A 144179-nucleotide genomic window follows, 5' to 3' on the forward strand; every position below is an offset into this window, starting at 1 on the left:
ATCGGGGAAAATAAACGCAGTAAATGGACCAAAGTACAAAGATTCACAAAATGTATGTGCATCCCCATAACTCATCAATTTATAACACTTTTTCTTACTGTAATATTCAGTGAAGAGACCTTATAGCTTGCTCTCTGAAAATATTGTCTGAGATGTCAAAAATACTACAGCTTTTTGTTTCTTCAACATTTCTGGACTTTCCTCTGCTAATGCCATTATTTCATGTTCTTGTATTTCAGCAGTTTTCTGAGGGGAAAATAGATTGAAAGCTTATCATTTATTTTGTTGTTGGTTTTATAATGCAACATTTGCTGCATAGGTTTTAGTTTTGCTCCAGAAACAAAAAAATGCTTCATGTCTGGGCAGATTATAATTCTTTCCAAGATACCTCTCTCAAATAAAAGCTTTGTCCCCATTGTTTTTCTTACGTTGGCTTCTCAGCTTACATTTTGTACTGCTGATCAAATTGACACAGAACTCAAGTTTATCCTTCAGTGTGATGCAGCACCTTCTAGCCCAATTCTAAACCTTATTTATTGCAAACTGACTTCATAATCCTCAAGCTTATTTGTTGCTTTACACAAGCTTATCTACTTACAAATAACAGCAAAATAATAGAATCTTAGAACTGTAGAGTTAGAAGGGACCCTGAGGATCATCTAGTCCAGGGGTGTCCAAGCTTTTTTCAAAGAGGGCCAGAGTTGATGAAGTGAACATGCATGAGGGCCAACCAAAGTTGAGCTTTTTTTAGGATTGAAGTTGCTGAGCTTTTTTTTAGAATTTTACCCCAGGACATATACTGCCACAGGGGCCGGATTAAATGGAACGGTGGGCCGGATTAGGCTCCCAGAATGGACTTTGGACATGCCTGATCTAGTCAAATATCCAGCTGTCCCATTCAGAGATCAAACCTGCAACATTGGCATTATCAGCACCACACACTAACCAAATGAGCTATTCTAGGGTTTTACCAATTTCCGCCTGGACACTGCAGTATTTCGGATATGTATGGCAACCCTAAAGGCATTCAGTACAAATGCACAATACAGTGGTACCTCGGGTTAAGTACTTAATTCGTTCCGGAGGTCCGTTCTTAACCTGAAACTGTGCTTAACCTGAGGTACCACTTTAGCTAATGGGGCCTCCTGCTGCCGCCGCATAGCTGGAGCCCGATTTCTGTTCTTATCCTGAAGCAAAGTTCTTAACCTGAAGCACTATTTCTGGGTTAGCGGAGTCTGTAACCTGAAGCGTATGTAACCCGAGGTACCACTGTACAACATAAGAAAATCAAAATAATTCAAGGCAAAGCACAATGCAAGTTAACCAAGCTTGACTTAGGCCCATTAATTTTAGTGGAAGTAGTAGTAATAATAATAATAATAATAATAATAATAATAATAATAATAATAATTTTTATTTATACCCCGCCCTCCCCAGCCAAGGCCGGGCTCAGGGCGGCTAACAAGCAATAACAAAAACAAGTTGAATGAATAAAACTTAAAAACAAAATTAAAATACAACATTAAAATATTGAAACATTAAAATATTAAAATGTAGTCTCATCGCAGGAAAAAAGAAAAAAGAAAGAGGGGGAGGGAATCAAATTGGCTCCAAGCCAAAGGCCAGGCGGTATAAGCCAGTAAGCTTGTGAATGCCAGTTGCTAGAAACTGCAGGATGAGAGAGTGCCGTTTGCTCAAGTCCTGCTTACATCCTTCCCATTGGTATGATCTGATTGGCCAATGTGAGAACCGGATGCAGAATCAGATGGACCACTGGCCTTATTATCCAGCAGGCTCTTTTTATGTTCTTACTACTTTTGCATCAGGGTTATTCAGAATCCTCGGCTTATTCCTAGGTTCCTAGATTTCAGAGTTTTTAATCTCTCATCTGATTGTGATATGAATCTTTCAGTCAACACTTTTGTCACTTTCAGGGCATCAATCTAATGCCTTCTAAATGGAATAGCAGAGGAAGAATAAATCAGTCATGAGCTAGAGCATATATTTTTAGCTGATGTCTGCACTGAGGTTCTGATACCTGATTGGAGCATATTATTTATTATACCTTCGTTCATTCCAAGGGCCTAAATGGCTGCCAACTTGCTTGAGGGTTTATTTTTAAATGGTTCAATTAAATCTCTTTGCACTCTCCGCATTTCAAGGTCTTATCCTGGGTTAAATGGAGGGAACTGGGTAAAAGGCCTTTCTTAAAACACACGCACATATATAAAACATATATTGGTCCTAAGTATCTTGCAAATCCCGATTCTCAAAGACTGACTTTGGAACAAGAGAAGCTTCCAGAAGGAAGGTGTGTCATTTACCTGGTATTCAACTGGCTCCAGGGAAAATCCTTACTCTGCAAGGAATGATTATTTTTTTCTCACTAGAAAAATATAAAGCATTTCAAAGGGTTTTCTTACTATTCCTTCAACAGCCTCTTAGAACAGGGATAGCTAAGTCTCTTTAGCCTGAGGGCTGCATTCACTTTTGACCAACCCTGGGGTGGAGGGCAACACATACCAGTGGTAAAGGTAAAGGGACCCCTGACCATTAGGTCCAGTCGTGGACAACTCTGGGGTTGCGGTGCTCATCTCGCTTTACTGGCCGAGGGAGCCAGCGTACAGCTTCCAGGTCATGTGGCCAGCATGACTAAGCCACTTCTGGCAAACCATAGCAGCGTACGGAAACACCGTTTACCTTCCCACCGGAGTGGTACCTATTTATCCACTTGCACTTTGAGGTGCTTTCGAACTGCTAAGTTGGCAGGAGCAGGGACAGAGCAATGGGAGCTCACCCCATTGCGGGGATTCGAACCACCGACCTTCTGATTGGCAAGTCCTAGGCTCTGTGGTTTAACCCACAGCGCCACCCAGAGCTATAGCTCCTCCCTAAAAAGCCTGTGGAGCTGAGAAGACCTAGCAGGCTGAGCAGAGGATGACATTTGGTTCCCTCTGTTTTATAACACTTCATAAACTTTATTTGAACCAGTGTAAACAACAGACAAAGAAAACAGGATTTTGCAATAAAAGCTATTTTTGGAAAAGCTGGACAAAGAAACTGCAGGGCTTCCTGCTCAGCAGTTAAAAGGAGCAGTAGGAACACACTTTGGAACATAGGAACGTAGAAGGCCTCTGTGTACTAAGTCAGGCCCTTGGCTCATCTAGTTCAGTATCATCTACACTGACTGGCAGCAGCTCAGAGTTCCAAGCATGGGACTTTCTCAGCAGTAGCTGGAGACACCAGGGATTAAATCTGGGGCCTTCTGCATGCATTTACCATTAGACCATGTCCCTCCTCTTTGCTTGCAGGGTCCTCTTATCCCCATAGTTCAGGTGACCCAACCCATCCCAATTCCCCACTAGTCCAAAGGGTTAGCTGTGAAATCTGCAAGTAAGTGTGAGTGTAAGAAGAGTATTATTCTTATTATCATTATTATTTCACCCTATTCTTCCTTCCTTCCACAGAAGCCCAGGGTGGCAAAGCAGCCAAACAGTGGAATTAACAATAAAACAAATAAAAACAGTTAAAAACCATTAAGAGCATCTAAAAGCATTTTAATACAGCCACATATCCGCACAGATAATACTGCCGAGGTTGCTGGAAACAGTCTCTTCCAGCCATCACCTTTTGAGTAAACATGTTTGAATTCCTCCTGAATGTTAATAACGAGGGAGATAGGTGCACATTACTAGGGAGGACAGTTTATAAATGGGGGGCCACCTCTGAGAAGGCCCTGCCATGGGTCAGCACCAAGCAGGCAGTGACCAGAAGCGGCAAAGTGTCCTCCACCACCAGTGGCGTAGCATGGGTTGTCAGCACCCGGGGCAAGGCAAGTAATTTGCGCCCCCTAACCCGTGAGCCAGGTAGGGGCAGAGAGCTGCAAGTGCGAGCGTGCCCCCCCCCCAGATGTTGCGGCCGGCGCGGCCGGGCCCCCCTGCACCCCCCACGCTACGCCACTGTCCACCACAGCTGCAGAAGACACACAACAGGGAAGCAACAGAGCCCTGGTGTTAACAAGGTCAAGGATAGCTTTGAAGTCATGGAGATCTGAATGACCCAGGACCCTTCTGTGGAAGAGCACCCACATGCATGCATTAAGGCTGATGGTGTATGTGGTTAGAATGCATATCAGATGTGGGGGGGCCTACTTAATGCCATCCCTTGACTCTCACTTGTAATTTTAAGGTGTAAGTGGGGGTTGCCTAACCTTCATGACTAGGTGGAGTAGCTAATTATGGGGGCAATTTGGGAAGGGAAGGAGCCAAAAGGCAGTTGGTCCCAGCCAATAAGGCGTAGGGGACCTTTCTGTGCCAACCTTCTGTCTGACAAAGCAAGGTATAATAGCCACTGATGGAAACTCGGGGTTGGCATATCTGAAAGTAAGTGATGGAGGACGGAAACCCAGGTGAGTTTTGAAGTGTACAGATTGAGCAGCTTCTGCAGGAAGAAGACAACCTTTTAATTTATTTCATTCATTTCTCAACCACCCTTCCCAAGACAGTTTACAACAATTATAATAAAACCAAATAAATAAAGATAAAGGGACCCCTGATCATTAGGTCCAGTCGTGGACAACTCTGGGGTTGCGGCGCTCATCTTGCTTTACTGGCCAAGGGAGCCGGCGTACAGCTTCCGGGTCATGTGGCCAGCATGACTAAGCTGCTTCTGGCGAACCAGAGCAGTGCACGGAAACGCCGTTTACCTTCCCACCGGAGCAGTACCTATTTATCTACTTGCACTTCGTGCTTTCGAACGGCTAGGTTTGCAGGAGCAGGGACTGAGCAACAGGAGCTCACCATGTCACAGGGATTCGAACTGCCAACCTTCTGATCAGCAAGCCCTAGGCTCTGTGGTTTAACCCATAGCGCCACCCGCATCCCTATTAAAAACTGATTTCCTGTTTCCTTGAATCCCACCTGAGGGCTGCAAGAATCCCACCTTGCAGGCTACACCTGCAAGAACAGGTGTAGACTCACCTGTGCTTCCTGCCAGCATCCTACACGTGCCCTTCCTTGGCCTTTCGCCTCCTAAGGATCTGGAACAACCAGCTGGAGAAGTGAACACACCCTGACTCAATGGCTGATCCGGCAGCTGACACAATGACTTGAGTGGGCGAAGCCTCTTGCATCTGATCTATATCTCCAAAGCTCTACAATATCTGTTCCCGTACATTATTCTTATAGAACACAATGTTCCAACTCCTTTCTGTGCAAGAAAGTAACTGCTGGAAGCCAGTTGCAGCTGCAGCTGCTTCCAGTGCCACTCTGATGATGCCCGAATCCATGATGACCATACTTAACATGGGATGAGCAGATTGATGGCCATAACTATATCGGCAACCTCACAGGAAAAAACTGAAATTCTAATCAATCTGTTCCTAACTGTGCTTAACGTTTATACCACCAGATCATCCCACTACCTATTGCTCAGAAGTAAAAGGTAAAGGACGCCAGGACAGTCAAAGGCGGCTATGGGGTTGTGGCTCTCATCTCGCTTTCAGGCCAAGGGAGCCGGCGTTTATCTACAGACAGCCTTCTGGGTCATATGGCCAGCATGACTAAACCCAGGCATAGCCAAACTCGGCCCTCCAGATGTTTTGGGACTACAGCTCCCATCATCCCTAGCTAACAGGACCAGTGGTCAGGGATGATGGGAGTTGTAGTCCCAAAACATCTGGAGGGCCAAGTTTGCCTATGCCTGACTAAACCGCTCCTGGCACAACGGAACACCGTGACAGAAACCAGAGCACACGGAAATACCATTTACCTTCCCGCCGCAGCGATACCTATTTATCTACTTGCACTGGTGTGCTTTCAAACTGCTAGGTTGGCAGCAGCTAGGACAGAGCAACGGGAGCTCACCCCGTCACGGGGATTTGAACTTCTGACTTTCCAATCAGCAAGCCCAAGAGGCTCAGTGGTTTAGACCACAGTGCCACCCGCATCCCTACAGTGAGGCATGCTTTCAAAGAAGCATGCATTGGATTGCTGCCTTAAAAAACCCTTAGTCATGCTGGCATTTTGCTTACTTTGCTAGCATGACCGATACTGAGCATCAGCCCAAATCAATCCAATTAAAATGTTACCAATCCCTTGGAAGGAGGAGGAGATGGGGAGAGAGAAATACTGAGTCAGGCTGTACGTGTCAGTCAAACAAAACTGGAGTAAAGAGTACATACAAAGTTTGTTGCCTCATTCAGAACAGGTTATGAATGACAGGGATGAGCGCAGTGGGCTTGGTAGAGGGCAGTGGCATACACCCTTAGTAGTAATGACCAGGAACAGGTTGGGTGGTGGAATAGGCCACAGGTGATGGTGTATGCAGAAAGCGCTGAAACACTTCCATATTGATGACTCTGCATATAATTATGAGGCTACTGCCACTGTTTACTGACACTCATCAGGAAGTCTCGTACGATAGTTATTTAATTCGTGCATGCTGAATTGCTTTCATAGTGTGTGTGATTTTCATAGTGACAAATCGTTATGTATATTATTTTGTTTGTTTCATAAAACGGATACACCACTTGGTTGTAAAGACAGCAAACAACCTCAAAGCGGTTTACAAAAGATAAAACAGTAAAATCAAGGGGGGGAACCATACAATCTTAGAAGTGTCCCAAGGGTCATTGAGACCACCCCCCTGCAATGTAGGCCTCTCACATATGACTGACAGATGGATACCCAACCCTCCAAGAAAGCAGAGTTCACCACTTTTAGAGGGAATCCATTCCACTGTCGAACAGCTCTTACTGTCAGAAAGTTCTTCCTGATGTTTAGCCGGAATCTTCTTTCTGGTAACTTGGAGTCATTGGTTTGGGTCGTACCCTCCAGAGCAGGAGCAAACAAGCTTGCTCCATCTTCCATGTGACGGCCCTTTAGATGTTTCAAAATAGCTATCATATCTCCTCTGTCTCCTCTTTTCTAGGCTAAACATACCCAACTCCCTAAACGGTTCTTTCTTCTGACAACTCTCAGAATTTTTTGCTTCAAAACATACAAAAGGTAAAACACTCATGCAGATTAAAATTACCTCAACTTTCTATAATAATAATAATAATAATAATAATAATAATAATAATTTATTATTTATACCCCGCCCATCTGGCTGGGCCTCCCCAGCCACTCTGGGCGGCTTCCATAAAAAACAAAAATACAATAAAATATCACACGTTAAAAACTTCCCTGAACAGGGCTGCCTTAAGATGTCTCCTGAATGTCAGATAGTTGTTTATCGCCTTGACATCTGCTGGAAGGGTGTTCCACAGGGCGGGCGCCACTACCGAGAAGGCCCTCTGCCTGGTTCCCTGTAGCTTTGCTTCTCGCAATGAGGGAACCGCCAGAAGGCCCTCGGCGCTGGACCTCAGCGTCCGGGCAGAATGATGGGGGTGGAGACGCTCCTTCAGGTATACTGGACTGAGGCCGTTTAGGGCTTTAAAGGTCAGCACCAACACTTTGAATTGTGCTCGGAAACGTACTGGGAGCCAATGCAGGTCTTTCAAGACCGGTGTTATATGGTCTCGGCGGCCGCTCCCAGTCACCAGTCTAGCTGCCGCATTCTGGATTAGTTGTAGTTTCCGAGTCACCTTCAAAGGTAGCCCCACGTAGAGTGCATGCACCAGAGCATGCACCACTCTGGCGAGACAGTCCGCAGGCAGATAGGGTCTCAGCCTACGTACCAGATGGAGCTGGTAAACAGCTGCCCTGGACACAGATTTGACCTGTGCCTCCATGGACAGCTGTGAGTCCAAAATGACTCCCAGGCTGCGCACCTGGTCCTTCAGGGGCACAGTTACCCCATTCAGGACCAGGGAATCCTCCACACCTGCCCGCCTCCTGTCCCCCAAAAACAGTACTTCTGTCTTGTCAGGATTCAACCTCAATCTGTTAGCCGCCATCCATCCTCCAACCGCCTCCAGACACTCACACAGGACCTTCACCGCCTTCACTGGTTCTGATTTAAAAGAGAGGTAGAGCTGGGTATCATCCGCATACTGATGAACACCCAGCCCAAACCTCCTGATGATCTCTCCCAGCGGCCGCATGTAGATGTTGAAAAGCATGGGGGAGAGGACAGAACCCTGAGGCACCCCACAAGTGAGAGCCCAGGGGTCTGAACACTCATCCCCCACCACCACTTTCTGAACACGGCCCAGGAGGAAGGAGCGGAACCACTGTATAACAGTGCCCCCAGCTCCCAGCCCCTCAAGACGGTCCAGAAGAATGCTATGGTCGATTGTATCAAACGCCGCTGAGAGATCCAGCAGAACTAGGAAACAGCTCTCACCTTTGTCCCTAGCCCGCCGGAGATCATCAACCAGTGCGACCAAGGCAGTTTCAGTCCCATGATGAGGCCTGAATCCCGACTGGAAGGGATCCAAATGGTCCACTTCTTCCAGGCGTGCCTGGAGTTGTTCGGCAACCGCTCGCTCTATCACCTTGCCCAGGAATGGAAGATTTGAGACTGGGCAATAGTTGGCCATCGTGGCCGCATCTAAAGATGGTTTTTTAAGAAGCGGTTTAATAACCGCCTCTTTCAGCGGGTCTGGGAAGGCTCCCTCACGGAGGGAAGCATTCACCACCCCACAAAGCCCATCGCCCAGCCCTTCCCGGCTTGCTTTTATTAGCCAGGATGGGCAAGGATCCAGGAGACAGGTGGTTGGTTTCACTCGTCCAAGCAGCCTGTCCACATCCTCGGAGGTAACAGATTGGAATTGATCCCACTCTAAGCACCTAGGTAGGCTTGTCTAAACAGGAATGTTTTTAGCAGGTGCCGAAAAGCGTACAGTGAAGGCGCCTGCTTGGTCTCAATAGGCAGGAGGTTCCCAAGTGCAGGCGCTGCCACACTAAACTTGCAAATGTGTGTGTGTGGCAATACTGTTATTAAGACCAACTAGAATGCCACAAAACAGTGAGCAAAAAGCTGGCTTGATGTTCAAGTCATAAAGTCAAGATGGAGTATCAGCTAAGGATTAGCCACGAAGCTAAAAAAATATGACAAAGTCAAAGAAGTCCACAATATTTTGCAAACAGATCCTCAGTAAAGATATGCTCCCTGATTTCTGAGGTTTCTAAACTTACAAATAGGTGTCGCACCTGTAGAAGCGCCAATTCCACCAATGGAAGTGGCCGACTGTGCCCATCATGTGCTATTGTGAGCATAATAGACATACACAGACATAATAAATGTGTTTGTTAGTCGCTGTGTAAAACATATATAACAATGACTAACCAAAACAGGCGTGTGTATATATATCTTAAAGACTAATGAGAACACAGCAACACACAAATACGTACACACATATATACATTGAGAGAGTGTGTCCAAAACTTTCTAAAAGGCGAAGTATATCCATCCACTTAAATATAGAGAAAATAGTTCAGCTGCTCCGCTCCCTACCCTCCCCCCACCAGCTGATTGCAGATGTTAAATCTCCTGCGTTGCAGAAGCGGAACCATTGTCACCGGGCTGCTTGTTTCCTGGGGGGGACTAAAAAAAAGTGCAAAGCTGAGCGGCCAGCGAGAGCGCGTTGCCATGGGAACCGCCCGCGTCCTGCAGGAACGGCGATGGCCGCCTACGGGGAGGAAGGCGGGGAGCCCCGCTACGCTTTCCATCACCTCCCGCAAAAAAGCTTTCCAGTGCTGGAGAGCAGGGACACCCGAGACCGCCTCCTCAAGTGGTGGGGAGAAGCGGCCGTTCCTTCTCCGGTTTCTCAGGCGTGGGGGGGCAGGGAAGGGGGAGGGGAAAGTGGGGTGAAAGTGCAAGATGGGGGTTCTGGCTAGAGGCTGCCCTCAGGATTGTGGTAGGGCAAGGTGCGTTTCAGGATCAGGATTTAATCGAGAGGCTTCACTGCTGTAATTGGAAATCTTTCAGCAAATCATTGCTGGCATCCACCTCTGCTCCAGAACTTAAAGAACTTTTTTTAAAAAAATAAAATAAAATGTCACGTTGAAGATTCTTTTATCATCATTTTTTTCCAGTGCCCTCATGCCCCTCATGCCTATTATTATTGCATGAAGAATACAGGCCTGACGGATTTCTTTTTCTACATTCCGCAGGTCCATGGATGGCAGAATCACTGCACAGGCATTCAGCTTTGATCAGAACTTCAAAGGCTACCAGAGGGATGATTTCATTATGGTAGTAAACCAAATGTGATTTATTAGTTTAAAAGGGGGTTTCATATAGTTGGGAGGGATACCCAAGGGTCATCTAGGCCGACCCCAGGAACCGCATCCAAGACAGTCATCCAACCTCTTGTTAAAAACCTCCAGTGAATGAGACGAGTTCACAAGCTTTTGAGGTAGTCTGTAGATTTATAGGCCACTTTGGAATTTTGATTAAAACGTTGAAAGTGGTGTGTAATAAATATTACTAAAACGGAAGCGGCATTAAAATATCAAATGGCTAGAAGCACAACAGGGCAAAACAGCAGCATGCATTATTTTAAATACAACCCTGTTTCCCACCTTGGTTTTGTGTGATATACAGTTGCATTTTTAAAATTTTAGTTTTTAGGATTGAATATGATTGTGTTTTTCTTGTTTTTATGTATGCTGCTTAGTGATTTCTATTATATTAAGTAAGACAACATGTTTGTTTATTTATTTATTTTTTAAAAACTTGTTTCTCATTTCCCATAATACTTTTTTGTTCTGTTCACAAGAGTGCTTCTACAGGTCATTCCCATAGTGTGTGTGTGTGTGTGTGTGTGTGTGTGTGTGTTTTAAGGGGAAGAATTATACCCCTGTGTGAACTTGTGATTGTGTTTGCTCAGAAGCAGCTGGGCAGACCTGTCTCATTTATAAATAGACATGGGTATAAATCGTTTTCACCTTCCAGACTTTTTATCAGTGGAGTGACTTGCAGCAGTAGTTCCCTGAATGAAAACCCTAATTTGGTCAGCAGTCTTGAATTGCAGACATTTGGAGAGGATTAGACAAATTTGCGAAGGATGAAGCTGTCAATGGTTACTAGTTATTATGACTATGTAGCACCTGATGGGTCAGAAGGCAGCATGTCACTGATGAACAACAACAGGAAGGGGCTGTTGTCCTCATGTCCTACTTGGGGGCTTCCTATAGACATATGTTTGGCTAGTGGGAAATATAGGACTGGTGGACCTCTGGCGCAGGGCCCCTTTATGGTCTTAAATCAAGCCAAAGCCACCTTACTTGATGCATGTATCGAATCAGATAACAGAATCTGTTTGACTGCCAATTGTTATTGACTCTACTTCCAGGCCTTTTTTAATCATCCAGATGTTAACAGCAATTTGAAATTGATTTCCCCTTCTGGCCAATGGACTACATTAGGTAAAAATAACATCTTCGGGACAACTTCTCTTTTAAATCCGTTTTCAGTGTGGTAATTCCTTTTCCTCTGCAAAATGACTTGCTGATTCTAATGATGGTGTGATTGGTAGTGGTTATTTATATATTGCTTTTCAGGATACAGATCCTTCCAACACAGCTTATACCAAAGTAGCATGAAGATACATTCATAAAATGACAATGAACCATATTAAAAGATTGTTAAATATTAAGTAACAATATTCAAACTTTTATTTAAATCCCTGCTGTTGCTTGTGGTCTGTTAAAACATTTCTAGGTCAGTTTACCATTGAAAGGTGATGTAAAATGCATTAAATTTATATGATGAACATTATTGCCTGCATTTGCAGACATTAATGCATTGTCAGCTGTTTCCCTTTCATCTTAGTGTCTTCAAAAGAGTTCCTGATCTATTTATTTTTAAGATAGCCTTTAATTATTTTTTTTTGGAGACTGAGTAAAAATACCTCCTTCTGCATTGACATCTTTATTGCTTCCTTTTTGTGGTTTCCTCAGCTTTGATACTACTGAATAAATAATTTTATATGAGCTGTTCATAATTATTTCATAATTGAAAATTGGGCAAGAGAACACTTGCATATTTCCTGTTCATTCCAGTCCAGTGAACAGAAGTTCTAAGAAGTTCCAAGCTGATCATACCCAATGTGTGCTTGTTACATTTGCATACTGCTCTTCCTCAGGGCAACATTTTAGCCTGTGGTTAGACTGAGAGATAAGTGATCTACAAAGGCCACCCTACTGGGAATGGAACTACAGTACTTACAAAGAACATGAGAATGCTGTTGAAAATGGTGTATCTATGTAACCCCCCTTCCACCCCATAGTGTCTAGTTCCACCTACCCTGTGTCCTCACATCACAACATTTCACATTTCCTCACGCCTGCACCATTTCATTGGCTGCTTCACATTAAAATAACTTCACCTGCTGGACTAGACATTAGGGAAGAGGGAAGAATTCTACACCAAGTTGGGGGTTTTGCCAACTTTTGTATGCTTTGTGACCTGCTTGTAATTGCGTTGGAATTTATCTTGCTTTCTCTTCACCAAACTCTGTCCCTATTCCACCACACTGGGTCTAAAGGTAGTCATATTTTTCTTATGTAGAAATTTGGGAAACATTTCAACAGGTTTAAAATGTTCCAAACTAAAATGTAACCTTGATAGTAGTAAGCCACTTTGTTCAGATATGAAAATATAATCTTGCAGATTCGTAAATGCTATTGTGATTGTTCATTTGATTTCTGCCATATGTTTCAGATACCAGTGTGAGAAAAATTGATGTCAAGAATATTCTGTGCAAGCAAGTTTCCATGTCATTTTTTGACCGATTATACTGTAAAGGGGTTGTTCGAGAAAGTGGAAGTATTGTAAAGTGTTTTGATGAATATCACGATGATATTCTCATTGCTGATGAGTTAAGAAAGGTTAGTGCAAGTGTAGTTAACATCTGTCTTCTGTCTATTATTATTTTATAGTTTAATTATCATTTATTAGTCACTTTTTCTTGCCAGGGCAACCACATAGTTATCACAGCTAATATTGATAGCCTCCATATGGATCTTGTGTTCATAAACAGCACTAAATCCCAAAGTGTTCCTTTCAGTTTTGCTATCATCTGATGATGTCAGCATGTAGTTTCAGAGAACTGCATTTTGCAGCCAGTTTTATTACATATTGCGAAATATACAAGCCTTTTAGGCTTGGAGCATACTCATACTCCTCCCTTTGACCAATTGTGGTGCAGAACAAGAAATTCACTTGCTCAGTTCCTTTTTGCCTCCGCAGAGTCAAAACCTGCTTGAGGTTCAGGAAGTGTTTCTATGTCCAAAAAAAGCTCTTCGTGATAAAATTATAACACGCTACTGCATCTTGACTGATGGTTACCTGCCTTGGTTTTGTGGGCTGGTTTATATAGACATTGCCCTTGAGGAAGACTGATAACTTAAGATGTGCTAGAGCAGTGAATAGCCTGTGGCTCTCTAGATGTTGCTGGACTTAAGCCAGTGGCAGATTTTGGGCACGGTGCATTGCTAAAATTCAGCACCCTCCACCTCTAATGTTCCATTCTATAGCATTGTTTTGGCACCCCCTGCAGCACAGTGCACACACACACACACACACACACACACACATATACACACACACAAACAGAAACCACTGGGAATACAAAATAATGTCTTTTTGTAATATAATATATAAAACATTATCCATATTACATTGCCTTTCCTCCTTGTCTCATGATAGGTACTTCTACTGGAAGATTCAGACCACTATGACTTATTTAGTCATTTAGACCGGGAGGAATTTCTCTTCTGTCTTTTTAAGCATCTTTGCCTTGGAGGAGCTCTTTGTCAATATGAAGATGAACTTGGTCCATACTTAGAAACCACAAAGGCTTTATATAAAGAACTTGTGAGGTGAATATGTTTTTGCTTTTTTAATGTGAATCTGATTTACTTACTTGTTTTACTTGTTGGTGTGATCATGGAAGGTGCTCTGGGGCAGGTTTCAGCTTTGCAATGGCATCATATATATGATCTAAGCAGGGCTGGGCAGGAAGCAAGTTTACAATGCTAGTATAAATGCCTAGTCTATTCCTTGTCATCTTATAAGGAACAACCTTGTCCACAGAAGAAATTGGTAGAAGCTGGCTCCCAGGTAGAAAGCATACCCAATAAGGTTTATGAGTGTGATCCTATTCTAGCAACCTGCAAATTGAGCAGCAACATACAGAATTCCACTCCCACCCTTGCCATGGCTAGTTGGAGCACCAGTCCAAAAAGAAGCTTGGGAATAAAGGGTTCACAACATACTCTAAAAATCTTCTGGAGTCATTTTCCTCCCTTTCCTTTTCATTTCTTAATTCCACCTTTTCCTCCGTTTTTCCACTCAGATCTCCCAACACAGCTTAAAGCCGTAACACCCTTAGCAAGACAGTGTTCACTCTTGGCTGCCATGACATTTTTCAATATTTTCCCACCCACTTGCTAGCCACTCTCTTCTGGAAGCTTTCCTTTCTCTTTTTCTATTATGTTTCATGTTTTTACAGTACTTGTTGTTCTACTGCTCCTTCTTTGACCCTGAAGATCTCGTATGATCTTGTGTTCTATTAACTCTTTAGCTGCCAATCCACACAGTCTGTCTTGCACTGTAAGTTCTGACTGTTCCAGATGTCATTATTAAAACAGTTTATACTTTTTTGAATTTCAGTGTTCAAAAGGATCCTGAAACTAAGGAAATAAAAATAATATCTACCATTTTTAAAGTCTGCGCTTATGTAAGTATTTCATTAGGAGGAGGGGTACTAATCATATAACCAAAAATATTTTCAGATATAAATTTCAAGCAAATTATGAAAGAAGACAGTCAAGCAAACACTGTTTGGGCATGATCAAGCCACAGCAAAGTACTTTTACATCCCATTGATTTTGATGGGTGAAATTGTTGTTATAACACTAAGCACTTAAGAACAAAAATTCAACTTTCAGTAACCATAATCTTTCAAAGACCTTGTTGAAGATAAAATAATAAACAAAAATCTTTACAGATAGCTGAGAAGTCATCCAACAAAATTCTGCATCTATTGACTACTTTAGTTCAAATTTTTAGAACATTTCAAAACCATAATTTGACTTGGGTGACAAACCATGTTTCTTCTTATTGTCAAAAAAAGACATAAAATTTATTAGAAATTGTTGTTGTATTGTTTTTTCTCCTTTAAATCTTGCTAACATGTTAGTTTAGACATTGAAACAAACTTCTTATGGCCAAAATGGGAGAGGTAAACATGTGCTAGGATCACTCCCATCAAAACCAATGAGACATAAAAGTGCATAACTTTTGCTGAACCATGAGGATTTTTCTGCAAGACTTTAAAATTATTTTTTCCTCAGTTTTTACATAACACTTTAAGAATGAGAACTACGATGGGTATTTGTACTTTTAGCTATGTTGACATCCAATATATTACAGCACTTGATTGCATCCACTATTACAACTTACTTTTGTAAATCTGAGGACCATCTTGATGTGATTGTATAAATGGATGTTGCAGATTTGGACGTAACCTTTTCTATTTACACAACAATCTTCCAAGGTAAACTGGGTATTGTGCTTATGATCAGAAAATCTATTTAAGGATACAGTTGCATTTCTGTCCTGCTTCTGTTTTGGAGTTGTTCTTTGATAAATTTCTCTTCAATGTGCTTGTGGGAGCCCAGCCATGAGTCATTCTATCTAAGTCTGCATCCGAAAATAAGAAATAGAAAATGACAAATATTCTAGTCGTAAGACACAGGTGAAAGAAAGCTGTCTTGGTCACTCTTGCTATGTGATTTTTTAACAACAGCTGAGAATCTAACCTTAGTCCCAGAGTGCAAATCATGTAACAAATGGTTGACCACCCACCTGCAGACAAAGAGGATGATAAAAGGTTTTCTGTTTAAAATGATAGATTTTTTTTAATAATTCAGTGGAAACTTTGCTGAATAGGACTGTATAATAGCTATATAATGATGTTTGGCTCATCATTCTGCTAATCATCAACCCAACCCATTTCTCAAGATTTCAATCCACTGTGAAGATTATTATCATTTATAGCCTTAAGTACAAATGATGCTGCTTTATACCAACACAGACCGTCAATCCATCTAGTTAAGTATTGCCTATAGTGTCAGGCAGTGGCTTTCTAGAGAGAGGGGGGTCTTTTCTAGCTGTGCCTACAGATGCCAGGGGATTAAAGTTGGCACCTGTTGCATGCAGAGCACTCCATTTCCCTCACAAAGCTACAATTCCCAGAGTGGTTGAACAATCAATGACTCTTCCCAGTGAACTCTGGAAATTATAGTTCCGTGAGGGGAGTAGAGATCTAACAATTATCCGCAACCTTAACTATAGTTCCCAGTATTTTTTTGGAGGAAGCCATGACTCTTTAAAGTGGTATAATATTGCATTAAATGTATTGTGCAGATGGTGCCTCTGTTTAAATTATATTGGGCGTCTTCAATGATAGTCTTAGTCAGAGCAGACGTATTGAAAATAATTTCAGTGGGTCTGCTCTGAGTAGAATTAGATGGACCCAACCCAATATTTCTAACTCCATTTATACATATAAATTAGAATATGCAAATTTTGTGCACACCTGTTTCCAATTTTTGCCCTCTTTCTTCCTTGGGCAATGGACAATGCAGTAAGTGGGGGGGGGATTCTATTTTGCCTGGCCACAAACATCTTCAGATACCAGAATTTCAAGGACTTTACATAGACTGAACACATTTCTCAAAAAGGCAAATCAGACAAAGAATTTCATTTTAATCTATGGTTTTAAAAGTATTCCGCTATGGGGAAAAGCAAGGTATTTTTATGGCTTCCATGTCAAACTGGATTTCAATATAGGTAGCCTCAAATAAAATGCATACCTATAGAATTTTAAATGCTGCCAATCAGATAAAGAAAGCCCATTCAAAAAAACCAGTTTCTCCTTTTTTAAGAACTAGCATTTGCCTTTCTAAGTAGCATGTGAAAATGCCCTTAGTTTACTTCCCTAAGGAAAGAGAATGATAGTCACTCATTTGTAGTTTGCATGTCAATGAGATAAAAAAACGGAGTTGCATACCTTAATGGTTATACATCTAAGAAAAACTTAAGAACAACTTAAGAAATTGTGAGCCACTGTAAAACTCTTAAGTTAGATTCAGTGAGATAATAATGATAATGATGATGATGATGATGATATAACTTTTTATTTATTTATTTATACCCCACCCATCTGGCTGAGTTTCCAGATTCAGTTGATATGAGAGTTAGAAGATAATACTAGTATTTGAGGTTTGGTTTTGCAAAAACAGAGTACCTCTACAGCTATAGATTTTGCATTTCCCTAAGCAAAACTTTGGTTTAGATACTGCTAAAATCAGTACCCAACGTGCCTGAAGAACCAGCATTTTCGATGTGGACAGCTTGCAGATTTGAAGTTCAGTGTTAATTTATTTTACTCTGTCTCTACCAAAAGGTACAATGCAGCTAGGAAAATTGATAATAAGATATCATAACCTTCTATTGCAAAATGTATAAAAGCCATGAGATAAGACATAAGCTATAATAATAGGACAAGGCCAGGAAATAGCAGCAACATTGTTAATAAAAATGGCAACAGATGAGTATCCTTAATAGAGCTACGAAAAGAGTTGTAGAAAGGTATCTCTAAAGAGGATGACCTTTGCCATCCAGCAAAAGACCATAAGAGGGATCAGTAGTATTTCTACTATACTATTATTTCTCATGACAGAATGTCCTTACCCAACGCTGCACCCTCCACTTATTTTTATGCTACTGTATTTAATATGATGTAGCCATTTCTATTTTAAAGTGTGTGTGTGTGTGTGTGTGTGTGTGTGTGTGTGTGTGTGTGTTTGTGTGCATGCATGGGGGCGGGAGGCGGGGAAATAATAAACTGATGTAAATAGGCAGCAGTTTTGTTCCAAATAATCAGGAATAATTATAGTATGTAGCAAAAACTTGCTCAGATTTGTTAGCATAGTAATAGAGTTAGATTCAGGAAACCCATAATTAGGAGCAACCTAGCAATCTGTTTAGAATATTCCTTTGACCAATCGGGCCTAAAAAGACTTGCGTGACACTCAAAGAGGCACTGCATCCTTCTTGGTCTTACCTGCAAAGTCAAGAAACCCAGATTAGCAGTGTTGCTCTTTGGCCCAAATATAAGCCACACCCGAATATAAGCCACTCCATTCCTCGCTGCTCCTGGCTGCATACTGTGTGTGTGTTAGGATTCATTCCCTGTGCTTGCAGTCATGGGATTGTTTTTATCTCATGACGGTGTATGTTTTCATTCCACATAGTGGGAAGTGACGGAGACAGGATGTTTGTATTACTGTGTTCCGTGATATAGGACGCTTGTCTGTCTCTCTCTTTCCTGTTTGATGCTGATGAGGAAAGAGTTAGAATGCTCCGAGCGTATTATATGTAAATAAAGTAGTTTAGCCAAAATGCTGCGCTCCTGAGTCTGTTACGCTGACTGAAGTGTGCTGATGCCTCTGAGGCATCAGTCGCTGTGATGTTTGGGCTGGAGAAAGTCTTTGAGACTCCCGAGCGACCAACCAGGAGGGAGAGAACATGCCAGCCGGGCATGTGTCTCTGCCGGATACCTACTTGTGTGTAGCGCCTCCTGACAGGGGGAGCCACGCTATTTTGCCGGCAGCCTTTCCCCTTCCTTGCTCTCTCCCTTCCTGGCCTTGGGGGAGAGGACGGGGGACAACGCACAGGGTGGGCGCTGCTTTGCCACGCTCCTGGCGCTGTTTGCCCCGTGCTCCTGGCTGCAAACCATAAGCTGCACTTTACCTTTTCACGGTCGGAATTTGGGGGGAAAGTGAGGCTTATATTCATACCAATTTGGTATTTTTGCCCCTGCTGTTGAAAGACATTAATCAGTGCTGTAGTAGCGCTCCTTGTAGTCCCACAACTGACAACTGCACCTTCACCTGCAATATTTCTGGCTCTCCACTGGGTGATATTTGCCTGGAAAGGATGCTTCCATGGTCCCCTTTCATGCAGCAGTTCTTGTTAAGAGATGGAGACAGCTCTGGCTTTGGACTTAGTTCTGCCAGCACTCTCCCATTAACTGCAGTCTCTTGTCTCCTCTCTTTCCTCATCAGCTGCCTCTGTTCCCTATGTAGCAGAAATGAGGGCAGGGGAAATGTGAGACAAGTGACCACTACCAGTCCAAGCCACTTCCAGCCCGGTTGTGCTGATAATCTTTTCAGGTTACCTGCAGTGCAGAGCTGATGTGATGAGCCCCAATAGTATCTGATCTCCCGCGTGTGGTTGACTGAAACAAGCCAAATTCAAACAGAACAGAGCCAAAGAGCTGTGCATGCTTAATGCCATTTAAGTCAGGCTTTGTAGTGTTCAGGATGAATTTGTATCACACATTAGTACCTTATATTAATGCTAAATATTTTGTCTTCTAGGATGCTCATGGCCTTTGTTACCCTTCATCCAACAACCATGAACAGAATTTTGCCTATTTGATTGTGAATCCTCTGAAACGACACATCTATGTTTTGTACCACTCTTTTGGTGAAGCTTGTTTTTATAATTGACTCTCTTGTCAGATATATTTGATTATTAGAGGGGTGTTGGTTTTTTTAAAGTGTAACTTTAATGAATTATATTAATATTTAATAAATAATAATAACTTGTCAAGATTCTGTTATTTACAGTGAAATCTATTTTACGTAGACATTGGGCACTGGTGTTGATTTTGCAGACCTGGTATCTGTATTATTGTTGAAAACTGTGAGGCAATACCAATACTTACAGAATATATTCTCTAAAAGGTTTTGGTGCTCCTGTATTGACTAATATTCTGATGTTACAAAGTTTTCTTTTTAAAACTAGGTTGTTGCATTGATACATTTTAACTTTATTTATTTTATATTTTAAAAAACTAGCTTAATAAATTACTGATGGAAAAAAGAGCCTGTATTATTTCCTAAACATGTTTTGGAGTATGGAATGTCCTTCTATATTTTTCTAACTATTAAAGAGGTATAACATTTCCAAACTCGTATTCCTGTGAGAAAGAAGTCTCTTATTTTGAGATAAAAGGATGCACTTTGAAAGGGATATTGTGATTCTGTCAGTCCAATTTGCAAGCCCTGATGACTTTTCTTGACTACTCTTAACGCACCCTTGAAGACAGTATGGAAACTGCAGCTAGCACAAAATGGTGGTACGAGGGTACTGATTGGCACAGCCATTTAAAACCTGTTCTACAGGATCTGCACTGGCTGCCTATATTGCAGTATGTCCAATTCAAGGTATGGATGTTAAAATACAAAGCCAAGAATGACTTGGGTACTTAGGCACTTGATGGAGCACCTTGGCCCAGGCTTTGAGTTTGGAACAGGAGTGCCTTCTCAATATCCCATGGAGTACTGCTCCATGTGGAGATGAAGGTTAGGACCTTCTCTGTGGTTGGCCCCAGATGTGGAACTCCTTCCTTTGGAGCAGGCTTCCTCAAACCTGGCCCTCCAGATGTTTTGAGACTACAATTCCCATCATCCTTGACCACTGGCCCTACTAGCTAGGGATCATGGGAGTTGTAGGCCAAAAACATGTGGAGGGCCGAGTCTGAGGAAGCCTGCTTTGGAGACACAGAAGGCAACTCAGCCTCATCAGGGATGTAGCTAACTCAAGACATTTCTGTTTACCCCAGGCATATGGTGGGTTTGGTTAGCCCACTCTGGATAAAAAGGCTGTGTTGTGCTTAGAGATGGGAAGGCCTGGGGAAAAAAACCTGGGGGAATTGGGGGGGGGACACCAGGTTTTTTCTGTTTTTCCCCAAAGCCGGTTTTTTAAAATATTTTTTTAAAACCCAGTTTGATATAGTTTGGATATTCCACACACTTTCGCCCCCATCCCCCCGCCCCGGGAAAAATGGCTTTGGGGGAAATGGGGGAAAAACCTGCCCCCCCATTTTCCCAGTCCCCCCCCAGGCCTTCCCATCTCTAGTTGTGCTGTAGTACTGTGCCTATTTACTGAACTTTTGTGGGGGGCTTTTAACCACCATATTACTTTGATTGTATTGCTTTAAATTGCTTTTTGGCTGCTGTGTAAACTGCTTTGTGAGCATGTATGGTGTTAAAAGTGGTCTATAAATATTGGAAATAAAACCCTTATGCCCTTTAATCATTATAAATAATAACAATAATAATAACAATAGCAGTATGTAGCTTTTGTATAGCACTTTCAAGTGCTCAAAGCACTTCACAAGCATTTTCTAGTTGCATTCCTTACAACTCTGTAAGGTAGGTAACTTCACCAAAGAGAGTAGGATGAGATAGTTCAAGCTTAATTTTCTTAAAACTATTTAGTATTGCTTCTCTGTATGAAAATACCCCTCCCTTTAAGGACACTGAAGGCAGGGCTGCCTGTAGTAACTCACAATGTTTATATGCTGAAGTAAGCTCCACTGATTTCAATGGTACTTCTTTGATTACAACTTTATTTTGGTGCTTTAGTTTGTGACCTACTTCTCAGGCAGTTTCTCCTCCCACACCCCTTAAAGAAACTTTTCACCATTTGCTTGTAAACAAGGGGAATTTCCTTTTAGAAGATTTCTTGCATGGCTTTGCTGACACTATTGACATGGCTGGCATATTGATGGCCAAGAGCAAGTTCAGATGGTTTTGTAACCCCATTTTATAATTAATTGCAAATATGCTTTATTTGCAAGATATAATTGCCCAGGAGTGGGGTAAGTGGCTTGATGTCACCCAACTAGGAGGGACTCCCATCATCATCATCATTTTATTTGTATGCCATCTTTCCATATTAAAACATTTACATAATTACCAACATAACAAAAGTCATAAGCAATAAATAAAACACATCAAAAAGTACACAACCAAATGGAAAACAATTTCCACATAAATCATAAAATCTAAAACTAAGAATACAGCATTAATATCAATCACAATTTAAAAATGACATAGATAAAAAATCTTCTGATTGTAGCAGGCCTATCTGATCAATAGCTCATCACTGTCCAGTTGCATGGCAGATTCCCCAAGTCTACAGATGCGATCAGTTTAATATAGCTTGCAGATTATACAGTTTATATAGCCTGTTGCTCCTTTGACTGCAGAAAGCCTATGTTGTTGTCTGAAATGCTTCTAAAGTAGCCAGTCATTTTATGGATGCATTGTTTATTATTTATAAATAATAAAGTCTCCAGCTGTATACCCACCATCTCCGGCTGGGACTAGAAATGCCCCATTTGAAACCCCAGAAAGTTACTGCCAATAGACAGTACTCTGAGCTAGATGGTCTGAAGTATACCGCAGCTTCATATTCTAAATTTTGGACTACAGGCAGTAAATTAGACAAGAATGCAGCAGAGGTTCTCACACTCCTGCCCCCTGCAGACTACTTGAAAATTACAGGCGTATCAGTGGACCATTAAAAAAAATCACTTTGTAAAAATCAAAGCTGATTCATAACGTCTTATTTTTAATTGCCATCTTTGCAATGCGATGGATTTGTGTTTTGTGAGCAAATGCCTGTGAAGTCAAGTGTAGCACAAGTATCTGTCAGCTTGAAGTACCACTTTGCTAAAGCTAAGTTTTACTCAGAGTAGATCCATTGAAGTTAACAGACCCAACTTAAGTCACGCTCATTAATTTCAGGGGGTCTGCTCTGAAAGAAAAGAAAAACTTAGTGGGATACTACTTTACCTTTTGTAACTTGTGTGTGTGTGTTTTTAAAAATCGGACTGCACCAGAACCCTATTTTTAACCAAACACAAACGCACAAGGGCCTAGGGCTCTTTCTTCGCCTCTGGTCTTCTGCCTTTGATCCGAACGGCTTCAATCTTTGCTATCAGAAAAAAGAAACAAACCAAAGCGAAAACAGATCCACCTGAAGTTTGGGAACGTCGCGGGAGACAAGAGGCTTGCAGTGCTGTCTGCGTGTGGGCTGAAACTTTTCCTTGCACTTGTCCTCCCCACCACCAGCTCCCGTGTCAAGGAGTGTGTGTGTGTGTGTGTGTGTGTGTGTGTGTGTGTGAGTGAGAGAGAGAGAGAGAGAGAGAGAGACTGACTCTGGTTCTGCGAAGAGGAGCTCTGGCCTTTTTCTGCAGCCCATTTTGGGGGACGGGGAGGCGTTGCAGCAGCTTGCATCGCGGTCAAGGGAAGAAGGGGCGCCCTGATTTCTCCCTCCCCCCCCCCGAAAAAGTGTGGGGTTTGGAGCCTGTGCTGTGATTAGGGTCTCGTTTCCTTCCCTCACCCCCCCCCACCCGTTCTGGTGCGGGAGAGGGAGGGGGAAACCCAACCACCCCCAACTTCCCCTCCTCCCCGTCTCCGTGGGAGGGATGGAAAACCTCTCTTTTTTTAAAGCGAAGTCCTGTAAAAACCGGCGGTTGCCGGACAACATTCGCGACGGGAAACAGCAGCGCGGGCGGGCGCGTGAAACCGAGGAAACTCACCGACCACGCCGGGGGTGCTGTGTGTATGTGTGCGCGCGGGGGGGGGGGGAGACGTAGAGAGAGTAAAAAGTGGAGTGAGGGCGGGGAAGAAGAGAGAAAAAAAACTAGAAGGGGCGGGGGGAGAAAGAATGTCCTCTCTCTAAAATCCAGCGCGGCCGGGCGCGAGAAGTCCAGCAGCGGGAGGAGGAGGCGGAGGAGGAGGAGGATCCCCCCCCACCCTCGCCGGCTGGGCTGCGTTAAAGTCCCGCCGGATTCGGCGCGGGCGGGCTCTCGCTGGGCGGAGCTGGCTCGGGCGGGCGCGTCTCAGAACTTTTGTTTGGCGGTGTTTGTGCGCGAGTTCGGCGGCGGCGGCGCGCGGGACGAGATTCCTCCGAAATATATATAGAGATATATATATAAAAGTTCTGCTTCTCCTTCTCCTCGCCGTGTTGGTTTGAGGGGCTGCGTCGCGCTGCTGCGTGCGGAGGAGGCGCAACTCGCAGGAACTTTTTAAAGGAGGAGGAGGAGGCGGGCGGGCGGGCAGCCAGAACCGGCGGCGGGGGATGCGGGACGGAGAGCGCGGAGCTGCGGCCGCTTGAGAGAGAGACCGAGCAAGCGAGCGAGGAGTCGGTGGGGACGGGAGCCCGCCGCCGCCGCCATGGACGCCGCCGGGCAGCCCCCGCAGTCGGCCTCTCAGCAACCGGGGCAGCAGCAGCAGCCTCCTCCGCCCCCCAATTCTTCGGGGCAGCCCCCTCCTCAGGCGCCGCCGCCTCAGCAGCCCGCCGCCTCCGGCCCACCCCCGGCCGGCCACCAGATCGTGCACGTCCGCGGCGACTCGGAGACGGACCTGGAGGCTCTCTTCAACGCCGTCATGAACCCCAAGGGCGCCAACGTCCCCCACACGCTGCCCATGAGGCTCCGGAAGCTGCCCGACTCTTTCTTCAAGCCGCCCGAGCCCAAGGCCCACTCCCGCCAGGTGAGCGAGGTTGGAGGTGGGGGAGAGAGAGAGAAACTTTCCTGTTTGGGTGTGGGTGGGGGTTGTTTTTTTTGGGGGGGGGGTTTATGATATTATTAAGAGTTCTTGTTTTTATTTTATTTGTTTGTGCCCCGCCTTTCCCTCCCCCCCCCCACAAGGACTCAAGGCGGCTTACAAAAATCTGTCTTAAAAACAGCGGCGGGGAATGGGTGGGAATCATTTAAAAGCGAGCAAACATGGGTAGGATCAAAAGCTGTAATAGCTATATTTATTTGTAGAGAAAGGGCTGTCTTCTGCTTACACACCACTTATTGAAACACTCCCCCCCCCCATAAAATCTCACTTTCCATAAACTTTTGTCGGCTGCCTTAGAATGGGCTGCATGGAAAAGGCTGTATTTTAAGAATAAAGTTGTTAAGAACAATAATATCGACATGCTCTCTTTCTCTCTCCCCTCTTTCTTTCTTTCTTTCTCTCTCTCTCTCTCTCTCTCTCTCTCCCTTCTTCACACCTCACCATGAACACCAGATAGGGAATAGTTTTTTTGTTGCAGTGTAACACTGTTAGGGGTCTACTCAGAAGTAAATCTCACTTAGTTTCAATGGGTCAAGCTACCTGAAGGGAAGGGTAGAGCAGCCTTGCCTATGACCCGAGTTCTGTATTTCATTGGGGTGTACGAAATCATGAATCAAAGTTAATGATATACTGTGTTTCAGAGTTCAGTGCAGATTGTCTTGCACCATACTGGTAGGAGTATGATTAAAAAATAAATAAATCATTGTCTCTCGCCGCCTGTGATCACCTTCATCATCATCATCATCATCTAACATTTGCAAGTGATGTTTCAATGGGTAAGATGGATGAAAAAAGGCAGGCCTTTGCCCCAAGGAGCTTGCAGTCTAAATGCTGCCAGAGGATGACACAACAGGGTAAATAAAGGGAGGAAAGGAAAACCAGAGTTAAGGATGTCAGGAGAAGAATCATGGGCAGATGCAGTTACATACTGCTTTTCAGGTAAAAACAAGTGTAGCCTTGCCTCCTCTTATGGCTGATGACAGCCTTTACACACACTTTTCTTGTATTTCTTGTGTGGGGGGGAGGGGTTATTCAGAACTGAACACTTGCATGATGTTTACCTGGATTTTTGCCATGTGTACACATTAGGAAGCTGCCATATATTGCTAAATAGATGGGTGCAGGTATGTATTGATTTATTAGATTTTGTATCTTGCTTTTTTAAAAATAAACAACTCACCAGGCAACGTACAAGGTACATGGGTCCACCCAACAGATACAGAACAATAATTTGTAAAGCATATACAGCAAAAATAATAAAAGAAAGTAGCAAGTAGACAAAAGTACATTAAACACAGTAAGTGGTCTTACAACTACAGTCATCGTCCCCAGTAAAACTTTAAAACTACAGTACAGCCACAGTAAACTAGCACCACATATTTCACAATCTCATTACCATAAAGCCACAGCAAACAAATAGGTTTTCAGGGCCTGCTTAAGATGGTTTGAAGAGACGGCGCTTCTGTAGCAAAATGAACATTTGTATGCTTCCCATGTGCAACTGTATATACAGGTGTTTGCTTTTCCTACTTGAGTGTACAAAAATGCTGTGGGTGAGGCATCCCTGAGCCTTGAGGAAAAGGGTTTCCAGGTCAGAGGGTGTGACTTCCAGGCAGCTTGATCCTGTGTATCTGACACTTAAAGACGTAAATACCCGCCTATGACTACTCTGCTAGTTGGGAAGTTGCCTACACACACCCAGAGTTTGTGTGTGTATTCTTTCAGAACAATAATAAAACTCAGTTACTGATTTTTATTTTTATTTACATGAAAGCACTTCATAGTTTTCTGTTTCCTTGCAGTTGTCTGAGGTATTCAACACACGTTCCTAGTTTTTCAGGAAAGGGGAGAAGAATTTGTCTCATAATTATGCTAGAAGCCTGTGGCTTCTTGTAGGGATTTACAGTGGTACCTCAAGTTACAAACACTTCGGATTACAGACTCCGCTAACCCAGAAGTAGTAGTACCTTGGGTTAAGAACTTGGCTTCAGGATGAGAACAGAAATCACACAGTGGCAGCGGGAGGCCCCATTAGCTGAAGTGGAACCTCAGGTTAAGAACAGTTTCAGGTTAAGAACGGACCTCTGGAACAAATTAAGTTCACAACCAGAGGTACCGCTGTATTACTTTGTTACACTCCAAGGAACTCAAGATGGCATACAGTGGTGCCTCGCAAGACGGAAAACTCGCTAGACGAAAGAGTTTTCCGTTTTGGAGGTGCTTCGCAAAACAAATCTCCTATGGGCTTGCTTCGCAAGACGAAAATGTCTTGCGAGTTCCTGCGGGTTTTTTTCCCTCCCCCCCTTTTTCTAAGCCGCTTATCCGCTAAGCTGATAAGCCGCTAAAAGCCGCTAATAGCGCTAATCTGCTAATCCGTCAATGGGCTTGCTTCACAAGACAAAAAAACCGCTAGACGAAGAGACTCACAGAACGGATTCTTTTCGTCTTGCGAGGCACCACTGTACATGGTTTTCTACCCAACCACAATATTTTCCTTGCATCAACCTTGTGAAGTAGTTAGGCCGAAAGAGAGTGATTACAGTTTGCACATAATTGCGAAGGCACGGTTTGTTCAGCCAAATGTGAGTCCTCTCGCAGATGAGCAAACAAACCATTGCTTGTCCTCCAAAGCTTGGTTTGTATTTCAGCTATTAAATTTATATCCTGTTCTTCCTCCCAAAGGAGCCCAGGAGGGTTTCTTTTCCAGCTGCTGTTTCCACATGGCAGTGTAGCATCGTGAGTGTCTGGCGTGGGCTGGCCAAACAAACCATGGTTGTTGGGTTCAGACATGGGTTAAAACAAGCCATGGTTTTTAAGCCAACCACAGCTTCGTTCGCTGGTAGAAATCAAATGATGGTTAACCTGCTGAACATGCACATTCAAAGAACCCGAGTTTGTTTAAACCATGGATTAATATTAAGCAGGGACCAAGCCAGTAACTTGACCAAGTTTGGGCAGTGAGAGTGTCATTTCCATGTGGGGGTTTGAACCTGGATTTCCCCAGTTTTAGTTTGACACTTTTATGAGGGGAGGAGGAAAGATAGGGTAGAATCTTGCTTTCTCCCCTGCACTGCTGCTTTCTTTTTGGGATCCTAAACTTCAGTCCCTTTCTTGGGCTTCTGCAGCGCAAGATGCAACTTTCATCTCCTTCCTCTTGAATCTGTGCTTGGCCTTGGTGCTTATATAGGTGGATATTGTTCCCTTGCTTTTGGTTCTTGTTATAAAGTGATCACTTTTTTTTAATTTGCCTTTCCTCCACAGTTCTTCTGAGCTTGTGGTGGTGGAGTGCAGTTGTTAATGATCCTAAATTTTCAAGTAGACAGTGTCGGATTTAGGAGAATGATGTGCAGTGGTTTGGCAGCGCTTAAACTTCCTTCTCTTCATCCCTTGCTTTAGGAGATGGAAGATAATTTCCTTTCTAGAAGAGCTCGGAAACCTCTTTTTACCCTCTGAAGTCCTTTTGGGGGTGGCCCCCTTCCTCTCCACAGCACTTCCCAGCATATAATTATCCTCTTTATCCCACCTCCATTCCTCTTCCAGAGTTCTTCATTATGAGGAAATCTTCACTTTTGCCTATTATAGACCTGCTTCTGCAGTAGTAGAAATGCCCCTTCACACTCCTCCATTTTGTCTTTGCTTGTGAAGAAGTGTTGACCTACCTTCCAATTTTATACTCTCATAAATCCCTGGATGGAGCTGTTCAGGCCAGCTTCCCTCTTCTTCACCTCTAATCTGTTTTTTTTTGTTTGCTTGTTTTCCTGGCCACTTGTTTGTGAATGGGGGAGGTGGGAGTGATGGCAGCAGTTCTCTCCTATCCCTTCCTTTGAGCTACCTTTAATCCTTATCCCAATAGGGAGGAACTATTCCATAGGAGTAGGCAACCTAAGGCCCGTGGGCCGGATTTGGCCCAATCGCCTTCTCAATCCTGCCCACAGACGGTCTGGGAATCAGCGTGTTTTTACATAAGTAGAATGTGTCCTTTTATTTAAAATACATCTCTGGGTTATTTCTGGGGCATAGGAATTCGTTCATTCCCCCCCCCCCAATATAGTCCAGCCCACCACATGGTCTGAGCGACGGTGGACCGGCCCACGGCTGAAAAAGGTTGCTGACCCCTGCTCTAAGGCCTTCTAAGATGCTTGCGGCACTCCGTTTTTCCCTATTCCTTAACTTAAGGGACTTTGTAGGGGAGGGGGCTTTAACTCCCCTGTCTTGCCCACTTGCATATTGCATTCCCTGCACTTTGTCTATTTACTGTTACATTTATAGCACACATTTTCTCCATGGAATTCAATGTTGTGCAAATGATTCTTTCCTCCTCATTTTCCCCCTTTCCTCTGTGAAGTAAGTTGGGTTAAGAGACAAGTAACTGGCCAAAGGTTACCCCGTGAACTTCATGGCTGAGGGAACCCTGGTCTTCCGGGTCCTAATTGACTTCCCTAATCACCACACCACACTTATCCCCCATTCCCTCTTCCCAGGATTGTGGAAAGTCTGTCATTTCTCTCTGAGCTAGGAGGAGGAGTTGGAGCTATGGAAGCCTTGAATTTTGTGTTTTCTAGATAAGGCAACCCCCCATATCATTCCAAGGCCTCTTTTCGCCACACCAATATTTTTAGCTATCGCCTAAGCAGAGTTCTTGCCTTTGCTGCAAGAAGGCGGCATAAAGCCTCTGAAATGATATTGGAACTTAATCACTCAGAAAAGCAAATGGACATTGATCTCGTAATTGCTATTGACTAGTGTACTGAGGGGGGAGTTGTGTGAGTGTCCAAAAACTTCAAAATGTAGAGCTGTGCCAGTTTTGTGCCTTAAGAGTGTTAGATTGCAGCATATTCCTATGACATTAGCGTGAACCTTCCTAATGTCAGGGCTTGGATGTATTGCCATTGTACTGTTGACACTTTGATGTCTGTAATGTGGAGAGTTTGCTGTCTTGAAGCTTGAATCCAGGTGTTGAGGCCATAGTCTTGCAGACCATAAACACTTTCAGAGAAAAGCTGTCTGAAAAGATGTTGGGTTCTGAATAAGTTTAGCCTATGGATAATTATTTAAATATTAGAACAGACAAGATGGAAATTAATAATTTGGCAATTTAGTGGGTTCTCTGTGTGGTTTTGTTTTTTTTTGAGGGGGAGGGGAGTTGGAATTGGTTCTTTTTCTTAAAGATTTTTTATATGAGAAGTATATTTTGAGTCTTCATCATAAGCTATTGTCATCTATTCAGCCAGCAGAAGTGAGTATTTTGCAACTGCTTCTGATATTTCTGTGACCAATTATGTCAGCTTTTCCATTATTAAGCCTCTCTTAAAAAGGGGCTTGGCTTTGTGTGTGGCTTAAAAAAAAAAGTCTGCTTGAACCTTGGCATACAGCTCTTACCCAAACATTAATTCACTTGACAGATATTAAATGGAAAAAAGCCTAGACTTGAAGTTGTAGAGTTGCAAGTAGAGATGATTGCTTTGCTGCCTTTGAACTTTAACGTAGTACAGGCTTATCACATACTTTCCATGTAGGTCCAATATCTCAAACTCCCCTGACAATTGCAGAAGAAAAGTTATTAGCTATGTACCGAAACCATCTTTAGCTTCAAGTACTAGAGTGGTTTTTATCATGGTTTACTTATTTGCAAACTGGCATTAATCTGCGTTTGAGCTGCCTCCCATATGGAGATAGCTGTATAGTGTAATCCATGTGTGCTGCTTGAATACAAAAGGCTAAAATACTTGCCTAAACAGTTTCACATTGAACTGCGTACTTAATTCCATGCCTTGGGCCTTAAAGCTCTGCAGACATACATCTATATGCACCATAAAATGCATAAAAGCTATCTGTGTGTCTAGGTGTCTGTGGTTGTCAAAAGCTTCATGTCTATGTGTTCAGATCATGATGGACAGTAATTCAGCATATTAACACAAACAGAATTACTTAGGCTGATGGTAAAGGACTTCGCAGTTGCTGGGTGTGGGTTACAGTCTAAGGATGGGACCTAGGTTAATAAACTCTCGTTGTGCAAATTCAGGCTTCATAGCCTTCCTAAGGTGCAGAAGAGATTAGGGACTCTGCAACATCAGCCTCTGTGATGCAGTAGGAAACTTCGGAATTGATCAGGCCTGGCTGAAATACTAGATGCCTGGCCCAAACTAATCATCCATATTTTCTACCTGTTCTACTCCAGTCTCCAGTTTCGCAAGCTGCAGCCAATGTCCTAAATAATTTGTTGTTGTTGTTTAGTCGTTTAGTCGTGTCCGACTCTTCGTGACCCCATGGACCAGAGCACGCCAGGCACTTCTGTCCTCCACTGCCTCCCGCAGTTTGATCAAACTCATGCTAGTGGCTTCAAGAACACCATCCAACCATCTCATTCTCTGTCGTCCCCTTCTCCTTGTGCCCTCCATCTTTCCCAACATCAGGGTCTTTTCCAGGGAGTCCTCTCTTCTCATGAGGTGGCCAAAGTATTGGAGCCTCAGCTTCACGATCTGTCCTTCCAGTGAGCACTCAGGGCTGATTTCCTTCAGAATGGAGAGGTTTGATCTTCTTGCAGTCCATGGGACTCTCAAGAGTCTCCTCCAGCACCATAATTCAAAAGCATCAATTCTTCGGCGATCAGCCTTCTAAATAATAGAATCCTAGAATTCTGGAGTTGAAAGGGACCGCAAGTGTCATCTTGTCCAGCTCGCCTGCAATGCAATGCAAAGTTCCTTGAGTACACGCAATGACCACTGAACACCATTCTGGGCAATATCCAGCTTAGTCACGCTCAGTGTCAACCGATTGGAATTGATAGTTAATGAAGTGTGTTGATTTTAGTAGGTACGACTTCATTGGCTCGCCCTCTGTTTTGTGTGTGTGTATCTTGGCAGTTTAAGAGACACCATTCTGTTCAACTTATAGTAGAATCCCATCACATTGCAGAAGGGATGTGAGGATTGTATCTCCAGCTGTATTCTAAAATGGCAGCATTGAGAAGTTCTGCCTCGGAGATACAGTAATAGGAGAAAAGTTAGCCTGGAGAAAAGCCCTGCCCTGCTTTAAATCATGCTTTCTCCCACCCCCACCCCCCAACAAATCTTTTGTCATCTGGAACACATTTTGGCAAAACCAGACATGTATTACTGTTTGCAATGTGGACCTCATTTGTCCCATTTTGTAAGACCATTTAAACAGCTTTCACAGCTGTCTCTGAAGCCCTTGATAAAGATGTGGGACAGCAATGGAGGCGGGGGGGGGGCAGTGGTAGAGGACAGAGCAGACAGAAGCAAGAACTTGGTATTAGAAAGAGATAAGGGATACCTGAAAATTCTAAAAGATGTACATGTAAACAAAACCATTCAGTAGAAACGTTCTTATAAAGTAGGGATGAGAAGCCTGCGACTCGTCAGCTGATGGACTTTTGGGGGCTGATGGGAGTTATATTACACCAGTTGTTGCTGGACACCCAAATTCCTCACCTGGTTATAAAGCATTCTCCTCCACAAAAGATATTGGTCCAATTCCAATACTGCATCTGCAGTCACAGACTTAAAAAAGCAACCTGTGTATGAAATAATAAAATTCAGTTTTTGTCTCATGCCCATTTCAGCATTAGCTTTGGTTATTACCCTACGTGTTGGAAGCCACACTGCCCTGTGCGTTCACCTGTCCTTGGAGCAGATTAACTGTTTATAGATGAAAAGTGGGGGTTCTTGAGCACGCTGCTGACATAATGGGTACCTGGCTACACCACAGACTTAAGGAATTGTTTAACTCTGCAGGCCAGCACAGATGCAGGGACAGCAGGAGCTCTGACACCTCAGCATGTCCGTGCCCACTCCTCTCCAGCATCGTTGCAGTTGGGAACCGTTTCTCCAGGGGGGCTTACCCCTTCCGGCATAGTTCCTGGAGCGGCACCTTCTTCTCAACATCTCCGCCAGTCATCCTTTGAAATCCCTGATGATGTGCCCCTACCACCGGGTTGGGAGATGGCAAAGACACCTTCTGGCCAGAGATATTTTTTGAAGTAAGTACAATTACCGGGAAAGGGGAGGTGGCGGCAGCGGCAAATCTTTGTGCTTAAAAAACAACAACTGGTAGAATTAATACCTTGTGCTTCATCTGAAGGCCATATCCTTGTTTGACAGTGTGGGGTCATGCTGAAAATTGTATTGTCAGTTTTAAAATGTGTACTTTTAACTTTATGCAATTAAGCAATTTGCATATCACTCATAAACACATAGTATTTTAAGACTTTTGATAGTATATGGGAATGGTTGTAACTCTGTTATACATATTTCACAATGGAAAGGTTCCAGATTCTCTGTTAGAAAGGACTTTGGGGTTGCAGAGGTGAGAGATCTTGAAGAGTCACTGCAAGTTAATAGAGACAGTAACAGTGGGCTGATAAGGTAGTTTCATGCTTTCATATAGAACTAGGAACAGCAAAAGTGTGAGTTGGGGGGGGCAGGTTCTTCCCCCCCTTAAAACTCAGTATTTGTGCCACCACAACTTCTCTGGAATAATGAAGAGCACTTTTTTTAAAAGCTATGATTTTGTAGATATGTTTAACTATTTATGGGCCATAGGTCTGCCCATCCCTACTTTTTAAGTTCATATGCTCACTTGATTGTAGGCTGGCTTTGCACACTTTCTATACCTCTAGAATGTAGGACAGGATGGGACCTCATGGATTCCTGGTTCTGAAAGTTCCATTAAAGCAGGTCTTGTCATGCTCAACTAATCCATCCTGATCAGACCCTATCATTTGACATTACTAGTCCCATAAACATATTTATATAGAAATTTCTATCCCACTCATCTAATGCAGTTCATTCTTTTTACGATAAACCATGGTTTATTGTGACAGCCATACCGCTTTTAAAATGTCATGGTGGTTAAGAAAGTGAACTGTGAAGCACAAGAACCGGGCTAAAAATCTTTCCTTAGCCTGTACTTGTCTGGTGACCTTCGGCAAGCCTTGGCTCACAATATGGAAATGAAACTGACTTGCTTTGCAGGGTGCTTGTGAGGCTTGCTGAGATAATGAATGTGAAGCTGTTGTGCAGTAAGCAATATAAAAACACCAGGTAGTTACTGGGGAAAATGACAGTGTTCAAGGGAGTAAAGAGTAAGTCGGTGCATGGATCTAGTGCGTGTTAATAACAGCCCTGTGTTTTAAGACCGTGTGGGCATTTTACAGCATCATCTCATCAGATTTTCCATTGCCTTTCCTTAAGAAAAATTAAGGATTGTAGTCGTTAATTCTTCCTGTTGGCCTCCTTAGACATCTGCCGTAAGGAAGTAAGGCGGCATATAGATTTTGAAGTATTTAAAATAAGATTGCATTGTTGGATCCATGGGGCAAGGCTGTAGCAGAAAAAGTTCCAGCTTGAATCCTTGGAATCCTGCAGTTAGGTCTGAGAGACAGTACTGCATAAAAACCCCAAGTAGCTTCCAGTTAGGGAAGATCATACTGAGTTAGATGGAGCAATGGTCTGATTTGGCTGGCTGGCTGGCTCTATCTATCTATCTATATCACTACCTATAGCAAATGGTCTAAGTGTAGGGTGCACAAAAACATAATAAGTATAAGGTATAAGGAGCCCTCTCAATTCATATTATTTTAGCAGTAATTATTTTCAACTCAAGTGCATTTTGGGAGCAATCCTATACACAAGATGCTTGTGTACAGCAAGCCAGTGAAAAGTACCAAATTCCATTCAGGAGTGGGGCATCTGGTAAGCCTGGCAGAAGGTAAACAAGCCTTTAAAACGGTGTTTCAGTAACACCCCACTTTTTGCTGGGTTGCCAGGTCACGTGACCAGACTGAATGTGCTTAGGATTTGCTCTGAGTTTCCCCTCTCTGGTCCTGCCCCAACCATGGCCCCTTTCCAGGGCTTACCAGGCTGTCCGCATTGTGGGGAGACAAACCAATGTATCCCCCAGCTGAACTGAGGTTGGGGAAGTTACAGTGGTGTAGCCTGGCTGCCTCCCAGTTCAGCCAGAAATCTACTGGATCCTAACCCCAAGAATCTAGCAGATCTTGCTATGGATTTTCTCCCTTAGGGTTGCAGTCTATGGGTTCTTTTCAGCCAAGTCCTACTCAGAGCAGACCCTTTTAAATTAACCAAACTAAGTTAGTCATATCGAACTTCAGTCAATTTACCCTGAATAGAAGTAGACCCTTTTAAACTAACCAAACTAAGTTAGTCATATATAACTTCAGTCAATTTACCCTGAGTAGAAGTAGTGTTGATTTCCACCCCGTTTATCTAATTCAGTTCAAGAATATAGGACTTGGAAACCACATATTGCAGTAGACAGTTCAGCAAAATTCCTTTTTTAAAAATGAGCTGCTCTAAAAAGAGGAGAAAAATGAACGTAAGCCTTTGTGTAACTGGTTTTCCAACCTATGCAGATTTAGGTGAAAGCAGAGGAACAGTTTGATCATGGCCTTTTTTTTTTTTGACAGTTTTATTATTGCTACAGAAAAGTCTTCCTGCTCCTATGAGTGATCTCCTCCCTCTCTCACTGGTCTTTTCTTGGTATCTGTTTCAAAGGGTCAGGTTTCCATAAGGACAATAAAGAGCCTGAGACTGGAAAGTACACACAAGTCTGGCAAACTCATCTGCATGAGCAAGATCATTTGTTCTCAAGCAGACATCCAAAGTAAATGATTGAAAGAGCTGCTAGCTGTGAAGGATGTGTCTTGAAGGGGGGAAAAGAGTAGAAACAAACCAGGTTGTTAGGAAGGAAAATAAAGGCTGTGCTTTTTTTTGAACCTCTCCCTGCTGGGTCACATGCTGATCTGGGGAGATTTTAAACAGCTTAATAAATTGTTTTTCTTTCTGCTTTTCCTTGGGTGCTGCTGTGGTTTGGGAGAATCTGAGGACAGTTCTGAAAGTTCTGCTTAGGCCCGAAGAACAACAACATGGACACTCCTATATAGATTTTGTGTGTTGTGGAGATGTACCAGACCCGCTGTTCTGTGTAAAACGATTTCTTATTACTTTGTAACCTAGGTTACCTAAGTTTAAAGAATAACTTGTTTTGAAATTCTGTTTTTAGCAGAAATAAATGCATGAAGTCATCTCAAAGCTGTAGTCTTTTTTAAAAAAACACAGCTGATAGAAATGCAACTGATAATATTCTCATTGTCTGCAACACAGAATATAGAGAGAGAAAGAGAGAATGTGCACATGTGAGCACTTTAAAATTAATATTCGCTCACATTAAACTACAGCAGGTCTTTTTAATTTGACAATCAGCCTCTCAATCACGCGAGTTAGAGGCTTTGCCTTTCTTTCTCCTCGTTCCTTCATACTGCCACCTCTTCCAAATTCTGACCATGAGATTGTCGCTGGTGCCAAATCAATTAGGATTGGTAGTGGAAGTCTGCACAAATTGGTGTTTAGCACAGGATAGTCCTTAATGTTAGAGAAAGTGACAGAGCTGTGTGTACAGCTTTTGCAGTTCTGTCCAGAAGCAGCACTATGGTACCTACATGTTTGGCTCTCCCACGCTGGGTTGTATGCCCTCTTTACTGGAGAAAATGGCTCCTCTGACAAATCAAGCAGACAAATAATACGTTATATGGAGGTTCTTTTTATTTTCTGTTACTCCACTTGAAACCTAATTGTGGGCACTCTTCACTGACACTTGGCTTCCTTTTTTTATAATATTTTATTAGGTTTTGACAATAAAAAGTTTAGAAAAATAGTAAAAGCAAAAAAGATACAAAGTTATAAAATACAAAGATACAGACATTAAACACAAAAAAGAAATACAAAAACCACATATAATAAAAAAGACAAAAATTCCCTCTTTCTTGATTTCTCCTGTTTAGTTAACTTATTTTCCTGACTTCCTCACGTCTCCCACTTTTGTATCCCTTTTAAAAGTTGGTTCAGCAAATTCATGTCCTATTAATCTGTCTATTATTAATCCAAGCGTACATTTACCCTTGTTGCTATAACCCCTGCAATTCATTTCAATGTCCTCAACATTCAAAAATTTTACAATATTTCTGCAAATAAGTTTTAAATTTCCCCCAATCTTCTTCCACCGACTCTTCTCCCTGGTCTCGGATTCTGCCAGTCATTTCCGCCATTTCCATATAGTCTATTAGTTGCATCTGCCACTCTTCCAAGGTGGGTAGGTCTTGTGTCTTCGACGCTTGGCTTCCTGTTCTGACTTCAGGATTCACATTTGACCAAGAGCAGTTTAATATTGCGTTACTGCTGGAAGATCCAGCAATAGTTCATTGCTGATCCCTGTGGACTGCTTGAAAAAGCGTGCACAGTTCAGGAAGAAGTGTGTAGCTTTCCTACTGGAAAGAAGTGGTTGGGTAGAGGTGTTCTTTGAAAAAGCAGTATTGCCTAATGTAAGTCAGTATGGGATAGTAAAAGTACTGTTTAGAAAAAGTACTGTTTCTTCTCAAGATTGGGAACACCTGCAATGCATGGCTCTAGCCTTGGTTTTTGGTGAATATGTTAATCGGTACAGGTTCTGCATTAGCATCTTTTTAAAAAGACCGTCAGAATTAATGAGACCTGATTGCTGGCTGGACAGAAGAAAGTTAAAGTGGAAAATGGAAAGCAACTGTTTAAAAATAATCTCCAGTTTTTGGTACAATTTGGCCTAGCTGCTACTGCACCATATTAATCTACCTAACAGCCTGTTTCCTTTGTTCTGGCAGAACAGACATTAATGCAGTTTGTGTGTTTGTAAATGCTGTTAAGTTATAAGTAAATGAACAGTTAGCATGGAGTATTGATTGTCTGCCAATGCAGTGTCATAACTGGTGATGATCATCTGTACTAGAGACAGGTAACACTTGGTATCCAGTTTTTAATTGTTGATACAAGGTGGTTTTGGTCCTAGGGCATGATTTTGAAGATGTACAAGACTTGCTGAAGATAAGCAAGTCTGAGCCTGGTTAGTAGCTGGATAAGGGTATCCTGTCTTTGGTTCCATCTTGGAAGAAAAATGGGCTATAGATATTGTCACTTTGCATCTGAAATGAAATCCAGAAACAGCGGTGTAATTAACTATTTGTTTGCTTGTTTGTTTGCTCATGACAAACAGTGATGGCACATGAACGAACAGGCAGGTGACAGTACTTAATCATGTACAAAGTTAATTCTCTTGTTAGAAATAGCACCAGTTATCTTTCTAGCTGAAGCATCTTATGGTAAATCACGCAAGTAACTTTATGTTAAGAGATGGCATGCAAATGTTCTATACAGAAATATTTCCAGACAAGTTGAGAGAAAATGTTTGTAATCCCAGTAATATGGTTTAAAATGTGTTTAATGAAAGCAGACCTACTGATCCCAAAATATGGGTTAAAACATGTTTAATATAAACAAACCTATTAATAATGTGAAAAGTCTTAAAATTTTAATGCATGGCTCCCAATTAAACATGCTGTAACTTGCGGTTGGTTGTTCAGAGTAGACCCATTGTGGACTTTACTAATTTAGTCATTGATTTCAATGGGTCCAACCTGTGTCTGATGTGTTACGTATGTGTAAAACAACATGTTATTGTATTACTACTGAAAAAAGAATATTGTATCAGGTTCAGAGGGATTCTTTAAAGTTTTAAAAAAATACTTCTTATATGACAATCTCTGTTAATACTACTGTATTCAGCCAGCTATTATGATGTTGACAGTGCTTTAAATGACTCTTGGAAATTGTTGTCAAGAGAATCTGAACCTTACAGTGTGAATTGTAAGGTCTGGGGGAATAAAACTCTTTGAATTAATGAACACTGATTTAAAGCAATTATTTGATTTGAGACCACTAGATTCTCAGGGCTAATAACATCTCAATATGCATAGGATGCTACCCATTCAATACAGTTTTCTTTTTTTATAAAAGCTTAGCACTACCCATTGGAAAGTTCCTTTTTGTACACTCCCAATGGAATGCCATGTTTGTTTATCATTTATTTTAATGGGGAGTGTGCAGGAGAGCTTTGCAGTAGATTGCGCCTCAAATTTAGACTAACCTGATAGATAATAGGTTTATCTCACTTAGTTAGATAATTAGGATAATTAAAAAATGTTTCCATAGAAGAATGCTTTAGTTGAGATGACTCTCAGGGTCCCTTCCGACTCTACACTTCTGTGATTCTGTTCTGTGATTCTATTTTTTTGTTCAGTTAGCTCTTAACTTGTATTACTCAAAACATCCGTCAACTCATTATTCATTCGTTATGAATTCTAAATATGAATTCCTTAATGTCATTCAGTTAATCCCACATTAGTCTAATACATTTATTAAATGATGAGAGAGAGAGTGAATCTTGCCATGACACTACTGGAGAGAAACAAAATACCTCCTGGCCATCGTTTTCAAATAGTGCCTGGATGCTTTGCTCTCAGCAGAGTAGCTGCACAGTATCTTTCCCCCTGTGGGTAGAAAAGTACGGTAGTTCAGAGGGATAAATTGTATTGTGTGAAAAGAATTTAGGGTAGCCCCTCTTTCAGCTGTTTCTCTGCTCAAATTTCCCTGCTCCCCAAGGCATCTTTTGGTATATTGTTTGCTATTTTTGCCTCCAGTATGTAGATGTGGCTTTTGTATTAGAGTTCCTCAAAGTTAAGGTAGGGCCAGAGGGCTGCTAGAAGAGGGTCAGATGTGTTTGTGTGACTTGACTGCACCAGGAAACAGTGCAAATTGGAAGGCTGCATATTGTAGCCATTGTGTTGGCTGGCCCTAGCGGGGAAGTACCACATAGCAAGCTTCTCCACTTCCCTTAAGGGGCCAGCCTTTTGGGGGGTATATCACCTGTTTGTGAAACTTCACCAGCTTCACCTTTCCTTTTTTTGAGATACAGTGGTACCTCGGGTTACATACGCTTCAGGTTACAGACTCTGCTAACCCAGAAATAGTACCTCGGGTTAAGAACTTTGCTTCAGGATGAGAACAGAAATCGTGCTCCGGCAGCGCAGCAGCAGCGGGAGGCCCCATTAGCTAAAGTGGTGCTTCAGGTTAAGAACAGTTTCAGGTTAAGTATGGACCTCTGGAATGAATTAAGTACTTAACCCAAGGTACCACTGTATTTGTTGATGAGCAAATGCTGCAAGGTGTTAGTGTTTATTTCTGAGAGCTACTACTGGGTGTTGCAGTTACAACAGGAAGCTTCCTGTTCCTCCACGGTACTGCCTCACATATTGTATCTTTTTCATCTTTCCAGTATGCTGATGTAGGTCAGTGTGTACACCCCATGGATGCCGAAGCTTTGAAAGTTTTAATTCAGACAGGATGGAGTTGTGGTCAAACAGGAAGAGCAAGGCGCTTGGCTGCTTTCTGTTGACTCCACAAACCCTTGCCTGCCTCAGGCGGCTCTTAGGCTTAAGGAGCCTTGGACAGTTTTGGCTTAGACTTGGTAGCGAACCTTCTTGAGAACTGCTTTTGTGGTCGCGACTACGGTTGAATTGAAAGCGAGAATGGCTAACCAAGGCTCACTATTTGGTAGTTAGGAGTGCACTCCATGAAATGTTGTCCTGCTGAGCTCACATTCGTTTTGATGGGGTTTGTGCCTCTAGTGTCTGGGTGTTGGCAGAAGAGTGCTTGGAATGGGCCCGTGTACCATGCAAATGGCAAGCAGAACAGACATCTGTGTTGCTTTTGAAATGCTTCCTGTTGGCCAGCTGTAAGTTGACATTGCAGTGAACTATGAAGTGGGGGTTTGGCTTCCATCTTTTAAGACAAAAAAGCAAGCTCTAATTAGCAGCAGATGATGATTTGCAGACCCATATCTTGAAGAGATTGTTTTTTCCCCCAGGTGTGCTTTTGCTGGTGTCTTCTAAGTAGAAGCGAGTTGGATGGTTTGACGTCATAGACTCCTGCATCTAATCCCTGTACAGACTCTTGCAACACTCATTAATCATGCCGCATGCTGAGGAAACTGTTACTGATCACCCCAGCTGTCTTCTGTAGTTAACTTTCTCTGCAGGAAACTGCTCTTCCAAGGAGTTTGTCAACAACTTCCTATTTTCTCTTTCAGCTGTTGTATAGCTTCCTGAATGAACTGGCCACAAGTTTTCAATTTGTATCTGTGGGTGCTGTTGGGGATGTTGACGCAACCCGAGTGTTAAAACTTAACCCGGATGAGGTTGCTAGGTGTGTTATGCCTTCAGTGTATGAACTGGGCAAGCCAAAGGCAAAATGTGTGATAATCGCCCCTTTAAGAAAACAGAATGGCTTGTTTCACAAGAACTTCATAAAATCAAAATGCAAAAATCGTAGGTTTGTATCTGAAAAGGACAGAAGATTGTCACTGGGGGCAGTTTATGCTAAGTACATAAATCGGAAATTTGTATTAGAGTAACTTGGGTAATGGTATCCTCCTATGAAAAGGATTAGGTGGTTGGAAAGTCCATGGAGAACAACTGTTGAATAAACATTTCTGGACTAGAGGAACAAATGGGAAGATGCCTTGGACCAACCAGACATTGTTGATTCTTTTACCTGAGCAAACTAATGATTTATTCATTTTTCAGACTTTACTATTTCACACAGTTCTGCTTCTGCTAATTCAGAAGGGAGTCAGGTACTACACTGACCATGCATTTCATTTAATTGTTAAATTTATATCCTGCCCTTCCTTCCAAAGCAGCCAATATTGCCCACTAGTTATTGCCCATGTGCCTTACTTCAATAACCGTACAAGTAAAAAAATTAAATTGAGCTGACCACACTGTAGAATCACGATGAGTACAAATGTACAGACTTGACTGTATTAAAAGTGACCAGAGGAAAACTTTATTTGGCAACTCGGTTTAAAAACTGAGCTCAGTTGAGTTGGTATGGTGTTCATAAATCAATCTGGTCCTGAATGTTCTTTTTCTGGTGCAAATCCCATTCATTCTGAAGGCATGTGTGCCAACTTCTGAAGATATAGGCAGATGAATTGGACTTTTAGCATTGCTCCTGTTTTTGTTATGGGTGTATTGACCACATAGATTCATGTAGTTCTCAAAATGAACAGACTTTTCCCACATACTCAGTACTAATGTGTTGTGAATTGGTCTTGTGCCAACTGTTGCCGTTTCATCCTTTGTGTGTGTGCGTGTTATGGGCAGTTATTGGGCAGCTTGCACATCTACCCTGCTTTTTGCCTTTCCTTTTATTTCTTGCACACTTGGTTGAAATTCTCTAGTGTGACTTCTCTGTTGTACCTTACTTGTACGTAGTACTGGATTGTGTGAAAGCAGAAGATGAGTACTGGTATAGACTGTATGCAAAGTGCATTGAGCTCTGACTGTGCCACCAAACCTAGTGTCTTGGTGATATTGATAAATTCTCATGTGGCTTCTAAACATCACCTCTCTGTGGGGAGCATAAATCATGTCATGATGCTCATATGATCACACTCCTATTCTGTCCAGATGCAACATGAGGGTGCACATACACATCTGTGCAGTGCTTTTTTTCTAGAAAAAACAGGTGTAGGTACTCACCATGAAGTTGTTAGAGTAAGTGCCACACTTTTTAACAACAACAAAAAGGGGTGCTGGTACTGCATACCCTTGAGTACCCCCTTAAAAAAAGACACTGCATCTGTGTTTGCCACCTATCTTCCAAGGTGCTCAGGCGGGCAAATAAGGAGCTGTGTTTCAGCTGCGTAATGTTTCTGTGAGGTTGGCCGGGCTGAGACAATAATTTGTCAAAGGCCTGGGTAGGATATTATTTGGTAAGTCTTATGTTCACTGCCTTGAGATTCCTGGAGGAGAAGTGAGATATAAAATTGGGGATCCAAGCGGTCCCAGTTGCCACAGAGTTGGTATACTACTTAGAGATCCAGAGTCATATTTGTGGCATGGTCCTGCTACCAAGGATATGTTTGACACAATGAGACTTTGATTTACTGGTATGTTCAGTTCTGATGGCAAGAATACAGTCGTACTTTGGTTTTTGAACTGCATAGTTCTCGGATGTTTTGGCTCCCAAACGCCGCAAACCCAGATGTGACTGTTCCAGTTTGAGAACTATTTTTGGAAGCCAAAAGTCCAACGGGGCTTCCGCGGCTTCCAATTGGCTACAGGACCTTCCTGCAGCCAACCAGAAGCCGTGCTTTGATTTCCAAACATTTTGGAAGTCGAACTGACTTCCGGAACGGATTCCATTCCACTTCCGAGGTACGACTGTGTAGCAGTTGCCAAATAATTGCAAACATTTTAAAATCAGCAGGCACCAGGCAAATGTTTGTGTTGTAAAGTTCTTGTTGGATACAAATAGAGCAAAAGAGATCTGTAATCCGAAAACTTAAATTTTGCTGAGAGAAATCAGTGTTGAAATGCTGGTGTGGAAAATGCAGCTTTGCAAAATAACTGTCCTATCTAGGGAGCTTGGGGGAGTGTCTGCCTATTTGCCTTAGTCTTCTTGAGGCAAAGCTATGAGAGAAAGGGAGCGCTGGCAGCTTGGTGGGTGGGCATTGAAGGCAAGAGTGACATGCTAAATACCGCACTGCAGCTTAAAAAACAAAACACTGATAACATCCTTGGAGTGAGTGCTCTGCTACGTGCAGAGCTGCTGGAAAAAGAAGATTGGAAAGGAGGGGTTTTAAGCAGATATACTTATGAACATATAGGCCACATGGCGAAACACAAAAGCATAATATCTCATAGTTCAAAGTAGGGCAGTCCTAGGAAATAAGTGTTGATTTTTCTGTCAATGGCAGCGTGTGGTGGTGTACTTCTGTTCATTTAAAATAAACCCTACCTTCCTGTTTGATAACAGGCCTCCAAGGTGGCTGATAAGTGAAAATAAATACATGCTAAAGAGTTGTTTCATTAAGGTAGTGGTGACGATGATTTTAGTTATTTATTTAGGAGTATTTATACCCCACCTACTAATTAAAAGTTCTCAAGGCAGTTTGCATTGTATTTTAAACACAAACAAACTGATATAAAACAAACTGATAAAATAGTCACTGCAGCAGGACAAAGGTGTACCATATTTTTCCGTGTATATGACAGAGGTGTGTGGGTTTTTTTTGCTAAAAACAAAAAGTCAAAATTGGGGGTTGTCTTATACATGGTGAATGCACAGGGTTTGGGTTCTAGCTCTGGTGCGGGCAGCCCTGGCTTTAGTTCGGGTTCTGGCACTGGTGGTCTGGGTTTGGGGTTGGGATCTGGCTCGGGCAGCCTGGGTTTGGGATCTGGCCCAGGTGGCCCAGGTTCGAGTTCAGGCTTTGGCTCTGTCCTGATTTCTTAATTTAGGGTTAAAAAAAATAGGGGTTGTCTTATACATGGGGATGTCTTGTACATGGAAAAATGCTTGCTGGAGCTGATGGTTGTAGTTCAGCAGCATTTGTAGGGCCATAGTTTCCTCACATTTGCTCTAAGGCCAGACTATAAGCAATTGCTGCAAATGAGTTTACTTAAACCCAGGCCTGCCCCAAAACAAAAGGAGTTAATGTTTGATGGGATGCTAAAACCACTGCCATTAGGTTTTCCCCCCTCAACCAAGCTCTGGTATTCACTTGGAGAGATTTAAATTGTAGGTGCGGGAGGGGGGCTCACCCCCCCCCTTCTCTGCAAATTTCCCTTTTGCTATAAAAATTGATATCCCACCCCAGTCTGTCGCCGACTCATGTACTTTGGCCCTAAGGTTGGTTTCATTGTACAGGAAAATCAAAACTTCCAACTGTGAAACAGGATGTTGTTCCTTTAAAGAACGGAAATTGTTTGTTCATGTTTCTGGCTGCCCAAATACTATAGCAGAGGGCTTTCTAGCAACTTTATACGGCTGCCATGGAAGCACCTTTATTTGTTCAGGTCTTGACCTCCCCAAGAGGCAAACAAGAGTTGGTTATAAATCATGGCACTTGCTCCTCTAACCCCTCACCCTGCTGTCTCATTATTTTCTTCTCCAACCCCTCCCCCAACGTAGCTAGAGAGCAAGAATAGTTAAACCGGTTAGTTCTCATCTGGTTTATGGTTTTATGAGCAATGTGATGTCTCACGGTACATCTTAAATTACCAAAGGAAAATATTTAAATAAATGTCCTTTTGAAATTCATGCTATGCAAACTTATTTTGCAAGCTCTTGAACTTGCACTGTATTTCGCTGTGTGAAGCTGGAAACAAAACAGTATGCTCCAATATGTTGGGAGTAATCCCCATTGAATGAAGTGAGTCTTGCCTCAAAGTAAACATACGTAGAATTGTGCAGAAGGGGACTCCAGGGACCACAAATTTTAACTTGGCTATGAAGACCAGGCAAAATTTGGGGGCGGGGGTCCCTGGTGTAAGGAACTGTCATTTGCAGAACTAAATAGAACCTTTATATAAATTTGGAACATTATGTCTTTGTAAAGATGAGACAAGTCTGCTTGGTTCCTTGTATAGCAGCAAATCAAGGTCACTTACTTAAAGACTTAATTTTCCAAAAGCAAAGGATCTGAATTTGGCAAAATATTTTTCAACTAGATGGAAAATAGAGGTTTCAGCTGTTTGGTGAAACCCCAAAGAGGTGAGTTCTCAGGAGTGCCACAAGCAATTTATTCAAAAGCCCAGTGCATTTTGGATAAGTTCCCTTGTCAGGGGCATCTTAGAAAGAGATAGATATAGCACAGAAATAGAGCTAATTTATTGTCTCGTTGGTCCTTTAATTTATTGAAGCTAACATGCTGCTGTTTTATATAGTGATAATGATAATTTCATCCTCTATTTTCACACATGAAATCTTAATACAGTAAGCTCACAACTTACACACATTTAGCTTTACACAATTGGCAAAACTTGTTTAGCAACATTAAAAGGGGGGCTAGCGTTTGGGGGGGGGACTTTGGCAATGCCAACTGCCATTGCACCTAGTGTCTTCAGATTATACATTGATTTTGGCTTTAGACAGGGCCCCTAGAATTTACCCCCACGTAAATTGAGGACTTGCTATATCCTAAATAGAAATTGAGTGCTTCAGCGATACTGACCAATGCTTAACAGTACAAGTCTTGTTTAAAACATTTCCTGCCCTGCATTGATTTCACAATTGGCAACCATTTAATGTAATTGCAAGTGGCTGAATAAATGAAGACTCATTTAAAACATTTTGTTAAAGGAAACGTCTTTCATCTTTCAGGAATAACAGGAATTTGTTTTCTGAAGAACAGGAATTCATGCAGGTGTGCGCACAGAACCAGATTTTCCAAAAAGAGAGGCAGGGCTTCCTTGGTGTGTTTTGGCAGAGCTGGGTTTTCCTACCTGACAGCCACATATGACTCCTCTTCCTGCTCTTCTCCAAACAACCATTGAAATGCAAGCAGCCAAAAGGGAGGAGCTGTTATGCTTTTGTTCCTTCATGGCTTCTTCCTTTCTTGAGGAACAGAGACCACCAAGTGCAATGCCTCTGTCTGTCTTAGTCGTGGTATAGAACTAGGCACTGCTAGAGTCTAGGGCTCTCCCTTGGCCTACTTATGAGCCCATCCATTTATCTGAAATAAGCACCTAAAACATTTATGCTTTGGCTGTACTGAAAAATATAGTTCAGGCATGTCCAGGACTTGGTTTGCCCCAAGGCAAGACAGCATTTCATTCACCTGTGCTGTAAAAGTTCTTTTAAATGTAATTGCACTGTCCAGTTTTCAGTACTTCGGAAGGAGTAAATGTACTGTATTAAATTACTAACCTGTATCTTTAGTGTTTTCAGGGCAGTTCATTATATAAATAAAATAATAACGCTCAGCCATAAAATTCAGTAACGATACACAGAAGCCTTTCAAATTGAGGGAAACCGCTTACCAAATAATTAGAATGCTGCTTTTCAAAGGTTGTCCCAGTGGATATGGTGAGAGTTTTGGATCTTGGAGACAAATACTGGAACTTATGTCTTTGTATTGCCTTGGGAATGACCTAGTCAGAAGCTAGCTTTTATTGGAAAGCTACTTTGAGATGGGCAAAAGCATTGACAAATCAAGTCCTCATCTCATTGCTACGTCTCAGTCCATCCTTCCCCACTATAAACTGGATGAGAATGTAAATAAAAGGCTAACTGGATCCAAATCTGAACTTCTGTGGTCCAGCCCTCTAACCGCCATACAGTATTGGGTTTCATTTTAAGCTGTTTGGCACTTCCTGCAAAACCAAATTGTTCACTGAACTTTGCAGTTCAATACATTTAAGAGACCTTAGGAAAGTTGCTGGCTCTTCAGATTGGTATTCATACCACTTGCCTTTGGCAAATCAACTTGAATTTAATTGTGGTCTTTCGGAAAAGCATAGCCATTAAAATTCTTAAGAGGATTGGACAAGCTAATAGTATGACAACGGCAAGGTTATTAAGTTGAGATATAACTAAAGTTGATAAAATCTTGAGATCTTCTATTGGATAAAGTTGTGCATGTTTGGTGGGGAAGAAGGCATGCAGACCATTAATATTGCATCAGCTGCAAACTTGTTTGGTATAGTTTGAGTATGAGTGTCGGGTAAGAGGAGACAGTGGGAAAGAAAACACAAAAATTCAATCTGATAAGGTGAAGGTAGATTACTACATTTGAAAATAAAAGCATTTGTAAATCACAGAAAACACTGCTGATAACCCCATGCCCATCCCTGGACGTAAGATGCCTGCCAGAATAAACATTGCCTCTAGAAAACATTCCCGCTTGAGCTTAGGCAAACACCTGGGAGGAAGAGCATTAGAGAACAGCCAATACAACTCTTGTGCCACCGCCATTCATGACTTTCTTGGTGTGACTAGCACTGTTGAACACACAGCAGGCCATGAGGATTGTTGTGGAAGGGGTGGTCTTATCCGATGGCACTCTTCTTATTAGGTCAAAGCTCCACCTACTTCAGCATTCTGCTTTGTACAGTGGTCAACCAGGTGCCTCTGGGAGCCACAAGCAACAGCTCCACCCTTTTTGCCTGGAAACTTTGATTCGATGATATACACCCTTTGAAATGGAGGCTCCATAGTCATGACCAATAGACTTATTCATGAATTTACCTAATCTCCCTTTCATTACATCTAAATATATGGCCATCATCACATAGGATTCCAAAACCTATACATTACAGTGGTGTCCCGCAAGACGAATGCCTCGCAAGACGGAAAACTCGCTAGACGAAAGAGTTTTCCGTTTTGGAGGTGCTTCGCAAAACGAATCTCCTATGTGCTTGCTTCGCAAGACGAAAATGTCTTGCGAGTTCCTGCGGGGGTTTTTCCTCCCCCCCTTTTTCTAAGCCGCTAAGCCGCTTATCAGCTGATCCGATAAGCCACTAAAAGCCGCTAATAGCGCTAATCCGCTAATCTGTCAATGGGCTTGCTTCGCAAGACGAAAAAACTGCTAGACGAAGAGAATCACAGAACGGATTCTTTTCGTCTTGCGAGGCACCACTGTATGTGAAGGTTGCAAACAGGAATCTTGCAGGGATTGGTACCCAAGCTACTGAAGGCTACACACTGAAAGTAAAATGATGAAAATGGCAAAGAGTATTACCCCCCCCCCAATTATCAAATATAAACAAGCTTGACAGTTCTACTCTGGGATGTCGTTGCCCCTATGCAAGTTGCAAGGTCTTTATAGTACTGTTTCAACATCATTTACCTTAATAGATTTGATACCGGAGGTGGAAAATCCAAATTGCAGCATCTTCATATTCCCCATTAACTTTAGCAGAACCGTCTCTTGATTTATGGTCTCATACAGATTCTGTTTATTTTGGAGGAGTGCTTTCTGCTGGATTTTGCTTCTTGGGGTCAGGTCTGTCTTATGACACTCAAACTCTGCTGCCTGAGGTGCGTCAACTAATGGCAAGGCCTTTCAACTTTTGATGGGAGAGGGGTAAAAACTGGAAGCTAGCAGTTTTGGCTCGTGATCAGAGCTGACTAAAATGTTTTAAACATTCAAGTATCTCCCATCTGTAGGAATCCATGCTGAAATTAATTTTCTAAAGCAGCGTTGACAGTTCTTTAGCTTTTACTGTTAACAATCAATTAGTACCTTAAAGGTTTTTTCTTCTTCTACATTTCTTTCCTCGGGGCTGCAACCTGAATCCTGTTTATGCAGAGCTGCTGAGCAAGGTGGAGATTGACTTGCAATCTTAATTGATTCCTCCACCCTTTAGTTCTGCTGAAGGAAGAGTTCAAAACTTTTGCTGTGTAAACTTTGCTCTCTTAAAATGGCTTCCGGTTCTTCGCTTTCCCAGCAAAAAGTAGGGAGGAATAGGTTAATAACTTTCAAAGCAATTTAACTTAGCTGAAATAATAACTAGAGAGGTCACGTGGGCAGAGCTGAGGAAAGAGCAATTCAGTCTCTTTAAGCATTTCCCGCCCCAGCTTTTAAGTTTGCATCAGGTAAGGGATGTGCTAGGAAACCCAAAAAGAAAATCATACATCATGTTGTACAAAGGGCTTCGAAGGATTGCTTTTTTTATTCATTCTGAGCCGCAGCTTAGTGTTTACCCCAGCAAATATTTCAATTGATCTGTTATGGCTGACCTCAGAAATACTTCCCCCCCCACCCCGCCTTTGTTCTAGTAACCTGAGGGAGTATGAAACTTAATACCCAGCAGCCATATTGGCCTAGATTTGAACTCCTATAAAATTCTATTCATCTTGAGATTCATTTTGGAATATTTTGTGTGTGCGTGTTGGGAGTTAGGGTCTGAGTTAATGCATGGTGTCTTTGCCAGAGGCCACAGAATTTAGAGCATTAAGTTGCTTAAGAAGAAGGGAGAGATTCCAACATAAAGACAAACCGGTTGGAGCGGTTTTTAGGTGGGTGTTCCTTCACCAATACATCATCGTTACTTTAATTTTTTAACATGTTGTTTATGAAGCAGGCTCCTACTATTGCGTTCAAACATCTTGCTTGGAGAATGCTAATACTTCTGAGTTCAGAATATAATTGATTGTGACTCATATCATGAGTAGTGCCCTACTGCAAATGCAAATAGACATAAATTCGTGCTAGCTATATCCAACTACTAAGTTTTACTCTGATTAGACTTAATGGATCCAAGTGAGTCACATTCATCAGTTACAGTTGGTCCAGGGAATGGCCAGTGTTAGATACAGTTCTCCGTCTCTGCTGTTCCTACGAACCTTGAAAATTGAATTTTCATAAGGGGATGGGAAACTGCGCAACGCTCTGGCATCTTGCTAGAACTCTTCCTGTTGGAGGAGCAACCATATCAGTTACATCAAGTTAAAAAATATTTACAGTATTTACATGTAGGCTAATAACAAAGTTTTCAGGTTGTTTTACAATAATATAAATGCATCCTAATTATCATAAGTTGCTTTCTTTCCACTCTGCAAGTTTCTATCTATCTATCTATCTATGCGCTCCCCCAAAAAGGTTAGGCTGAATTAATGGTGGTTTTGTTCTAGAAAGACTAAACAAAACACAAAGTTTACATTCCATTTTTACTATATGAAAAGCAAACTAAATATTTAAATTCAGTAAACCTTGCAGTTTGTAGCTTTTTGCAGTGTGTGTGTGCGCGCACACAGCTTCATGGTGTTGCTTATTAACTTCTGTAGAGTAGGCACATGAACTATAAACTGTTTACGTTGAATCTGAGGCAGTGGAAGTGGCCTGGTCTCCCTGCGCTTTGCTGTGACATGTAAACATATCTACACCTACATACCCAACTTCTGCAATATTTACCACCAATTCTGAGGTTAAAGAACAGAACATTAAGGGGCATGTGCATGTTGAAGTGTGTATGTGTAGGCAAGATTTAGCGGTTTCGGCAAACACATAGAGTACACACAATCTTTTACATGGGCATTGCATATAGCTGTGTGTGTCTGAATATACCTTCTGAAAGAAATATGCAACACAAACCAGGCTTACTGAGCAGAAGGGTGTTGGATTTTGTCTTCTGCACAGCAGTATTCATGACTGGTCATACTTGTCAATTGACCCTTAATAAGTCAAATGTTACTGTTGGGCTTGTCCAAATAAGGATGTGCACGACCACTTTCTCTAGTTAATCTTGCTTATTTAATTGCTGAACTTTGAAAAGCTAGAGTAAATTTTGGTGTGGTAATTTGTGACTATGTGGTTGCAAAGCAGGAGATGTTTATTCTCTGAGCAGAGTGTAATGGGTTTCCCATCATGCTGTTGCTACTACTTTCAGGAAGTTTGGCAGGGATAAGCATGCATGAACAGTTTCTCTCTTCAAGGCACCCACTTGCCACACATGCCACACATTTGTTCTGGTATTACAAAAATGAGCAGATGTAAGCATCAGACTAATGTGCCTTTTTTCCTGTGTCCTCATCACATTTTCTTACGTAAGCTTCTTTTGGGTGGGGGCCTATCTTCTCTTAACATTGTAAAGCAAGGAACATAGCTCAGCTGGTTAGAGCATGGTGCTGATAATGCCAAGGTTGCAGGTTCAATCCCCATATGGGACAGCTGCATATTCCTGCATTGCAGGGGGTTGAACGAGATAATCCTCAGGGTCCCTTCCAGCTCTACGCTTTTGTGATTCTGTGTGTGGTTTGGCACTATATATAAATACTAATATAAATACTATAGTCTGCCAGGTTCAGTTGAAGTGGTTGGCCATGGTTTGTGATAAATTGCCACCTAAAGTTTATCTCATGAAGGAAGGGGGAGTACAAGGACCTTAGGCCTGCATCTCCTTTTTTGTGATGCCAAACTATGTTTTGGTGTGGCATTTGGTTCTGCATACTTTCAAGAATCAAACATACATCTTCTTTGGCGATCACTCGTAGCCGAGTAAGATTGTCTTCCATAAACATGGTTTTAACAATGAATCTGTAAGTGACTGTGGAGGCCAATTCTGGATCCACACATCCTTGCACAGTGGGGACACTGGTTTCCGGGCGGGAGATGATCACGGTGTGGATTTGCCAAGCGTGCCTTCCTCTTAGCACGTTTCTCCCTTGCGTCCTGAGTTTGATTGTCTTCAAAGCCCATGACACCTTTGGTAAAGGCTGTTCTCCAACTGGAGCGCTCGCAGGCCAGTGTTTCCCAGTTGTCAGTATTTATACTACATTTTTAAAGATTTGCCTTGAAACAGTCTTTAAACCTCTTTTGTTGACCCACCAGCATTATGCTTTCCATTTTTAAGTTCGGAATAGAGTAGTTGCTTTGGAAGACAATCATCAGGCATCCGCACAACATGACCAGTCCAACGAAGTTGATGTTGAGGAATCATTGCTTCAACACTGGTGATCTTTGCTTCTTCCAGTACACTGATACTAGTTCGCCTGTCTTCCCAAGTGATGTGCAACTTTTTCAGAGACACCATTGATGGAATCTTTCTAGGAGTTGTAACCCTATATTTCCCCTCATGCCCTTGATTTTATCAACTTAATTTTTGAAATATGAATGTTAGTCTTTGCAGCCGCATGGCCTAAAATGACACAGGAAAACCCACCTTGTCTTAGCCATTCATGTTTGAGGTGTAACAAAAAGCTAGCAAACTACCAATATTATAGCAGTATGTATTGCCTGCTGATTAGTTTACAGTGAAGTAAACTAAGCATTTGGCTTATCTGCATCCATAAGACGCCAGTTCAAAAATTAATACAACTAAGCAAGACTTTAATAACATAATTATTTCAAATTCAAATTCTTATTACAGTCGTACCTTGCTTTGCAGCCGGGATCAATTCTGGAGCCCCGGCCGCTAGCCGAAAAGGACGCAGGGCAAAGCGCTGCGTCTGTGCATGCATGTGTTCAGAGCAGTTTGTGCTTCTGCACATGCACAAAGCGCGATTTAGCGCTTCTGCACATGCGCGCGGGGCAAACCTGGAAGTAGCCCGTTCTGGTACTTCCAAGTTTGCTGCGGACGTTCACCGGAATGGACACTAGACAAGGCGGACGTTCGCGGAGGATCAGTTACAGAATGTACATTTAACATAGCAACATTAACAGAAAAAAATCTTAAACATTTCAAAAGAAAACACTAGTAAAGGAAGTCAAATGTAAAAACAACATAACAAGAGATCAAAATATTGTAAGTACAGTAGACCCTCGAGTTATGTACCACTCTGGATACGTAATTTTCGGGTTGCATGCACAGAAGTGCTCTATCACAATGCACGTGTGCACTGAAGTGGCGCCTCCAGTTATGGACTTTTTGAGTTAAGTACAGACCCCCAGAACAAATTTAATTTGTATCTGGAGGGTCCACTGTACAGAACATAATTGCTGCTGTTGCTGCTAGTCCTGCCCAATGGTGGTTTATGGTGGGTGGCAGCTGTGGAATCTCAGTCTCAGTGACCCGGGTCTGCACTAAGGAACAGCCAAGATGGTCTCTGGCCTCTTCAGTAGCCGCAGCTTTTGTAGCTGGAGTCAATCAGGGCTCTGCCCTCCCAGGGAAGGTAAAAAAGGGACTGCAAGGCATGGATCAGGTCTTCCTAGACTCACAGCCAATATAGCTTTAGGCCTTTGTTAAACTCATGAGTAGTTCTGTCCTTAAGCAAAGGATATTGTCAGGCTGGAGCTTGCTCACTGCTGGCTTCAGTAGGAAGCCCACAGTAAATACACTATTGAACTGGAGAGCTTGGTTGGTTAGAGCCTGAGGCTGATAATAACACCAAGGTTACAGGTTTGATCCCCATAATGCTTTATTTTTATTTTGAAAATTTATACCTCACCCTCACAATGCATTTGCATAGCTCATAGTGGTTTATAACAACAACTGTCCTATTTTCTTTTTTAAAAAACCGAGCATAAAAACAAAAATTCTCAAATATAAACGTACCACATAAAAATAAACGGTCCAGTAAGACCAATGCTTGCCAACTTTTTAACCTGTTGGTAAAAACCAATTCGAGGGAAACCAAATGGATCTTCCAGGATCAGATATTCCAAACTCTGGGAACAGTCTCTGAGTCTCAAAGTATGCGCCAGCCCCAGGCAGTACAGTGGTACCTCGGGTTAAGAACTTAATTCGTTCTGGAGGTCCATTCTTAACCTGAAACTGTTCTTAACCTGAGGTACCACTTTAGCTAATGGGGCCTCCCACTGCCGCTGCACTGCTGCCACGCGATTTCTGTTTTAATCCTGAAGGAAAGTTCTTAACCTGAGGTACTATTTCTGGGTTAGCGGAGTCTGCAATCTGAAGCGTCTGTAACCTGAAGCATCTGTAACCCGAGGTACCACTGTACATGAAGATGGGCCTCTTCTGTAGATCATAGGAAGTGGACAGGATGATAGTTTTCTTGGTTCTAAGCCATCTAGATCTTTATAGGCAATAATATTTTAATTGTATGGTCCTGGCAAACAAAATGGCATCCGGCACATCTGCTGCTATTATTATCCCATCAGTGAGCATCCACTAATGTTCTTGACTAGCTGGAAGTTTCTGAAGACTCTTCAAGTAAAATTCACTGCAATCTGAATTTAAATAAGGCATGTTACTGTGGCCAGGTTTGATTTTTCTCAGGATCAAGCACAATCTAAGCTGTGCAAAGGCGCCCATGAACAGTGTTCGAAACTCCCATTGTTATAGGTGTGTTTTGTGACAGGAATTTCATTAATGTGAGCAGCTTCTGAGCTCTGGACGCAGTATTGCACATAAGATTTCAGATTAAAACTGTGACTGCTGGAAAGAAAAGAGGACCTTTTTTCTGCCTCCCCACTTCCCAGCCACACTCTGAAGACTGGAGAAGGGACCCTCCTAAGAATATTAGGGGGGCAGGCAGGTGAAGTATGGTTATATTTTCTTTTTTTGCAGTCTTCAGATAAGGCCTAGAGCATGTGAAAAATGAACATAAGATTTTAGTTGCAGTTCATTCGTTTTCAGCTTTCTATTCTTCTTATAAAAAATTGTGCCTACATACTCTGTTGCGGTGCCCATAACCTAGGTTTAAGGTGTCATTTAGCTCCTAGCTTTCATATCTCAGTTTCCATGAACATAGCATAAAGATGCAAAGTTAGATTCAGGAGTACCCACAAACTGCAAGCCCTATTCCTTTGTTTTCCAAGGGGAGTGCTGCCCCATCCGAAATGGGCTGAATCCCTATTCCAGAGTCTTGCATTTGTCTTCAAATGGAGCACCTTTTCTGGATTAAACTTCACTCCACCTTGAGTCTGTTACTACCTCCAGACGGCCTTTGGCAGGTCCCCTGATATCTGATGGAGAAAAAGAAGTGTGTGTCGTAGAATTGTATACAGTTGGAAGGGACCGTAAGGGTCATTCAGTCTGAACCCTTGCAGTGCAGGAATCTTTTGCCCAATGTGGGGCTTGGAACGCACGGCCCTGAGATTAAGAGTCTCATGCTCTACTGACTGAACTGTCCCAGGAGCAGGGCTTTTTTTTTCTAGAAAAAGAGGTGCCAAAGTTGACGAGCTTGCCCCTAAAAAAAGCTTATCTTCTTTGCGTGCTTATGCCACCTCAGCAATGCCACAATGATCGCCATGCCAGCCGCAGCATCCGCTGCACAACACAAAGCACCGTGATGACGGCAGCCTCCATTGTTCAACACAGAGCACTGTGCTGCCCACCTCTTCTGGCATGCAGCCCCCAGCGACGGGGTGCCGGAACACACCAAAGAGGTGCCGGAACTCCATTCTGGTGAGTTATGGCTGAAAAAAAGCCCTGCCCAGGGGTTATTCGCACATTGATAACACAGCCCAGATCCCTGTACAATTCCTCTCCACTGGGAATGTTAAGAAGCATGAGGAACAGAACTGGTCCTTGTGGGGTGCCAGTGACATCAAACGGGACCCCTCCAGCAGCATCCCCTGGAAAAGACCTTCAAGAAAGTACTAGAACTGAATAATGTTGTGCCTGAAGCTTATCCTAGCCCGAGTGATTCAGAAGGTTACCATGGTCAATTGTATTAAACTCTATTGAGGAGTCCAGCAGACCCAACAGGGATGTGCTCCCCTTATTTGGCCCTTGGCGTGGATCTGCAATTAGTGAGAGACATTTCCCCCCACCCTTCTTTCTCTTGCATGAAAGAGCAAAATTGTCTGACAATTCATGGCTTCATCTATGTGCAGGGTTAATGGATATGCATGTAACCTGACTTGCAATGAATTTTTTTAAATTGAAGTGCCTTAATGGTAACTGTAGTGTAAGTTTGTTTTTTAAAAAATCATTTAAAGCAGTTTCCCCTGTCCCATTTCCAGAACTAATTCATCACGTTGCATGCATCCAGCATTCTATGCCTGCTGGAGTTGGGAGGCCCTGTGTGGCATCAATTCCTTCCTCTTTGGGGGCAGTGATACACTGAAGAAGGAGTATATGGAGACACTAGGATTCCCTAATGGAGGTTGTGCCTTGGAAATCCATCACGGGTCACCCTGTCCCAGAAATCTCAGTCCCTTCCCTGAGTCCAGACTGACTAGGGAAACGGGAGGATCAACTGCTTGCTAGGAAGTCATATTAACTGGGCAATCCTGAAGGTGGCAAAGAGAATGTCTGTTCATTGTTCTGCAAGCTGACTCAGGGAAAACTGGGTGACGTTGCGCCCAGGTACTTATTGCACTACACTAATCGAAGTGGTTGTGGCATTTCTTTCTATTCTTATGAAACTTGTGGACCAGTAAGACAAGTACTTAAGTTTGATTCAAGGAGTCATCATCTCCTTGCTATTGCTACCTATTGTTCTGGCCTCTGATGCAGGATCCTCCTTTTAATCTCACTTCTGATTTCTCCTTGTTGTGCTGCATCTACCTGTTGGTTGCTTTACTCAGCACACCTTCTGCCAGTCCAGTTATTTCTCTTACATTTGTGTTCATTCCTGCAGCCCAGTCACTATTCTCCTTTGCTCTCATTTTTCCTCTTCTCACCTCTCTTTTCCTGGCTTGACCCCCAGTTGGCTGCAAACTGCTATGACTTTGCTATAGTAGACTGCCTTGTTCCTGTTCTCTGCCAAGTGTATCAACGCTGCCCGTGATCCTGCAAATACGGTTTATCTATCCCTAGATATGTGTGCTGCAGGTATCGACATTCACTGAACTCTTGGTAAAGAAAGACAGAATTACATTTAAGGTCCCAAGGCCATCCCAGGAGCTGTGAATGTACAGGGGATTCAGTCTTTCTAAGTTATTGAGATGCCCCCACCCAGTGACAATAACAGTTTAAATTCTTGGTATTTCCCATTATTATTATTTTTTACAAAAATGACATGTTTATTCTAATGTAGTTTGGAAAAAATGAACTTTTATTTTTTTAAAAAAAACAATAACAATGAAGTAATAAATATGCAACTTGTTAATCATTAGTTCTTGGAGAGGGAAAAAAGCCCATTAATGCTTAACTTTAGTTGGAATTGTGCCATAGATAAGTTTCTTCATTTTGCCCTTGTGAACCTAGGTTTACTACCCTGGTTATAAATAGGCTAATGATTTCCAAGCTATTTTAAAGGCGATGCCTTTCCTGTTCTAGGCATAGTAAATATTTAAAGTGTAATTGTTTAATCTTTGCTTCCAGATATTCACAACTCTAGATAGAGGGGTGTGCTTATCAATACGTCAATGAACTTTCGGTTGAGAATTCCTCAATGTCTATTTTGCTACATTTGGTAGTGTGATAAAAACTGACTTCCTGCCTATTGGCTGTGGCATTAATAATTGTAGTCTTTCATTCATATATTTTCACTGTAATGAGTTGCAACTTTGTGTTGACAATTCTGAAAATAGACAAGAGTGAACATGCAAACAGTGTAACCCAAACAAGAGATCATACATTTTTGTGTGAGGAACTGTGGAAAGATTAGCTGACAATAACGCATTGTCCGGAGAGTCAATTAAGCGTGTAGGTTTAGCAAGCTTGGGAACAAGCCCTAGCATGTGACTTTATAAATAACAATTTCACAACAAACATAGGCTTGGTTAGTGGGCCATAAATCTGAGCAGTCAGCCTGCTGAGCATTTTAAATGCCAGCCTTGCCATTGCATTATTTTGAATTGACTGCAGGCGAGAAAATTAAGGAGAGCTGGAGTTGAGCTAAAAAACTATTCTGTTGTCAAAGCCATCTTTTGCATCGTTCTGCTTCATGGATTCAGCCCATACTGCTTGCTTGTTTCCATAAAGGGAAATGGGGTCATTGGGTTAAAAATAAAAACCCACAATACAAAGGATTCATATACAGGAAAAAGAACTGCAGGGCTGTGGAATGCAACAGGTGGCATATCTCCCCTGACACAGCAATGCAGCTTTGATTGTAGAAGTGGTTGTGCGCCCTAATCTTCCCCAGAATTTTCTGCTCCAAGCAAGAGGAGGAATACAAAGAGGTAAGCATTTATGAAGAAATCAATCTGGATATGAAAAGAAATGATACTCTGTCACACATACAGGTGGACAGAGGGAGACTCAGAGAAAGGCTTCCTACAATCATAGAATCATAGAAATGTAGAGTTGGAAGGGACCCCGAGGGTCATCCAGTCCAGCCCCCTGCAATGCAGAAATCTCAGCTAGAGCATCCATGACAGGTGGCCACCCAACCTCTGCTTAAAAACCTCCAAGGAAGAAGAGTCAGCACCCTCTGGTTTTCTCCAATGTTGTGGTCAGAAGAAAGTGCGGAGACGGCATTCTTCTGGCCCAGGATGGCTGGTCAGCTTGGGCGAGTGGGCACAGCCACCCCTGAAATCCCAGAACCCCAAGGACAGAAGAGCTCAGTCCCTCCTGCCTCTCGCCCACCCTTGTTAATTTTTTTCACTCTCAGGGTAAATGAATCTTTACATCAAACGAGACTGGCTAGTCTGCCAGCCAGAAGCAGCACTCTTGCTGATTCCCATGCCTCCACAACCTCACATGTTCATTGATAAAATCAGCTCTGTTATCTCTGGGACCAGTTTTTAGTCTCTGGCCAATAAGCATTCAAAGAGCAATCAGTGTGTGTTGCTAAGTCCCACCTCTGGCAGCCGGGGGGGGGGGGAGGCGTGGCAGGACAACGGGGGGGGGGGATACTGTAGTCAACTTGCTTGGAGCTACACTCCTCTGCTAATCCTTTCTCCCCTGCCTCCACCAATTGTTAGCATTCAGAAGGTCACAAAAGTTTAGCAAAGAGATAATCAGTGCCCCCAACCAAATCAAGTTGCAGCGTTTTCCAGTCTTCTGCACATTTTTTTAAGAAAGTGAGTGAGTCAGGCTGCAGCTTGCCTTTACACTTGCATAATTTTGTTATGGCCTTGTCTAAACAATATGTGTGTGTGAAAGAGAGAGGACTAGGAGGAGCTGGAATAGGAGATGAAAAAAAATCTCAGTGAGTGAGTCTCTTTATTTAATTTTTTTGTCAATGACAGGCCAGAGGTGAACACAGTGTGCAGAGGTGGGGAGTGGGTGCTTATCAGCATGCGCCCCAAGCTTTTCTTCTCCTCCTCCCCTTAATATCCCTTTCTTTGCTGGCTGTAGCCGCAAAAAAACAAAACAAAAATTAAACGTAGCAAGAGGACAAAAGAAACATGGCTAGTCTGGTGTGACTATTGATTATACAAATAACAAGGGATATGGTAAAACAGTAGCCTCGCCATTCCTATAAATTCTCATTGTTATTGATACAAAATAACTTTTTACTTATGGTCACCAAGCTAAGCAATACATATTACAATACATCATTTCATATACAGTGGTACCTCGGGTTAAGAACTTAATTCGTTCTGGAGGTCCTTTCTTAACCTGAAACCGTTCTTCACCTGAGGTACCACTTTAACTAATGGGGCCTCCCACTGCTGCCATGCAACCGCCACGTGATTTCTGTTCTCATCCTGAGGTAAAGTTCTCAACCCGAGGTACTACTTCTGGGTTAGCGGAGTCTGTAACCCGAAGTGTTTGTAACCCGAGGTACCACTGTATGTAATGACTAATAATTTTGGTTATCTACACTTTTGACACAACTTTGTTGATATATTCAGAAATGTTTATCTGAGTGTTCTTGCTTCATTTTTTGTTTTTAATGCTATGTAATTATTGCATGTCAAACGCTCTTAATGTGTGTGTGTGTATGCAACCATGTTGATAGCTTGAAGATGAAAATGAATAAAAACTATGTTACCAAAAATAATAATAATGGTAATATGGTTGAAATAAAGTGTTAAGTTGTGGGTGAACATATCAGACGACACAGTGATTCTTCAAACAGCTCTTGTTTATTCAGAGGCCAGAACAGAACTGAGCTGAAGGGTTCAGTCAGCCTGCTTATATATAGAGCTCCAGTACACATAATTGTAACAACTTTCTAAAACTATCCAATCACTGAACATCACTTTCGATCCCTTATTTGCATAACTATCTACAGTATCCCCCTGCTGGCCCAGGGTGAGAACTTCAGTTACATAACATAAAAGTCAGTTGAGAATGGACCTTTAGATGAGGTAAAGGTAAAGGACCCCTGACAGTTAAGTCCAGTTGTTAACGACTCTGGGGTTGCGGCGCTCATCTCGCTTTACTGGCCAAGGGAGCCATTGCTTGTCTGCAGACAGCTTCCAGGTCATGTGGCCAGCATGACTAAGCCGCTTCTGGCGAAACCAGAGCAGTGCACGGAAACGCCGTTTACCTTTCCACCGGAGTGGTACTTGCACTTTGACGTGCTTTCGAACTGCTAGGTTTGCAGGAGCTTGGACTGAGCAATGGGAGCTCACTCTGTCGCGGGATTTCAAACCGCCGACCTTCTGATCGGCAAGCCCAAGAGACTCAGTGCTTTAGACCACAGCGTCCCCCGTGCCCCCCGTTTAGATAAGAGAGGGTTACTATTCAGGAGCTAGAGAGCCCCAGTTAATCTGGTCAGTATTTTGAGCATAGCTACTTGTACTGTTTCCTAGTAGACCTGCATGCTGTTTCCTGAACCCTGATTTGCCTAGCAAAGCATTGTAAAGGGGAGCAGCCTGGTGCAGTTAGCTGCAGAGGTACCCAAATCCCCCTACAACTTAGCTGGGAGTCTCTTGTAGCAAAAACAATCAAAAAGTCTAATGGCACCCCTTAAAGACTAACCTATTTATTATAGCATAAGCTTTCATGGACTCAAGCCTGCATCTGATGAAGTGGGATTGAGTCCATGGAACCTTATGCCAAAAACAATTTGTTAGTCTTCAAGGCTCCACAAGATTCTTCAATTGTTAGAAATAGTGGTAAACAATAGCTTGAGTATATGCCTGCTTTTCTCCCTATGCATTTCTAATCATCTCTTCCTAGTGTGTTTTAAGGTCCACTACCTAGCACTTATTTCTTGCTTGCTGAATAAATGTGTTGTTTCAAAAGTCATGAAACTTCTTAACCTCTCAATGCTCTGTTCTTTCCTCTCTAAAAGAAGTTGGTTATGGAAACTGTAACATGAGACATAAGCCGAGTAGGGAGCCAGAGATTTGCCTCTGAAGAACAGTCTTTACTAAAGGAGTGGGAGCCAAACTCTTTGTAAACAGCACAAAGCAGGCAGTCCAAAATATTTAATTTGGCTCTAGAGGGATCAGGGAGAAATTGCTGATACGTTTTGCCACAAATGTACATTCGCTTCATCAGTTGCTCTAACTTTTTAGTATTATTTTTTCAAAAGCTTTATTGTGATCTGAGCTTCTTTTTCCACTGTGTGTTTGAGAAAGAAGGGAGGGTGGGGATTAGTTGTTATTTTAATGGATGTTTATTAAAAGAGGATTGGAAAAATAATCTAAAACTTTCGGCACTCCCTCTTCATGAAGACTTAAACATGAAATTATCTAAAGCTGAACCAAGAAAGATCATTGTGCACTCAGAAGTCTGTTTGACCATGTTGAAATAGCTAAATAAATAAGTAAATCTGAAAGTTTGGCCAGGATAGTTTTTTGGCAGTGAATAGCAGTGACTTGTCTGACAAATCTATGTGTTGCCAGATGTGCAGAAACATGCCCACTACCTTACTGAATTGTGCTTGCACTTTTTGTTTATCAGTATGTTCAATACATGAACAACTTTTGAGTGGCCTTGCTATGGCAGTAATAATAAAAATTGAAGGTTTTCAACCTTTTTGAATCCATGGCTCCCTTGACCATCTACATTCTTTCTGTGGCACCCCTGTGGGGCTCAGGAGCCCAGTTATGTCACCCCTTGCCTGTAGAGCTGGCAGCCCCTCACCCTTTTGCAAACACCCTCCTTTGTGGAGTGTTCCCTCAGCCTCCTCCCCTCTCTTTTGGGAGTCCTTTGGGCAGCTGCAGCTGCCGCCCCTGGTCTCTGAGCTGCACCCCCCTACACCAAAGAGAGGTGTCTCCTCACACTGCCCCACAGGGGCCTGGGAAGCACCCCCTGGCCAGTCCTAGAGGCACCACTTGCCTGGGGAATTTGTAGCCAGGGCTGCTGCAACAAACAGCCATGCAAGCGTTTGGGAGGCAGAGACTCAAGAATGCATCAGAGGAAGGAGGGAAGGAAAGAGGGTCAGAGGCTAGTGTTTACCGCGGCACCCCTGACCACCATTCAGGCACCCCGAGGTGCCACGGCATACTGTCTGAAAACCAATGATATAAATAAATGTGCTTGTCTGCAAACCACTACAAACTAAAATGGTTATCTAAAGGACAAAAAAAGTTCAAGAACCATGCTGTCTTGTTTCCATTCCTGTGGGGCTTATCTAAAATGTGTGCCCAAAATGGCTAAAAATCACAAATGTACTAAATGGAACAGAGGACTGTGGATTGCAGCAGCATTACTATTGGCCCAAAAACATTTGGTGAAAGAAAGCTTAAGCTGATTGGGCAAAAGGGAAAAAAAAGGTGTGTGTGTATGTAGAGAATGGAGGCAAGGAAATGAAACTTAGTTTGTGTCTGTGTACACTGGTGTCATCTTTTCCTGGCCTTCTCCTCAGGCGGGTTGCCTGTGATGCAACAGGCACGCACATGTTCCAGAGAATGACAACTGGCTCATTAGAGCAGTCTGATATCTAATCCCAAGTGCATTTCTCTGCTGTTTGTGTTCCTGGAATTCTGAGTAAGCAGATTTGAGGAAGTGGAAATGAAGCAGGTAGCAAAAACACACTTTAAAGGCGGGTTGGGAGGAAGCAACTTTTATGCATGAGTTAGCTTGCCTTGTTGGTAGCAGATTCATTGTAATTGGGCAGTTGCATAACAACAAAACATTACTAATATTTAGGTGAAATGTGACTAGCCTTCCCACCGCCCTGTGAAAATAGTTAGGTTTTTGTGTCATCCAAAATAATACTGTTCTTTTTGGATCTACAAACAGTTACTTGCCCCCCCTTTCATGGTTAAATTTATATTTGGAAAAATCTTTTTATATAAGAATGCTAATTATACTCCCTGTTACCATTGGAAGCATGGAAACATGTCAAAGATGGTCATCCCTCAGCTGACTGCATTCAGAATTGATGTTGTCTCCTGTAGTCCCCGTCCTTGTGTAGCCCTCTAGTTTTAGCTGACTCCCCTGACAATTTTTGTCCTTACGCCAAAGCAGCTGGAACCTGTATTGCTTGACAGCAGACCAACATGTTATGGCGGAGGTCCGAAGAGCCACTTTAGACATGCCCCTCTTGCAGACTTTCCGGTGAGGTTGTTTCTGGCCTTTAAACAGCAGACCCTCCCATGCCATACCTCAAATTTGTATTACAAGATGCTCCTGTTTCAAAAACAGTTCATTATATGCCATGGGAACCTGCTGTTGGTGGAGCACTCAAGCCAAATGCCTGTTGGGTATGTTGAACTATGCAGTTTTTTTAGATGCTAGCCCATCTAAGTCCAATGATTGGGGCTATTCTTTGTGAAGAACAAATCATCTGATACTCCTTTTGTGCGGCCTCATGTTTTGGTGCTTTCTTTTCCAGTTACTTGCAACCTTGAGTATTGCAATAGCATGTTGTCTAAATTCCTCGTTCTGTTTTGTCTCAGTCACATTGATCAGACCACAACATGGCAGGATCCAAGGAAGGCCCTCCTTTCTCAGATGAATGTTACAGCTCCCACAAGTCCTCCGGTGCAACAGAGCATCATGAATTCAGCAACTGGTAAGGAGAAATCAACAAAATCTTCAATGAAGTTGCGTTTAGTATTTCACAGTGAAAAGTTATGCGTTGCTGAAGTGCAGTCTGTCATTACTACATATGCTTCAGTTCCTAAATAGTTTATGTCCCATATAATTGCTATATACTGGTGCTTCCACCGAGGAGGTAGAACACCCAATTAAAAATAATACAGATTTGTATAATTAACAAGGGACCCACTGTACTTCCATGATAGAGAAGTGAGATGCAACTGTTTCTTTTGAAATATTCAAGTCTGCTTTAAAACAGTATCAAAGTTCATATGCTGCTCGAGTTACTACATGTTAGTCAACATAACCCCTTCTCTTGTTTTTCTCTCTCGTCCTCTTAAATCTTTTCTGCCTTTTTCTGCCTTCATTTTTATTACAATCGTGATGTATTTCTCTCCTATCTGGTGTGATTTCATGGTGTTTTTCCTAACATTTGGCTCATGCAAAACCTTTTGAAAAAGTCAACACTGCTTTGTTCGATCCCTTTTTTGGGAAGTGGCTCAGTAACTGCACAATCCATTCTTGCCTATGACAGTCGATCTCTTACTCGAAAAAAGCCAGTGGTCCTCTTCTACAGGCATTACTTTAAAACATGGCACTAATTAAAATGCTAGGTCTGTTGCAGTTTCTGTCACTTTCCAATTCATGGAGGTTGACTGAAGTGGGGAACCAGCTCTAAACTCTTGAGACCTGTGCCATGCAGCTACAGGCCCTTAACCTATGCGAGTCCTTCAGCTGTCTGAATGCCAGATGGGGAACAGTTGTGGCGATTATACATAGGTGCAGTGTTAAGATGAGTTCCCTGTTCCATGCTGATTCTTTGTTGGAAAGACAGAGCAAAGCAACTTTCCTTGCCATTGCTTTTCTTATTGTATACCCACTTCTTGCTTTATCTAAACTAGGGGTGGGAAACCAATTGGCCTCTAGATGTTGTTGGACTCCAGTTCCCATCAGACTCACTGAGTAAGCCAATAGACAGAAACAATGAGAGTTGTTCTCCATCCCTAGTCCAAACAAGCTCTCAGAGGTGCTGTAGCTCTGAATTCTGTGCTAGCTATTTTGTATATTATTGAGTTACACAACTGCATTTTTAAAACTTGAACACCTGGCTTCTCGGATGTGAAATTGCATGGCTTTAATAAAGATTACAGATGGATCACATAACATTGGATGGTGACTTTTAAGAGCTCAGATTATGTAGGAATTGTCACTTTCTGCAGCTTTAGTTTTTGTAGTTTATCAAAAGTAATGATGGTGGTTGCAACTTTTCATGTGATGATTGAAGTGGGAAGTTGGGCATGGATGAGAGAGAAACTGGAAATTTTTGGGGGAGGCCTCCTGCAATGACACATTTGGTACTGTGTTTGTGTTGTGGAAGGGGAGGCACACTTGCAGCCACAACGAAAGATCAAATTGAGAATCAGTCAATTACTCTGTCCACCAAAAGGTGGGGGGCGGGCAAAGTTATGATTTTTCTTCCCTTTCAAAGTCCTCAGTTGGGAAGTGGTGATGCTTCTGAAAGGCTGCATGGTAGTCTTGATTCTGTGTGTGTGTGTGTGTGTGTGTGTGTGTGTGTGTGTGTACAGTAATGCATATTACTAATTCCTTTGGTTAATAATGATAGCTACTAAGTGGTTTGCCTGGACTGAGATACTTACAAGTATCAAAGAACATGGAAAGAGCATGACGCATGGGTATTGGGGTGAATGGAAGGGGACAGGAGTCATAACTGTGTTAAACTACCCCAGATGTAGCTGCAGCCACAATGACAAAATGTAGTCCACTCATTTTGTGCAGTGTGATTCTGTGTCTCCACTTGCAACGAGCAGAATTTGTGCCAAAAATGGGCAATATTGCAGCAGCCAGTGATACGTCCTGCACTTGCAAACTCCTGTTGGTAGAGACCCACCATTGGGTCTGGTCTAGTAAAAGCTGGCATAAATATAGCTTGTTTTCAAATCTCGTAGCATACTTTCTGCTTTGCCTACGGCCCTACGCTATTTATGCAAGGGATTTATGCTGCTTTGAAAGTGGAACAGGAGCAAACTATGTTTCTGCTACGTTTGTTTTCCTGTGCCTTCTTTTATTACACACCTATGCATTTTTTGAAGGTGGGAGTTTTTACAATGTATGCACTGTGGAAATCTTGGTGGAGTGTCCAGGATAAAATACTGGATGTGTTCGAATTCATCCTTAGCAATGCAACTTATTAAGTAATCTTGGGCTGGCCATTATATTTTAAAAATAAAAATAACGAGAAATCCTGATTGCTAAAATACTTCCTGTCCATGTACATAGTGCTTTGCAGCATGAGCTAAAATAGGTCCTGGCCCTGGTGGCTTTCAGTCCAAGAGTTGACAGCTGAAAGAGAACAGGAGGGTATAAGAAGAGACAGCTGAATTAAACCAAGGGCTAATTTAGTTCCGAATTCTGTTCTCACAGTGTCTAACCAGATGCCCATGGAAAGCCAACAAGCAGTATATGAGTGTGATAGCCCACTGCGTTTCGTGATCCCCAGAGGCTGGTGTTCAGAGGCCTATGGGAGGCCCACAAGCAGGACATGACTGCAACATCATTTTCATCACTTGCAATTCCTAGCAGTTGGCTTTCAGAGGCATACTGAATCCAATGATGGAAGTAGTACAAAGCCATAGCATCATCATCAAACTTGATTACTTCACTGCAAACTCCTAATTCCGAATCCTTTTTAAAGCAAGTTAGAAAGCACTGGTCCCAGTGGAGTTCCTTGCAGAACCCCATTTCCTACAGCCTTCCAATTTAGATGCCTACTGGATCCTCTCATCCAGATGTTTGTTGACAGTCTAGAACATGGGGGGGCAGGTACTTAGATTTTGTTGAAATTGGGTGAATGGAGGGTCAAGAACAGCTTCATGGACAATGTAGATTTTGAAGGGAAGTAGATGACACTAGAAAATCTGGGAGGGGTTTCAGGGCATAAAAGGCAGCAATGGATAATAAGAGGAAAGAGAGAAGGGAACCTTCCTGCTGCTGAGGGAGGATAAGAACTGGAGGTGCAAAGATGGTGGGCATGGCTATATCTGAGTTATTGTGAAATACCATTTTTACCCTCTTCCTTTTGAGTGTTGTGGAAAGGCAGCGTAATGTATTACTAATACACTTTCCTCTTTAACGTACTCTTCAAATCTCTCCATATGTGCTATCTTGGGTGGTCCTTCCTAACTTAAGACTTCATTCTCTCTGCTCAGTGGATGAGCAACACTGAAAGCCTATTAGTTAACCCTCTTCACTTTCTACTTCATATGCATACATTTACATAATTAATGGGCGTATTTGGAATTTGCATTGGAGATAAGTGGAGCATGTTGTGCTTCTGTGATGTTTTGATGCTGAACATTAGCTCACTGCTCATTAAGATGGGACACTGAAGAAAAATAGAACATTGCTGTTTCCCGCCAATAAACAAATGCTTCTATGATTAACAGTCTACATAGTTATTTTAGTGTACAAAATGCATCACGGTTTCTAGTTCATCTATGCTCTTGTCAGTCCTGAAAGAAGTGGGTGATCACTGTTTCCATTCTATAGATAGTAACGGAGAAAGTATCTGGCAGGGCATCTTATCTAGTGAGTCTCTGACTGTGGTCTACTCAGCCCAAGTCCATCTTAGTATGGCCCACACTGGCCTGCACTGAGTCCAGGAGAAAATACAGGAGCCGCTAATAGCCTGCCTGCTACAGTGTCGTAACACTTTTTGCAACCCTCCTAATGACTCCACAAATTGCCAGCCAACTCACATTCTTTAAAAATGAAGTGCAACATATGGGGAATCATTTAGAAAAACTAAACAAGGACACAAAGGAAGCCAAAAGTAGATCCTAAACGCTTCTGGAATATTGAATGTTCAGCTGCTCCTAAAAAGCGATAAAGGAGAAACAAAGACAGAAATAGTTGCTTTATACATACAAACTATGAGGACTTTGGGCCCAGAGACTAGTCTCCTGCATGTGTATTTACCACCACCTGCGTTACATCTTGGGAATAGGGCAAATTTTGAGCAAATAAAAAATAGGGTGAACTCTGGGGTAGTTTGAGATTTTTCACTCCAGATGCGCGAAACGAATATGTTACTATAACACAGCATCTTTCTCTGTCCCCCACACCTCCAGAGCTACTAGAGACTGAAACTATTAGTTTCATGTGTGCTGTGTGCTGTGTAAATCATTTTTGGGGGTTCTTAATAAAAATTGGCTAACTTTTTCAGTAGGGGCAAAGCAGAGCCTACTATGAATTGCTTCCTTCTGTGTTACAGGCCCGCTCCCTGATGGATGGGAACAAGCCATGACCCAGGATGGAGAAATTTACTACATAAACCATAAGAACAAGACCACATCTTGGCTAGATCCAAGGCTTGACCCACGCTTTGGTAAAAGTTCCTCTCACTTAAGACTCTTTTTTTTTGTTTCCCCTCCCTTAAGACACCTTTGTACTTAGGTAAATATAACATATATTTTTTCCTTTTTACTGGCTACCTGTAGCCAAAGACTTGGCTAAGTATTTCAGATTAATTTCTAAAATTCACCCCCACCTATCTCCGTACCTCATGTCTCTTTAACTGTCTTGTGCTTCTGCCCACTTCTGTTAACACATAACACTCCCGTCCCTAGGCAGTGGGATAGATTTTCCCCCAGTGTCCTCCTCTCATTGACACTGCCAGCCCACTACATTTGAGTTTTCTGCAGCCTCCTTCCCACCCCTTCCTCAGATTCTTGTATTGTAGGCTCCTTGAATAATATGTTGCATCTTTACAATGTTTGACATGCTTTACTTACGCTGACAATTGTTATAACGATTCTGTAAAGTTAGCCTAATGATGCCCATAGAGGGCTTAGGCTGCTTAGTTCAGGGAAACAATTTGACCCAGAATTATTCTAGTTCATGGCTTGGTCTTCAAGCTTCTATCTACACTAGCTTTATACACTAAAGGGATTAGAGACAGCTGATCTGCCTCATGAGTCCTCTTTCCACTCAGCTTTTCAGCCTTTACTTTTCCTTGAAGTAAATCCCCCTCAATTTCTCAGGACTTGATCTTCCAAGCACCTCTGATTCAGTCCCTTATGCTAATCAATGCATGCATTTGCTTTTCCATGGCTGATTTTCCACTCCTTACACAGCAACAACATTGCAAGCACGTGACTGTCCCTTCTTCTCCAAGTAGGATTGTTGTGAACATTCTGTGATGTCACAATGCCTCAGCCAATGGTTGGCACCCAAGGTTAGATTACAGGTGACAACAGCTTTAATGCCAAGGTTCAGGATTTTATAGGATCTTTGTCTTAAGGGTTGCCCGTTTTTGTTGCACTCATGGGTTTACTTGGCAGTAGAAGTACTTGCCATCTAATTGTCCGCATTAATATAAAATCGTCATTATTTTTTCTTTGCTATGCCAGCAAGACTTGTTTTATAACTTGCATTGTTATAAACCTTGCACTATAGTTTGCTGTAATGATCAATGGGAGAACCCCTCAGCAGATACATAATGCATAAAGCTTTGGAAACTTGTTTATAGCAAAGAACTGGGTGCACTGTAGTGTTTGTTCCAAATCTAGCAACACCACGAGTGTTGTCTCTTCTTATCTGTTGGCATGGTTGAGAGATCCAGGCATGCCCTTTTACAAAGCATGGTGGCTGAACAGCTGTGAAGGATGCTGAAATACTTGGTGAATAAGGGATTATTCGCCTGGGGCTGGGGAGTGGAAGGGAGTGGGTGGGTAACAGGGCAGCAAACCATGTTTGCAACCATGCTTTTTGGCGATCAATTTTATGTAGGCCATTTAGAGAGCTGCCATATTTGAAAAAGTAAAAGCCAGGACACCCCAAAAGTTGTTGATCTTTTTCTTACAAAAACATGATTTTTTGATTGACCTGCCTAAGATCCAGGGCCAAGCGCCACCTTTTGGATATCCCCCCCATGTCAATTCCTTTAGAATTCATCTGTGTGATCCTTTTGGTTTCATTTTCTGTCTTCCTGTAGCTTATTGGGAAATCAGAACTTGAAACCAGCTTCCTGAAGGAGCGGTTTCTAATGACTTGAAAGTAAACTTTTTAGTTTCACACACAGAAAAATCTTGTGCGTGTTTACTCAGGAGAAAGTCCTACTGTGTGCAGTGGGGTTTACTCACTAGTAAGTATTTAGGATTGCAGTTTTGAAATTGGTTGGAATTCACATAAACAATATTTCCACACCCCCCCCCCAAGAAAGCTAAAAATGGGCATGTTGTGTTTAAAAACAATTGTTTTGGCCTTAATGGAAACTTCTCCACAAAATATTATATAGGCTTTACCACGGCTTATTTGGGTACCTGTTTATTAATTTCTTTTGTTTAGTAAGGATATAATAATATTGGGTAAGAGAAAATAATGTTAAATATGCATGTAAGGTAAAGGTAAAGGTACCCCTGCCCGAACGGGCCAGTCTTGACAGACTGTGGGGTTTGTGCGCCCATCTCACATCTATTGGCCGGGGGCCAGCGCTGTCCGGGGACACTTCCGGGTCACGTGGCCAGCGTGACATCGCTGCTCTGGCGAGCCAGAGCCGCACACGGAACGCCGTTTACCTTCCCGCTGGTAAGCGGTACCTATTTATCTACTTGCCCCCGGGGGTGCTTTCGAACTGCTAGGTGGGCAGGCGCTGGGACCGAGCAGCGGGAGCGCACCCCACCGCGGGGATTCGAACCGCCGACCTTTCAATCAGCAAGCCCTAGGCGTTGAGGCTTTAGCCCACAGCGCCACCCGCGTCCCCAATGCATGTACAGGGCCACTAATATGGGATAGACAGCTAGGGCCAGGGAATGCTCTGAAAGCTTGTGGTGACGCCACATTGTTAAACTTGAGCATTGGTACTTAAAAGGGATATTGGAATCTTAGGGAAGCTGTTGGGTATTTCTGTAAAGGAAAGCAGGATATGTGAAGTTAAGATACTCTTTAAAAATGCAGTAACTCTGCTGGCTGGTTCTTTATTTTAGAATGTTATACCCGTACATACGTCCTTATAAAGAACCACACAACAGACGTGATACTGGCAAGAAAGCAGATATTTGTGGCTTCTGAAGTTTTGTCTTGGCCTTAGTGCAGTGAAATGAAAATAATGTGCAGACACTGAGTAGGTCAGGCTGAAGGTGTACAAAAGGCTTTGAAGCTTCACAGGGCTTTTGACCTATCAACAGCTGTGGGCCTCTTCAGGGAGGTGCATTAACTTCACAAGTGCACACTGCTGGAAGACTCGACAGCTCTTGTTTTCCCCGTATTAGATCTCGCTACTCGTATTTGTGTGTTAATGTTTTACAGCAAAATCCCAGCCATGCCTGCGCAGTGGTAAGTCCCATTGAATTCAGTGGGGCTTGCTCCCAGGTAAGTAGGGTTAGGATTGCACCTTTCAGCGCTAAATAAGCCTTCTGACTCTTCAGGATACAGTTAACTAAGGCAATAAATTTAACAGCCCTATTTTGTTTGTGGAGAGGAAGAAGGCTGAGGATTGCAAAAGATCAGGGAGCTCAAGAGTTAGTGAGACACCATACTAGTGCCTTGTTTGTTTGTTTGTTTGTTTGTTTGTTTGTTTGTTTCCTGTCCTTCATCTTTAGATCTTGGGTCAGTTCAGTATGAGAGGCATTCTGACACCAGACTGCCAAAACACCTAGTAAATTTGAGGTGCTATGCAACTTAAGAAAAAGTGATGAACCACAATGGAATAGTGCAATGTGTTCTAAGGAGTTCTCTTGTTCAGAGTTCCAGCTAGGATAAAGCAGCAACATTGCAGTGATGTCTAAGAACTTAGGGGAAGAGGACCATTCAGCAGCAGGGAAGGAAGAAGAGATGTCTTTCTCCTTTCCCACGCACCCAGAGCCTTTCTGCTCTGTTCTAGATAGTTTAGTCCTACTGGAGGTCAAGTGCAGGATTGCCTGGCAGCCTCAGCCTAACCGCTTTATTGCCAGATAGAAGAAATGGGGAGAACAAGAAAGGGGAAAGGGTGCCTCCACTCCTGAAACGACATTGTATAGTATGGGGAAAGAGTTTCAAAAACATCATGGTCTGCATTTTTCTGTCCACCACCCCTGCTGGAAATCTTAAACCATTGAAGGCTCGTGCTATGTGACCTTCATTCCTCTCTTTAAATAAGTGGATACCCTTGAGAAATCACATACCCAAGCATCAAACTCTCCAGAAATGCTATGATTTCACTGGGTGGCTGTATAGGAGGAGCTGTAATCTGATTGGTATAACTGTACCTGTGGTTGTTTGGTGATGGTTTGTTAAGGTGTTTATGGAGGTGGAATGAAGATAGTGGTCAGAAAACCATTTTTTGTTCCACCACTGCCATTGGCTTGTGTCACTTGGAAGGTCTTTGTAGGCCGGTTGAATAATTGCAGTTACAGTGAAACTGGCTGTATGTCTTGAAGAGTGAATGTCAGCTAGGAATTAGAACTAACTTGTCAAGTTTTAGGCAGCTTTGTATGTTGCAAAAGCTTTCATAGCTATACAATTTCAAAAGCAGGGTGCTTGCTCACAGATGCAGTAAAGCTTTCTTTGTACTGTAACAGATTTGTTCCCCTTTTATTATATTCACAAATGACAACATTTGTGCTTCAGGGTATTACACCAGACATAGGCAAACTCAGCCTTCCAGATGCTTTGGGACTACAACTCCCATCATCCCTAGCTAACGGGACCAGTGGTCAGGGATGATGGGAGTTGTAGTCCCAAAACATCTGGAGGGCCGAGTTTGCCTATGCCTGTATTACACTCTGAAACACCCCAGATCACTTCCCTGCAGAAAGTATGCCTTACTAGATACACTGAGTTAAAAGCCTGATTTTTTTTTATTCAAAAGATGAACCTGAGGCAAAAATAAAAAAAAAAAATTGTCCTAAGGTCAAGCACTAAAATAGCTAGCTCCAAAGTGGAATAATTTATTGTGTGAACTGAAAATGTAGACTAGCATGGACACTTTCCATACCATGAAAATATTACCAGCCATTACTTCTGGGAAGTTTGGAGCACTTAACCGTAAATGATCTTGTTTAGTGCCTGGATGTGTATATCAAGCCAAACGGAAACTCGTAATTTCACAATTACTCCTCTTAATGGATTTATATCTTTAGTGGGCTTTGTAACAGAGCAACTGTTAACAGTGCGCCTATGTAGTAAAATGTTCTGTTTAGTGGCAAGCAGATAGGCTTTAACTGTATTAGTAACCAATTAAAATTCATAGTTGTTCAAGAAATAGATGAATCAAAAGATGGGGAACTTGATATGAATTGGCCCCTTTCCCTGTGATTTGATTTAAATAGCCTTGTAATTTTAAATTGGTCCACCGTGTGTGGCTCAGCAGTGACCTGAAAGGCAGTAGAAGAGGAACCAACTGTTAGGTTGAAAAACTTTCCTTGCCTGGATACCTGGAAGAAATGATGACCAAGCAGGTTGCTATTTAGGCACACGGAATGGCTACTTGCCCATCACTACACTGAGTGCTGGCAGCTCAAAATATTTTTGGGTGATCATACCAAAATGATTTTAGAGCTGCAGCTCTTAGAACTGTGTTACTGTGAGAACCAAACCATGTTTGGTAGGGCCGAGGCGACCTCTGCTTCTCCCAGGAAAGAGTGATCTGCAAAGTGTCATGTCTGGGCCATGTGTTGATGATCTGAGAAGGAAAGGGTGGGGGTGTGTGTTTCATTTTTTGCTCCTTTCCCCCATGCATTGATCTCTTTCTCTCCCCCCTCCCCCCCCACTTTTACTTGCAAGAGTTGTAAAAGGCTATCTGGAATAAGGAGCTAGAGCAAAGGTCACAAGCTGGGGAAAACACACTCAATCTGCTGTGAACAGTGGTGTCTCCTCACTCCGAGCAATGCAACTACTTGTCTTAAGCATTCCATCCTTTCCTAAGATGTGAAGTGCTGCATCAGTTAAACTCAAAAGCTTCAATATCCAAAAAAGAGAGGCATACAGCTGTTTTATTTTTTCACTGCATAGTTTCCCTTTTTGGGCCCAGTGTGTATGCATAGTGCAGACAGACTTGAGTACACGCCAGAATATTTTTTTTCCAAAAAAAATTATTCTGTGGTTGAACTTTTAATCTGTTCCAGGCCTTTTCAGTTAAAGAGCTCGGCTGAAGGGGGAAGGGGAAAGGGGAAAGAGAAGCACAAGCATGTGGACTTCTTTGATTGAGGGCGATGGCAAATGGGAGACAGCCTGCTATTGAACAGAGAAAGGAGCCTTCCTCGAAACGTTCTAAGTTCTACATGGTAGTGATGGCTGTGTTTCAGTTTTCAAATGTCTGTGCCAAGGGAATTTGTTCTGCTCGCACCCTTCTCTCGCCTGACCTTTTCCCCTTCTGGCTCACAGCGCATATGAAAATCCAAAATTAGTGGTTTGAATCTTAACTTTCCTTCCCACAAATCAAACAGAATCAATTTTCACAGATCAGGATCTCCCCATGATAATCCCACCCACCCATACAAAATAATAATAATCTGCTGCTGGTGATTGGGAGACGCTTGGATGATGTGAGCTATGGTATGGAGTTCTGCAGATGTAACTGTAGAATAGATGTCCAGTACAAAACCCGCTGCAATGAACAACTGTGTGTTGGTTCATCTGTTGTTCTTTCCAGGTCAGAGCATGCAGATGAATTGCTTTGTAAACTGAGCACCATGTTTAAGTTGAGGGGAATGTGGGTTTTCCATCTGAGGTACCAAAATGCCCTGTTTCACACTCCTCTCTTTTAAGAAATGTGTACAGTGTTACCTTGGGTTACAGACGCTTCAGGTTACAGACGACTCCGCTAACCCAGAAATTGTACCTTGGGTTAAGAACTTTGCTTCAAGATGAGAACAGAAATCACGCAGCAGCGGCATGGTGGCAGCTGGAGGCCCCATAAGCTAAAGGTTAAGAACGGACCTCCGGAACGAATTAAGTTCTTAATCCGAGGTACCACTGTATTTAGCAACTCTAGGTTAAAAGTAGATTTTTTTAAAAAACAAACTCACTCAGTGATTTAGGAGACTTCAAAATGCTTTGTTCACAAGAATAGATGGACTCTCATTGCAGTCTGATTTCCATTGCAAACACTGAAAACAAAGCACCAAGGAGGAGAAATAAATGTAATTTTTGAGCAAAACTCAGAAATTAACCCTCCTCCACAGGAAGCTTCTATTACTACATAAGATGTAGAACTAAATAAATAAATAAATAAATAAATAAATAAATAAATAAAGCAACCAAGTAGCATGTGCCCAATTGTTCAGGCATTTTGGAACAAAAGAAATCAAACACATTGAGACTCGGCCACCAAGGAATTCCCCTTCCTTGCCAACTTGTGGGATCACGAAGTGGTCCTCATTTCCCTGTATTGTTCTCACTGGAATACCAGCACTGGTAATTAAATGAAGCATCTTGTTTACACATTCCAGCTTCTTTTTGATTCAGCTGTTCACCCTTTCAGCTGTTTAGGTGGGTAGTCTTACATAAACCGTTCAAAATTTAGTGACCTTCTTTATATATTCTTGACACATTGGCTGGAGAAAGATGCAACCTGTCTGGGTACTTCCTCTCCATTTTACAGTATATGTGGTTTTTATAGGAAGCCTCTCCAAGTGAAGTAGCAGCAGACGTGAGCCTCTTGAAGTATAACTAGGTAGGGTGAATGAGAGGTAACACTTGCTCAATTCTCATGACAATTTGAGGGCCCAGAAGGTGAGTGGAGCAAAACCAGACCTCTCATTACCAGAAAAGCACAACTGCCAGTTCCTTTCGTCTTGAATCCCATCCTGCTCCTATAATGCTTGAAGGAAGGAATCATGCTTACACAACGTCAGTGACTAGGATACATGGGCATGAGTTGTACCTGCATGATCAGCCTGTTGCTATCTCAAAACATCATTGGAGTCAAATCTAACCATAGGGCAGTGGCAAGCATGCGTGTTTGGCAGCATGTGACTAGCGCCACGTACTCAGAACAGGAAAACACCCCTCGTCTTTCAACAGGAGCACTTCACATTCGGAGAACTGTACCTCTAAAGTACAGTCGTCCCTTCGTTGTCAGACGCCTTCGTACTCGTCTATTTTAGCTCCTGAACTCCACAAACCCGGAAGTGAGTGTTTCGGTTTGCGAACGTTCTTTGGAAGCTGATCGTCCGCCGCTGCTTCCGATTGAGTGCAGGAAGCTCCTGCAGCCAATCGGAACCCCTGCCCTGGTTTTCGGAAGTCGAACGGACTTCTGGAATGGATTCCGTTTGACAACCAAGGTACGACTGTACTGCTGGTGGTTCAAAGGATGCAAGAGGGAGTTGACAGTTAGAAAATTGGTGCTTTCAAGTTCCCAAAAGTAAGAAGTAGCTCTGTGTCACATGATATAATCCTAATCCCAGCTGGGCAGCAGTGTGTGTGTGTGAGAATGGTGTAGCTGCATCTTGGTCCTTCCACTCACATCAGCTGGTGTGAAAAGTGAGCGAAGCAAAACCCTACTTGGTTGCACCAATGGCCTGGCATTCAGGTATGGATTGGGCTCAACGTTGTCAAATTATGCCAGTGCGGCTGGCTCTGGATCCAGGGCCAGATCAGCCCCTCCCTGCCTTCCAAATGCCTTGTTCAGGAGCTTTTGGCAGGTGATGGAAATCATTGCTTCTTCCAGAGTAGAGATGCTAGCATTACTCTATGGACCAAGGTTTGGGGCTGGACAGAGGGAGACTTCCAGCCATCCAAGCTACTTCCTACCACAGTGCAAAGGACTGAACAGTTGCATTGGGTCAGGCTTGCCCTCAAAAGCAAAAATGTTGTTTAAGGTATTGTTTAAACGTAATGAATGCACAAAGGCACTTGCAAACTTCAGCCCCAGAAATACTATACAAAAGAGTTCCCCTCCATTTTAATTGCTCTTGGTGCCATGCACAGTTCATATGTGAGGATGAAAACAAAGTTAATGGAAAGTTATAGTATACTTGTAATGCAAAATATAAATTGCAGATTTGCCAGTTGAAGTTTGTGTACTATGCTGACACTTCAAAGTTAAACAGCTTAGTCATAACTTCTATTATTCTTCCTTTGTGGAGAATGCAAGGGGACCAGTTCTTACTTGATTTATACAAACAGTGGGAGCCTTATGTAAAAGAAGCAAAAATGCCAGGGTCCTGCCTACGTTTGCTCCATATTTTTGAAAGGAGCAAATGCAGCCTGCATTAATGCAAGATATTGCTGAATTTTGCATTGCAGAGAATATTAATAGTCTTAAATATGGTGATCTTCTGATAAAGGGCGGTACAGAAATTGAATAAATAAAATAAAAGTTTGCATTCCCTTTGTCCCACTCTCTGTAAAGATAACCAATCAATACGACCAAGAACGACACAGTCCTTGCTTTTGAGATAGAAAGGGGTGGGGTATTCCTAGTATCTTGATTCCTACTGATTATAGAATATTCTTAAAACTTCATCCAAGTTGCAGACGTAGAGTAGAAAAACTGAAGAGACTGTATTCTGTCCTAAAATGCTAACTTACTAAAGTGTGATCGTTAAGAAAAACAATGTAGTTATGTGCTATAAAATGCTATTCCCCTCATTCCTTGCTCCAAATCCCTCTTTCCTCCTAAATCCCTCTCTTTCCTCTTTGAAATAAAGACATTTTTGTTCCTCGTCTGCCTGTGAGGTCTTTGTTACTTGCCCCATTTGTGGGTGTTGACCCTCGTAGTTAAATACTTCCTTGATACCCATGAAAGTAAGGAACAGGAAGCTGGTTAAATCCTAGCTCTAGCAGATAAAGGAAGTCATTTTGCCTCCCTCCCCACCTTCTCCGTCTGGGCAGACTTTAAAAATAAGCTAACTATTTAAAGATCATTAGATGTCTTTCTCGAACCTCCAAAGTGGAGTTGAAGGTATGTAAAAACTTTGCACGCAGGAAATCAGTTTTTAATAGGGACGCGGGTGGCGCTGTGGGTTAAACCACAGAGCCTAGGGCTTGCCGATCAGGGTGAGCTCCCATTGCTCGGTCCCTTCTCCTGCCAACCTAGCAGTTCAAAAGTCAACGTGCAAGTAGATAAATAGCTATCACTCCGGTGGGAAGGTAAACGTCGTTTCCGTGCCCTGCTCTGGTTCGCCAGAAGCGGCTTGGTCATGATGGCCACATGACCCGGAAGCTGTACGCCGGCTCCCTCGACCAGTAAAATAAGATGAGCACCGCAACCCCAGAGTCGTCCACAACTAGACCTAACGGTGAGGGGGTCCCTTTACCTTTATGAAGGTTGCACAGCTAAGCCTTTATTTGTATGGGCTTTGCTGTGCAACATCTCTTCCTTTGATTGCTCATTGATGATCTCCCCGCCCCAATAAAAAGTGTTGCTTGCCAAGTATAGGATGTTTAATAGCACAAACAAATGTGTTTTCCAAAGCTGGACCCCTGGTTAGCTATTTAATAGCCCTGGCTACCTGTATAATAATCCATAACACAATGAAGACATTTTTAATTTTTCTTGATGTGCTACATTTGCAGACTGAACCCTGGTAGTCTTCAGATAAGCCTGGATATATTCATTCAGTGTGTTTTTTTTCTTTTTTAAGCAACGTGTCCCTTCTGCACTGCGAAGGCATTGGGGGCATTGCCTTTTTTCATAAAATCATGGCAGCCCCCTCCTTCCATTTTATGAATTAGAGTGGCAGGGCCAAGAAGTACCCGTGTTCCTCCAGCCCCCCATTCTCATCCTGTTGCTTTTTATTTTGCCTCCTGTAGGAGATCTTTCCTGGAGGAATTGCGCTCTTAAATGCTAATCATTTGAGCGTCTTGGAACTGGCTGAGAATATGTTCAAGGAATTGAAAGTGTTTGGTTATTTTTTGCCACATGCCTATAAATAGCCTGGGTTTGATCTACAGCCCAGTGGAGCTGGCCGATGGCTGTCTATTTACAACCGAAATGGAAACTGGCACAATTTCTACATGAGCCTATATTTATCGTCAAATGTATTTTGTTTCTATGACCTAGGAGCAGCCCAGTTGGCTAAAACGTGTAATCGGAATAGCAGCCTTGCTGCCCAAGTGCTTGGTTAGTTTAAACTGACTTTGAGAGCTCTTGATGTAAACCAAATTGTGAAGTGAGCCTCCCTAGGGAAGAACTGTCATCTCGGCGTCCTGCTTTCTATCTTCCAGGCCGTCGCTGTTCTGAATTCAGTTTGTTCTCCCCTTTTATTAGACTGTTCTGGTTGAAAATATATGGGAAGATGGTTGTTCTCAGCAATAGGGAGAGATTTGGATCACTAAATACTTAAAAGACATCAAAATAAAACTGTCTTATGACCATGATTTTAACAACTGCTTTTGATGCACACAAGGGAAGTTGGACATGCATATTGAGGCTTTTATTTATTTATTATTTTTAAAGAGCCCACTCTTTGTACAGTATGAGCAGCTAGTTTTTAACTTCCCCCTCGTTTCGGAATTGGCTTTTCAAGCAGTGCAGGGCCTCCTGTTGTGGAATTCACTGTGAAGTTTGCTGGATTATCTAAATCCATGGTCTCTATCAGCTAAGAGAAGACTTCAGTTCTGTGATCCCTGGTTGGTAAAAGTTCTGGGGGTGGGTGCATCCCAAAACACAACCCAAGACAGAGTTGTTTTAGGATTTGTCCTTTTCTTCAGTATTCTGACATTCAAAAAGCATTTCTTTTCCTTTTCCTCTCTCTCTCTCTCTCTCTCTAACACATATCTATATTTACAAACAGGAATTTATTTTGTGCTGTTGATTCCTAAGTTTTACATTTCGTCCTTTTCCATTTCCACTTCTGCTTGTGATTATAGCACACAGCAGTTGTGTATGATTTGCCCATGATTTAACGCAAAAGAAATGAAAAAGGGGGAAAGGTACGCAAGCATTCTAGTTACAATGTCTAGGTCTTCAGAACAGAGGCTCTCTGAGTTAATGCATACTAACAAGCGAGAGGCTGGTTTAAATTCAGATTATTTCATCTCAGAATCATCTTATATTTACCATTTGCCACCTATAATTGCAAATCTCCTTCCTTTTAAACTTCTGACATTAAATGTGATGAGAAAATGTACTACAATGCTCCATTCTGTTGAACACCTTCCTCGCAGTTTGGATTTAGAGCAACCATAAGGCTGATATTTTGGGGATGATGCCGTGAATGGTGCTTCAGTGTTTACTTCAATTATACATAGTTGAGATATGAAAGTTAATCTAGAGTCTTAAGTGGCCTGCCAGTTCATTCAGAGAATGGACAGCATAAATAAAATAGAAAACAGCCCACAACACTTCTTCTGTAGTAGAATTAAATGTTTTAGTTTTTTAAACCATGTTTAGCATTTTATGTATGCTGCCCAGTGGTTATGGGGAGGCATAGGAATTTAATAAATACCGTATTTTTTGCCCCATAAGACACACCAGACCATAAGATGCACCTAGTTTTTGGAGGAGGAAAACAAGAAAAAATAATATTTGAATCTCAGAAGCCAGAACAGCAAAAGGGATCACTGCGCAGCATGTTCTAGGAGTGCTGTTCTGGCTTCTGGGATAGCTGTGCAGCCTGTATTCACTCCATAAGACGCACACACATTTTCCTTTACTTTTTGGGAGGGAAAAAGTGAGTCTTATAGAGCAAAAAATACGGTATATACTGGGTACTTGAAAAATCTCTGTGTATATAAAAAACCCACAATAAATGCGTACTGGAAAGTTATGGACCGAGATCGATCTCCTACAATATTTTTATCACCAAGAAAACCCTGGTTCCGCACTCTGAATAAGCTGCACATAAATTGCTTGTGCAGTTTATAACTGGTACTCTTCCGGCAACAGCTGTTTTCAGTAGCACTGGAATTTAGAAAAGGGTAGAAATGACTAGATGGGTAAAAAGCAAAAATGAATGAAGGAATAGGGGGACTGCAAATGTTGCTCTATCAGAGCTCACCACAGATGCTACATGAATGTATTCAACCACGGGCAGCAATGAGGGCTAGAGACTTTATAGATAAAGTAATGAAGCAAGCCTTGTCAAGCCTAATTGTCAGAATCTAGTAACAGGTAGGTAGCCGTGTTGGTCTGCTGTAGTCAAAACAAAATAAAAAAAACTAACCAACTAAGTTTGTTATTGGTGTGAGCTTTTGTGTGCATGCACACTTCTTCAGAATCTAAGCAGCCTCAAGTAGAAATAAGCAACAAGCTTGAGCTGAGTCCTATCTTTGCCTGTGGAGTCTGCCATTTTGAAATGAAATTTTGAAATGAAACTCGCCACTACTTATTTTATACCTTTATGCCAAAATGATCCATAAAGCCTGTTACACAATCACATTTTGGGCCATGATAATGTGCAGTGGTATCTCGGTTTATGAACTTAATTTGTTAAGAACGTCTGTTCTTAAACCAAAGCGTTCTTAGACCGAGGCCTCATCTTCTGAGGCAAAGTTCGCTAACCGGAACACCTACTTCTGGTTTTGTGGAGTTCATTTCCCGAATATTTAGTTAACAGGGCTATTCGTAGTCCCGAGGTACCACTGTATGACTTTGGATGTCTACCTTAAATCCATTTGGAAACGCAAATGGATAGCTTTCTGAACTGCGGCTTTCAAGTTGCTTTTTAAAACGCCTGCCCTATTGCTTGCCTCCACAGCTATGAGCCAGAGAATCAGCCAAAGTGCTCCCGTGAAGCAGCCGCCCCCAATAGCCCCCCAAAGTCCGCCTGGTGGAGTTCTGGGGGGCAGCAACTCCAATCAACAGCAGCAGATGAGGCTACAGCAACTGCAGATGGAAAAGGAGAGGTTGCGGCTGAAACACCAAGAACTGCTTCGGCAGGTGAGGCCGCAGGTTAGACAAGCGCTTCCACTCTAACATAAATTGCTGCTTGTGCATGTGTGGGTGGCGCTGTGCTCATCCACTGGTAGTTCCAGCAAGCATCAATAGATTGGAGGAAGAAAGAGGTACCTTGTTTTCGTGTGGAAGGTAAGCATTCAGACCTATGCACTCTAAGGAATGTTTCCTCCACTAAACTGCCCAAGCAAAGTGACATTGCTGCAAGCAGACAGGACCATCACAGCTGTGAATGTATCTCAGGTTCAATTGCCTCTTCAGAATACGTCTGTTGCAAGGTGGGTTCCCCCCTTCCCACCTCTCCTGCAAGGCTTCCTAGCATTGGCGCTCCTTTCAGCACTTAAAACACTGCCACATGGACTGCAACCTGCTGGGATGCTTTGCAAAAGCTATTAATGCTCTGCATGGAAAAATTGTTCCTATCGAGTTCTCCAGCTTCACAGAGGACAGAGCCTGTAAAATGGAATTGGCCTTGTTGAGTTGAGGCCTCCCAACTCCTTTGTAGTTAAAATGCTCCCCACAGTGTCTATAAAAACAAAGCGGTCCATAAGGACATATGAACTGCAGTTGGGCTGTAGGGCTATTTAGTCCACTGCTTTGTTTCCATCAGCAACCAACCAAGTTCTTCCGAAAGTTCGCAGGCAAGGCATGAAGATAGTGGCCTTGTTAACAGTCCCTAGCATCCTTGTTTTTGGAGGTATAGTGCCTCTGTACATGGAGGTTTCCTTTAGCTCTCATAGCTTATAGCCACTGATAGACACGTCTTCAGAGTTTGCCCCACTTTTTTGTAAAAAAAGAAGTCATCTATACCTGTTTCCATCATCACATCTTGTAGTGGTGAGTTAAGTATGAGTTGCTATTTGACAAAATCAGAACCATTCATGAGAACTCCAGGTTATGAACTCTGTCACTGGAGTCATGATTTGGGCATCATGGATTTACTTCACAATACCCATCTAAGAGCAACCACTTCATCCCCACTCCACCCCTGGCCCCCTAAGCAAATGTGAAATTTGTCACTAGCATTTTGCTAAACCTTGGCATTGGATAAAGATTCTTGATGTGAGTGTGCCAATGGTACACACGCATCCCATTATGTACAGCTTCGCTGTGATTTATGAGACAGAAGGGTGGGCTGGGAGAATTCATCCACATTAGGCAACATGTATGTTGCAAGCTATTCTCAAAAGCCTAGCTTTCTTAAAAGCAAACTGGATTAAGTGATTGTTTTCACTTCAGTTTTAATTAGTTTTTAAAAGCTTTTAATGGTTTTTCCAATGTGGTTGTAGGCTGATTGCTGCTTTTGCTTTTCTTTTTTAAAAAATAACCCTGGAGGCATGAACCCCAAAGAGACAATTAAGCTTACCTTCTAGAACTGTCGCTTTCAATCAGCGCTTCCTGTCCTAGATCTTTTGCTAATTATTGATTAGCTCCTTGCCTCAAATGTCTGGCATCACCTTTTGTGAAGGTTATGGGGCATCGCAGACATCCTAACCTCTTTAAACTTCTTTTCCCCTTTGGGTGATGGGTCTTGCATCATGAAATATTTTCATGCTCTTGGGAGATCACTTCCTCAGGCTTTTGACTTCATCGCCTCTTGCTTTAACTGCCCTTGTTCTGGAGTCTAACTCTCGCACTACATTCTGTACCGAAGGAATATTTGCAGGCACAACTACGTTGTGTAAACTGGATTATTGCAGAATGTGTGTCACTTCCTTAAGAACAAAACTGATGATGACTTTTCTCTGGACAAGTTAAAAAGAAGGGTCCTTTCAGCTGAAATAGTCTTAAGCTTTTCCTATAACTGCTTTGCTATTAATCCTCAAACAAATTCATATGCCAGCATGCTTTTAGATAAGGCTTCTAATTTTGGATTTCTTCTTCGGTAACTTCCTCTTGAGAAGTTGACTAACTTCAGGCCGGACCGTGTTCTCTACCTTGATGTCCCCTATCTGTTAAATGACATGTGTTCGTGTGCTCTGTAAGCACCCCTAAGCGTCTTGTTCCATTATGCAGCAGCTTTTGTCAGCTCTTAACTCCCTTACCCTTTTGTCATCTTTGGCTGTCTCAGGAACTTGCCTCGTCAGAATGCGAAGAGAGTGATGTGTTTGTCAAATCAGCCTAGCTACCCCAACCACGCTCAGCAGAAAAGAAAAGGAAAAAAAAGAGTAATGCTTACCCATCTTATTTCTTTTACTCTTAGGCATTGCGGAATATCAATCCCAGCACAGCAAATTCTCCAAAACGTCAGGTAGGCGCCTAACAAATGTTTCAGCAAGATAAGAAACATTTTTTAACTTAGATCAGCTGTACAAGGTGCTTGGGCTATATGAAGCTGTTTGTATTTTATGAACCACAGCCTGCCAGTAACCTCAGCATGCCTGAAAAAGGAGCTCTAGTTGGCTGAATAAAATACACCGTCTTGCTTGCTCTGTGTTTTTCTCAAACATGATGCTGTGATTCCCAGATAGCATTTCTCACTGCCAGGAATAATGCTGAAGACAAAGCTGTATTGCTGTAAAGTTCTCTCTTGGGTACTTCAGACCTCAACACTCCTAAAAGGTTCCAGTAGGAAGAAGAGACAAGATTTCTGTTCCAACTTCAAGAGTCTATGTTGCATCAGCACTATTCAATATGACTCCCAGTCAGTCTTGCAAATCTTCTTCCTCTAGCAGTGTTCTTGCTCCTTTCACCTCAACATTGACACACAGCCATAAAACTTCAGTTATCGAGTAAGCTGAACTAAATATCAAAATTGGTAGGTGCTTTTATATTAACAGTCTTTCCTCTCATTTTTAGATTTGCTATACAAATCTGATATCTCTCAAAAATCCTTTGTGGCAGCTGAGATGCCTCATAATTTAGCTGTTCAGTGACAAGGGTGTAACATCAGCTTGATGCAGGCCTGGATTCTTTTAGCTGCTTGCGGTGGCCGCAGAGCCTTGAGTAAAACTATTTTTTTATAGGCTACAGAAGGAGCGAGGCGATACAACATCATGCAAGCTGAACTCTTGAAAACTTTGTTCTGTCCATCATAGAAGTGCCCTCGTTCTAAGGAGCACAGGGTGACATAGATGTGGTTGTCCTTTAAACAGAAAATTCTCAGAAATATGGAGCTGAGAGTTAGTGGCTTCAACAACGTCATTTGCTTTGCTTCATAGTTGAGCTGGGTTTTAAACTCTGATCTCCTTGGCCCAGGCCAACATTCCATCTGCTACAGCACACTGGTTTTGTCTTCATGATTTTGTATGTGTCATCACATGGCATTCCAACTCAGTTTGGCTTGCTGCTTCAACCCAGTAGTTTGTTTTTATCTCATCAGTTTATGGGCTTTGCCGTCAGGCAATGAAGTTTTGTTTTTCTGTGTGCAGAACAACATACTCAACCTCAGTGCTATGCTTTACTCACCCCATGCTGTTTTTAATCATCCGATTCTAGTAGAATCTGGCTCAATAAATTCAACTGGTAGCTCTGGAGAATCTACCAAGATCTTTATTGCTTGGAAGTTGTTACCACCAGAGCTTGTACACTCAGAGCTGCCTTCTATCAGAAACTCATGACTGACTGTCATTCATTTGCTTTGTCAGGGCAAGCTGTTGGATTTGGCCAATTTAAACTTCCCATGGCAGGTTCTTGTGAAGCTTAGGAGCATCACTAAGCAAATTGCACGGTATTTTCTTCCTTCTTTCACTGCGAGAATTGGGACAAAGCTGTTTCACATAAAAACATCGCAATGCTGATACCCTTTATCAGGTTTTTGCTTTTATTAGAATCAGCCTAATATTTCTGTTGGTTTTAGAGCTATGTTTTGCTCAGCACTGCTTCTGTTTGTGACTCCAATTCTTAGTGGTGCTGACTCCAATTTCTACATTTTAGTGAGATCCTGTTGATTTAGCATTTTGTGTTTTAAAATGATTTTGGTCCAATATTTTCAGAGCCACTTGAAAATCTAAAGTGCAGCTTTCTCTCCTGTTGGAATTCACATATTAAGCTATTTAGTACAAGATCCACTATGCAATAATGGCCATGATAGAATCATAGAATTGATAGGTTATCTCTCTGTGTGCTGTAAGCAGGTAGCAGGAGATAGAGATATGTGTAGAATCCTGCTAAGTTCTTGATAAAATTGTGAACAAGGTGATATAGAAGAAAGGAAGATCACAACATCCAAAATTGTCTCATCTGAGAAGAAATACTTCCTAGCTCCGTAAAGTGATTGATTAAATCATGATTGGAAAAGGAAATTTGATCCACATGAGTTCTTTCTCCTGCAAAGTATTCCTTCTTAGCAGAACTCTTAATATCAAATATACCTTCATATTTGCAGTTGTCTTTAAAGCTGGAAGACATGAAACATTGATCCCAGTAGGCTGTATGTTCCTTATATTGGTCCTAGCTAATGAAACTTTCAGCTTTTATATTTAAAGGTGTGCTTGAAGTTGCTTGAGAGAACCTTTTGATAAACTCCTCTGTTCGGTGTAACAGACAAGTGACAGAAACCAAAGCAAAACTATACTGTGTTGTCCGCTGTGTTCTGTCCTTGCCACCTCCATGCTCATTTCTGTACCTTTAAGTGGCTCTGGAATTTCTTCCATCTTCTCAAGTTTGGCTTCATGAGCAAATTGCTTGCCTTCAAATACATTTGTCAGGCCTTTCAACTCCTGTGGTTTGCACATTTTGGCATCCTTTTCAGAATGTGTGTGAGAATCAAAGCTGTTGGATCCAAGCTTTACCATAAACCCAATATTTATTTATTTTTTAACTTAACTGCTTATATTATATTTTCCTTGGAAAGGTAGGAATTCTGCCGTATGCTTTATTCAAACTGCCACAAAGTCAAGCCATCCTCTTCTACTATGTCAACACAACAAATCTAGTTCCCATGTCACAGGATAGTCTTCATCATCTGCCCATGGGAAAGGGAGGAAGCAGATTGCATGGGGGGAAAATAGGTCAGAGGTTCTGAAATCTTGAACCCTGGGCCACCAGTGTTCCATGAGCTTCATTCAGGTGTCTGCGAATTTGAAGACCGGAAATGGCACATCCATATAATGATTTTGATAGCATTTTCACTGTTATTGTATTATATCTTGAAATCTCTGGAATACAATAAAATGTGATACACGTAGCAATGAAATTAAAAGTCAAACAGCATCTACATTACAATTTCTACAACAGGCAGAAAAATCATTAAGTGCTTAGCAGTTTGCAAGTGGTCCGCGGGGGGGGGTGTATGTGCACAAACCACCGACTTAGGTTTTCTAACACCCCCCCCCCATACATTACTAGTACAATGTGCGGACAAGTCTCAGGAGATATTGGCTTATTGGCTGGGCATAAGTAATCTCTGAGACAAACAAACACCCTAATTGCCTTCCTTTTATAACGCATTGTGCCATGTAAATGATCTATGGCTTAGGAAAGAACAGCTAAACTATGGGTAGACAAGTGATACCCTCAATGTGTTGTTTGATCATAAGTCCCATCAGGGATGATGGGAGTTGTAGTCCAGCAACATCGGGAAAGGGGGGGCACCACAATGACTACCCCTCAAGTTAATCTTACACAAATGATTACCCATTTTAATGAGTTAGTCATGATTTTCCCTACTCTGCTTCATGTGTCAGGAGCCAAAGTGGTCCAATCCCTTCTCCCTCTTAGTGCTCCTTATATCTTCTTACCTGGATCAACAGGAAAGTAATACTGCCATAAATACTTGGTCCTTGTATGACCCATTCTGGCTAATCGAAGAAAGTTGTTTGAAAGAACGCAGAGGAAACCCACAAGCAGCATACAGAGGTTTCAGCAAGTTATGAGTTCCAGCAAATATTTTCCCTAAAGAAGTCATAAGGAAGCATGTTGTCAGGGTTTGTTTGTTTTTTTAAAAAAAATTAAGGTTAGACAACTCTAAAACAACTGTTCATCCACTCTACTGGTCATATGGGTCAAGAAGTAACTGTTTGAAACTGTAGGGGGATAGATTTTTTAAAAGTTGGGTGGGGGTGGCGACAAAATTAATTGCCCAGGTAAGTTGTAGGAAGCACCTTTCCTTGAAAGTTTTAAAGAAAAAACAGGCTGAGCTGGCAGGTGTCTGCTGAATGCTTAGGTAAGTAAGATATCCTACCTTAGGGCAAGCAGATGAGCAAAATAACCCAATGCTGATTCTTTAAAACGTTGAAACAGAGCACCGCCTCTCTCTTTTCCTTTAAGTTTCTGCAGCAGCCTGTTTTGATGGTGCCTGTCCTTGCCTAGTGTTATAAAATCGGTGATTCACTTCCCCTCCCACGTTAATGTATGCCATTAATTTGCCGAAATAAAATGTTTTCCGTTTTTAAGCTATTGGGCTCGTGCACATTGACCTCAAACGAATGGAAATGGGCTGGTGTAGGCTTGGGACACATTTACTCTGGGGCTGCCACAGCTAGAAGAGTGAAGTCAAGTTTTGCACCCCAGTAAAAATACCCGCCTGGGATAAGAGTCTGGGTTGCAGCACACAGAATCAAATCTTAAAGTGGAAGTCATCATGTAGAGTGGTGGTTGTTTTTACAGTGAAAGTAAACTCGCTCCTTGCCACACTCTGTGAAGGAGGGGGGATTCTCTCCCCCCCCCCCAGACATCAGTTTGGTTAGTGACCTGAAGATTTTGTGCTCTACTTGCAGTTGCTTGGCCTGCTTACCTTAATAGCCCTCAAGTTATCTCCAATATAAGCCTCACCCCCCACTTTTTTTTTTACAGCCTACCGTATTAAAATGCTTGTAACATGCAATGGATTGAGAGGAATCCAAATGTATTAGCTGCGGACCATTATGCATTCTGCTAATCTGTGCTAGTCTGTCCTGGATTGTACATCATCAGTGGGATTGCATTTTAGCCCGTGTTTTGTCAGTCTATACAAGCAAGGTGATGCAGCGATCAGGATCTAAGCAGGGCTTACTATCATACTATTACATTTGCATGCTGCCTTGCTTGCAGCCTTTTGTGCTTGCTACTGAGCCTTGAAACTAAGTGGCTAAAATGTGCCCTTAAGAGGACGGTCCTTTTGGGGAGAGGAATAATAATAATAATGTGTGTAAAACAGGCTCTTCCATAAGACTGAAAATAGCTATCAAGGAAAACAATGGAATACAGAAAGATTATATATCAGTTGTGTTAAATTCGCACCGCTTTTAAGAAAGTGTATGGTCTAAAATATGTTTATTGCTGGGGATGCAGATCAGCAACAGACTCTGTCTGATCCTTTTTTCGTATCTTGGTATGTACTCCCAAGAATAAACCAGTTGGCCAGTTTGGATGTAATGGGCAATTCGGCGGCAGCTCCTTTAAAGCTGTAAAATACGATATCCTACCTGCAGTCTATAAAGTAGTACAATCCAGGAAGGACTCCACCACATCGATTTGCATAATATGTAGCTTAGCTCTTGGACTAAAGGACATTGACGCCATCACCTGCCCTATAATAATGTGCTTCAAATGAAAGGTGACAGCCGTTCTGGGATGAATTCAAAGACCCGTCTAGCCATGCATTCTGTTCCTAGTGTGGCGATTTAGGAGCTTGTGGGAAGCCCACAAGAAGGACATAAGTGCAATAGTAGTATTTTGGTCACGTTCCCCACCAACTGCCTCTCATAGCAAAATCATCATAACACACAGCCACTCACAATCTAATATGCTGTGTGAAAAAGTAATTCCCTTTTGTCTGTCCTGTTGGCAAGTAGCTGATGCTTTTAACCAAGGTTAGTTGAAATGAGGAATTTGAATTTGTAAAAACCAATCTGGCTAGACGTCTATCTTAAAAGTATTTGGACTTCTTTCTGACAACCTTTTTATTGAAATGCTGTTTGCTTGCCTGCATCTGGCTGTGGGCCTGGCAGACTAGGCAAATTTACTTGTTACTAAAACCATGGACCTGGAGCGAATGCGCCAAAGCCCAGACCTGAAGTCTATCCATATTCCACCCAATGTGTTTGCATATATTGCATGTGGTGTTGTGAAAAGTGAGGTTGTGTGTTCACTCAGGACTTCAGTTCAAAACTGAGCCCTTCTGTGTTCAGTTTCCTGGCGAAATAATAATAATAAAGCTTTAATAAGTGTGTGAGTGAGTGATTATGAGTCAGATGTCATGGTGTTCCATCTTCTCCCAATGTGGCTCAAAGTCTTTGCCAGACCTCAGAAGCACATACTATTCATTCCGGGTTGCTGAGCAGTTTTTAGGCTGTTCAGAACTGATGAAGGAGTTGCTTGATGCAATCTAACACTAAGAAGTTATTTTCTGGAGAGAGAGAGAGAAATGGCTACTACGTACAGGTAGTGCTTCAGAAAAATAAACAAGGCTCTCTTCTCTCTTTTTTCCCCAGGGAGAAAGTGAGTCCTATGTAGTTAGCTTCAAAGCAGGATGTTGACTGACACAAGCATGTATACATTGTGAAATGGGCAGAAGTTAACTACGGCCTGTTTCATGTGAATGGTCCATTCATGTGAATAGTATAGCTACAGAAAAACTCCTGGTGGATTGTTATTCCTCCTCCTGTGACTGGAAAAACACACAGAGCAGATCACTTGTGTGAGCAATTATTTGCAGGCAATGTATTTTCTAACTGCTCAAGAGAAGCTGCACTGTTTCATGAATCCCCTCCTGCCATGTTAGTCCATTCACATAAGCAGCTATTTTCATGGGCAAGCAAGCTTCATATTGTTCTCATGTGCTGCCAAACCATAATTTGGTGGTATGTGTGCAATCTTTTGAGAAGCCTCACGCTTCCTTTGCTTGTGTGTGGTGACTCCGTGCTCCTGGCCTGGCTTGAGGCAAACCATAGGTTGGCATTTTTCTAAATGCTTGAATTATGTGTTTGCCAGGAGGGGGGACGTGAAGGAGCACTCAGCTCCTCAAAGCATAAACATAATTTGGTGCTATGGCTAAGTCAAGATTCTGCACCAGCTCCGAGTTTGGTTGGCTTTCACTGGAAAAGCAAATCCACCCTAATTGTTGTAGCTATTGTGGCTATTAATTTTTCACGTACAGTGGTGCCTCGCAAGACGAAATTAATTCGTTCCGCAAGTTTTTTCTTCTTGCGAGTTTTTCGTCTTGCGAAGCACGGTTTCCCATAGGAATGCATTGAAAATCAATTAATGTGTTCCTAGGGAAACCGCCTTCAGACCAGGTCCGGGGACAGTCTGTCCCCCGACCTCTTCTGAAGGCTGGGGGGGGGCAAGGGCCTTTCTTCCCACCCCCAGCCTTCAGAAGGCTGTTCTGAAGGCTGGTGGTGGGAAGAAAAGCCCTTCTTCCCACCTCCCGCCCCGCAGGCTCCGGGGACAGGAGGGCTTTGCTGCAGACCGCCAGCATTTTAAAAGCCCCTGCTGTCCCGGGGAGATTTTAAAATGCTGGGGGTCGGGAGCGAACGCTTCGCTGCCGACCCCCAGCATTTTAAAATCTCCCCGGGACAGCAGAGACTTCTCTGCTGTCCCGGGGAGATTTTAAAATGCTGGCGGGCTCCTGCCATAGGCGCGCGTCACCTCTCCAGCCGGGAGAGGGCCGCAGGGGGCTGCTTTAGCCCCGCGCGCTCTCTCCCAGCTGGAGAGGTGACCCGCGCCTATGGAGGCTCCTGCCATAGGCGCGCGTCACCTCTCCAGCCGGGAGAGGGTCGCAGGGGGCTGCTTTAGCCCCGCGCGCCCTCTCCCAGCTGGAGAGGTGACCCGCGCCTATGGAGGCTCCTGCCATAGGCGCGCGTCACCTCTCCAGCCGGGAGAGGGTCGCAGGGGGCTGCTTTAGCCCCGCACGCGCTCTCCCAGCTGGAGAGGTGACGCGCGCCTATGGAGGCTCCTGCCATAGGCGCACGTCACCTCTCCAGCCGGGAGAGGGTCACAGGGGGCTGCTTCTCTGCTGTCCCGGGGAGATTTTAAAATGCTGGGGGTCGGCAGCGAACGCTTCGCTCCCGCCCGCCAGCATTTTAAGATCGCCCGGGGCAGCGGAGAAGTCTCCGCTGTCCCGGGAAGGCAGGCGGGGGGGGGGAGCAAAGACGTTTGCCCCCCGCCGGCCTTCAGAAGAGGTCCAGGACCTCTTCTGAAGGCCGGCTGTGGGCGAAAGTCTTTGCTCCCGACCACCAGCAATTTAAAACAGGTCCCCGGAGATTTCCCTATGGGCTTTCGTCTTGCGAAGCAAGCCCATAGGGAAATTCGTCTTGTGAAGCGCCTCCAAAACAGAAAACCCTTTTGTCTTGCGGGTTTTCCGTCTTGCGAGGCATTCGTCTTGCGGGGTACCACTGTATATGTGTTTTTTATTGATTCTCTTGTGATGGAAAACAGGAAACATGCCAGTAACAAATTACAATGGAACAGGTAAGGTGTGTGATACAGAGTAAATTAAAACATAGCGGAAACATGTCTAGGGTTTTGAATACGTGGTATGATGAAATCAAGAGAGCTCAGCAACTGATCCTGTTGTGGGATTCTTTAGCTTTTGCTGTGTTCTTTTATTTTTCTGTGCGTAAGTTATGTTCAGTCCCTCGTGTTTAAATCTGAACACTTGATTTATTAAAAATATTTTCAAAAGCCAGGAGCACTTTTTTTCTTTGAATGAAAAATTGGGCTTCAAGGGAGCCGCTGTGTGTTTAAGTGGAAATTTAGCTTCACGTATACTCAGCATCTGTGAAGTATTTGCACCATGACACCGAAGTGGGTCACCCTCTTTGTTTCAGGAGAAAGTCTTAGGACTTCGCAACTGATTGTAGTTTTGCGAGAAGTTGTTAGCATTCTGTCTGCATGGATGAAGATTCAGAGAAAGGCAACTTTGGCAAAATGCCCGTGACTGACATGTGCTAAACCACCTGGCATGAGCAGTGTGTAAACATGGAAGCTGCAAACTGGCTTGTGAGGTCAGAGCTTCTTTCAAATGAAAAGTGCTTTTACTGGCCATGTGAGTAGACTATTGGTATGACAGGTTTTTTTAGCACTAGCCAATCACTGGCTTGTTGTCTTAAGACTTGAGAACTAGCCCAGTGATACTGGAAAAGGGTGTGGCTATAACATGATCCTGTAGAATCTGGGCCTCATTTATTGAACCTCAGACCTCTGAAATAATCTGCTAGTGTTCAAATGCAGACAAACCCTGAAATACTGTTCAGCTGCTTTCAGGGCAAATAGGCCACCAGTATGAGAGAAGGGCCACTGCTTAGAACAGGCACCCCCAAACTAGGCCCTCCAGATGTTTTGGGACTACAGTTCCCATCATCCCTGACCACTGGTCCTGTTAGCTAGGGATGATGGGAGTTGTAGTCCCAAAACATCTGGAAGGCCGAGTTTTGGGATGCCTGGCTTAGGAAAAAAAAGCATTAAAAAGATTTAGGGCCATTAGTGGGATGGATTTATTTTGGATCAAATTTAAATAATCCAATTCTATGGGAAATGAGAGTCTTCTGCAGTTCTGCCGAAAGTAATTTGGAAGATTCCATTCATTTTTGGCAACTGTATTCCTTGCGGCATTCAGACACATAAAAAGTAAAATAAAGTTTGATACATACCTACAGTTGGCTTATTTATAGAATTGGTTAGTGTTCTGTATGCCGTGATAAACATAGCTGCAAAGCATTTCCATATGCAATTGCTTTATTCTGTTGTGTGATCTCATGATTCCTTTGACAAAATAGAGCATAAACTTCTCTAGAACACGCATTTGGCCAGTCCTTCAACCAAGGTGGAATCTAGATCACTTCCTGTTGAGAAGTAGGCTTTCAGCACTTTCCCCCCTCTGCAGAGGCTATTTCTTAGGGAGGAAAAGCTCCCTTCCTTGCACACCTGTTGGATAATTATTGAATAGGGCAGATTGAATCTGAATCTTGATAAGGAAGAGGTTGTTATGTTTTTCATGTTCTTGAGTCTGAAAGGTTGAGTAGACTGCTTGTTCTGGATAGGGTTGCGCTCCCCTTAAAGGAATAGGTTCCTACTAGCATGAAAGTACTTGTATCATTCAAACATTGTCACTAGTTGGGAGTGCCTGTTTCCATCTACAGCTGGTTCACTAGCTAGGTCGTCTTTGGACAGAGGTGACTTGGCCACAGTATTCCATGCAATGGCAACTTCCACACCAGATTGTTGCAGCACACTCCCTTTGAGGCTGCCCAGGACAATGACTCGGAAATTTCAACTGATCCAAAATTCGAGATTACGAGCTCGGACCCCATTTAGAACTTGCATAACGTTTTAGGGAAGTTTTTAATGTCCAATGTTTTATTGTATTTTTAATATTTTGTTGGAAGCCGCCCAGAGTGGCTGGGGAAACCCAGCCAGATGGGCGGGGTATAAATAATAAATTATTGCTATTATTGTTATAACTTGTTTCAAAACATCTATAATAGTTTGCCAGTTTGTTTCTGGGTCCAATTCAACGTCCTCAAATTAATTAGTGTTGCAAAGCCTAAAGACATAGCCCCCAAATATTTGAAAGACCACCTCTTCCGCCGAGTTCCCTCGAAGTAGAGGGGTTGGTAGCCCAGGGAAGGGCATTCTCTGTAGAAGCCCACAAGATCTCTCCCCTCAAAGGTACGTCTGGCAACTTCATTGTACAGCTTTTGTTGCATGGTTCTAAGATGCACGACTTGATCCTGTTCTATGACAACAGAGATTTTAGGACCTCTCATTCTGGTTGTAAATTGTTTTAACTGATTTTAAACTTGCATTTCTATGTTGTTTTTGTAACTCGCCCTGGGACCCTATGGTGAAGGATAAGCAAGGGAAATTGTTGTTGATGATGTTTTTATTGAGGTTTGTGAAGGCAGCTTATTGTTAAAGCCCATCTAATATCACCTGTTATTTGTCTTGATGGTGAGAATCTATATGTTGCTATATGCTGATAGAAAAATGTTTTGCATTTGGTTTTTGCATCCTTGTTCCTGCAGGGAATATGGCAATAGAACCATATAAGCGGTTCCTGCCAGCTTTTGAGATCACTTCCTGCAAAAATCACTATGGGTTGTGTCCGGTGTCCCATTGTGAAAAATTACTAGGAATGGAAATGTAAGGAGCCTGCTTAAGTCCTAGAAAGTATGTTGATGAATTTGCAAAGATGAGCAGTAATTTTTAATATCCAGTGGTGCAAAGATTTAAGAATTGTGATTCCAGAGCATTTATGGGAATGATATAAATTATGTGTTCATTGCCATAAGTGCTTTGAATAGAATGTCTCCTTCACTACAATAGAAGTAACCAGTAAATATAAAAGTGTTATATAGATGGTATCTGGTGCCATCAAAACTTAATAGGCTGTATCATAGCACTGTTTTCTGATGCTGGAAATGTCAGGCTGCCCGATGTGATTTTTCCTCTCCACCTGTGGTGGAGCATGTGAAAAGCACAACCAATATTGAAAAACTATTTTGGGAATGGTTAATCCTGGTTTTTGGCTGAGCCGTAAATGATTTGTCCGTTTGTATACAACAGCACCATTAAAGAATCCAGAGTTACTGTAGTAGAGAACCCTTTTAGCAAATGTTCCAGCAGCCAAAATCTTTCAGACACATTATTTGGAAATTGGACTTCGCCTACCTTCTTTCTATGCAGAAGTGGCTATAGAAAAACCTTTGATTAAGTTGAGCTGGAAAAACTGAGTGAAATTAGACGCCAACAAACTGAGGAAGATACAGTACAGTAGTTTAATGGGATCACACATATTAATTACTAAGATAGGTACTTTAAAAAATAGCAGTTGTTATATATGCAATACATCCCACCCTTTAAAGCAAATATTAAGGGGGGAGGGTTTGAATTGGATTTGTCAGCTACCCCCAAAACAAACAGCAAGCCATATTTTGAAGGCTCACTTCTTCGCTGTTGGGGTAGATTTTTTTCCAGAGTTCTAATTTGGTTCCTGGTGTGGCTCAGATGGGGCTTTAGCATTGCCCACTGCCAAACACTTTCTTATTTAATGGCTGAGCTTGAGTGAAGCATGGGGATTTGATCTGTGAAGTGTTTTACTTGTGACATTTGTGCAGATTTTTGTAGCATCTATTAATGAATGTACAAGAAGCCAGAACTGGAATGCCAGAAAATGAAATTTTGAGTGAAGGAAATGTTTAGAAGATGCTTGATACCCCTCCTTTTTTAAAACCAAGCTAAGGATTTCACATTTAGGGACTAGCAGTGAAGTTATGTAGACCTTCTGACTCTTGAGAGAGAGAGAAAAACACACAACTAAATGCCTTTAAGAGACCAACTGGATAGTTTTCAGAAAGCTAACCTCATTTTTAGAGTAGCTTCTCTAAGGGGTTGATGGATTGTTTTGGCTCATTTTTCAATATCCAAAATTAGAATTTTGTACTAACAATGAGTGTTAAGTCTCTTTCTTTCCCAAGGGCCGTTAGAAAAGTTTGACATAGGGTTTTTTATTTTTAAAAAAGCCATGAAATAAAAATAGTTTTCAGCCAGATTTTTTTTTCAGATGTTACTTTTTATATATAGAATAGTATATATTTTTGAAACAAGGACAACAATCTGAACCTTTCCAATATGCTTTTGAAGTACTGTATTGATATAAAAACGTACCATACATTTCCCAGCAGTGCAATCCTATATATGTCTACTCAGAAGTAAGCCCCATTGAGTTCAGTTATTCCCAGAATAATGAATATTGCTGCCTAAGGTTCACCCCCTCCCCGAAAATACTAAAAACAGAGGATATTGTACACATTAGGAATTGGTGTTAGAAAATCACAGAGCAACATCTGAAGAGCACCACATTGGCTACTGCTGCTGCTCTTGAAATTTTCCACGTTTGTTTCAAGTGGGAATTATTAAACCAGAACCCCAGCAATTTTAACTTCCAGGCGCCTATAACATAGCAGTTCAATGAGTGGCTAGGGCAGAGGTTCTCAAACTTACATGGTCTACCAATTTTTTTTCAGAGAAAAAAATTACTCAGAGCCCCCCTGGAAATATCTCCTCTTTAAGGGAAAGGGTTTTGCTAGTGCCGCAGCCTGCCTGCTTGCCATTGGCTAAATAGGCAGACATACACTTCCTGGAAGTGAATAAATCATAATGAATCTGTGCCTCCACTGCTAAACTGTATTTTGTGTCGTTAGAACCGGTTGACTCCACAGTTCCATCTCAGGATCACCTTCCTTGCCTTCCCTTGGCAGTTTGCATCAGATTTACTTGGAATATGTATGTGTAGCTCTGAACCAAATGCAGCTCTGAGACGAGCTGCAGAATTCTAGACTAGAGGGAGGAATTGTATTCGTACTCTTACATAGGTATGCCCAGAGTGGCTGGGGCAACCCAGTCAGATGGGCGGCATATAATTAATAAAATCATAATTGTTATTGTTATTGCAGGATTTGCATTAAAATGTGTGCTGGGACAATGTGAAACAAAGGTGCAATGGGCACCCTTCTGGTTGTGCATAGTGTGGATGCCTGTTCTTTAGTGGTGCCGATGGATTTTGAACTTTGTACACAGAATATACTAACGCGGCTACAACTTGGTCGGCAGGAATTGGCTCTTCGCAGTCAGCTTCCCAGCATGGAACAGGATGGAGTTCCGCAAAATCCAGTGTCCTCTCCTGGAATGTCTCAAGAACTGAGAACAATGACCACAAATAGTTCGGATCCTTTTCTTAACAGGTTAGTAGCTGTAACTACAATTGGTGGTTTTGCTTTGCAAAAAAAAAAAAAAAGAGAGAGAGAGAGAAAAGATTCTGTTTGGTGCATGTAATCGTCTGTTTGGAACATCTGTCTTTTCCAAGAACCACAGCTGTAAATGAATCTTTCCTTAAATGGAAAGTCCAGATTTTGTTTTGTTTTGCTTTGTTTTTTAAGTTGAGGATTAAAAGCTGTCTCCTGCGGGAGGAAGTCAACTGTTCAGACTTGTAGGAAGGGTTCGTCTTCAAAGTCATAACATGTTTGCCTCGGCGCAAGTCAATTGATGAACAGCCGTTTAGAATTACCGACTCAGAAAAGCTTTTCAAAAGTTTAGCAATGAGATCTAACGTTGGGCTCACTTTAAGGAGTTTCTGCAGCAGCCCTGGTTCTATTTTTATCCTTTGTAGCATTTACAGAGGAAACAGTGATAAGGTTTTTACATATCAAGTTGCAGAGGTTACAGGCTAACAGGGCTTTTTGGGGGGGCATTCATTTGTGAAGCCTGTTCAGATAGATCCTTGTGAACTGTTTTCTGCATCTAATTTTAAAGAAATGTTCCTAGCCCTCATTGTTGCAAAGATATGCTTGAAAACGGTAAATATATAGATTTGAGGAGCTCAGAAAAACTGGGGATATATGTATATAAGTTTTCTCCTGACGTCTTACACTGAGGACATGACATTCAGAGGCCTGATATAAGTTTTCTCAGTCATAACCACATTTGCATATATTTCAGTAGAACTTCCTGGTGTCTCAACAGCCTAATCGATTTCATTGACTATAGGACGTTGGCAGTACCAGGTGCCAGGACAGTGTAAATTGTTGCCTTAATCTTCCTTCCCACACACAGGATGTGCAGATTATATTCATTACGACTGAATATGCAGACTTTCTGTCGCTGGTCTATGTTACAATGTACTCCTGCTATGGTCAATAACTCCAGAGCATAAATGTGGATATTGTAGCTTATAACATTTCATGTGTGTGTTGAAAGGTCTACAAGCCATTTTTGCATTATTTAGTTCAGGGATAGAAGACCTTTTTTTCCTACGAAAAGATGTTGAGTCTTCCCTTTTCTCTCTCTCTGCCACCTCCTTCCTTCCTTCCTTCCTTCCTCTCTCTCTCTCTCTCTCTCTCTCTCTCTCTCTCTCCCTCTCTCCCTCTCCCTCTCCCTCTCCCTCTCCCTCTCCCTCTCCCTCTCTCTCCCTCTCCCTCCCTCTCTCTTGTCAGGTGGCTCTAAGCAAGGATTTGAGAATTGGGGGATGTAGGAGGGAATGGCATTGCTTTTCTCTGACTGCTTCCTTCTCCCGCTTGGCTTTTGGGCAGCTTTTCACATTCCATCACTGTAGGTGGGGCTACACTGAGTTGCAGCAGCCTCACAATACGTTCTTTAGGGTCCTGTGGGAGGGGGTGATCCCACCAGTCTGGCTCTGTCCCCTCTACGTAGCAAAAGTACCGTATTTTTCGTCCCATAGGACGCTCTGTCCCATAGGACGCACCTAGTTTTTTTTTGGGGGGGGGAATAAAGGGAAAAAAATTCCCTTTATTTCCCCCCCAAAACCAGGTTGGGGAAACCGAAACAGGTTGAGGAACAGCAGGATGGCGGCGCTGCGCCTCCCTGCTGTCCCCCAAGCTTGTGGGGCTGGCCGATGTCTGCCCGGCGCGTGGGACGCTCTGCGCCTCGCGCACCGGGTGGCAGGCTGCTACCCGCACCGTGGGGAGCCCTGCGGGGAACTCCTGCAGGGCTCCCCACGCTGCGGATATCTGCCCGGCGCGAGGGGCGCTCTGCTTCAGGGTGCCCCTCGCGCCGGGCAGCAGGCTGCTATCCGCAGCCTAGACAGCCCTGCGGGACCTCCCGCAGGGTTGCCTAGGCTGCGGATGCGTTCCCGAAGCCTGGAGAGCAAGAGGGGTCGGTGCGCACAGACCCCTCTCGCTCTCCAAGCTTCAGCGAAAGCCTGCATTCGCCCCATAGGACACACCCAGATGTCCCCTTCATTTTTGGAGGGGAAAAAGTGCGTCCTATAGGGTGAAAAATACGGTAAGAACATTGCCCACTTCTCAGCTGGCATCCAACCAAATGCTTCCAACAGCGCAAGGACTTTCAGATGCGCAACAGAGGTTCCCGTTCATCTTCTCCGCGCACCTCCCCGAATCTGCACCAGAAAGCGGGAGGAACCCAGAACAGATTTAGGGGAAGAATGGGAGATGAGAAGGAAGGGGAGCCTACAGTCCTTGCACTAGTAGAATCACTTTGTTAAATAACTCCCAAGCCACATTGACTTGGTCTCATTTTCCTTCTGCTACAGCATCCTGAAGCCTGAGCATTCTGAGAGTCTGGTGCAGGCCTTTTTGTTACTTGAAATCTGTCCCGCGTGTCTTAAATGTGTTACACACACATTTGGGAACCTTTTTTTTTAATTGGAGGGGTGCTACTTAGGTCTGGAATATGTGAAATATCAGTTATTTTTTACAGAAATAAGTGCTGGCATATCCTAAGGATCCCAGGAAGAGATCTGTGTCCCCACACCAATTACCAGCCTCATTTCCCTTCTCAGGGAACCCCCCTTCTACCCCACACCTCTCTTTTTGGTTCACAATCTCTAACCAGTTATGAAATCCACATCCCAAACCTGCCTCTCCCCATCATCACAGGTACCATACCTTGACCAAACTGTATCTACAACAATAGCAAAAAAACCTGGGGCTGGATATTTCACTTGAACAGCCTGAACAAATTGTTCCAAAAAATGCCGGGTCCTTTTTGGTGTTTGCTTTAGGCATGGATGCATGTGGTAGATAGGTAGATAGATAAAACTTTTTGTATAGCAACAGTAAAACATTACAGTATACGCAGAAAAGGAAATTTGATATAAGAGCACAATTTAAAGTCCTGAATCAGCAGTCAGTTAGTGGCCCTTATTCTGACTGTCCCTGCTATGAACCTAGCAACCTTTGTTGTTATCTGCTCATTTTGAGCTAATAGAAGAAAGGACATTGTGGCAGTGGTTGAGTGCTCTGGGATGGTTAGTACGAGTGGGGTGATGATCTTGTTCCTCAGGTCTTTGTAAAGATTACAAGACAGGAGGACGTGTACCGCTGTTTCGGTGCTACCATCTCCACAGGGGCAAAGGCATTTCTCAGGCGGGATCTTTTGGAATCAACCCTCAAGTACCGCAGATGGCAAAACATCCAGTCTTGCATGTGTAAAAGCACGTCTGTATTTTGGGATGATAAGTTTGTGCAGATATGGGGCTAGAAAATCAAAATGGAGAGGTGGAAAACCAAGGGCAGAATTTCCTTATAGTGGCCAGGTTGTTCTGCTGCTCGATATCTTTTAGACGTTGACCAATTAGACTGTTTGCTTTAGTGAGGCCCATAGTGAGTAGGTGTTGTAGGGATAGGCCACAAGAGTGAAGTTTTTGATAGACGGTTTTAAGCCAGGCACTTTTATGGGAGTCTTGAAGTACTAGGGATGGTAAACCGGGGGGATTTGAGTTTAGACGGAGCCAGAAGTTAAGAGTTCTTTGCCAAGTCTGTACTTCTACTGAAGGGAGACTTGCCTCATGGATGCATGTGCTTTTGTTGTTGTTGCAGGATTGAATATTCCGCGCAGAATCGAGAAGCCAAAGAATTTTCTTTTCCGTTTTTTGTAATCTCTTTTTTAAAAAAACATGAGAACAGAATTAAACTTGCCTTTATGCTTCGGAGTAATGAGTGCTTCAGTGTTCTTGGTTAAAACTAAGATGATTTCCCCTTTACAGTGGAACTTACCACTCGAGAGATGAGAGCACAGACAGTGGCCTTAGCATGAGCAGTTACAGCGTCCCCAGAACTCCAGATGACTTCCTCAACAGTGTCGATGAAATGGATACAGGTTTGCATCCTTTCCTTTTAATAGAAATCTTGAGATTTTTTTCAATTTTGGTAGCTTATGTCCTGTTCCAGGGTACAAGATCCAATGGGTTGAAGTTAGAGGAGGGTGGGCTTTGGTTGAACATGTAAAGGTTTTTAATGATAAGAGCAGTTTAATAAGGGAAACAGTTGCCTAGGAGGAGGTGGGTTGACCCTTTGCTGGAGGTTTACGGTAGGTAATCTTGCTTCTAGCTTTTGTTTGTTTGCTTAAATATTTTTAAAATATTTTTTAAACAATGCATCATATATAATTTAATATTAAGGTTGATGCGAATCTTTGATTGAATTGTGAATATGAGTCCGTTACTCATAGAGTGGCTCCCACCATCCCTGTGGGAAATACCTGTCCTATGCATTTGCTGCCAAGTGTGCAGATGGCCTGCCCCATGGTGCTACAAGACAGCAGGGATGTGTAGCATTTGTCCACAGAGGCCCATGGCCTGGCTGCGGCGGACTCACACTAGCAGCAAAATCACAACAAATTAGGGGAGGGTGGCACACACTTATGTACTGGATTTGCATGCTGTCTTGTATTTTAATCTTTTCTTACAAGCTGCTTTCCAGAAAGGTTGTCCACCACTACCTTTTCTCCAGGTCTGGCCACTGGAGGTGGTTGTTTTTTCTTCTTAAGACCTATGTTGCCCATATGTTGAGTGCAAAGGTTAATGAAGAGAACGGGTCAGTCAAGAGTCTTTGGAGATGTGATGCAGCTCGCTGGCTTCCGTGTTGGGACCAAGTCCTCAAATTTCTCCAGCTCATATGCCATTAGATGATCTCTTTTGGTGAATGTGATGTTCCTGTTTTGCATTTGTTCTGCATCCAGGTGACACTATCAACCAAAGCAACATACCCTCCCACCAGAACCGCTTTCCAGATTACCTTGAAGCCATTCCGGGGACAAACGTGGACCTTGGGACGCTGGAAGGAGATGCAATGAATATAGAAGGAGAGGAACTGATGCCAAGCCTACAGGAGGCTTTGAGTTCCGACATCCTTAATGACATGGAATCCGTATTGGCAGCCACCAAGCTAGATAAAGAAAGTTTTCTTACCTGGTTATAGGGGCCTCAGGGAGATGGAGTTTGAAATCTTGGAAGGATCTAAGGAGATAAGACACGTACCTGATGTTGAAAACAAGCCTGTACGGCAACAGCTTCTTGGCTTATGATCAGAGAGGAAAACAAGTAAATGAACAAAATACTCCAGATTCTTTTTCATCCAATGTTTTGTTCCTCCTTGTCCAAACGCTGCTGTTTTACTGCTGACCTCTTTCACAGTTGACTCTGAAGAATTAGATGTTTTGTTTTATCTTTTTTTTTTTTTTTTTTTTTTTTTTGCTGTTGCAACTACTGTTCCACATGGTCGTAATGGAGAGAGGGAAGGATGGGGAAGTGGCGAGGGCCCTGTTTTGGATGATGACTGCCATTCCTTTTGTCCTGCTATCTGTTTTGTATGCCCTTTTACCTAATAATGCAGATGTTTTATGAATTCAACTCTGCACATCCCTTCTTGTAGCTGGCTATGCTTTGCTTGGAGTTTTGCTCTTTTGCCTGTGGCAAGCTGCAAAAAAAACATGACTTACTGGTCCAGTAAGCCAAAAATGATGTATCTGATGGAATAGAAGTCAATACGGATTTGGAGATAAGGATCAGAAGAAGGCCGAGATCTTACTATTGGGCACAGTCCATCAGACACTATGGCTGCTTGATCAACGTTGAAAGGAATGAAATATGCACAGCAGTGATTTTTCTATTGGATTAAGCCCGTCATTATCTACTTAAAAGTTCTCTTTATTAGCTTGTTCACATTTTATGGCACCATAATTGATTCATTTTACACAAAAAAATCATTAGAATCTTGATTGTTGCCTCTTATTTTAGCTTTTTTTTCAAATTCTAGGCCTTCTTTTTAAAAATATATATATAGCAGTAGGTTAAGAAGTTAACTGTTTTCAGTTTTGTGGGTTTTTTTGTTTCATATTTTTAAATAATGAAAACTAAATTTCCTGACTTCACCTAGTCTTATTTAAGTCTGAAATGGTTGACTTTTTTTATACCTAACTAGTATAGCCAGATAGCCAGTGAATATCTATAGTTCTATGTTTTGCTTATAACTTTTTAAAAGATAGCTTTGAATGTATTAGTAGACTAAAGGACCGGTGGCTTATCTTTTGTGCCTGTACCAGAATTCAAAGCAAATTTTAAAAGTTGGAACTCCTACTGAACACTATTCCTAAATACGCTTATTCGCGCCAATAATTTCAGAGGAATTGACATCCATCAAAATGTTTTTAGGACTACCGCTTAAAAGTGACCAACCTGTATGGCTTTTATATCATGAGTTTTAAACACAGCAAAAAAAAAAGTATACTATGGTTCTTCATCACGGGACAGCTCTTGCCATTTTTGAGAGAGCTTTTTAAAATGTTGATGAAATTGGTGGCTTGAGATTCTAAAGTCCCTGATGGATAAAAACTGAGATGCCTTCGTATAGTTAGTTTTATGGTATCACCTGCACTGTCATCTTGAGTTTACAACGTTAGCAACATGAACACTAAAAGTTAAGGTGCATTCAGAAGCATACTGACGAATAAGCCCATGGTGCATATAGAAGATTGTAAAGATATGTGTTAGATTGTAACGTGAGCAAGTAGTAGTGTATTTTAGTAGTAGAGATTAGCACTGAAGTCGAGGAGCCGAGTACATCTTGAAACCATGAACTATTTTTACCAGAAATGATTGTCCTCGAAGTTGATTGTAGGAATTGTGACGTTTTCCAAAGAGTATTTTTAAGTGAACAAAATGAGCATGAATCAATGTTACAGTATAAGCTATGAAGTTTTGGTTTTTTCCGTAATGCGTTGGCACCAGCTAGTACCATCTGGATCTTTCAACATTCCCATTCATTCATTGTCCTTATTTTCAAGGGTTTATAACCTGGCCATCAAAAGACCGTTCAGGCTGAAACTTTGCGTGTTAAGTTGTAATGTAAACAATATCTCCTAGGTTCATTTTACCCCACTCCCTAGCTGACGTGTGGGATGAAACCTAAAAGCAAAGCTTTGGCCAAGAGGCTCAATGGCTCCCTTCCGCAACATCATGTTAACTCCTAAGTCATTATTTGTGACATAGTTGTAAGAACACATCGCACTCCCATTAAGAGGATTCCTTTATTCCTAGTCTCCCCACATTTTTCCAAAGATCCTTTCAAAAGGCAAACTGACACATAATATAATTGGACTTTAGCAGTTGTATAAATGAAGAGAAGTTGGACATTGAGCGTTCCTGCTTTTCGGTGAGCTCATTTATATCCAGATATTGGAGGACCACTTATATCTGTTTTGAGCCTCAAGTAGAAATTGCTGAATTCCTATCCTGGGTATTGCATAGAAGTGCACAGAAACAGTTTCTGTTTGCTTTTCTTGGTCACAGCTTTAAGGTTGGAACTTTTTAATTATTATTATTTTCCTTGCTGTACATACACTACACAGCTTATACTGTATTGGAGTAGCACTGCTGGAGAGGTACCGACATAAAACTGGGAATTCTTGAATTTCTCTTAACACTAAACTGTTTATGTAGTACTTAACGCAAGTTACCTTATAAGCCTCTTCATTTGATGGGAAATGTGCCTTAGAGATTATTTGTACCGTTAACAGGAGAAGAAAAACAAGCCAGTCTAGATTTTTATTCAAATTGATCACTTGACAGAGTGGCTTAACTTTTGTGTGTGTATTGAAATGCAGAAAGAAAGAAAGAAAGAAAGAAAGAAAGAAAGAAAGAAAGAGAAAGGAAGGAAGGAAGAAAAGTGTTATGAGTAGTATTTTGTATTGATTGGTGTATATATTTAAACAGATCACTGTCCTAACTTTATAGCTTCGAGATTTTTTTAAAGTACAGTTATGTTCAGATTGCAATGGAAGCTTATGAATTCTTGTGTATGTCTGACAGCATAACTTCTTTGGAATGTGTACTGTTTCTATAAATCATATGGATCAAAAATTGTACCAATCAGTGTTGGAGCTCAAGCAATGCAAAAGGTGAAAAGACAATTTTGGAGTGATTAACAGTAACTTAGTTTTTGCACATCTGAAGAATCCATATTAAAACGACTTCACTTGCAATCATAGTGGGATTTTTTTTATACAAGATGCAGGTGTGTGTGTGCGTGTGTGTGTCTAAAACGACACTTTAGGGTGAAAAACTTCCATATTTTAAAATGTTTTCTATTAGAGAACTCTGAAACTCAACTTTTGCAAATATATATAAAGTTATGAATGTTATATTTTCTTTATAGAGCATGCCTCTGTTAGGTACCGTAGTAAATTCTGTTACATTTTCTTTTATGTAATACGTTTTTTCCCCATTGCTTTTTTGTTTTACATGATATAAATATATACTTTGCGCTTACCGTGTCTTGTTTGTTTTTTCCACATTTAAACACATCGTAATGCAGAGGCACGAGGAATTTTGTACCAGGTCTTTACAGCTAATGCAGAATCCTTAGACGTTTAATACTTTTTTTTAAAAAAAAAAAGCAATCAAATTTTACATATCTGTGTTTGTCAAATTCTATAAACTGTTTGCTGGCAGTCACCATTTTTATATTGTACAATCAGCCAGCCCAAACTCATTGGCTTGTGTGTGTAGTGAGGGGGCGGCAGTACATTCACACATGCAAGTCTTTGGATAAGGTCTCTTTGACCAAGGACAAGTAAAACTCTGGCCGTTATGCCAATGTTTTCTCCACAGGTGGCAGAAATCAACTTTGCAACAAATAAAGGTATTTTATTGGGGGGAGAGGGAAAGAAAATTAAGATTTTTTTCCAGACGCCATCCTCGTCTAGCAGCACTTATGTGCCGTGTTCAGAACTTTCCTCATATCAAGTGATGTTATCAGCAGAAACCAGCAAAGTCAGCAGAAGACCATATTTCAGCCCAAGGGTTATGATGTTCGTAACATCATTTGGGGGGGCGTGGCATTAAACAATGTTTAGTGCGTTTCCCAGCTTTGCTTGTATTTTTGTATAGCATACTTTATTCAATAGATTCCATGGCACCAAACAAAAAGCTCTAAAACTGCACTACAGTGGTACCTCGGGTTACATACGCTTCAGGTTACATATGCTTCAGGTTACAGACTCTGCTAACCCAGAAATAGTGCTTCAGGTTAAGAACTTTGCTTCACGATGAGAACAAAAATCGTGCTGCGGCGGCACAGCAGCAGCGGAAGGCCCCATTAGCTAAAGTGGTGCTTCAGGTTAAGAACAGTTTCAGGTTAAGTACGGACCTCCAGAACGAATTAAGTACTTAACCTGAGGTACCACTGTACTAAACCTAATATGGGAAAGCAGGTCACCACCACTGAATAAGTCCTCTCCTTTATTGCATTACATAGTTCCAATAAGGAATGTTTTTGAAGGAAAACTTCACATCTTCAAGCATGGGCAGTCTTGCGTTCCCTTTTTATTCACCAATTCTCAGTCTGTGTCAGTGTTCCTCAGAACGCTTAATACCTGGGATACATGTATCCCAGTCATACCTCGGGTTACAGGCGCTTCGGGTTGCGCAGTTTCAGGTTGCGCACTGCACCAAACCTGGAAGTAGCGGAACGGCTTACTTCCAGGTTTCGTCACTTGCGCAGAATCGCAACCTGTGCATGCGCAGACACGGCGCTGCAGGTTGCGAACGTGCTTCCCGCATGGATCATGTTTGCAACCCAAGTGTCCACTGTATTTTCCTGTATTGGTGGTTTACTCTGAATACCGGTTGCTGAGGGACTCGCAAGTGGGGAGAGGACGGTTACACTCACGGGTTGCTTTCTGGTTTCCCATTGGCATCTAGCTGACCACTGTAGGAATGTAGTCCTGGACTAGACGGCTTGATCCAGGAAGGCTGATAATCATAATTATTTTGTTTTTGTTTTTTCAAAAGATATTTATTAAAGTTTTTAAAATATAACAATGAAAATGAAAAATAAAAAGAAACAAAATACAAAATACAACATAAAAACAGTTAAAAAACAAATAATTTTCCATAACATATCTTCCTTACGCTTTTTCCCCCAGACCTCCTCTACCTCCCTTCTTTGTATTCCACTTCAATTTGTTAGTTCAGCAAATCCTTACCATTAAGCTTTTACCCCTTTGTAATCCTTTTTTTTCGTATCTCCAAAAGCATTACAGCTGGAAACCCCTTAGTTTCTATCCAACATCCTTCTAACATTCATTAATTTTACAATATTTCTGTAAATAGTCTTTAAATTTCTTCCAGTCTTCTTTCACCAACTCTTCTCCCTGGTCTAGGATTCTGCCAGTCATGGGGGACTTCCGGGTTGGCGCGATCTGAGAATGGCGGATTCCCTCCGAGCTCCGGAGGGAATCGGCTCAGCGGGGGACGGGTCTTTGCCGTGCCGGCGACACGGGGACCCTTAAAACCGCAGGCGCGGAAGCCTGCGGACTGAAGACTCGGTGGGTGCCTTAAGCGCCCCCCCTGATTCGCAAAGAGCCTTTTTAAAGGCTGCGGAGGGGATACGGGGGGTGGCGTGGCACTGAGAGTCCATCGCTACTCCCGCTGAGCGAAGCCGCGAGCCATGACCAGAGAGCGCTGACTTCCTTCCTTGAAATTCGGCCGAAAAGAACAACCCGTGAGTAAATTGGAACCGGACTTTAAGATTTACCTATTTGAATTTGAGACGATCGGGGGGGGTGCTAAAAGGAAGTCCGCACCCCCCCCCCTTGCAGACGAACTAAAGCAACGACGTACGAACTAAGCTGGAGAGTTTACCCTGCAAAGGGTGAGTTTAAAAGGACTGTAACTTCCAAGATTGGGCAAAAAAAAAAGCAACTTTGTGCAGGAGAGTGAAGTTTTGGAGGTTTCTTCTTTTGCTGTAAACAAACCTCCCCCCCGGGCCCGGGAGCGTCCCGTTTTGAAGCCTGTAAGCATAGAATTTGACAGCTGTCAAAGCTGTCAAATAGACAGTCTACAGGAAAAAATTGCTACATAAGACCCCTCTGGAATAAAAGGTGTTACAATTGAACTTAAATTGTTGGAAACAAAGTAATAAAAATAAGAAAGTGGACTGTTGGAGAAAACAACGTTAAGTAATCAGATTCCCTCTAGGGGGAATTCTGTGGAATTACAATGGCTGTGGATGGAAAGATACTGGAGCAAATCGAAAGGATGTTCCAACTGGTGGGAACCTTACAAGAGCATGTTTCGGAAATGAGTAAACATATGATGACCTTGACTACTGAAACAAGTAGTCCTGCTGATTGTAAGGAGGATTGGAAGGAGAAAGAACCCACAGCTGAACTTGAAATGATAATCAAAGAAAAGGAGACAAAACAAGTGAAAGAGAAAATAAAGCTGGGAAATGCTGACCAGAATTTGACATTAGTGGAATACAAGCAAGGAGACTATTGGATTGAACCTACTACAAATCTACGAAAGATGCAAAAGATGAATGTGGAGGCCCTGGAAGTTTATGGAATGCAAGAATTTAAAATAAAGAAATATAATTGGGGCCTCCACATTGACTCTGATTCTGACTATGATTTAAAAGATCCATGCCTTGTGGAAATTCTTCAGCAGTTCTACTTAAGAGACTATGGATGGATTATGATAGACCTCTTTCGAGATTTGAGGATTAACACAAAGGATTACCAACAAGACCGGCGGAGAGGGACTGTGATAGACTTGAGAGCCTCGGACGTGTGGGACCCAGGCTAAGAAATGACATTGTGGACTTGTATTGGGAAGGGACGCAAACTGGGGATGGGAGGGAGGGAAAGATGTAATTTTAACAACACTCAGGACAATGGAAATTAATCAATATGACCGATATTAATGACAAAATGGGAAATCGAGGGAAGGGAACTGAGGTCCATCTTAGAACAACTGTTTTTCTTTTTAAAAAAGGGTTATTATTGAGAAGGTTAGGATGTTGAGAAATGACAATTTGCTGATATAACTTTGGGAATAGGGATGCAAGGGAGGGGGTGGGGGGAAGTCAGGGACCAGGGTTATGAAAATAAGTGTTTTCTTTGAAACTTTATATTCTTTTTGTTTTTGTGTCTTTTTTGTTGTCTGTTTGTTTTTGTTTTTTTGTTTGTCTATAAAAAATGTGAAAACCCAATAAAAATTTTATATAAAAAAAAAGGATTCTGCCAGTCATTTCTGCCAATTCCATGTAATCGATAATCATAATTATTTTGAGTTCTTACCTGCCCTTCATCAGAAAGCCCCAGGGCAGGTTACAACAATTTAAGTGTATGTGAGTGTGTATAATACTTGTAGATATAATACTTAAATACTTGTAGTATTTAATCATTAAATTATTCCCCACCCCACTTCAATCTTGCAGTTCTTTTGAATATTATATATAATATGTTCATATGCTTAATGGTACATGACGGGATCCTTGAAGTGGTGTGCTACAGCCCATGTGAAGCCCTCAATGCTACATAGCTCCAAGTAGCTTTGCAAATAAGAATGAAAGAAGAGGTTTGCAGGATCAGGCCAGTGGCCCATCTAGTCTAGCAGCCTGTTCACACGGTGGTCAACTAGATGCCCATGGAAAACCCATGAACCGGAGCACAAGACCCCTCTCCCCACTTCTGCAGTTTTCAGGAACTGGCACTTTGCCTTTGACCAAAACACAATCCACTTGGGTTAGCTCTTTATTATCAGAAAAGAGTAGCCAGCAGCTCAGAAAGTTTCCTTGCTGGGGGAAATCCTTACCTGCCACAGGCAGCCAGGCAAATGGTTTGTGTGCAAGCCTGCAGCCCAATGCATTGTGGAGCTGGCTTTTTTTTGTCTCCTTGGACCACAGACTGCAGAGCAGACCACCACCTGCAGCTACAAACATTGACCGTCTCCTGTGCAGCGCCTGTTCTGGGCCTTTTCCAGTATGAGGATTCCCCCACTCCCAACCTGCCCAGTTTTCCAGCATTGTGGGCGGTAACTTTTACAATAAAAAGGAATTAGACAGGGTCCCTTCCAACTCTTCAGTACTGCGAAGAACAAATTCTTGACAGTATGTGCTGCTTCAATAGTAGGACTGACTGCCATCGCCTTTAGAGATTTTTTAAAGCAAAGGTTGGATGTCCTCCTTTCATGGATGTTGTTGCAGTGGATTTCCAGCTCTGGGAGACCGTTAGGTTAGACAATCTCTAAGATCTCTCTAAGATTCTATTTTTTTCTTTCCAGAATTAGTCATATTGAAACCTTACGTGATTGACCATTACGTTTATGACATCAGCCTTGCTATTGGTGTGTCTTTTGAGGGGAGTGGGACGTTCAGCTGAGTTGCAGGAAGGCCCTAAATAATTTGAAACCTTATCAGGGCTAAATAAAACTGTCGACAATGGCATGACTAACACCCTAGATTATGGTGACATTTGTTTTCATTAACTTGGAATAAGAAGCAACATGAAAAAAGTGCCTCTCCCAAGTCCTTAGTCTGTTGACCACACCCCCATTTGAAATCTCAAAGTACTGTATTTTTTGCTCTATAAGACTCACTTTTTCCCTCCTAAAAAGTAAGGGGAAATGTGTGTGCGTCTTATGGAGCAAATTCAGGCTGCGCAGCTATCCCAGAAGCCAGAACAGCAAGAGGGATTGCTGCTTTCACTGCACAGCGATCCCTCTTGCTGTTCTGGCTTCTGAGATTCAGAATATTTTTTTTCTTGTTTTCCTCCTCCAAAAACTAGGTGTGTCTTGTGGTCTGGTGCGTCATATAGAGCGAAAAATACGGTAAACACATCTGCAGCAAAAGGAATACCTCTGCTCTTGGTCCTGTGGGCAATTTTAAAGATGCCCAGCTCAGAAGCATTACTTGCTCTACATGATCATATTACTTAGGATATGCCCTATCTGAGTAGTGTCTGTCCTGTAAAGTTTCTGCAAGCATTTCTTGTTCTGTTTTTATTTGTCACATCTAGAGGTATTATACAACTGGCTCCATCAGTTGTGACCTATTTGTTTTATCTGGCTGTTAATTTCACATGCTGCTCCTGGGTTCTCTTCTGGTTTATCCTAGGAGAGACCCCTGCCTGAAACCCTGCAGAACCATTGCTGGTCAGTCTCAACCAGGGTTTCCCAAACTCAGGTTTCCAGCAAGTGTAGAAAATCATGAGACAGGTGAACCAACAGTCTGAATCGGTATAAGGCAGCTTCCTATCTTCCTACGTTTTGGGGGCTTGGCTAAATTCGTAATTGCATTTTCCAGTAGCCACCTTACCTTTTAAACAGGCTATTTCACTTCAAATGTCCAGTGTCTGGCATTATATTGAATTAATCTAAATATAGCAATAACAACAATATACGGTATTTGGAATGCTTTTTTAAGCAGAGGTTGGGTGGCCACCTGTCATGGCTGTTTTAGCTGAGATTCTTTCCAACTCTGCAATTCTACGATTCTACGAAATGGTATGTTCGCTTTTATTATTGAAAACTGCCTTGGGAAGTTTCCAGCCTTGAAAAGCAATTGAGAAAGAAGTTAAAGAAATATTTCCGCATGGGATCCGTTTCTGCGCCCCCCCCCCCCCCGTTCTTCCCCATGGCTTCAAATTATGAATAAGAACTATATGATAACTACATGTATGCAAATAGCACCATGAATTCTAGGTACAGAATTTGTAACTTTTAAAAGAAAAAAGTGAGATGCTCTTCTGCATTCCTGACTTCCATTCCTGACTGCATTTGAATTGGATTTTAGCATAACTATCAAAGGGGGGGGGAGATCTGACTGTGTTTGGAGATGCAGATGTTTTTCTAGGGAGACTTCCAGATGTTTGGTTTATCAAGTGATTCTGTTTTCAGAGGTGCCTGGCACCTGCAGGCCAGATGTCGACTAGGCTGATGTTCCACATGCTGGCACAGAGCAGCTCTTGTGGAAACCCAGTTACTCTGGACCTCTTTACTGGCACTTCTCACCCCCCCACTCCCCGCTTCCTATGAGGTCCTTCCTGCTTTGGAAGCGCCTATCCAGAGGCGCTTCGACCAAAGAAGCTCAAGGCTGAATTTGGGATGGGGCGGCCAGACAGCCTCTGCCAAGAATTCTGGTTCAGACAAAACAGAACACACTAGCAAGCTGACATCTATCTGGTTGCACAGCAACAGAGTTGTAAAACTTGCTGCTTTGCTGACAGGCCTGGCAAGAACTGTGGGGCTATTAAAAAACTTCAGCACAACAAGCGTGTGTGGCTTTTTCAAGTGGACGGCCGAGCCGTGTACCAAGAAGGCTTCCAGATTTATAGTGGGAGAGATTTTGTCAAAAAGCACACTGCCTTTTAGGGTGTGCTCTGCTTCGTTGTGTTCTGACTGGGAGGAGGGGAACCCATGGAAAATGCAGCTGAAGTATGACATACGAAACAAGAAGGAGCCTGTGGGATCAGGCCAGCGGTCCATCTTGTCCTGTTCTCCTAGGAAGTCTGCAAATGGGACCTGAGCACAGCAGGACTCTGCACACCTGCGGGTCCTGGTATTCAGGAGCATTCTGCCTCCAATGGTGGAGGCAGGACAAAGCCATCAGGGTTGGTTGCCATTGATTACATGGCAAGATTATATTATATACACCGGTCCTGAGAGATCTGCATTGGCTCCCAGTACATTTCCGAGCACAATTCAAAGTGTTGGTGCTGACCTTTAAAGCCCTAAACGGCGTCGGTCCTGTATACCTGAAGGAGCGTCTCCACCCCCATTGTTCAGCGCGGACACTGAGATCCAGCGCCGATGGCCTTCTGGCGGTTCCCTCGTTGTGAGAAGTGAGGTTACAGGGAACCAGACAGAGGGCCTTCTTGGTAGTGGCGCCTGCCCTGTGGAACACCCTTCAGATGTGAAGGAAATAAGCAGCTATCTTCTCTTTAAAAGACATCTGAAGGCAGCCCTGTTTAGGAAAGTTTTTAATATTTAATGCTGTATTGTTTTTAACACTTGATTGGAAGCCGCCCAGAGTGGCTGGGGAAACTTAGCCAGATGGGCAGGGTGTAAATAATAAATTGTTGTTATTGTTGTTGTTATATGTCACTGGTGGAGACAGAAGGTCCCACCAAGTGACCCAAGGAGCCACTTCGGCTGGGGAAGGGCTGCTTCTCACCCGTCCTGCTAAGGCAGAGCTGGAGCCCTCCAGTTGTTCACAGAATCATAAAATGAGTTGGAAGAGACCCCAATGGTCATCTAGTCCAACCCCCTGCAATGCAGGAATCTCAACCAAAGCATCCATGGCAGGTGGCCATCCGACCTCTGCTTACAAACCTCCAAGGAAGGAGAGTCCACAACCTCCTGAGGAAGCCCGTTCCACTGTTGAACTGCTCTTACTGTCAAGAAATTCTTCCTTAGTCAGAACTCCGTTCATGTGGCTTGAAGCCATTGGTTCGGGTCCTACCCTCTAGAGCAGAAGAATACAAGCCTGTTTCCTCTTTCATGCAACAGCGCTTGAGATATTTGAAGATGGCTATCATATCTCCTCTGAGTCTCCTCTTTTCCAGCTTAAACATACCCAGTTCCCTAAACTGTTCCTCATAAGGCTTGGTTTCTTTGTTTTTAGGCTCCAGTTCCCATCAACAGGGGAGCTGGAGGGCCACTGGTTGACATCCCTGTGGTACAAAGTTTCAGGGAGCTATATTGCAGTAAGTGCATTTTCCTCTTGACTTGAAACACGTTTGTTCTAGAAACCACAAATCCAGGAAAGGGCTGGGTTCTGTAGGTATTGTCACCGTGTGAGAAAGCTTGGTCGTCTTCCAGTGGAACAAGTACAGCAGATTTATTTTTTCAGATGGGGCTGCAAAGACAGGGATGCGCAGCAGGAAGCTATGCACCTAGCCAGAGACCAGGCAACAGTAGGTTGGATTCACAGAGCAGGAGAGTGAAGAAGGAGAGACTGGGAATTTGATAAAAGACGTGGTCTGCAACATCCTCGTTCAGCTTGCAGGCACTTATTGCAGTGAATTAATGTGCAAAGTCATCTGGGAGGGCAGTTAGATGGCGGAAGGCCGAAAGGGTCACTAGGCTCTCAGCTTGTCCACAAACCCCTACATGGGTTTGTTGACACCTGCGTTTGGGCTTTAAAGACATGCTCAGCCTGTTTTTGATTTTGCCAGGCGGGCCTTTGCCCAAAGCGGTTTTAAGGCACACTAACCCTCTGAGCCGCCTGCTGAGCTGTGTTTCCATTTATTTGCTTTCCCCCCTCTTGCACAGCTGACAAAGGAGATGGGCAACAACATATTTCAGGAGGACGCCCTTCCCTTCAGATGTACTTTTGTGAACCAAACGTTCCATGAACAAACAGCCAAAGGTGAAACTTCAGGTCTGGGCACGTTGGCCTAACCAGGCCTAGCTGTTAGTGCTCCTGCTTTCTTCATACAGGCTGCCACTTTAAACAAACTGTCCTTCTTTCCCACTGAACTGATTAGGTTTTATTTATGTCAGTGTCTCCCAAACCTATACAGTGGTACCTCTGGTTAAGAACTTAATTCGTTCTGGGGGTCCGTTCTTCACGTGAAACTGTTCTTAACCTGAGGTACCACTTTAGCTAATGGGGCCTCCCGCTGCTGCTGTGCGATTTCTGTTCTCATCCTGAAGCAAGGTTCTTAACCCGAGGTACTATTCCTGGGTTAGCAGAGTCTGTAACCTGAAGCGTCTGTAACCTGAAGCGTCGGTACCACTGTAGTAACCAAGCTCCTAAGACGTACTGCACCCCTTAAGTCTGCCTTCAGAAGATGCAGGGTTTCCGACAGGAATCTGGCTGGCCACTGTGAGAACAGGATGCTGGACTAGATGGGTCCTGGGCCTGATCCAGGAGGCTCACTGTAGGTTCCTACGTAAAAAGATAAGAAAAGCCCTATTGGATCATTCCAAAGGCGTATCTAGGGCAGCTTCCTGTTCCCTCAGAGGCCCAGCAGGAAAGCCCACAAAAAGAACTTGAGGGCATCTGCTTAGCATGCATAATCTCCCTGTTTTGAGCCCAGGAGGGCTGGGAATGTCCTCTGTCAAACCATGAAGAGCTGCTGCCAGTCCAGGTAGATGTTAGGAAATCGAGCCATATCAGAGGAACTGGCCACTCTCCAGGCACCCGGCTTGATCTCCTTGTTGACCTCCCTGTTTGCATTCCCCGGCAGGATACAGGCTAGGTCACTATCGGCGATCGTCCTCAAGCGTGAGAAGAACACACCACTCTTCCCTGCCTCCGCCAGGGAGGGGAAAGAGATAGACAGAAATGTATTTACATGGCTTTATTTCTGTCTTTGCAGCATTACAGAGTAACGCGTCTGCTCTCATCAGACACCATCAGTAGAGAGACAAACTCCACCTCCTGTACTTCCTGTACAGGTCAAATGACACTCTGAGCTAACATCCGGTGCTCAGTACAGTGAATAGACTGCCCCTTTGTTCCCACGCTACAGTCCCCAACAATCACATCCTGTTTAGCTTTCCAGCCAGCTGCAGCTCGCTGCTGCATTGGTCCTTTTCCGTAACAGATAACACTGAGCTAGGTGGACCAAAGGTCTGACTCAGAAAAGGGGAGTCATTTTGTGCTACGTCACACACCCCAGGGCAGCCATTTTATGCCTGGCACCCACAGCACTTTCTCAAAAATCCCAAATGTGCCCTCTGATCCAAAAAGTTTAGCAAACCCTATCCTAGGCATGGATTCATATTTCATAACCTTGTTTCTTCCACCTTTGCTATCCCTTGACCTTGTAAGCCGATGAAACGACACCTTGAAAATGGGCCAAGCGCACACACCAAAAGTGTGACTGACTGATCGTCCACCCACTGCCCCCGCCATCCCATAAACTAGCCTATTCTGTGTACCAGTGCAAACGCAACACACATAGCTGGTGCATACGTGTGTACATTTCACACAGAGGAGCAACTAAGGCTTCTAGGCCCGGCTGGCACATTGCAAACCATGCCTGGTAATTGCCTTTTTTGATGCGTGGGGATATAGCGTAACTCACATGAAAAGTTTTTGCCAATGCAAGAAATACTATACTACAGATTCTTGTGGAGTGGTAATGGCATTTTATCCAAGTGCCCCTATTTTCCAGGGACATCCCTGATTTAGAGAAGCCATCCCAGTTTCTGATTTGATCCCTGAATGTCCTACTTTTCCTATTTCCCCTATTTTCATTGGAGAAATGTTGGCGGGTATGGAGTTATTCAACCCCTGAGCCGTCTGAAGGCAATCCTGTATAGGGAAGGTTTTTGGGGTTTTTAAAGTTTAATGTTTTATTGTTTTCATATGTTGGAAGCTGCCCAGAGTGGCTGGGGCAACCCACTAAGATGTGTGGGGTATAAATAGTAAAATTATCATTATGGAATGGGCCGTCCCTATTTTCATAGGAGAAATGTTGGCGAGTGTGTCATATTACTTGTTTCCAAGAGATTAAATTTGGGCTTTAATTAGGAGGGTGATTAGAGACTTTTAACAGGTGTCTGAAAGAGCATAGTAATGGCTAATGTCAACAGTCAGGGATTTTTAGAGCTCAGGTCCTGCCACAAAAATAGGGCAGCCCCTCGCAAACGCTTGACAGAGATAGTGTCACACTTGTAAAAAACTGCAAGTTCTGCAGGCTGAAATGATCAAACAGCTGTGTATGGGGTAAGGTGATCCATGAATTGATAGCAAACCAATAGTAACATCTTAAACTTGACCTGGTAGAGAATCAGCAGCCGGTACAGAACTTTGCTGACAGACCCATTCCTGTCAGCAATCCAGCTGCATTTTCCACAATGGAAGTTTCACTTAGGGCAGTGTTTCCCAAACTTTTTTGGGCAACGGCACACCTGTTTACTGAAAAAAAATCTCGCGGCACACCACCATTAAAGCCCCGCCCCGTGACGTCAGCGCGCAGCGTCACGCCGGGAGGGACGCACGAAAGTGAAAGTTTTTTCCCTCCCCCTTGCCGGGGAACCTCCAAGCTTTGGGGGTGGGAGGAGGCAGCAGAGCGAGGGACTGAGGGACGGCGGCAACTGAGGCGGCGGCGGCTGTTGTGGTGGTGGCGGCGATAGCGGGCGGAGGAGGGGGCGGCGGCGGGGCTTCAGGAGCCGTCGCCGGGAGTTGCTGCTGCTGTTGTTGCTGCTGCTGCCCGGACATGCCGGCCTCCTCCTCCTCCGCTGTCTCGCGCTCCTCCCTTTTGCATGCGCTGCCCCGCCGCTCGGCACCACCACCGCGGAGCCGCCCCCGGCTCGACGCGGATCCTCGCCGCCGCCGCCTCTCACCGCCCGACTCGCCCGCCTCCCTCCCACGGCACACCAGCCAATGTCTCACGGCACAGTAGTGTGCCGCGGAACACCGGTTGGGAAACACTGACTTAGGGTGTATTGCAGCAATCTAGTTTTGAAATTACCAAGGGTTGTAAAAAAAAACACTATCCTTGAGTGCTTTTCTCCTCAACTGAGCTGATCCTGGAACTGAACTCAGCTGGAATGAGAAAACGTCAGGTATCTCCTGTTCTGCCACCATCTATCTAACACTGAACTAGTGTGTTATCTAATGTGTTATCTAATGTCTAGTGTGTTATCTACTGACAGCACTGGCTATTAGTCATGATGTCTAGTACCCCATTCTGCGGCACCTGTGTGATGATCTTGATAGACTCATAGCATCGCTGCTTATGATATTTCCACCTGCACAGTGGCTGTTCAGGCATCCTTCTGAATTCTTGCTTGCTGGTGCAGCCAGTCATGTTCTGGCCTTTAATCTCTCAAAGATCATTATAGAGAATATTAAGGAAACTTGCAACCATTTATATCCTGAGAAGCCACGGCTACAGTTGGGCAAGTTTTAACAATGGCAATATTGTGCTCAGTCCTCTCCTACATGGTCTTTCTCGTTCCTGGGAGACAGCTGGGTAGGAACACAATCAGTCACTCTTCTCTTTAATCAGCTGGTTCCCAAGGGAGGATTGGGTGCTCGAAGGTCACACAGGCTTGTGAAATTGCTGAATGAATCAGAGCAGCGGCAGGCTGTTTGCATGGAAAGCCATTGCATAGGAAACAAAGGTAAGTAAGAATGATGAGAGGGCAAATGCAGAAAGTAGGTCTTTAAAGTGTTTTATTATTATTTCTTCATCTTAAGATCTCAGAGCAGTTCACAAGGTACATTAACTGCTTTTCCTATACATAGTACTTAGAAAAGTGGTCCACGCAAGAAGGAATTCACATTGTTAATCTTTTGATCCTGGGTACTGATGACAGCATAAATACTACCACCTTTTAAACTTTTTTTTTTTTTTTAATGTGGAGACTCACTACCAGTTTAACAGTGCAATCCCAGCTGTATCTACTCTGAAGTCCCATTATAATAAATATTGCACCCGGACCATACTAACTGGGGATCAAGCTGCACTGAACGCTCATTTCTGAGCAAGCATGCAGAGGATGGCACTGTAAGCCCCTTCTCTTGTCAATGTGCCCTGATCATGGCTGTCAACTTTCAGATTTGAAAATAAGGGATCAGCAGCCTCGAAAATAAGGGATCAGCAGCCTCACCTGTCCCGGGGACAGTCTACGGGATATCTAACAATCCAGGATAGCAGCGGGAAACGGCGCTGGAATAAGGGAATTTCCTGCAAAAAAAGGGAAGGTTGACAGCTATGGCCCTGATTATGAGAAAGACGTGGAGCGAATACATTTGCCCAACTCTCCTTCACCTTCAAAACAGAAACTGAAATCAGAATCCTAAATGGCTAAGCTGCTGGATCAGATAAAGTGCTTATTTAGTTCAATATTGTTTGCCACAGTGGTCAACTATCCCAGAAGCTGCACATGAAGGAATGATGCTCTTCAGTATCTCGTATTCAGGGGCATGCCATTTCTGATCCTGAAGGTAGCATGATTTGCTGTGTGGTGGAATTTATTTAGCTTCCTCAGATACTTGAGGAAGACCATACATACACACTTTATTAAAGAGTAAAAGATTCCCTAACTATTCTAAAGACCTATGGGAGCATAGGAATGGCAATTTTGCCATAAACCCTCACTAGGAGAAGGGGGGAAGAAAGTATACCTGTCCCTAAAGTAAAGTGAAAGTGTGCAGAGTCCCAATGAGCTAGGAGAGCTAATTAGCCGTTGAACCTAGCTTTTTAAATATCTTTTTGCCAAGTCATGCCAGTGTATATGGGAGGGGGCTGTGAAATGAGTGATTCCTATAATCCAGTTTTTCCTACCTAATTCTTACCTTGCCTATCTTTGGTCACCCTGTTCCTGTTTGATTAACAAAAGGGTGAAACACTTGTGATAGTAAGCTACTATATGCACCTGACAATCTCTTTTGATCTGTCTTCAAGTCACCTTACCATTGTAGGGATGGATCTCATTGAGGAGTAACTTATACTTAGCAACATCACCTTCATTAGACTGGTCATGTTGTTTGGATGCCTGATTATCATCTTCCAAAGCTACTCTATTCCCAACTTAAGAATGGAAAATGACCATTCCGATGGACAACAAAAGAGGTTTAAAGACACTCTCAAGGCAAATCTTTAAAAATGTGGTATAAGCGCTGATAACAGGGAATCACTGGCCTGTGAGTGCTCCAATAGGAGAACAGCCTTTACCAAAGGTGTCATGGACTTTGAAGACATTCAAACTCGGGGTGAAAAGGAGCAATGAGCTAAGAGAAAGGCACGTTTGGCAAACCCTCACCATGATCAACTCCCACCCGAAAACCTAGGTCCCCACTGTGGAAGGACGTGTGGATCCAGAATTAGCCTCCACAGTCACTTACGGACTCACTGTTATGGAAGACAATCTTACTTGGCTATGAGTGATCACCAAAGAAGAAGGAGAACCTGTTTTTCTTCTTATGACACAATGACTCTTGGTTTCAAGTTTCATGTTCTAAATGGTAAAGTCATCTTAGCCAGCAATTTCCTTTTCCTTTTCTTCTTTCACACCACACGGTGGTGCTAAAACAAAGCAGTATAGTGCAGACCCTTCCTGGTGCCACAAAATGCACATCCACACCCTGTTTTAAAGTTGAGAACGACCTTTCAAGGATCAGTTTAGCCACACAGAAAAAAGACAAGAGAGTCTTTGGTCTCATGATGATGGGTTATTTTTGACCAATTGAGAAACACACACACACCCTTGATTAACTAATGAGTGAAAGATTGGAACAGATTGAAAGATTGCATTCCTTTTCAAGAAAAGCAGTGCAAAATCTGGAGGGTGATTGGAGACTATCCTCCCTGGCATAAGGACTAGAAACTCTGAGGGACAAATTAGACAAGAGCTGGGTGAGTAAGCCCCATCCCTATCAACTACCAATAAAGGTAAATGGACCCCTGACCATTAGGTCCAGTCACGAACGACTCTGGGGTTGCGGCACTCATCTCACTTTACTGGCCGAGGGAGCCGGCATACAGCTTCCGGGTCATGTGGCCAGCATGACTAAGCTGCTTCTGGCAAACCAGAGCAGCGCACGGAAACACCATTTACCTTCCTGCCGGAGCGGTACCTATTTATCTACTTGCACTTTGATGTGCTTTCGAACTGCTAGGTGGGCAGGAGCTGGGACCAAGCAACGGGGGCTCACCCCATCACGGGGATTCGAACCGCTGACCACCTGATCGGCAAGTCCTAGGCTCTGTGGTTTAGACCACAGCGCCACCCACGTCCTATCAACTACCAGTACCAGGCTCCAAATGCAAGTACTCCCTGCTCCTTTCTCTCCTTTGCCAGAGTTTTTGACACAACATGTTTTGCTGCCTGAGGCAAAGGATGTTACATCCTGCCCCCTAAACAGATACAGAAACTGACCTGCCTAGTAGTTAAACCTTACTTCAGCACCAGCAACGGGGCAGCATCCTGCACCACACCTCAGGGCAAAAAGTCAGTCATGCCACATGGCCTCAGGAGGAACAAGGTGAAAATGCTTCCACTATCCCCACTGAGGCAGCTGCCTTGCTTTGGTTAATGGTTTGGGGTTGCTCTGTTCCCCTTCCCCTTTAACGGCAGACACTCCTAATTCTGTTAATACTACTATCGGGGAATACCCCGAGTAGCCAGGATGTACCTCTTGGTATCAACTTCCTCAGTTTTCTTATCTGGAATGCTAGGCAGAAAATAACCCCAAAATCCCATTAACTCAATGACTTCTGCCTGTTTGCCCTCCCTGCTCCCAACTCTGGATTCCTGAGGAATCTCCCTACACATTCTGCGCCCCAACCCTCCAGAGCAGAGTTGGGGGCTGGGAGGAAGGGGAGTTCTGTCAAACAGCCAGAAGTCATTGAATTCTTTCCAGGTTTGCTTCCATTCTTATCACCAGGAGTTTGTACAGGGATGGCCATCATTCTAAGATGTTTATCAGCGTTATGACACATATGAACTTCCAACGAGACTCTCCTCTGCCCTCGTGAACTTTGTCAATATTGTGTAAAAGAAATACCCAAAGTCCCCCCACCCCCAAAGCCCATTGCAGCAAGGAACATTCTGTCCTTGGGATTTAGTACATATTTCTCTTCAAATATATATCATTTTCCTTAATTGTGTAAACTTGCTGTTCTGTTTTGTAACTAGAAGCCTTTTCCATCTAAGTTTTCAAAACACACCCCTACTATATTTTAGACTTTGTGCGGTTCTTGCCTTTGAATGATCATAGCCCAATGGCCTGTTAATAAAAATACTGCATTTTACAAAATTATGGGGTGTTGCTTCAGTCTCCACTTTTTTTTAGCGCTAGCTGAGTTCTCTTCTACTAGGACTTTCTAAGCCCTACAGATTTGTGTGGGTGTGCATATCTACACATGGAGACTTATGTCATTATGTTTGGGAAAAATGTCTCCAAGATTCATGTTTCTGCCACGCACCAAATAAAAAGAGCTATCTCAGAAAAGAGTTGCTCTGAAAATGTAATGTTACTACAACATTGGTTGGGTACAAGAAATAACTTGTGAGTTGTGCTGGAAACGCATTACGTGGAAAGACCTTAACAAAGTGCCAACAAAGAGTTTTCTGGAACCAGACCAGTCCAAGAAGGACTGGACATTTCCTTAGCATTGCTATAAACAAAGAAGGGAGTTTTTACCCTCAAAAACAAAGAAGGGAGTTTTTACCCTCACAACTAACTACCTTTGTGTTACCAGACGAATGGAGAATCTGTCAACATACAGCAGGCAGCCAGGAGATTGCGGTCCAGGGTTTATTTACCATACGAGCTTAAACTTGTTTTAAATGTCTTGTCTAAACTTGTTGAGAGGGAACCTTGACAATGGTAGTTCTCTCAGATGACTAGGGATCTCTAACAGAGAATTTGAAGCAGCCCCACCAATGGGTTCTTGGTGGGAATCCCTAATAATTAAATTGGCATAAAGTGGCTTTGAGTAGAGAGGAGCAAGCTCTCCAAATCTCTCTTTGGATTAACTTGGAAATGATATGGATCTTCCAAAGAAACTCCCATTGTTTCCTCAAGTCAATCTGGGGATTTCAGAAAATGCTGTCACCCATCCACTCCAGTTCTTGACAGCCTCAAAATTCCTCCCTGCTAATCCATTCTCACATGGACACACACACACACATTATTTGTCTCTCCCCTGCCCTGTTAAGTAGTGGTGGGAATGGCAAGCACACAGAGAGAAGGCTGCACAGGAGATACTAGGAAGTTATTGCTGTGATGAGCTGCTAGAGGAAGGCCTGTCCCTCACCAGTGGAGCCAACTTGAACAAAACATAGGGGTCAGTGGCAGTGTGGGCATTGGCAGCATGGCCAGGGCACTCATTCAGCCTCCCTCCCTTGGTCAGCTGCCTCCCTCCAGCTGGGTGCCCACCTCTTCTATGGCCGCTGACCAACTATGAGGCAGCAGACTGAGGAAGGGAGGTTGGGAGGCGGGAAGGCGTGCAGGTTGGGGAGAAAATATTAAGGGTGTTGAGTCAGAACAAAAGATTAAGGGTGGCAAGTGACTCTGCCCCCCTAGATTTGGCACCTATGCCCCCCACCTCTCTCTCCCACACACACACTGGCACACTGGGTAGCAGCATGCTTGACAGGGAACAGCAGTTTGGGGAGTTGGGGACGGTGAGTGCTGGTAGGGATGAGTAGAATCCTTCTCTGGCTTGGATTTTTATCTGAAGCAAAGATTTCAGGGGATTTAGAAGCTTGTCTCTCCTTTGAGGTAGGGTTTTATGAGCCAGTGCTGTTTGTATCCAAGCCTGGCTCAAGAGACTTTCAACAGCTTATCAAGTTTTCCATTTGCATTTTCTAAAGTGAGATGCAAAAACCTTGAGAGCAATGAGGTCAGCAACATACAAAGGTTGACGTTTTTCTTCCACATGGACAAGTATGCATGTACATTTCTATGCTGAGAGCAACTTCCCAACCATAGTTATCATGGATAAGGCTGTGGCTATCTTTGACTTAGCATTAAGGTATCTGACATTTGTCTTACTATACAGGAGCAAACTAACTGAAAGTCTCCCAACTGAACCCTGTTTATTTTATTACTGATGTAACAAGGGGAAGCTATAGAGCATTTTCTCTGTGTGTGTCTTTTAAGTATAACCACAAAGAAATATTATACACTTTATGTAGAAATATGCACTCATCTTGTTACTTGGATCTACTAATGAAGGTTTAGTCAAAAAGCTCTGGGGCATTTCACCACAAAGAATCTAATTATCCCTACATCAGTTGAATGGTAGCCCTTTTGTAAGCAGCTGTTTTAGAATGACTTAAACCAAAGAGAAAGGGAAAAGAATGGCCTTGATTCAACATCAGCATTTCTTTTCTGTGTCCTGAACTTGATTACATAATGTTAGTTTCATTTTCTCCTCAGGCTGAAGTCATTATTTGTGAAACGAAACTAACGGATGGCATTTGGTTCACTGATTTCCTTGGGTAGATTATTAAATCAATACTATTGTAGACATGCAGAATGTGCAGAGGAATCACTACGGTGGATTTTCACTGCCATATCTATGTGTATGCTAGATCTGCAAAGCTGATTACCAGATTAATCAATTAACATTTTACCAATGCATCCTTTTTGCCCACATGGACTTTTTGTCTCATTTGCTGAACGTGGAAGTGTCATGCTGTCCTTTTATGAAACACAATTTCCTGAATGATGTGGATGGGTCTGTATAGGTGTGGCTTGAAATATGCAGGATGCAATTGTGTATTCAATTCCTTTTCCCAACCCAGTTCCGCAGTGACATCACCACCTAATTATATTGTTAAATGTCATGGAAGGAAGGCGTCTGGAAAATGTATAAATCTGCCTTATGTTTGTCATACAATTCCTGCATGATAAAAATTGACAGGAAAATTATAATTTTTTTCAATTAAGGAAACCTATTCACTGTTGAACAAAAACCACCTACAAATGTGTTTAAGCTGCAGGGACAGTTTGTATTGCTCATAAAATGTAAGGAAACTGTTAAAATGGAGAAGGCTGCAATTGATATGCTTCACAACAGTTCACTAAAAATATACTCATCAGCTTTGACTAACTTTGATGAGGGAGCAGACAGTAGACCAAATAATTTCCACTTAGTCAAAATTATTTTTTGGCCAAGTCACGAGTTTGCTCATCAAAAAGTCCAGAGAAAGCTTTAGCACCCATTATCACCTTCATTTGTCATCATGAAAGCTACAGTATGCCAAGTGTGGATTACAAAGGACCCAAGCTCAGGCTCACAGCATAGACCAAAGTAGACCCCACAGCTTACGTTTCCTCACAAGAGTGTTGTGAGGTTAAACTCAGGTAAGGGTGTATTTGCCCAACTCCCTATGAGTAAACCTAAATAAATATCCCTCTTTGTCTGAAGGTGTTAATTTTCCCCATGGCAGTGGAGTCCTTCAGACAGTTGGATGGCGCCTTGCAAACCTCCTTCCTGCAACTCCTGCAACCAAGCTAGTACGAAATGTATTGCTCTGTTTTCCTTTGGACCCCAGGGACATCAGTTTGGTGCTGTTAATGCCGTGGTCTGACTTCACTTCTAGAAGCGCACTCCATTGTCTCTCTTGAGACAGACGAATGCAAACAAACAGGAGGAGACAGTCTAGGGAGGTAGTTGGGCCTTTGGATGATAAGGGAGTCAAACCTGTGCTAAAGGAGATTGCAGAGAAGCTTAACAAATTCTTTGCATCTGTCTTCACAACTGAATAAATTTTTGCAGGAGGGGGATCTGAGGAACTGAGGCAGCATAGTCATAAGAGATGGAACTCTAGGCCTAATAGACAAAATAAAAACTGAGGATTTGCCAGGTCTAGATGGCATCACCCCCAAAATTATCAAAGAACTTTTAACAAAAATATGTAACTCCTCTCCCAGATCAGCCTCCATACTAGAGAACTGGAAAGTAGCCAAAGCAATATCAATTTTCAAAAAGGGTAACAAAGGTAAGATGAAGGACCACTGGACAGTTAAGTCTCATCAAAGGCAACTATGGGGTGCAGAGCTCATCTCACTTTTCAGGCTGAGGGAGCTGGCATTTGTCCACAGACAGCTTTCTGGGTCATGTGGCCAAAACAACTAAACTGCTACTGGTGCCATGATGAGTGCCAGAGCACACAGAAATGCAGTTTACCTTCCCGCTGTAGCAGTACCTATTCATCTACTTGCACTGGTATGCTTTTGAACTGCTAGGTTGGCAGAAGCTGGGACAGAGCAAGGAGAGGTCCCCTGCCACATGGCTTCAAACTGTCAACCTTCCAATCAGCAAGCCCAAGAGGCTCAGTGGTTTAGACCACTGCGCCACTTGCATTCCCTTTTTAAAAGGGATCTATTTGGAGATCCTGGAAATTACAGGTTAGCTTAATGTCCGTCTAGGGAAAACGGGTGGAACATGTATTTAAAGATAAAATAACTAAACACGTAAGAAAAGAAATATTGTTGAAGCAGAACAGGCATGGCTTCTGCAAAAGCAAGCCCTATCTCCCAAACCTATTACAAGTTCTTTGAAAGTGTCAACAAGCATATAAATAGACATGATTCAGCTGACCCAGTGTACTTGGTCCTTATCAAGGCCTCCTAAGTAAGTTTAGCAGTTAAGGGATATGAAGAGAGATCATCTTGTGGATCAGGAATTTGTTAAGTAGCAGGAAACAGAGAGAAGGAATAAATGGACATTTAGTCTAGAAGGACCATCACTTTGGCAAAAAATCTTAGTGGATTATTATTTTATATTTCTGAATTATTTTAAATTTGAGGGGTCATTTCTTAACATAAGCATGAATGTTTAGTCATCTCAGGAAACTCAAAAGACATATTATTCATTTCCAGTTTCTTTATTATTACTTAATATTTATCCACAAGAATTTCCCCACTACCAGTTGGAGAAGCAGAAAACAATGTAAAAATCGTGCCTGGGGTTCATTTGTGTGGGAGGATTTGACCTGCACTGCAAGACATGTAATGGAAAAATTCCTAAATCTGCATCTAATGACCTTTTGGGTGGGCAGCATACTTGTGAGACTATGTCGACGTGACTAATCATTATGGCATCCCCGCCTCCCCTTCTGCAACCAGTGAGAATGGCAAATGCACAACCATGGAGTCTTTATGCAAATTTGTATGATGCTTTCCTATTTGTCATGTGCCTTAATGCTACTGTATTAGGAAGCAGGTCCTTGGCTACAGCCTCAATCACTTATTATTGCTTTACATTTTCTAGAACTACACCCCAGGAATAAACAGTTCTATCTCTAATCTTTTGTTTGCTGTGGCACAAATTACACCCTGAAAAGAAATTCAAAAAGTGAAAAGGCAAAATAACTGACTTCCTAGAATTCCTACCCAGAGGTCTTTTCTTAGAAACATTAAAAGCATGCTTTAAAATTGTCCTCTGCAACAGTATGGACTAGAATCACACGTGTGTGTGTGTGTGTGTATTAGCCTACTCTGCACAGGTACAGAGACCACAGATAAGGATAGGCATTTGTTACACAGGTAACATGAAAGCAACATTGGATTTTGGGAGGCTGGATGAAACATACCTGAGAGGTGGCTATTCTAGGCATATGGACTGGCATGTTTGCTTGTTTACTGTATTTGTTACGTCTTTATTACACTCATTGTTTTATTTAAATGAAATTTAAAAACAAAAAAACCATATGCACAAACATGACACCGAATCCAGTAAAACACAGACCAAAACTGGCGCAGAGAGTAAATATAGATTATTTATTTATTTAAAAGCATTTCCAAACTGCTTAATATTAAAAAAAACCTCTATATGGTAAACAAAAAAAAATGCAACATTTTAAAAAAGATAACACCATAAAGATCAGTAATGAAGATGAAATCAGTAACAACAGGGCCAAATCTTACGAGTCAGGTAGTCTGGGCAAAAAGCAGTAAGTCTTTACAAGACATCTGAAGCAACCAATGACTAATCAAAGAGAATGAAAACATCATTTTAAGGCAGGGGTTGCCATCCTGGCACCCATGAAGACTTACATTAGTGACCCAGGGCAGGTGCCCCGGACTCTATGAGCTTTCATTTTTTAAAAAGAAGTGTCTAACTTTCCTAGAAATAAAGAAATGGGGGCAAATGTTGTAGGCACCTTCTTAGTGATTTTGTGAAATGAGTGAGGTCTCAGGCTGCCCCTGCAGCCAGGGTTGCTGTCTGTCAACACATAACATCAGCACTAAACTTAACCAACTGCCACTATGTTACTGAGCAAAATGTAAGGTCTTACTGCCAGTGTATAAAGCGCTACATAACTTGGGACCAGGATGTGAGAGCTTGCTTTACCCCTTCTATACCTGCATGTTTACCGTGGTAATCTAAGGAGGTCTTCCTTGTGGTGCCGTGCCAGAGGTTCAATCCATGGTGGTTGCTCCTTCAGTTCAGTGGCACCTACCTTGTGAAACACAGAGCATTTTGAAAGTAGACAATCTCCAACACAGTAGACCTTCCACTGGATGCTAAAAGTTCTATTTCTGCAAGCTTTCTCAAAAGGATGAATGAGTGTGCAGATAGTATCAAATTCCTCCTTGGAAATAGTTTGTTTTGCCTTATATTTCCTTGTTGTTGTACACTGCTATATGTTGAGTTTATAAATATTTCAAATAAATAAAATGACAAAGTTGCTTACTAGCAAGAAATGTAGAGTGTACGGTTTTTTGCTAGTCATTTAACTGGAACTCACAGCAATGACGTTAAAAGTTCCATTTCCTTTTCCTTTGTTTCCTCCTTTTCTGTACAGTACCATGTGTGACCCTGTTACTCTTGCTTGCTCCCTTAGCAGCTTTTGATACCACTGACCATGGGCTAATACTGGACTGACTCCATGAGTTGGTAGCTGGAGGAATGAACTGTTACACTTGTTCCACTCCTACCCACTGGGTGAGTTCAAGAGTGGCGTTGGGTGAGTCTATGTCAGGCCCCTGGCAGTTACACTATAGGGTATCACAAAATGTCATTTTGTCCCCAATGGTGTTTACAATCTATATGAAACTGCTAGGAGGGACCATTATGCGAATTAGAACACAGTGCCATTGATATACTGATGACACTCAGCTCTATTTCTCTCTTCCATCTGAGTGAGGTGTGGTTGTACAAGTTCTGGACGGGAGCCTGGATGCAATGGAAGACTAAATCCCCAAAAGATGGAGGTCCTGTGGGTTGTGGTTCTCTTTCCAGGATTTAGGTAATTCCTTCAGAAATGGGGTTGCAATTCTCTCTAAAGGAGCAAGTACATAGTGTGGGGGTGCTCCTGGACCCATCATTGCCACTGGACGTTAAGGTGGCCTCTGTAGCAAGGAGCATTTTCTACCATACTTGGCTGGTTTGATACACAACTATAATCATCCCTGGACAGAAATGCACTGGTCACCTCTGGACTAGATTACCCTGTGGGGCTGTCCTAGAAGCTGCAGCTAGTGCAGAATGCAACAGCTATTCTACTGACTGAGGCACCTAACTGTGACCATGTTACACCACTCTTGAAAGAGCTGCACTAGGTACCAGGTTGGTTAGCTGTACTTAGGCTTAGGTACAGTTACAATAGTGTACTACGAAGTAAATTATTTACAGAAATAGTTATTAGGCAATACGGTGGTACCTCGCAAGACAAAAAACCCGCTAGACGAAAGGTTTTTCCGTTTTCGATTTGCCTCGCAAGGCGAATTCCCCTATGGGCCTGCTTCGCAAGACGAAAACGTCTTGCGACTTTGTTAAACCGTTAAAACCGTGCTTCGCAAGACGAAAAATTCGCTAGACGGCAAAACTTGCGGAACGAATTAATTTCGTCTTGCGAGGTACCACTGTACTGAAGAAGCTCATCAAATTTTTGAAAGGTCACTTATTCTAAACCTTTGAATCTACAAATAGTGTATTGGCTAGACACTTGAAATCTGCTACTTTATTATCTATGAAAGAGTGTTTAAGTCATGTCTTAGGTACATCTGAGTTGGGCAAACCTACTGTCTGTATTTTAAAGAGATATGGGATTTGGCCTCAAGTATCAGTGTCAGATTAATAGTCACACATTTATACAGAAAATTACATTGTGATTTTAATTATCTATACAGAATCATTGACTTTAAAAAATGTCCCTTATTTAATGATTTTAAAAATACACAATTATTATCATTTACCTGTATTGAGCTCTGTCATGGAATTTCCCCCAAATCTTACATGCAGAAAGAAATTTTGTCTAAAATATCTACTCACAAGATTGCTTTTTCTATTTTAATGGATTTCTCATTTTGATATTTTACAGTGATCCTATTAAAAGGTTTATTATTGATCAAAATTTCCCTTATGGGTTGGGGGGGGCAATAAGGACTGATACTGTGCCAGAAGGATTAAAGTTCACTACATGGCAGTAAAACTCTCTTTTCCCTCTCCTAGGCTTCCTGGCAATGTGGGCTGAGAAATGGGTGATTTACCTCAAACCACATCCTTGTCCTACAGATGCATTAAAATTTAAAGGATAGTAAAAAAAGTAAATTTTCGTTTCCTCCTTGGCAGGGGGTTGGACTCGATGGCCCTTGTGGTCTCTTCCATGATTCTAAATAACAACAACAACAACAACAGCAGCAATTAAAATATTGCATTTTAAAATTACTGTAACCCACTCTTGGGCCCTATAAAGGGGAAGTATGAAATGGAATAACAACAATAATTCACAACTAGCATGAGTGATCTTAAATATACTTTTCACTTTTGCGTATAAAACCCCATGAAGTCAGATACTGAAGGAAGAAAAATGATTGTGAAACCAAAGGGATAAGGAAAAACTGGGGAGAGTCCAGAATTTTATTAAAAAGAAACTTTTAGTAGTCAGACAATCTTTTTGTATGTCATTTCAAACACATCTCCAGCATTGTAAAAGAAAAAAACCCAAACCTGGCTGTCTGCCAGAATGGCATGACACACAGGAAATAATTCAGGGAGTGGAATTCCCCCTTTTGTAAAAGGTCATGTGAAGTGAAAATATAGTTCAGCTGGGTTTCCCCTAGACAAAAGTACCTAATGTCCTGGACAAATACTGCCAAGCTGGTGCAAGATTAATTTGCATTGACTTAAAAGAAATAATGGTGTTTACTTTCTATGATCAATTGAATTTCCCCCATTCTTTGTTATTACTATGTAGCAGTGACAGATTTTCACTGTATTCACCCTAACTCTTCTCAGTTTCTTTTCCCATACTGGGAATTTTCTGAAAGGAAAATTTCACATGAACTCACTGGGCAGCCGTATGTAAGCCACTCTTTCACTGTAAGCCCCATCCCATCTATAACATGCAGACAGTAACACTGGCTTACATTACAAGGTTGTTAGGGTTATGGAGAATGAAAGGTCTTTGAGCACAGAATAAATATGCTATAGGGACATTAAAAATATTGTAATGACTATCTTGTTATTACAGTGATTTACAACTACAAATTTTTGAACTGCACCAAGAAATACATAGGTTGCACCTGTCAAGGTTGAGCTATCCCGTCCATGTACATAATCACTGTTGCCTAGGAGAATTACATCCATAGAGTCCTCCCCCTGCCTCTCTTTCCTCCAGTTATGTCACAGATACACAAAATTAACTTCATGCGTTTGGGCATATGCAGAATTCAGGCAACTAAAAATTGACTGTTTTTTCAGGTATGCTGCAACTTGGCAAAGAGTTTTGCAACCCACACAGAGTAATGACCTTGCTTCAAGGCTGCTGACAGAATAGCAGGAAGGCTGACGTGCGCAAGGGATTCTAGGTTCCAGGAAGACCCTTGCACCATTAGCAGGATGACACTACATGACTAGGCTAACTGCTTCCTTATCTCCTAAAAGTAGCAGGTCACCTCCCACTTCACCCCTGCAAGTGTCCACTCTTGGGTCTTGTCCTTCAGTTTGAGAATCTGACAGCTCAATCCTATGCATGCTTACTCAGTAGGGGTTTACACTCACCAAGGTTGAGCGCAGTTAGCCTTAACTGATAAAATATACTTTGAATCTCTGAAGAAAAGGGGTAGGGAAAAGTGGACAGGAGTAAGAATTAGAGCAAGAGTGTGTTAGACTGTATTTGTTTTTCTTGTCACTCATAACAACCTGCGGTCCTCCCCTGTGCATTGCCAACCTTAATTTAGCACACATACACCTCCTTTCCCCTAAAAAGAATTACAGCGCAATCATGTATATGGCTATTCAGAAATAAACCACCCTGATTTCAATGGGACCAGATGTACTGAGGAATTTGTGTCCCAACAGATGTTGCTGGACATCCATCATTCCTGACCACTAGCCATGCAGCTAGTGATGCTCCCAATCCAAAGACTCTGGAGGGACACAGATTCCTCATCCTGATAATACTGGAATTCTGCCTCAAACCATACACACACAAAATAGGAAAGCCATCACCAAAAGAAAGGGGGAAAGACTTGCACACTATACATTTCGGAAAGGCCACAGCTCAGGGGCAGAGCATCTGCTTTGCATGCAGAAACTCCAAAGCAGGGCTGGGAATGTCCCCCTGCCTGAAACCCCAAGGGGAAAGCAGCTGCCAGTAATGCAGAACAACCCTGAGTTCGATGCCCCAACAGGTCTGACTCCGTATAAGGCAGCTTCCTGTGTTCCTCTATGTCTAGACACAAATGTAGAAACAGCAACTGCAATCCAGAGAGAAGCAGGATAGATCTCACCACGGAGGGGGAAGTGTGTGACCTGCATGTGGCTGCGGAGTCTGCCGTCCAGCTGCTCACTCATGATGGGCAACATCAACGCCCTTCCTGCTTCCCCCTTCCTTATTATGGCTTCTATCTTTAAACGTGACTGGGCATCAGGGCCGGCCCACCCACGAGACAAGGTGAGGCGGCCGCCTCAGGCGGCAGGGTCCCGAGGTCGACCTCCGCTCCCCGCTTCTTCCCGGGCGGCGGGGCGGGAGAGGCGCCATTTTTGTGGCCCGCCTCAGGCAGCAAAAGCTCTTGGGCCGGCTCTGCGGAGGACCGTTCGACCCCGACGGAACTTCTCCATAAACGGCTTCCGATAAATAAGACTCCCCTCAGAAACGGAACGCCTCCTGGCCTAAACCGCGTTCCCTTTACAAACGCAGCAGCAGCAGCACTCAGGAACTAGCAAGCAAAGCAAAACATAACGTGAAGGCAAAATAAAAAAAATAAAAAAACCCCACACACCACCGTCAAGCGTCGTGTGGAAAGGCCTGGCGTCCACCTGAGGGGACGCTACCGCGGGCAGGCGCCGCTTCAGCTCTTATCATGACCCAGGAGGCCGCCACTGTTGCCGCCGTTGCTCCTCCCTCTGAGGTAAATATAAAAACAGGCAGTCCTCGCGCAGGGCGCTTAACCGCGCATGCGCCGCAACGGCCGCAGAGCCTGGCTTGTTCTGCTGCTGCGAGGGGCTTTTTTCCGTTTGTGGAAGAAACCCGCGGCCTGTGGAGGAGGAGCCCGCGGTTGATGACAGGAATTTCCGTCCTCGAGTTATTTCCCCTCCTCCTTTGGGCGGGCCCCGCTCGGCTTTCTGGCCCCGCTCCTTGGTTTTTTCCGAGTCTCTTGTTCCGTGAGCTTCCCTTTCCCACCCTCCCCCAGTATATAGGGGCCGCGAGGCGGCCGGCGGAGACTTCCAAATCCGCCTGGGAGGGCCTGACGGTAAGTGAGGCCGAGGGGTCGGGGTGGGGCCTTATTGTGCCGCCGCTGCTGGAGGGCGTTTTTTTTTGGGGGGGGGTGTTGTTCTTTTTACACTTTTGCTACTGCTGCTGCTATCATTTTTATTATTACTTTTATACGTTATTTCTGTATAACAACACACACACACACACACACACACACACACACATATATATATATATATATATATATATATATATATAACAATATACTAGTAATATTACTGCATAACAATATACTAATAATATTACTGTATAATAGTATACTACTGCTGTTCTTCTTTTTATCATTATACTATTGTTATAACTACACACCACCACCACCACCACTACTACTACTACTACTATTACTATCATCATCGTCATCATCCGTAGCTCGCCCTTTGTTCACACGACGGTCCCAAGGCTTTAAAAATGCGAAAAATTCTTTTTAAGTGCAGAACAGTGCAATGTATCTCCTTGTGCCGCTTCAGCTTTAAACGGAGGAACCTCAAAGCGTTTTGCAAAAAGAATTAGGGCGACGAACTCGGCGGTTAGGAGCAGTTTTGTTTTTTCACACACACACGCAGCTGCTTAAGCGAATATTTTTTTAAAAAATCGGGCCACTGCCAACTATCGCGATTTAAACAGGGCGGGGAGCTGAAACTTTGGGCTCGTAGGAGGAGGACACGTAAGTGCCCGATCAAAACAGGCGTGGTGTGCATTTAATTTTTTTTTTGCGGGTGGGGGTGTGTGGTTACGAAATTAAAGCCGCACAGCTTAGCCGCAAAGTTGACAAATCGGCAGTACACGGCAGTTGATGTAGAGAGAGAAAGAGGGGGTGGGACTGCAGTCTTCAAGCTGCCCGGTGGGCAAAGCCCCGGCGTAGAGCACAGTGGGGCTTAGGGGAGTAAGCATATTATGTAAGGGCTGAATTTACTATTTTGTTGAGTCACCTCAAAGTAAGCTTACAAAGTTAACTTGAACATACATACATACATACATTTATTTAATTATAATTTATATGCTGCTTGATTGTTTAAAAAGGCCCCCCCAAAGCAGGTTACAAACAGAATGAGATTATTAGCAACTGGGCAGTCATTTGAAGACTAGGGTCTTAGGACATAGCCTCCCTTCCTGCAGTTGTTGTACATTGTAGGAAAATGCTAGTTAGAGGTGGTCAGGTTTCTTTTCTGAGAAGTTTGTCTGTAGTTAATGATAAGCTTCCTAGAACAGTTTGGAAGTGGTTTCATGTTACTGTGATGACTAGGGAGAATTGCTAGGAACAGGACATGAAAGTGGAAGACATAAATTGGAGGCTACTACGTATTGATGCGACAGCTGGATTCAGAGATGAAAAGAAATTTATGTGCTAATGCTAAATAGAGTAGCATGCAGTCTCTGTGGCTACCTAGATCAGAGCCACATGTTCACATTATCAGCTGATGTGAGCAACTGATAAAATCAAGGGACGACCAAGCACTTCAGACCTGGGTCTATCAAAGTCCGGCATTCTGTTTATAACAGCAGCCAGACGGATACTCTTCCAGTGGTCAGAGCAGGACGTGAAGATAGCAGTAGATGATGGGTACCTTATCACTTCATTCCTATCCTGCTTTAACAACTGCTACTAAACTTTGCTGGTACTTTGAATCCACTGTTCCCTTTAGTTATTACTTTTGGAATGTAACTATTGTTTCTCCTCATTGTCATCTAGCACAGTCTGTTGACATTTTATTCATTCCTCCTTTAATGGCCTCACACTTGTAGTTTTCCATTTGCTCACACCAGACCTTTAATCCTTTTGTTTGATGTTCCTTTGACCTATGTGGACTGCACTGTTATTTTGCAATCCTGCAGTGGAAGTCTAATAAATAGGTGCTCTTTTATATCTTAGACTGCTGTTCCACTTTAGTTCAGCTGAGTATACTTAAACGTCTTAAAATAATAATATTAATTTATTTATAGAATTTATATACTGCCCTATACCCGGAGGCTTCAGGGTGGTTCACATAGTAGGAACACAGTATAGGCAAATAGGTATATACTTGTAGCACAGCCAGGGTTACTTGATAGACTTGCCATATCTCTGTTATTGTGGGTATTAATGTGTGCTGTTTATTTTTTACTGTCAGCCCATTACTAGTTTAGACATTCTGGATCTTTTATTGTTTGTGCCTAAATCTCATTTTGTATTCTGTAAATCATCCCTTGTAACTTTTCTCCTTTTGACCTCACTTTGTTTTATTTTTATAATACCTTTTTTTCTTCACACACTATGTGCTTTATATACCTATGGCTCTTCAAACATCTGATGGATGTATGAAAGGTTATGCTGCAGTACATGTGCTAGCCTTATGGTGTCAAATAATAGAATAGGCTAATAAGGGTCTGTAATTTAATTTATTTGAGTATGGGATTTTATCTAGACTATCACAGACAGATTCATAGGAAATAAAAAATAACTTTATTTGAAGATGCTAAAAATCCAAAGTGCCATTTATTTTTTAAAGTCTGACATAACCTTAGAGTTGTCTGTCATAGGAAAAAATGGATCCCTGCTGACAGCCAATGGTGTATTGCTTTGTTAAAATGATTTGCTAATTACTCAGAAAGTGTAGGTGTACAAGACTTTAGTATTAAGGATGCCTACCTACATCAGGCACTTAAAATATGCCTTAGCTCCTCCAAAGAGGCAGTAGCTGAGATGCACTTAATTTATGGCTGCTAGCTCATTTAGATACTACTTAACAGACTGTTTAGTTTTCTAATTAACTCATTAATTTTCTGTGTTCCCATACTTCAGAAATGCTATTTTTTGAGTTCTGAAGAACTGTGAACTTAAGGTCTCTTTCTGCCCTGGATATAAATATGCATGTGTTCACTCCATGATGGTGTGTGGTACATCATGCAGCACAGGCACTTTCCTAGATGGAAAGTCTGTGTATAAAAAGTCACATGTTAAGCATAATGGAATTCTGAAAAGTATTGATTGTTTGTGACCAACGCACTGTGAACCAAAATAATTTTGATATAATAATACCTGTAGTAATCGGCAGTCAATTCCAGAATAACTTTTGAAATAGTTAAATACACTGCGCAATTGGAAGCGTTGACCTCAATGTCAGTAAGCTTTCAGAGGAAGCATTGACCTCAGTGTCAGAGCTTTCAGAGGATGCCTTGTTTTCCACATAAAAATCCCTGCGTAGAAAGCTTACACATTGGCAGATATGAGTGCTTCCTATGTGCAGGTAAATATGTACAGTTAGCAGGGAATCTTGATCCCTGCTCCCTGCCACCATTCTGAGAGATTTGTAGCTAACCTGAACTGCTCAACTCTACATCAGTGGTGTTAACACTGATTCCTTTATGGGCTTTCAGTATAGGCACAAAGGATGCTTTGTGGGCTAAATTGGCTTCAGTTCAACACCAGTCCATTCTAACAGTTGGCATAGACAAGTTATTAGACTCTGGCTAAAAATATAACTGTGAAGTGAAGTTTATTGCCATTGAATATTTGTAGTGCTTTACAACTGTGTACACGCACAGTATACTGTAACTTTTTAAAGAAGCTCATATATCTTTTTCTCTTCATGCAGGTCTTGGTAACCTTGTGTTTACCACACATTACATTTACTGTTTCTCCTTGTGGACCCAATATTGCAATATGGCTGCCTAAGCCCCTTAAAAGGGACTTGAGTCTGAAGTCTGGGAGATAGTTTTGTGCATAAATACTAAAATTATTTTTGCTTTTATTAAGGAGAGACATGACTTGCCTAAATATTTTAGCTAAGGAGTATTATTATTATTTATTAACTTTCTATACAGCCCTACCGATGTTCCATTTTTCCTCTCCTAAGCAATATAATTATGTTAAACACAATAAACTTCTAATAATAGTAAAGCAACCTGGTTAAAATTATGCTATAAAACTTCAGCAACAACATAAGGAAAGAAAATGTTCCAGGGCTGATTAAAGCTTGTTGGTGTCCAGGGCAAGAGCTATAGTGGTTTGCAGAGATCACCCTTAGCTTAATAGTTCCAAAACTTCATTGATGTATTTGAGGGGAAATCCTTGAGTATCTTCTTGGCAAGAATTAAACTAATCTTAAGAGGGAGCAGATGTATTTATGTACCATAGTTTCAAAACACAGGGTGGTATCCTATATTTGTCATATTCAGAGTAGCACCACTGAAATCAATGGAGATTTTCATCCACTACTTTCAGTGGGTCTCCTTTAAGTAAAACCTAGTTGGGGACAACCCATACATTCCTGGTTTAATTTGACTTTAAAGGGGAAAAGGCTTCTCAGCATATGTAGCCAACTACAAGCAAGTCATACATATGCCTACAGATTCCACGTTTCCTTAATACCCTACATTTCTGCACTTTTATTTTCTACATAGTTACAGGATTTGGGAACTAATGCTGCAGCCTGATACTAACTTAATTTATTTGGACTTCCTTTGGTTTGGGTGGGACTCATGTCCAAGTTTACAGGCTATGGGCTAAATATTTAGTTTTCTTCTTCACACTTTATTTTTAAGGCTTTCTCCCTTCTGCCATAATGAGAAGGGGAACATTAGCACTTGTAAAAAAGAAGGAACTACAGTGTTTTAAGGAAGTGTGCATTTTGAAAAAGAGAACAAATTATGTTTAGCCAGAAAGATGAAAGTACTGAATGAAAGAGATACTTTATAAAGAAATTGCATGCAATGTTTTGCTTTCAGGTTTTTATTTTATTATGGCCTGGAAGTTAATCAGATTTGCACAAAACTATCTCCCAGGCTTCAGACTCGTCCCATTCTCCTATCTTATTTCATCGTCATGAACATATATGATTCATTACCGTCCAAACTGAGGAATAGCAGTGATGTAAGTGAACTGACGTACGATCTGTCATGTGAACTCTACAGGATGTCCACCTTTTCAACTTTCCCTCAGAATGTACCTGTATCTGAAAGGAGTCTCGCCCGTGCTGGTTTCTATTACACTGGTGTGAAAGACAAAGTAAAATGTTTTAGTTGTGGCTTGATGTTGGATAACTGGAAAAAAGGTGACAAGGCTCTGGACAAGCATAAGCAACTCTACCCTAGCTGCAACTTTGTGAAGAGTTTGACTCCATTGAACAATCTCAGTTCATCATTTAATTCTGCCTTTTCACCTCCAACTGGCTTTGGCCTTTCTTCTTCACATTCCCCGACACCAGCAGCAAATATGGATCAAGTTGGCTATTTCAGTGGAAGCTTTTCAAGCTTTCCTCATGATCCAGTCACATCCAGGGCAGTTGAAGACTTGTCCCATTTGAGACCTAAAACAGTCAATTATGCAATGAGTGCAGAGGACGACAGACTGCGCACTTTTGAGTCATGGCCACTGACATTTCTGTCACCATCTTCTTTGGCAAAAGCTGGATTTTATTACATTGGGCCTGCGGACAAGGTGGCTTGTTTTGCCTGTGGTGGTCAACTGAGTAACTGGGAGCCTAAGGATAATGCCATGTCGGAACATCGGAGGCACTTTCCAAACTGCCCTTTTGTGGAACAAATGTGTGACCAGACCAGCTTCACAGTCTCCAATATGAGCATGCAGACCTACGTAATGCGCCTCAACACTTTCAAAAGCTGGCCAGCTGCAGTTCCAGTTCAGCCACCGCGGCTTGCAGATGCTGGCTTCTATTATGTGGGTAAGTGAGCTGCCTATTTTTGGTCACTTGGACTCTATTTAAATTTTTTTGGAACTGTTTAATCAGTGACTGCTGAACGTATCTTTAAAAATATTATATAAACTGTTTTCCCCCTCCCCTCTTCAGGTCGCAATGATGATGTTAAATGTTTCTGCTGTGATGGTGGACTCAGGTGTTGGGAGTCTGGGGATGATCCATGGGTAGAACATGCTAAATGGTTTCCAAGGTACATCTAAACTACTTTGAAATAGTAGCAATTATGGTCCTAATCTTAATATATTTGGAACTGAAAGGCAAAACTAGTATCCCAAAGAGATCTATTTTAAGAGGAGTATTGTTTTTTCCCTGCTGAGAGTTGTACTCCCCTTGAGGCAATCTGTTGGGGGCAGATGCTAGCAGTGAGCAGACTATATTCTATTCTCTTTTCCCCTGCCAAGTGGGCTGCCAGGGAGTGACTAAATGGTTTTTGCAGGGGACTGAACTGATCATTATCAGAAGGCTTTCTCTGCACCCTTCTCATTTCTCCCTCCATATTTCCCCCGCTTATTCCATCCAGACTTTCCCCTACCCACATGAAATTAGATTGAGGGCTGCATGTGACCTTTGGGTCATAAGATTGACTGACCTTTGTTTAAACTGAGCAGATTCTCTGTTAGTATGTTATCTATCTGGAGGAGTTGTCATGTCAGATTACAAACTCTACTTCAAAAGTGAACATTTAGAACTGGGCATGCATACGGCTTATCTGAGGCACTTCGGTCTGCATGTATCTGGAGCAATGTACAATCTGCATATTGTAATTGAAACACTGCATTTTATCTTCTAGATGTGAGTACCTGCGGCATATGAAAGGACAAGAGTTTGTCCATCAAATTCAAGTAAGATTCCCCCATCTTCTTGAACAGGTATTCTAATGACTACTTTGCTCTGATTTCAGCAGTATTCTTGTGTATTACAGTGGTACCTCGGTTAAGAACTTAGCTTGTTCTGGAGGTCCATTCTTAACCTGAAACTGTTCTTAACCTGAAGCACCACTTTAGCTAATAGGGCCTCCCACCGCCATGCAATTTCTGTTCTCATCCTGAAGCAAATTTTTTTAACCCGAGGTACTATTTTTGGGTTAGCAGAGTCTGTAACCTGAAGCGTCTGTAACCTGAAGCATCTGTAACCCGAGGTACCACTGTACATCATAGATTTTTAAATTGAACACTTTCAAACTAAGCTCTCTAGAAGAGCCTTTAATTTTAATCTCTTCCCCCTAATCACGTAAAAGCCAACCATGTGTTAGGCATGCTGAAAGTGGCTACAAATAAAGGTGTGAACTTACTAAATGACAAGGTCAAAGGATGTGGTCTTTTAGAGAGCATCTGAGTTTTCTATGATTCAGTAGAAACTTGTCAATTTCACACGGCAACTGTGATGGTTTCCTAAGATAGTTTGAGTGACTAAGTGGCTAATTGAGCAAATTGCTTGACGTGTGATCTGTTACTGTGCTCACTGCAGCTAACAATCAAAATTGCATATAGGAGCTACAAGCAGTGATGATGATGAGGGCTTCCCCTTTCTTCTGGCAGTTGACAATGTATTGTGACAGCAACAGTCAGCCCTCAAAGTGTCTGACAAGAACATTGCTGTGGTGTTCAGGACAGAGTGCATGCAGATGTTTAGGGTGACTGTTTAAGTGGTTTAAATTTTGACAAACTTCTTGTGTTCGCTTCTGTTTTGATACACAAAAATTACATTCATTTTAAAACACTCTTTCTGTGTTTTGTAGCTGTTATCCACCTCAGATACACCTGTGGATGAAAATGTTGAGCCAAGTACGTATTTTTTACAAGATATTTAAGTTGGTATGGACACTTGGAATATGAAAGCACTGTTTGTTAAATAGGGAATACCAAAAACACTTAGCACTATCAGGTTTTAATCAAAATAAAAAAATTCCTTCCAGTAGCACCTTAAAGACCAACTAAGTTAGTTCTTGGTATGAGCTTTCGTGTGCATGCACACTTCTTCAGATACACAGCAATACTGTGTATCTGAAGAAGTGTGCATGCACACGAAAGCTCATACCAAGAACTAACTTAGTTGGTCTTTAAGGTGCTACTGGAAGGAATTTTTTTATTTTGACTATGGCAGACCAACATGGCTACCTATCTGTAACAGGTTTTAATCAATTATCTAGAAGTATTGTGTCTTACAAAGCAACTTAAATATGGATTCTCAAAAATAACTTTGTTGTCACTTGGTATTGTACTCTCAAAATGAGGAGACTTCTGTTTTATTCTTATTTGCATTGCCTTGCTTACTAAGTGGAATGTTCATGCAGTTCATATCTTGCCACAACTTGGCAAGAACATAATGAATAACTTTTCCTGCTCTTCCACCAGTACTTGGACCTTCAGAGTAGCTTACAGCAAGTATAATAAATAACAAAAACTGCAAAAAATGAGAATTCATTGGAAAACAATGGCAAACACTTCAAAAAAATCCAAACTCAATGTGCAGTTCCTGAAAAAGCACACTCAGATAAGACTGTCGTTTTCTTTTTAAAGTCTTCATTGAGATTGCTAGCAAAACCTATCTCAACATTTTCATAGGGGCCCCCTAGTGGTGCAAAAAATTATTGTGGATAGCTTTGAATTTACTGTTAGTGATCCAAATAAGTTATACTCAGGGTAAACCCAATGAAATCAATGGACTTGAATATGATTCACATTGGGTATCATCCTGTGAACTGATCTGACCTAAGTTGGAGAAAGCCAAGATCACTTATGGAGACTGTATAATAGAGGCTTGAAATATTTGTTTGATAGCTTGCTCTGGACTTTAAAAAGCTGCTTTTCCAAAGTAATACAGCTAGTGAATTAATTAGTGTTGCTGTCAAGCATAGTTCCTATATCAGCTGCTGTAACTTCCAAACATACTATCTAGTAAGTTGATTAGTGATTCTACTTATGGAGTAGAAGCTGGCTGGTTCTTGCCTATTGCAGCAAGATATAGGGTTTGTACGTTTCTGAAGGGGAGGTCTCATTGCTTTGTAGATGAGCACATTCTTTGTGTGCCTACAGTTCCAGATTCAGTCCCTGGTATGTTTAGTCAAAAAGGTCCCTGATAGTACAATTCAGAAAACCTTTGCTGAGATTTTGGATTTCTGTTCTGAGTCACTGCTAATCTAAATGGATCCGTGGTCTGACTTGGTATAAGACAGTTTAATATGTTCACATCCGTAAGCTTCTTGTGTGAAAATGCCTTTAGTATAGCCTAATATAAAAGTTAATTTGCATAAGAGTAAAGCAAAGGTTTTTTCAATGTTGGACATGGAACCTGATGTAAACATGATCTTATTCTCTGTTTTAATTTAAATTTAAAACATATTTTTCAAAATCCATATGGATCTAATGAGCAATGCCACAAATTTTTCTCTGAGCAGTTATTCATTTTGGACCTGGTGAGAATGCTTCAGAAGATGCAATCATGATGAAAACCCCAGTGGTTGAAGCTGCCTTGGAGATGGGATTCAGCAAAAGACTAGTCAAGCAGACTGTTCAGAGTAAAATCTTAACAACCGGAGAGAATTATAAATCTGTAAATGATCTTGTGTCCGACCTCATTGCTGCAGGAGATGAGAAGAATGAAGAGAAGGTGGTACAAGCAGAGGAAGTGACATCAGGTATGTAGAAAGTTCTAGGGATATAATCTGTTATGTTGCTTCATTCTCTTCATAATCTTCCTTGAAAAATGGTTTCCCAGCTTCCACTTGGAAGATTCCCAGAAGGGGAGAGCCCACAGCCCTCAAGGATTCCATTATCAAATTGCTTTCATTAAATCTAGTCCTGCCATCTATGGTCGCTAGTTGATAATCCATCAGATATTGTGTTACTGTTTCTCCCATCAACCTCTGGGCTAAATACCGTACTTTTCCGTCTATAAGACGCCCCCTTGTATAAGGACACCCCTCCCCATTTGGGGGGACTAAATTTGAAGAAAGTGAGGGGAGATGGCCCCAAGTTGTTGAGCCTCTCCCCCCACGCAGCTTCAGGCAGGAAACACTCCCTAGATCGTTTCCCATGCACAGTGGTATCGGGTGAATTTGCGCTCCCATCAAAGAGCTGGCTGGCGGCGCGCAGCTTCTCCCCCCCCCAATGCAGCTGTGGGCAGGAAACATCCCCCAGATTGCTCACCGCGGCATCGGAAGCCGTGCTCCTGCCAACCGAATGGCTGGTGCTGCGCCGCTCCCCCCCCCCCCCGCCGCCATGGCACTATCTGTGTATTGAACGACCCCAGTTTTTGGACATGATTTTTGAGTTGAAAAACCTCGTCCAATACCCAGAAAATATATCCACTTCCATCAGTTTTTCTGCATAGGACCTACTTCCAGTACCATTAGCCATCTTTGTTGCCCTCCGAACTCATTATTTTTTCTTCATTCTTCTTAAACTGTGGTATCTGGCATTGGACTCTGTGTGTCAAGTGAATGCAAAATAAAGTTGTGACTTTTACTGCCTGTAACTTGGAAACTATTATTCTACCTTTGAGGCTAAATGAAATTCAGTTTAGGCAAGTCGGAGGTACTGTTGTTAGGTGGTTGGTTTACCCAATTAAGTAGTGATCAGTTTTCTCTGGATGGCATTGTACTAATCCTAAAGCAGCAGACTCATAACTTCAAGTGCTCTTGGAGTGCCTTTTGTCATCTTTCACTGATTTGCCAGTGTCACCCCTATTTGGACAGAACCTTGCTACAGTTATCCATGCTTTGGTAACCTAATAGCTGGATTATTGCAATTTATTAAATGTGGGGCTGCCTTTTAAAATGGCCTGGAAACTTCAGTTGGTCCAGAATAGGCTAGCTAGGTAAATATGATACAATGCAAATGCTTTGTCTGCATTCACTCCCAATCCATTTCATCAGTACACCAGACAGTATACTCTTTTATACGCTAAGTTAACACATAAGAAAATGGTTCTTAAAGCATAATTCAGCTTTCTTCCAACCGTTTGGGACATTCATTTTTCAGGTGAGGGAAGGCTGGGGAGGGAGACCTGCAGGCTTTGTGAACGTTGAAATGTTGTATTTTCTTTATCATACCTAAACTTGCTTCAGAAGCATAAATTATTTTCAATTCCTTTCTCCCCCACCCTCTTGTGATTTCAAAATTTCTCCTTAAATCTTCCAATGCTAAACAAATTGAACTATAATCATTTTTCATTATTTATATTTTAGATCTGTCCTTAATCAGGAAGAACCGAAATGCATTGTTTCAGCGCTTGACATGTGTGCTTCCTATCCTTGAAAGTTTATTAACATCCAAAGTAATAAATGACGTTGAATACCATGTTATTAAACAAAAAACCCAGACACCACTGCAAGCGAGAGAACTGATTGATACCATCTTGGTGAAAGGAAACACAGCTGCAAACATATTCAGAAACTGTTTACAAGAGTGCGATTTTGTATTATACAAAGACTTGTTCGGTGAGTTTGAGAAAATAATGTGCTGGTTAACATCTAATTGCCACTTCTCTGAGAGATGACAGCCTTAGCATGTTATAATTCAGAGCAGTAATAGAGGTCATTGGCCTTGCTTTAGGGATTGTATGCAGGAAACCATAGAACCCTGTCTATTAGTATGGCAGCTTATTGCTTGCAGGAGGTCTTAAGTTTATTGAACAGAACTAATTTTTTAAATATTTTTTTAGAGGAGAAGAAAATGCCTTATATTCCAACAGAAGATGTCTCAGGTAAAAACTGAATTCACTAAAATAACTTTGGGCACCATTTGAAATAATACGG

The 144179-nt window shown here is 42.5% G+C and overlaps 3 protein-coding genes and 1 long non-coding RNA gene across 14 annotated transcripts in view; 3 read left to right on the forward strand and 1 right to left on the reverse strand.

The window, feature by feature from the left end:
- Positions 1-9523: 9523 nt before the first annotated feature.
- On the forward strand, positions 9524-19522 carry CFAP300 (cilia and flagella associated protein 300). Its single transcript, XM_082219582.1, has 7 exons — positions 9524-9682; positions 10062-10143; positions 11246-11318; positions 12616-12782; positions 13603-13775; positions 14569-14635; positions 19347-19522. Exons 1-7 carry the CDS (start codon positions 9570-9572, stop codon positions 19476-19478), a joined length of 807 nt encoding a protein of 268 aa, XP_082075708.1. The 5' UTR covers positions 9524-9569; the 3' UTR covers positions 19479-19522.
- A 4023-nt stretch (positions 19523-23545) lies between these two features.
- Positions 23546-105059, forward strand: YAP1 (Yes1 associated transcriptional regulator). 8 transcript variants are annotated; one of them, XM_082219388.1, is made up of 9 exons: positions 23549-24320; positions 32150-32394; positions 63135-63250; positions 67568-67681; positions 80919-81112; positions 83319-83366; positions 96590-96720; positions 100500-100612; positions 101474-105059. In XM_082219388.1, the coding sequence occupies exons 1-9, from the start codon at positions 24003-24005 to the stop codon at positions 101710-101712; spliced, it is 1518 nt and encodes a 505-aa protein (XP_082075514.1). In that variant the 5' UTR covers positions 23549-24002; the 3' UTR covers positions 101713-105059. The 8 variants fall into 8 exon arrangements, with proteins under 8 accessions (XP_082075520.1, XP_082075518.1, XP_082075514.1 ...); XM_082219389.1 differs by having other exon boundaries at positions 23567-24320; positions 80919-81100; XM_082219392.1 differs by lacking the exon at positions 67568-67681 and having other exon boundaries at positions 23547-24320.
- Positions 105060-125818: 20759 nt separating this feature from the next.
- On the reverse strand, positions 125819-130646 carry LOC309530610. The gene is made up of 3 exons (XR_014218766.1): positions 129639-130646; positions 129426-129566; positions 125819-127463 (listed from the first exon to the last, which is right to left on the reverse strand). It is a non-coding gene; the product is annotated as an uncharacterized lncRNA (long non-coding RNA).
- A 1793-nt stretch (positions 130647-132439) lies between these two features.
- Positions 132440-144179, forward strand: part of BIRC2 (baculoviral IAP repeat containing 2) — a 13392-nt gene continuing 1652 nt past the window's right edge. Inside the window, exons 1-8 of one of the 4 annotated variants that reach the window (XM_082219334.1) lie at positions 132440-132702; positions 136298-138385; positions 138512-138611; positions 139212-139290; positions 140160-140205; positions 142008-142058; positions 143610-143861; positions 144086-144127. In XM_082219334.1, the coding sequence (XP_082075460.1) occupies positions 137410-138385; positions 138512-138611; positions 139212-139290; positions 140160-140205; positions 142008-142058; positions 143610-143861; positions 144086-144127 (1546 nt within the window). In that variant the 5' untranslated portion in view covers positions 132440-132702; positions 136298-137409. Of the gene's footprint in view, positions 132703-136297; positions 138386-138511; positions 138612-139211; positions 139291-140159; positions 140206-141818; positions 142059-143609; positions 143862-144085; positions 144128-144179 lie in introns of all 4 variants that reach the window. The other 3 variants (XM_082219331.1, XM_082219332.1, XM_082219333.1) reach the window with 3 other exon arrangements.

This window comes from Podarcis vaucheri (assembly GCF_965113315.1).
Source record: "Podarcis vaucheri genome assembly, chromosome: 4".
Taxonomy (NCBI): Eukaryota; Metazoa; Chordata; class Lepidosauria; order Squamata; family Lacertidae; genus Podarcis; species Podarcis vaucheri.

Bases quoted from the DNA above. Each gene is read 5' to 3' on its own strand.
- YAP1 (XM_082219388.1), top strand. From the start codon at position 24,003: ATGGACGCCGCCGGGCAGCCCCCGCAGTCGGCCTCTCAGCAACCGGGG. The intron at 81,113-83,318 runs GTTAGACAAGCG...TTTTACTCTTAG, and splicing joins TTCGGCAGGTGAGGCCGCAG to GCATTGCGGAATATCAATCC. The intron at 96,721-100,499 runs GTTAGTAGCTGT...TCCCCTTTACAG, and splicing joins TCGGATCCTTTTCTTAACAG to TGGAACTTACCACTCGAGAG.
- CFAP300 (XM_082219582.1), top strand. From the start codon at position 9,570: ATGGCCGCCTACGGGGAGGAAGGCGGGGAGCCCCGCTACGCTTTCCAT. The intron at 11,319-12,615 runs GTAAAAATAACA...CATATGTTTCAG, and splicing joins TGGCCAATGGACTACATTAG to ATACCAGTGTGAGAAAAATT. The intron at 13,776-14,568 runs GTGAATATGTTT...TTTGAATTTCAG, and splicing joins TTATATAAAGAACTTGTGAG to TGTTCAAAAGGATCCTGAAA.